This window comes from Eschrichtius robustus, chromosome 2 (assembly GCF_028021215.1).
Source record: "Eschrichtius robustus isolate mEscRob2 chromosome 2, mEscRob2.pri, whole genome shotgun sequence".
NCBI lineage: Eukaryota > Metazoa > Chordata > Mammalia > Artiodactyla > Eschrichtiidae > Eschrichtius > Eschrichtius robustus.
Genome location: NC_090825.1, coordinates 165,769,057 through 165,879,699, shown reverse-complemented (window position 1 = coordinate 165,879,699; position 110,643 = coordinate 165,769,057). Strand labels below are relative to the sequence as shown.

The following is a 110,643-nucleotide window of genomic DNA, read 5'->3' as shown; positions in this document are numbered from 1 at the left end:
CTGTAGCCAAAACTGCTTCAAGTGTGAACCTGCAGGCAGACCAGGGTTGGAATCCCAGCTCAGTCCTTCCCCTCTGCGTGACCTTGGGAGAGACTTCGTGTCCCTGGGGTCTCAGTTTCCCCATCTGTAAGATGGAGCAGACCCCACTGCGGGGGCGTCTGGGGATCCTTAACGTGGCACCTGGGGCGAAGTGAATGGGAGGAAGTCAGGAACAGTCTTCCCCGGGGTGGGGTGAGTGGTCGTAGGAATAGGGAGGGGGTTTTAGGCAGAGGGAGCACCCTCCCTCGCGCAGTTGGAGGCGTCGGGCTGACAGGGGCGCATGCGCAGAGCAGCCCCGCAGCCCCTTTATAAGCGCTGAGGCGGCGCTGGGGCGAGCAGAGCACAGGGCTCAAGGGTGGACCCGGCGCGGATTGAGCGCAGCCAGAGAGTCCTTTGTGCCGGTTGACCGCCCCGGGATGCGTCCGAGCTAGGAGCCAGGTGGGGGTCCGTCGTGGGGAGGGGGCAGCGTTGAGGGAGAGGTCCTTGAAAACAGAAACAGAGCCCGAGATTGGGGAGGGGGGATCAGAGGGAAGCCCCCAGAATGGGGAGGGGGTTTAGAAGGGGAGGGAAGCCCCGGGTTGGGGAGGGAACCCACACTGGGAGAGGGCTTGGGAATGTCAAGGGGATTCGGATTTTGGGGCAAGGTTGTCTGGGGAATTCGGAGACGACCCCGCGACGGGGAAGGGGCCAGGCTGGGGGTGGGTCTTAGAATTGGGGAAGCACTGGGAACCGAGGCTAGGGAAGGGGCACCCCGAGCTTAGAGAGAAGAGGGGGACACCCACACGTTGTGTGGGGGACTCTGGAACAGGGCACCCCGTGTCTGAGCTGAGACACCCCAAGATTTTAAGTGGGGATTCCCAATTTGCAGATGAATGCAGGATTCCAGGCTGGACTGCAGCAGGGAGGGGGCCCCCAGACCAGCCTGAGCCCAATGGACGGGGTCTGCACTGAGAGTGAACCCCGACAGGGATGGGGTGCCCTGCAGTCTCCCTGTCTTTTTGGCTCAAGTCTTGTCACCACATCTTGAGTCAGGGAGGAGGCTCTGGGGGGCTCCTTCCCAAGGTGGTCCCTGTTGTTCCCTGGGACTTGGAGTTGGGGTGCTGTCCCTTCTCCCAGGGAGCACATTGTGTCTCCGAGGTGAATGCTAGTTGAGAGCCTCTTAAAGCCCCCAGTTACGGATCCCAAGGACCCGTAAAGAGCACCCAGTCTCTAGAGGGGAGCCACCCCCAGTATTTCCACATCTGGCCACATCCTCACAGCTAGACACAGATCCTTGCCTCACCCCTTCTGTTCCATCTGGCCACATGGATGCATGTGGAAGTCCTGGCTTGGCTTGGGGGCACAGGCGCTGGGAAGGAGGGGGCTGGGACCCCAGGCCCAGCCTGGGCAGGAGCAATCCCCATCCCTGTTCCTCTTTGTTCCTCTCAGCAGCATTAATGGGAGACAGCCAGGCTGAGGAGAGGGTTGGCGCTGGGCCCCAGTGGGGGATGTGGGGCAAGGGCCGGGAGGGAGGGCTGGGCAGACCATGGGACCCCAGATCCCAGCAGCCTCACTGGCTTGTGGACATTTCCAAACGGAAGGCGTCCCCCAGGAGGTAGGGACTTTGCGTGTGTGTGTGTGTGTGTGTGTGTGTGTGTGTGTGTGTCTACCCCGTACTGGGAGAAGGCGTGTGCTTATGGGGGGACCCGGGGTCCTCTGTGACTCTAATGTGACCAAGGTTGTGTCTTCGTCAGGAAACTTGTGCTGGGGGCCACTTCACCAGGTTGCAAAATGATGTATGCCCACCAGTCACCAAAGCCACAATTTATCCAGCCTGGTCTGTGCCAGGGGGCTGGCAGCTACGTGAGTGAGTGTGTGTGTGTGAGGAACTGTGTCTGACAGAGTGGCCTCATCGAGGGGTTTATGTGGGGAGCCTGAGACTGTGGGTGTGTGTCTTTGTGCAGAAGACGTGCTGCCTGGCTTGTAAGTGCCCATATTGTCTCTCTTTGTTAATGTCACTGTGAATCTGTGAGTGTGTGTGTCTCCTAGGCCCTGAGCCTAGAGTGTGTGGCTGTGTATGTGTCCCGTGTGTGCAGCAAGGGTCCTCTCCATGTGATTGGCAGTGTGGACCCTGAGTGGGTGAGTGTGAGATGTAGTCTGTGTACAGAGTTGGGGAGCTAATGGGAGAGACATTGACAGGGGTTCAGCTCTCCAAGGGACAACCTGGGATGATTTACTGAGCCCGGTTTCCTTTCTTCTCCAAGGAGTTTCCATGCTCGAGCCCATGCACACAAATATGCTCTGACTCCAAGGCCAGGAACACATACACACGTGTGCTCATAGCCCCTGCTGAGGGGTACTTGAACCCACACATCCAGAGACCACACTGGGTTCCCTATGCCCCACCCAGTGCATATTGCTGCTGTGGACCCTCGTACATGTTCACACACCACAGGGTGCAACCTCATGGATATCCTTGCCTGGACGCACACACAGGCACAAACACACAAAAATGCCTGCTGGCAAACTCACCCTCACTCAGTGCCTTCTGAGACAGGAGGTGGATGTGAGGGAGGGGGAGACACACACACACACAGACACGCGCGCGCGCACACACACACACTCACACTCTGTCTCTCTCCCCTCCTGGGCCACCCCTCCCACAAAGCCCCATAGGCCCCTACTTGCATATGTATGAGGCTCATGCATTATTAATGAGGGGACAAGCCCCAGACAGCTGTGTAAATGCTCACCTCTCATGGCCCTGGGGAAGAGGTATTTTAAGAGAAGGGGTGTGGGTGTGTGAGGTGCAACTGGAGGGGATGGAGTGTGTGTGGGAGGGTGTGGGGGGGAGTGCAACTGAACCTTTGTATGTCACCTTGTTGGACCACCATTGCATATTTGAGTGTGTACACAAGGCTTTGTGTATAAGAAGCTGTTGTTTAAGTGAACATTTCTTGGACTTCACAAGTCTTAGCTCATTCCATTCTCACAATAACACTCTGAAGTATGTGCTGGTTGATCCCCATTTTACAGGTGGGAAAACTGAGGCACGGAGTGATGAAGCAGCTGTCTAGGATCATGCAGCATGTAGGGAGTAGAGGCAGGGTTTGAAGTCAAGTCATGTGGATATAGTCTGAGCTCTTAACCATACAGAGTATGTGTGTGTGTGCACGTGCGTGAGAATTCTCTGAACTTGCCCCCTCCTAAAACTATCTTGGGGTAGGCACAGCCCAGAGTCCTGCCCCACCCTCTAATACCCATCCAGGCCTTGGACAGCCATCAGGGGACCCCGCCCCGCTCAGGGTTCCGAGGGGGAGAAATGAGGACAGCCTGGGATGGAGGCAGAGGTTGCTGAGGTTTACAGGTCGGTAGTTAGGGGCATCGTCCCAGAAGCTGGCCTCTGCCCTGCTGTGCAGTCCCAGGCAAACCGCTCACCCTCTCTGGACCCCGAGATGCTGCCCTAAGAAGGCAAGAAGGAGACCAAGCGGGTAGTGCCACTGCGTGGCCGCCCCAGAGTTCAGCACCACGGACAGGTCCCCGGCCTGCCTCCCTATGGGGGCCTCTGGGAGCTGGGAACTGGTGGGGCCAGCTGTCCCCCACAGGACCCTATTCTGGACTCCATCCACACTGGCTATTCTTTTATCAGGAGGAGGGTGCAAGGGCTGGGTTTGTAGGTGATGTTCTAACTTCCCATCTGCCCCCACCTTCTGAGCCCCCCCGGGGTAAGGGGAAGGGGGTTCCAGAGGGGTGGGACGCACCACCACCCCAGGGTTTCTAGTCTCTGGAAGACTGTGAGGTTTGGGAGGGCACTGCTGTATCCCAGTGTTTGGAATGGGCCTTGCTTACAGGTAGTGCTCAATATTTGTCCACTTTATGCTCATGTGCCACAACCCCTATAGGAGTCTAGACCCACAACTGGAGTTTCTCTGTGGATCTAGAAGGCACCTTCGCCAGTCAGTATGAATTCAGGGGGAGGATGGGGTGGGCGAGGGCGAGGTCCCTTCCTCCAGCTGGGACTTGGCAGCTCTTCAAAAATCCCAGAAACCAGGAATAGAATCTTGGCGACAACCAAATCCTGGAATTGAAGCTGAGAATCGTGTCAGTCAGCAAACTCAGATTACAGGCTGGATTGGAGTCCAGTCTGCTGCCAGAACTAGGGACCCCAGGCAGACTAGGACTGGCTGCTGCTCTCTAGGAGCCCCCAGTTTGATTTGGGAGGCTGACTTGAAAAATGGGACTTTGATCTTGGCTATGTTAAAGTCAATAATAATAATAGGAGCTGAAATTTACTCTTTCATGCCAGGCAGTTCTAAGCATTTTATATGTATTGACTATATTGACTCATCTATCCCTTCCAACTACCTGATGTTATCCCCTGAGGCACAGAGAGAAAGAAACTGAGGCACAGAGAAGCTAAGCTACTTGCTCAAGGTCACCCAGCAAGGAACAGGCAAAAGACAACCCCAGGTTTGATTCCCTCCAGCACCCATGCTCTGACCATAGGACTTCACTGCTCGGATTCTGAAGTCAGTTAGTCCTGGGTTCGGATTCTGGCTCAGCCCTGGCTTGCTGACTGTGTGACCTTGAGTGACACACTGGCCTCTCTGAGCCCCAGTTTCCAGATCTGTAGAATGGGAGGAATTGGTCCTTTCATGCCGACTGTCTAGGAGGGTTGTACTCACCCCTTCCTTCCTCTCCATCTTGTTTCAGGTCCAGGATGGGGGCCATGTCTGTCTGGGTCTCAGGCCTCCTGATTCTCCAGATGCTGCTCTTTGTGGCTGGGGAACAGGGTGAGTTGGCTTGTTGGGTGGGAGAGGTTGGGGTCTGGAGAATTGACAAGATGGGGCAGCGTTTTAACTTGAGAGCCTTCTCCTGCTGGTTCTCTGGCTTGGTCTGGAGAATAAAATGAGAATAGATGAAAAAAGTCTTTGAACAGTCAAAAGCGAACAAGACACCTGAGAGGTTATTTTTAGTCATTGCCAGCGGAGGCTAGAGGTTCCCGCCTCTCACTGTTTTGCTGAGATGAGCTGAAGAGAGAGAGAAAAAAAAGAGGGAGAGAGAATAGTATGAAGATTGATTAGTGATGCCTGCCATGGGTGGGACAATAGAAATAAAGGTCTGTGTGCCTCTCCCTGGCATCTCCCCAGTAGCGGTCAAAAGCCCAGACTTTAGAAACGCCTCCTGATTTGCTCTGTGGCCTTATGCAATTATAATGATGTCTCTGAGCCTCAATTTCCTCAACTCCCCCAAAAGAGGATGAGACATGGCTACCTCTGCAGATGGTTATGAAAATCAAATGAGCTGATTGCTATTTATAAAGTGCCTGTTATATAGAAGGTACTCCACAAACACTGTTTCTCTTCCAATGGCTGCCTCTTGCTTAACTTTTGGGGAAACCATGGCTCAGAGCAGAATAGTGACTTCCCCATGGACACATAGTGAGTCAGTGACACTGAGAGTTAAATCCCTGGCCTCCAGGGTCTGGACTTTGAGTGGAGGCAGAACTATGAAGGGATTCGACCCCATTACCCCTCTTCTGCTCACAGATTGGGTTACAGATCACAGATCTGTGTACGGCATTGTGATGTTGTGTAGGCAACCTAACCTCTCTGGCCTCAGTCAGAGGGTCCTTGCCTCTCAGTCAGGCCCTCTCTCCACCTTCTCCACCCCAGGCGCACAGGACGCCACTGCTGCTGCCACTGCCGAGAAGGGGCTCCACATGCAGAAGGTGGGGTCTGGGTCGGTGCGGGCTGCGCTGGCAGAGCTGGTGGCCCTGCCCTGTCTCTTCACCCTGTGGCCACGGCCAGGTGCAGCCCGAGAAGCCCCTCGGATCAAGTGGACCAAGGTGCGGACTGCATCAGGCCAACGGCAGGACTTGCCCATCCTAGTGGCCAAGGACAACGTGGTTCGAGTGGCCAAGGGCTGGCAGGGACGTGTGTCACTACCTGCCTACCCCCGGCACCGGGTCAACGCCACATTGCTACTGGGGCCACTGAGGGCCAGCGACTCCGGGCTCTACCGCTGCCAAGTGGTGAGGGGCATCGAGGATGAGCAGGACCTGGTGCCACTGGAAGTGACGGGTCAGTTGGGGGAAGGGGAGGGGCCAAGGCTGGGATGGGGAAGCCCATCCACTGAATGTCACCTTGGAAATTACTCCCTGGGGAATTCCCTGGTGGTCCAGTGGTTAGGACTCTGCACTTTTACTGCCGAGGGCCCAGGTTCGATCCCTGGTCAAGGAGCTAAGATCCCACAAGCAAAAAAAAAAGAAAAGAAAAAGAAATCACTCCCTGAACAGTGATTTGCTTTCAGTTCTTCTGATAAAGTCAGGGAGAAAGTCTCCATGGGTACGCCTCTCTCTTTAACATCTCTCTCTTTCTCTTTTAGCTAAGAGAGAGCAGCCTCTGGCTCAGTCTCTTATGGACCACAGCATTTCATAGGATTTCATAACCTTGTTTTAAGTCCATTTCATGGTTACCTACTTTCACATAAGGCAAAGGATATTGGCTTTCTATTTAAAATAGGAATACAAATTTCCTTTTAAAATAAATATATGTTTTTAAAAAGTGAAGTTATTTTTAAAAAGTGGATTAAAAATATAGATTAAGTAAATAACAGTCATCAATGTAACCAGTTCCTATATTAAATTGTTTCTGTTGAAATAGTCAGTGTAGTTTCTGTTTTCCTAACCAATCAAGATGAACAAGGCAAAAAAAATATTTTTTTTTAATTATTAAAGCAAAGTCCTAGGACAGGGCATGGCACACAGAAGATGATCAATTGATGTTTGACGAATGAATCAATGAATAGATTTGTGGGGTTTTTTGGCTGCGTTTTGGGTCTTCATTGCTGCACGTGGGCTCTCTCTAGTTGCAGCGAGCGGGGGCTACTCTTAGTTGCGGTGTGCAGGCTTCTCATTGCGGTGGTCTCTCTTGTTGCAGAGCATGGGCTCCAGTAGTTGTGCCCGTGGGCTCAGTAGTTGTGGCTCACAGGCTCCAGAGAGCAGGCTCAGTAGTTGTGGTGCACGGACTTAGTTGCTCCAAGGCATGTGGGATCTTCCTGGACCAGGGCTTGAACCCGTGTCCCCTGCATTGGCAGGCGGATTCTTAACAACTGTGCCACCAGGGAAGCCCAATGAATGGATTGTTGTGTGGAGAATGGCCTGTGGACTCCTACTGGGAAGTCAATTTCCCTTAACCTGTGTTGGCCATGAGCAAAGTCCCTGCACCCTGTGTTCTGGAGCACAGTCTTTCCCCAGCCAACAGTGTCTCACTGCATATTTTATGGGGTCAACCAATCATCCCCTTTCCAAGGCCTTGTTCTCAAAACTGATAAACCTCAAAGAAAACTGATAAGTGGTGAAAGAAGAGAATTCCACCTCTGGGTTTGGTTAGTTCGTTCATTCAGCCAAACATTTATTGAGCAGCTACCACATGCCAGCCTGGTGCTGGAGACATAGCCATGACTGAGACACAGCTGCTGCCTTCTGGGAGCTCTCAGTTTGATAAAATGGAACAAAATGTTTAATACCTTTGTTTTGCTCAGCCATTTCTCTCATCCCTAAATCAGAATTTGAGTCACAGTGAGCTTATTGATGCTTCATGTCCTGGTTTACATGTCACCTCCTCCAGGAAGCCTTCGGTGATTCCATTTCTAAGCTGGGCAAGAACCACATTTGGGGGCTTCCCTGGTGGCGCAGTGGTTAAGAATCTGCCTGCCAATGCAGGGGACACGGGTTTGAGCCCTGGTCTGGGAAGATCCCACATGCCGTGGAGCAACTAAGCCTGTGTGCTACAACTACTGAGCCTGTGCTCTAGAGCCCACGTGCCACAACTACTGAAGCCTGCGCACCTAGAGCCCATGCTTCACAACAACAGAAGCCACTGCAATGAGAAGCACGCGCACCGCAACGAAGAGTCGCCCCCGCTCGCCACGACTAGAGAAAGCCCGCACACAGCAACGAAGACCCAATGCAGCCAAAAATAAATAAATAAATAAATTTATTTTTAAAAAACCCACCACATTTGATCACCCATTGCTGCCTTTGCTTCCCCTATGTATGCATGTACTTAATTCCTAAAAGGCAGAATCTCTCTCTCACTCTTCTCCATGCCTCCTGTCACCTCCAGAGCCTAACCCTAGGCAAGAAGAGTGCTATCTTTGGAGTCAGGTCTTTCTGGATATAACTTCTGGCTCTCCCTTATACAGGTTATGTGGCCCTAGACCTGTCCCTCAACCTTTCTGAGCCTTAGTTTGCTCCTCTGGAAATGGGGATAATCATAGGGTTGTTATAAGATTTCAATGAGATAGTGCTTATAAATGCTTTTTACATAGCAAATATTTAACAAATACTATGGCCCTTTATGGCCATTGCTATCAGTTTCCTCATCTGTAAAATGGGGGCATATCAGTCTCACTCCCCATCATCACCCTAGCACTATGCCTGTTGCTGAGTGAACAGACATGGTACAGGGCAGTGTAGGGCAGCAGCTCTGTTATTATCAGACTGGGTGGGGGGGGGGGCATTCTGCAAGAGCGAGGTCTGTTCTTGAAGATTACAGCATAAATCATCCTGGATGTTTCCCCATAGGTGTTGTGTTCCACTACCGAGCAGCCCAGGATCGCTACTCGCTGACGTTCGCTGAGGCCCAGGAGGCCTGCCGTCTCAACTCGGCCACCATTGCAGCCCCACGGCACCTGCAGGCTGCCTTCGAGGATGGCTTTGACAACTGTGACGCCGGGTGGCTCTCTGACCGCACTGTTCGGTGAGGGGGTACACAGGGTAGGGAGATGGAGAGCTAGCCCCTGGAGAAAGATGGTCCTTGGGGGCCCCAGGAGCACACATCTGAGAGGGACCCCCACCTTGTCTTGTCAGGTATCCTATCACCCAGTCCCGTCCTGGTTGCTATGGTGACCGTAGCAGCCTTCCAGGGGTGAGGAACTATGGGAGGCGAGACCCACGGGAACTCTACGATGTGTATTGCTTTGCCCGTGAGCTGGGGGGTAAGTCTGGGGCTCGCAGAACACCCCCTTTCCTGAGCCCCATTACCCTCCCTAACCCCAATCCTTCCCTAAGTCCTTCCTAGCTCTCCTAAGTTTCATCCCTCTCTAAACCTGCAGCCAAGATCTGAGCCCACTGGTTCCCTGAGCCTTCCTCCACTCCTTGAGCCCCTCTCCTTCTCTGTGCCCCTTCCCTCTCTCTGAGCCTCTTCCCTCTCTGGGGCTTTGTCCCCTTCTCTGAGTCTCTCCCCCTTCCTGCCCCCCCTCCCTCTTCCTACTTCCCTCCTCACTGAGCCCCCCTCACCAAGGCCCTCCCTCTTTCTGAAGCTCAACTCGTTAAGGGGCCTGAGTTACCTCACTTGAAAAAGAAAGTGAAGCCCCCTCTTAGCACTGCATGAGAGGTAACGACAGTGATGTTCTGGCGATGGGGGCACGCAGCTGCGGCTGCCGCAACCCAAATCCAGCCAGATCAGGGCTATTTGGGGTGGGACCCCCTTCCCGGGCTCCGTGGGAGGGTTCTTGGGGCCCCCCTGACCTTCTCCCGCGCCTTCCCGCAGGCGAGGTCTTCTACGTAGGCCTGGCCCGCCGCTTGACACTGGCCGGCGCGCGTGCCCAGTGCCGCCGCCAGGGCGCCGTGCTGGCCTCGGTAGGACAGCTGCACCTGGCCTGGCATGAGGGCCTGGACCAGTGCGACCCGGGCTGGCTGGCCGACGGCAGCGTGCGCTACCCGATCCAGACGCCGCGCCGGCGCTGCGGGGGCCCAGTCCCGGGCGTGCGCACCGTCTATAGCTTCGCCAACCGCACCCGCTTCCCGGCGCCGGGAGAGCGCTACGACGCCTACTGCTTCCGAGGTGCGCGTGAGGCCGCGCCCCTTGAGTGTGCGTCCCCTGGTGGCCACGCCCCAAGGGCATGCACCTTGATAATGGCCGCGCCCCGGGAGCTTGGCTTTCTAGTGGAGGTGGAGGCCAGGCAGGGGAGAGATACGAGAAAACTTCCTCTGCGGTGAGCCACGCCCCCAGGGAAAGGTCATACCCCTGAGACAAGCTTTCCGTAGGAGCCCCGCCTTAGAGGAGGACGAGACCCAGAGAAGACCAAGCACTGGGGGGCAGTCCTGTTTAGCGGGTGGGCTATGTCTCCTGAGATCTCTGAGAGACACGCCCCTGGATGGCGCAGTTCTTACCTGGAGCCTTGCTCATGAGCACCCGCTGGGGAGGAAGTGATACCTCAACTAGCCATGACCCCTGAGCAAGGCCACACCCCCGGGGATGGGACCAGGGATGACCCTCACCTTTAGGGTGGGGCCACACCCTCAGAAGCTGCAAACCTCAAGTCCAAGGAGCTGAGTCTTATGTGTAAGCGGGGGTGGGGTGGGGGGGGGAATCTCTTCGTAGGAAGACCATGCCCATTAGGCGTTTTCTCTTCCGTGGGAGGAGCCACGGCCCAGGTCTGACCTGCCCCCCTGAGAGCTGGCCACTGCCTGAGCTTCACCCACCAGCCAAGCTGTCTCTTGACCCTTTACTGTGACCAGTTGACTCTGACCTTTACAGTGGACCCCAGCCTGAACAGTGAGGATGATAACTTTCCGCCTCCGTCTCTCAGTCAGGGGGGATCCCAGAAACAACCCAGAGAGACAGAGGGGCGCAGAGAGACAGAGATACATAGAAGATCTCTGCTGTAGCATGCTGGAGTGTGGGTAGACTTCAGGCAGAACTTCCCAGCCAGCCCCTGGGCCTAACACAACCTCTTCTGCTTTCTCCCACAGCTCATCACCCTACATCACTACATGGAAACCCAGAGACGCCGTCGTCTGGGGATGAGGGGGAGATTCTGTCAGCAGAAGGGCCCCCCGCCCAAGAACTGGAGCCCAGCCTGGAGGAGGAGGAGGTAGTCACCCCAGACTTCCAGGAGCCTCTGGTGTCCAGTGGGGAAGAAGAACCTCTGATCTTGGCAGAGAAGCAGGAGTCTCGAGAGACCCCCAGTCCTGCCACTGGGGGCCTCACACTAGCCTCAAGGCCTGGTCTGGAGGCTGAGGAGGTGTGGCTGAGCACGGTGTCCCCCGCCCCCAGCAACGTGGAGGCAGGCACTGCGGTGGGCATGCACACAGAGGCAACCCCAGCCAGCACCATGCCCAGGAGGAGAGGGCGCTTTAAAGGGTTGAACGGGCGCCACTTCCAGCAACAGGAACCCCAGCGAGGGCTGAAGGGGGTGCTCCAGGCCAGCGTCCAGCCCCCCACCCCAGAGGTTGCTGGGAATTACGTGGAGCCTCCCCTGGCCACAGGAGCCACTGACGCCTTGGGGAGTGGCCGGAGCCAAAGCCCCTGGGCTGTGCTGACCAATGAGGTGGATGTGCCTGGAGCTGGTGAGTGGGGTCCAAGGGGGAGATGGGACCTGCCTGGGGATGTCAGGGGGACAGGGGAGGAGGCTCCGAATCACAGTTGGGTGCCCTGGCCTCACCAAGCCTCAGAAGACCCCTCTTCCTCCGGCCTGGAGCCAAGGAGACAATCAACAGAAGGAGCTGCTGAGAGATAATTATAATTACTGTTGATATTGTTTCAGGTTCCCCTGGTGGCAGGAGCCCCCCAGAGCCCTGGCTGTGGCCCCCAACCATGGTCCCACCCATCACCCTTGGCCTGGAACTAGAGGAATCCAAGGGCCCCAGTGTGAGGCCAGCCACCCCCGACCTGCCCTGGTCCTCCTCGGAGGCCACTGCCTTGGCTCCCAACCCCTTGAAGGGCCCCAGCACAGCCCGCTGGGAGGCTTCTCCCACAGTCATTTCTCCAGACCTCCCTGTCATGGCCATGCTTCGTGCCCCCAAACTGTGGCTCCTGTCACACCCTACGCCCCTCCCCACCGATGGCAGTGAGGTAAAGGGGTATAGTGAAGCCATGGCCGCTGCCCCACCCTCCCCTGCCTCAGAGATCAAGGCCAGCCCCCAGGATCCCATCCATCCAGAAGTGTATTCCCTGCCCTCCTCCTTGGGCCTGACGGGACAAGGTGGAGAGGCCATGTCCCCGACACTCAGCAGCCATGGCAAAGGAAGTCCTACAGCTCCTTTGCAGGCAGCCACAGACACACAAGCTGGAGCTGGTCCTAACTCCTTCAGAGCAGACTTCGGAAAAATTGGGGGGACCAGCCCTACTGGGCTCAGCAAAGCTGAGCACCCCAGATCCAACCCACAGGCTTCTGTGGATGGGAATGTGGTGGCAGCCGTCACTCCCACTGAGACTGCCACTGAGCCCATGGGAGCCAGAGGCATCTTGGGGTCTGAGTCTGGGGTCTTCAACACAGCAGAGACCCCCACTTCCAGCTTGCAGGCCAACATGGACGAGGCACAGGGCATGTGGCCGTCACTGCACAGTGAAGGGCTAGACCCCCATTCCCCATCTGTGCTCTTGGGGGTCCCTGGGGTCTCCTTGATGCCCAAGGTCACCCCACATTTGGAGCCTTCGGCTGCTACAGATGGAGGAGCCACAGTGGGTCCCATGGATTCCATGGCCACACTAGACACCAGCGATGCTGGTGGGAATTGGGAACCTGGATCCCACGTGGTTGAGGGAGATGAAAGCCCCACCTTGAGCCCTCAAGTGGCTGTGGATACAAGTGTGGTGATGTCCCTCATGTCCCTGGACCTGGGGGACAAGGTTGGGGTCCTGGCCATGTCCACAATGGCCTCCTCAAGCTCCCAACCCCATCCAGAGCCGGAGGGCCAGATGGTGACCCAGGGCACCCTGAGAGGCTTGGAGCCTCCACATGAGGGCAGCCCCTCAGGGGAGCCCGCTCTTCCTCCTTGGACACCGACAGCAGCCAGTGAGGACAAGCCCATTTCAGTTTCCTCGGGGGAGCCTATAGTGCCGTGGGACTCCCCCAGCACCCTGCTGCCTGCCTCCCTGGGCCCAGAGGAGTTTGAGCTGGAGGTCCTGGCGGGGAGCCCAGGTGTGGAGAGCTTCTGGGAGGAGGCAGCAAGTGGAGAGGAGCCAGCCCTGCCAGGAACCCCTGCAAATGGGAGTGCAGAGGAGGGTGAGTTGGAAGCTCGTGGTCTCATCCAGGTCACTGTGTTTGCGCTCAGGAACCAGGGGCTGGGGTAGGCCAGAGCTGGGAGGAAGGATTGTTCTTGGGTGCCTGGGAAGGTTTCTAGCAGGGGATGATGTTGAAGGCGGGAGCTCATTAGGCAGAGTTGAATTACAGAAAGCATATTCCTGGCAGAGGCACTAGCCTGGGCAAAGGCCAGGAGGTGAAGCTGTGTTTGATGTGTTTTATGCACAGCGAGTAATGAGGCAATGATGAGATGTTGGGCGGAGTTTGGTTTTGGAGGATGAGTACAGTCAGCAAATCATGTTCATGACCACTCTCAGCTGACAGTGTTGTGTGATGTTGGGGTCCTGCCTTCAGCGATGCCTCAGTCTGGGGAAGACAGAGCTGGTTACAGGCAACCCCCCTGGGGTGGGGCCGGAGGGAGGAGACATGGCAGGGAGGCCTTCCTGGACAAGTGTTGAATTGCAGCTGGAATTCAGTGGTGCAAAACGTGGGGGGCCTCAAGCCACAGGTAAAGTGGGTGCTGGGAAGGGGTGGGAGTGGTGGGATGCATCACCCCCATTTTGTAGACAGCAAACTGAGGCTCAGGGAGGTATGTCACTACCAGCTAGTCAGTGATCAAACCTCAGTTGGCACCCAAATCCACATGTGCCTTGGTTGCTCTATGCCCAGTGGAGTCCAGAGAAAGCCATCACCCTGTTCTCCTGGGGCCAGGTCTGCCCATAACTCAGCCTGCAAATTCCAGCCCTTTATTTTTTAGGTCCTGCCATATTGAGCTATTCTTTCGGTCAAGTAAGCGTAAAAAAAAAAAAAAAAAAGCAGCAGCAGCTAATTAAAAGACACTTTTTCTGAGTTGCAAAACACTCTTATTAACACGATTGGTTTTACACTTGCTCCTTTTTTTTGAAGACAAAGTGTCATGGTGATGGAAACAGCGGATGCAGGGTTTCATCACCCACCCTGTCATCTCTGGGTTGTGTCTGGGGCTGCATCTTCTTTTCTTAGATGCCCAGGAGGCAGGTGGACCCTGGGCAGGGGCACTTGCATCAATAAAGGCTTATGCTTATTGGTGACTGCCTTTGTGCTTGGGTTGGTCTGAGCACTTTACTGGAATCATCTTGGTTAATCTTTTTAATGTCCTTGAGGAACAAGTTCTAGTACGATCCTAACTTTACAGATGGGGATACTGAGGCACAGGGAAGTCAAGTGACTTGTGCAGTCATGCAGCTGGGGAGTGTCAAGGATAACATTTGAATCCAGGCTGACAACAGTCTCTGTCTCAATCGCTGGGCTCTAAGATGCTTATTTCATTGACATAAAACAAAACAAAACGCCCTGAGGTCTTGGGGAGGGGGTAAGCTTGCCCAAGGCCAAAGGAACTAGAGAAGGAGTGGTCAGGTGGGAGGGAAACCACAAAGAAGGGTGCTAAGGAAAGTGTGTTGAGAGGAGCCCCCAAGGCCACGGCTGGATCTGTCTTGGACTTTGTTGGTTTTTCGGCTCCAGACTCAAGCCATGGGCAGCCGGGGTGGAGGGAGGCAGCCAGTTCTGGGGGAGACCTGGGCGCCTACTCACCTACTGCTTGCAGCAGAAATGCTAATGAAGCCAAAAATAAATGCAGCACCAGCAAGCGACTGAGTCACCGCCAGTCTGTGGGCAGGTGTCAGCAGCTCAGGGCACCTGGTGGGGCTTACACGTCCCGGCGCCTGGCAGCCCCACGCATGTGCCCGCACGTGCCAGGGTGGCACCAGGCACAGACATAGCCACAGGCCTCTCTGGCCATCCGTGGTGGTACACGCCACTGCCCCAGGGACAGGCTTCAGTCACTGCGGGCAGGCCAGCAGCTACCTTTATGCAGTTAGCAAGCAACTATTGAGTGCTTGCTGTATTCCAGGCACCATGTTGAGACCAAGTCCCTTGTCCTCTGGAAGCTGACATTCTAGAGCAATGCTCTAGAACTTTCCCAGTGATGGAAATGTTCTCGAGCTACGCAGTCTAATACAATAGCAACAAGCTATTGGTGGCTACTGAGCACTTGAAATGTGGCTACTGTGACTGAGGAACTGCGTTTTAACTTTTATTCCATTTTAATTAATTTAAACTTAAATAGCTGTGCGTGGCTGCCATGTGGAACATCACCACTCTGGGGGGAGGCACGGATAAGAAACGATGGTCCTAATAAGTTATATTGGAGGTTAGAAAGTAATAAAGACAAAAGAGAAAAGTAAAGCAAGGGATGAGGGATGCCAGTGGGTGGGTTTTGGTTTTGGAAGGGGGGTTAGGATGAATTTGAGCAAGCCTAAAGGAGGTGAGAGAGGAGCCATGCAGAGATCTGGGGGGAAAGCAGTTCAGGCAGACGGAATAGCTTGTACAAAGGCCCTGAGGCAGGACCGTGCTTGGTGTGTAGGAGGAACAGCAGGGTCAGTGTGGCTGGAGTGGAGTAAGTGAAGGAGGGAGAGGAGGATCCGGCAGGGAGATATTGGGGAACATTGCACGGGGCCCTGTGGGCTGAGGTAAGGATTTTGGCTTTTCCTATGAGGGCAATGGGGAGCCATGGAGGAGTCTAGGAAGAGGAGGGACATGACCTGACTCAGGTTTACATGGGCTCCCTCTGGCAGCTGTTGGGAGAACAACCTGTTAAGGGTGAAGGTGGAGTCCAGAAGATCAGGGAGGAGGTGACGGCTTGTCATTGTCTCAGTTTCTTGTGGGCCTCCAGACCAGGACAAAACAGAAACAAATTCTAGGTTATAGGGCCTGGAGAGAGGGCCTTAAACTGGGCTTCCAGAGCCCCGTTGGCCAGTCTTGGCTCTTGTACTGTCCTGCTGAGTGGCTTTGAGCTAGGCCCTGCCCTTCTCTGGGTCTTGGTTCTAGTGTCTTGCAGTGGAAGGGTTGACACTGTCCTGACAAGGGATAGGGGTCATCTGGGGTACATGGGGGTTCTTGCTCTGCCCCTCCAAGACTCCAGGGTGGTCCAGAAACCACCCACCAAGGCCTCTGAGCCCCTGAGATGGGGAGGGGTGACCCTCCTGCCTCCAGGGAAACCACGCTGAGGAACGAGAGAGGTGGACAGGGCCTCACATTCAACTCTCCCTGGATGCCCTGTCCGTGTTAAGCAATGTTGAGACCCCTCAAGAGGCCCCAGGCTGATATACAGAGAGCCAGTCATGGCATTATGGTCAGGATTGGGAGAGCAGGATGAGCTATTTTTATTTTCATTTTGTAAATGAGGCAACTGAAATTCACAGAAGTAATTTGCCCAGGGTTCCCTAGTGAGTGGCAGAGGCAGGAATTGAACCAGCCTCTCTGACTGCACAGCCTATGGTTATTACTGCTGTAATCCACCACTTCTCCACACTGTAACCAATGAGGTTGCATCAGAAGAGGTTGAGCCACAAGGATGAAGGAAGTGATGGTTCCCACTGGTCCCAGTGCCGTTCATACCCCATCTAGAACCTATGTCCACTTCTTTGCTCCAAAGTATGAGAAGCACAATGACCAGTTGGGTATTTCTAGAAAAATGGGGATAAGTCAAGGAGGGCACTTAAACCATGTTCTGTGAGAAGACTTCCTAAGAGAAGCTGCAGGAATCCCATTCTAGTTCAGTCCAAGGAAGGACTTTGCCATAGCCAGGGCATCCCACAGGTGCTTTGGGCAGTTCCTGAAAAGAGTAAGCTCATCACAGGGGCATGTGAGAGGAAGTTGGCAATCAGTTATTGGGAAATTATAGAGGGGACTCCACAGAGAGGGGTGAAATGAGAGGGCCTTTAGGGGTCTGAGGTCTGGATTCCCTGCGAGGCAGACTTGGTGGTCTGACTCCTTCCCGTACTCCTGTCCATCCTGCAGTCCCCTCGGATCCCTGTGAGAACAACCCTTGCCTGCATGGGGGCACCTGTAAAGCCAATGGCACCATGTACGGCTGTAGCTGTGACCAGGGCTTTGCTGGAGAGAACTGTGAGATCGGTGAGTACCCCAGACTCAGGATCTGAACACAGACTTGTTTGACTCAGAGCCCTGGGGTCTATCCCAGCAGTCATCCCCATGAGGATCAGGGATCACAAAATGCTGGCTTCAGATGCTCCCTTCCCCTCCCTCACTCCTTGGCTCCAGTAAATCAGCCTCAGCAACAACCATCTGAGGTTTCATCCTCAGGGCTGAGGCTCTGGTGTGCTGCCTCCCATTATTACAAGGCAAGGGTGGGGAAGGGGAAGACAAAGGGATGGTAAGGCTCAGACTCCCACCAGCAAAGGGCCCCAGGGGATCGCCTACCCTCTCCTGGGTGGGCAGGGGTATAGGCACCACCACTAGAACTGTTGGAAGCTAGCCCCAAAGCCCAACACAAGAAATATGACAAATTATGAAATTATAACAATTATAAATGATACAATTTCTTGAGCTCTTCCATTGACTCTACTCACAACCACCGCTGTGGAGGTGCTATTATTATCACCACTTTGCAAGAAAAAAGAAACTGAGTCTCAAAGAGGGCAAGTGACTTGCCTGGCATCATACATGCCTCAGGCACTATCTACACAGGGATTGGGAGAAGAGGTGCTCAACTGATTGCTCCCTGTACCTACAAACAACTTCGTGATTCTGTGCAAATCCTTGTAAGTGCTCCACATTCTGAAGACCCTTCAGCTTCGACATTCTATGGGTCTGTTTGCCAGACCCACCTTCACTGTTCTGGAGTCAGGGGGAATGTCCTGCACACTCTGGCTTTCAGCCAGCCCAGTGGCATCTCCTCTCATTGATGCTAATTCACATCAGTTGTGTGAGGTTCCACCCCCTTGACCTCCAGAGTCATTGGGCCATCAGTGCAGACCACCGCTGTTGTACTCAGGTCTGGGATAGATGGTAGGGTCATGACCGCATCTTCTGCCTGGTTCTCCATGGGGACTGGGAGCCACGGGGAGGCTGACCTCTGACTCAGCCCCACCTTCCCCTCCAGATATAGATGACTGCATCTCCAGCCCCTGTGAGAATGGAGGCACCTGCATCGACGAGGTCAACGCCTTCGTCTGCCTTTGCCTCCCCAGCTACGGGGGCAGCCTCTGTGAGAAAGGTGAGTCTCTGCCGAGACCCCAGAAACAGTACCAGGAGCAGGGTTGGGTGCTGGACCACAAGCTTCCCACATATGGAGCTCCAGGTCTCTGCCTCTGGTTCCATGGCCGTGAGTCAGACAGGCAGGAGGCGAATAATTTTCTTGAGATAAAATTCACATAACATAGAATTAACCTTTTTAGAGTGTACAATTCAGTGGCATTCAGTACATTCACAATGTTGTGCAACCACCACCTCTAGCTAGTTCTAAGACATTTTCATCAGCCCCAAAGGAAATCCTGTCCCCATTAGCCATCACTCCCCATTCCTCCCCTCCAGCCCCTGGCAACCACTAATCTACTTTCTGTCTCTATGGATTTGCCTATTTTATATGTTTCATATAAATGTAGTCATACGCTCTGTGTCTTTTTGTATCTGGCTTCTTTCACTCAGCATGATGTTTTTCAGGGTTGATCCACATTGTAGCACGTGTCAGTGCTTCATTCCTTTTTATGGCTGAATCGTATTCCATTGGATGGGCCACATTTTGTTTATCCATTCATCACTTGATGGACCTTTGGGTTGTTTCCCCCTTGTGGCTAATGTGCATAGTGCTGCTATGAATGTTCATGTACACGTTTTTGTTTCAATACCTGTTTTCCATTCTTTTTGTTTTTTCCCCATTCTTTTTGGTGTACCCAGGAGTAGAATGGCTGGGTCATGTGGTAATTCCGTGTTTAACTTTTTGAGGAGTTGCCAGACTGTTTTCCACAGGGGCTACACCATTTTACATTCCCACCAGCAATGCACGAGGGTTCCAATTTCTCCATATCCTTGCCAGCGCTTATTATTTTCTTTTTTAAAAAAAATTATAGCCATCCTAGTGGGTATGAGGTGGTATCCCATTGTGATTCTGATTTGTGTTTCCTAATGATTCACGTTGTTGAGCATCTTTTCATGTGCTTGTTGGCCATTTGTATATCTTTTTGGGAGAAATGTCTATTTGAGTTTTTTCCCAGGAGGGAAATTTTAGGCTTTCCTGAGACCATTTCCTGAGGTCCCAGGATGTGGCCAGATCAGAGAATGAGACATTAGAGTTGGGATAAGAGGGGATGGGTGTAATGATCTTCCAGCTGAATCTCTTCCTGCAACAGAGAAAAGAAGTGAATATGGGAGGAGGGAGGTGAAAAGGTGGGGGGACAGAGTGGGGGCTGGGGGATGGGCCCAGGGAGAGGGTTGATTTAGCCCCACAGTGACCTTGGATTGGGCCCTCTCTCTGGTGGGCTGGTGTGCTCACGGCTGGCAAGGCAGGCCTCGGCTTGAGGCCAGCCCCCTTCATGCTCCCTTTCCACCTCCCAGACACAGAGGGCTGTGACCATGGCTGGCACAAGTTTCAGGGCCACTGCTACCGCTACTTCGCCCATCGGCGGGCATGGGAGGATGCCGAGAGGGACTGCCGCCATCGAGCCGGCCACCTGACCAGCATCCACTCACCCGAAGAACACGGCTTCATTAACAGTAGGGACTCTGGGATGGGCAGGGGTGGCCTTTACAGTCCCTTTGTCAGGGCATCCCCCCAGGGTCCTGAAGATGCTGCCTTTCTGAAGCTATGTTCATTAATGCAAGCCCTGACCACTTATTAATTCAAGTGTCTATTTATTCACTTGTCAGTTCATTCGTTCACTTCATTCATTCTCTGACTATTTACTGAGCACCTGCTATGTGCCAGGCACTGTTTCAGGCACAGAGACACACATTGTCCTGTCCTTAGGGAGTGACGTTCTTGAAGAGGATGTAGTCAAACAAGTAAATATCTAATTAAATAAGTCTATCCTAAAATTTAGCTGGTTCTCAGGGCACTGATGACAGTTAAAACAGGGCCAGGGAACAGAGGGTGATGGAGAAGCATCTGTGGTGCGGGGGATGAAATGAGGGAGGAGCAGAGATTTAGAGAAAGAGGGGTGTCCCATAAATTAAATCCAGCATTTATTGATTTACTCATTATTCCTTCTGCCCTTTTTCATCCATTTATTTATTCACATTTTCCCCATCCCATCCCCTGTTAATTCTTTAATTTGTTCATTCCCTGGTTCACTGGCTTTTTTCCTCTATGTAATCAAACACACATGCATCCAGCTGCTTCCTCCTTCCTCAGTGACTGATTGGCTCATTTAGATTCACCTGCCTGCCCTGTCCAGCCTTGCTCGCTGGCTCTCTTAGCCCCTACTCTCTCATTTCTGCAAAGATCTGACTTGTCTTTATTGTTTCCTCTGGCCTTTTGTTTAAGCCACAAATTGTGACAAGGCCAGGAGCCTAATTCCGGCCCTTTCCATGCCTCAACCCCACTCCCCAAGTATGAGGGCAGCCAGAGCCTCAGCCTGCTAGGAAATGGGGGGACGTGGCCTCCAGCCCATGCCCCACAGGCTGGCACAGGGGCTGGGGTCCTCCCTTCCAGCTCAAACCCAAAACTGGGGGAGGGGCTCTGGGTACCCCCCCTCCCTTCTCGTCTTCATCCACTTCCCCTTCCAGCCCACCTTCAGGCTGGGCAGGGGGCTGAGTCTCCCCTCCCACACCCCCAACCTGGCCTCCAGCCAGCAACCTAGGCTGGGGGAGGTGCAAGTACCCAGCCCTCACGACACCCCACACCCCACAGGTTTTGGGCGTGAAAACACATGGATCGGCCTAAACGACAGGATCGTGGAGAGGGATTTCCAGTGGACGGACAACACGGGGCTGGTGAGTGGTGGCAGCCTGGGGACCTGGGGACCTGCAGTCAGACTGTTGACTTGGGCCCTGCCTAGAATGGAGAGTTCTGGGTAAGCTGCAATGACCCGGCCCTCTGGCTTCACTTTAGTAAATTTTATATTATATATTTTTTACCACAATTAGAAAAGAAATCCACCTCCTCTCTTCTGCCGTGAGAACTGGCCCCGGCCCACTCTCTGACTACACTCGAACTGGATCAAGCAGCCCCAGCCCTCCTGGCCTCTGTTCTGTTCCTCAGACAGGACAAGCTCAGTCCTGCCTCAGGGCCTTTGCATTAGCTATTCCCTCTGCTTAGAACTCTGTTCCCTGCCTGCGTTGTTCTTATCCTTGAGTCTTCCTTCAGCTCTCCTGTTGCCTCCTCAGGGAAGCTCTCCTGGACTTCCAGTCTGAGGTCACCTTTTGTTCAACTATCTAACAATGAGTGACCCATGTGGAAAACAGACTGTCAGGGAGTGAGACGAGGCAGGAGGACCAGGGAGGAGGGCACCACAGCCTCGCAGCTAGAGAAGGGTTGACTTGGACTGTAGTGGCAGCCACCCTCAGGGCAGGCAGAACAGTGCCCATTGTAGAGATGGAAACACTGAGTCCCTAAGAGTTTGAGTGGTCTGGCCAGGGGAATCCCACAGTGCCAGTGCCAGAGCCTGGGACAGGCTGCATGTCCCCTGAGCACCCCCTGCTCCCCATTCTTACAGCAATATGAGAACTGGAGGGAGAACCAGCCCGACAATTTCTTCGCGGGTGGGGAGGACTGTGTGGTGATGGTGGCACATGAGAGCGGGCACTGGAATGATGTTCCCTGCAACTACAACCTCCCCTATGTCTGTAAGAAGGGCACAGGTATGCTGCTACTCTCCCTCCCACCCCTTCTCCCCCAACCTTCCCTCCTGCCTGTCACTGGTTCGTTGTTTTATTTAAGTTTGTAAATGTAGGAGTCAGTCCAGCCCAGTTTTCACGCTTCAGCACTATGTGAGGGTACCCATTTTCCCCCCACCCTTGCCAACTCTGTGTTCTCAAACTTTTTGTTCTTTGTTCATCTAAGTCCTGAAAAACAGTATCTCATTGTTACCGTAGTTTGCACGTCTTCGAGGATGAGAATAACCAGCTCTTCATATGTTGATAAGCTGTTTATATGTATTTGATTTCCTGTGACCTACCAGTTCATTTCCTTTGCCTAATTTTCTATCGGTTCATTGGTCTTATTGATTTGTAAGAGCTCTTTACATATTAAGGAAACATATATATGTATATGTATATTCTCATGTCCACCTTTCTCTTATACTTTTCTTCATTCTTGCTTCTGTTTCCTTGCCAATTTTCATATCCTTTTTTCCATTCATTTGCTCAGATTATTCTTGCCTCCCATCTCCTTCATTCCCATCATGCACAAGAATTAGGGGTTGGGATGTGTCCAGGAGGTTCCTGCCACTCAGCAGCTCCTGGTTTGGGTGGAGGAGACATCCACTTCTAGCCCTTTGAGGTCACAGCTGGGCAAAAGGTGGGACCTGTTGAGGGTTCATCTCAACAAGAGATGAAACCAGTTCAGCCGCAGTCCCACCCACTTCTTTAACTGGAGGTTCCTCTGTCCCCAGTGCTGTGTGGTCCCCCTCCAGCAGTGGAGAATGCCTTGCCCATTGGTGCCCGCAAGGCCAAGTATAATGTCCACGCCACTGTACGCTACCAGTGCGACGAAGGATTTGCCCAGCACCACGTGGCCATCATCCGATGCCGGAGCAATGGCAAATGGGATCGGCCCCAAATCGTCTGCACCAAACGTAAGTGGCTTCCCCCAGACACCCCAACAAAAGTTTCCAGCTACTTGTAGCCTCCAATTAAGCATCTCATGACTACATACATTGATCTGGTTGAATGTCTGCCTGATAATACGGCCTTGCAGATAAGTGAGAACTTACTAGCTTGCCTGGTGTTCCCTCCATTTCCCGCTCCCCCGAGGAAGCCTGTTCCATCAGGCCACCCACCTCTCATCAGCTTTTGCCACGTTCCTGTCGTCCCTCACTCCCCTGCAGCCAGACGATCCCATCGGATGCGGCGACACCATCACCACCACCAACACCACCACCAGCATCACCACCACAAATCGCACAAGGAGCGCAGAAAACACAAGAAGCACCCAGCAGAGGACTGGGAGAAGGACGAAGGGAATTTCTGCTGAAGAACCAGGCAAAAGAAAGCACAATCCCCTTCCCACACCTCCCCTGGAGGCTTCACCTGGGGAGGCAGAGCCCAGAGAGAAACAAGAGGGTCCGGAAGCCCCTGAGTCCCAAACCACATCCCCCCATACATAACCATTTGTAAAAAGCTCCTCTCTCCTTTTTCTTACATATACAAGGTCCTCTTGGCAGGTGTAGCCACGTGTCTGAAAAGTCAGTCCTAGTCAGGCTGAACTCTGGGAGCATCTCTCAGTGCAGGGAAGCACAATCGGCAAAGATCATCATTCTTTGCACTGGTTTAGTCTTTTGTTGGCAAGGCTGACTGCCAGTTGTGGAAATAAGGCTTTGATAAGGGTGCAAGAATGTGTGTTTGGATTCGCACTAAGGAATTGCTTTTACCACGAGAGATTCAGATTTAGTAAACTGTCAGATGTCCTAAATGCAGGCTGAAGCCTATAGTGAAGGTCACTGGCTTTGGGAGTAGAAAATTACATGGACACACACTGCTTGAACTTGATGACTGCTCTTCCTTCACCTTGGACTTCAGCCTAAGTCAGTCCTTAGTCTTGGTGGATGAACTGAGTGTGGAATTCCTATGTACTGAATTTTAGGAATGTTTTTGGAACAACATCCCTCCAGGCCCTCAGAGTTAGGGGTCAGAATAGTCAGAGAAATTTGTGGGCAATGAAGGGAAGCTGTATTGCTTGCCCTCCCAGGTCTAGTCCAGTGCTGAGATTTGGTGGTTCTGCATGTGTGGTGAATTTTATACACACACACACACACACACACACACACACACACACACACACACACACACACACACAGATGAGAGGATGTTTAGGGCTCAATGAACCCAGATTTCTTCCCCCTCCATCTCTCAGGGGACAAAGAACCTCCTTCCTGGTCCAAGGAGGTGCCAAGTTTTCTAGCTCGGCGCCCATATCCATCCCTCAAGCAGACATTGGTAGTGCCCCTGCCATGGGTCCCACCCCTACCCTTACTCTATTCCTGTCTCCTCCATTCATCGCCTGGTGCACTAGAAATGCTTAAAACTTGAAGTAGTGACATCTACCTGCGGTCATGTAGAGAGATATGCAGTGCTAAAACTGAAACACACACACACACACACATTTTTCTCTTAGTTTTTTAATTTTCTAAGCTGTAAAGAACTCACCTTGCCTTCCTCCCCAGAATCTCAAACCTGTAAAAACTCTCCCCAAGCCAGAAGTCGGGATTCAGCTTCCTGATCTCTGGCAGGAAAGATCCACAGCTTTTCCTCCATGTCCTTTGTCCACTCTCAACCTCTCTAGTCTGGGTAACATCTGTGGATTAGTGTTAAAAACCACAGTGGAGAATGGCCCTCTGCAGGAAAGAAAAATAAGCAAATATACAGTCCATCTAAGGGTTCAGTAGAGAAAGAAACGTGTTGGCTGAGCCTATATCCCTCCTGGGAAGTACTAATCATAGTTGACAACTATGGAGTAGGTACCATGCTAAGGACTTACACACACTGCCTCCTTGAATCTTCTCAACAGCCCAGTGACTTAGGAACCATTATTTTCCCATTTTACACAAGACAAAACTGAGGCTCAGATAAGAGAAAGACACTGGCTTGCAAGACAGGAATAACGATTCAGTCCTGCCTCTGGCTGACTCCAAACCCTGCTCTCTGTTTTGGGGGGAAGGAATTGAAACATAATCATGCTCTAACACACAGGAAGATTTAGGAAAAGATTGAGAAGTGCAAACTAGACCCGCATCCTTGACCATGGTCTTTAGTGTTCCCTGCTATATAGACATTATCCACTGTTCCATGTTATGGTCATTGTTGAGAAAACCCAGGGATATAGGTTTGCCTTCTAGGTTTGATAATTCCTCTTGGTTTAAGAAATATAAAAATAATAACACATCTTTGGTCATCCATGTCACAAAAGAATTTTCCTTTGTTTGGAGTGGGGGGCTCTGGGGATGCAACTTTTTTGGGGGTGTCTTGGTTTATGCTCCTTACCCTTGACCACCTCAGCCCCTTGCCCTGCCCCCACCCCAGCTCCATGGTGGGAGGGGGCTCTGATATTTTCTAAGGTGGGTGGTTTGTCTTTTGGTCTTTCCCTTTGAGATGTGCGTGAGTGTTTGCGTGTGCCGCGTGTGTGGCATGCGTGTGAGTGTGTGTGCGCGTGAACAGCTTTGGATTCTGTTGGTTATGCTGTCACCTGCAGTGTTCCGTGGGTCTGTGGTATCTGACACTATGGACATTAATGTACTCCTTGGACATTTTAATAAAATTTTTTAACAGTTCAACCTGCCTCCTGACACCTTCCTTCATTCATCACTCAGCAAGGACTTACTGGGCAGCTATTATATGCCGTGTACTGTGCTGGGTGCTGGGGAGATAGTGGTGGACAGAACAGATGTGACCCCTGGGAGGTGGTCAGGGGAGGCTTCCTAGAGGAGGTGAATGGAATCTAAAGGATGAATAGCATTAACTAGACGAAGAAGGGAAGAAAGGAAGAGAGTTTCAGGCAGAGGGAAGAGTAAAAGTGAAAATCTTCTTGCAGAAGGGAACATGGTTCATTTGAGAAACAGCAAAGAGTCCATAGTGGCTGGAGCGGAGTGACAGAGGTAGACAGTGGAGGGAGATGAGGTCAGAGAGGCAGAGGATGGATCACTCAGGGCAATATGGGCAGTAATGAGAAGTTTGGGCTTTATTCTAAAGCAATAGTGGCAACAAACAACATTAACAAGGTCAAAAGGCGAATGCCAAGCTTGGAAACAATTCTTCAAATCAGAGATAAAGGAATTTTGCCTTAATATATAAAGAGCTCCTACAAATCAATACGAAAAAACCCCCAATAATCCAATAGCCAAATGGGCACAGGATATGAACAAAAAGCTCAAAGAAAAGGAAATACAGATGGCTCTTAAACTACAACATATGCTCAACAAAATAATACACAATTTTCAGATCTCCAAGGTACACAAATAAGGACATATAAATAAAAGGGAATAAACAAATCTCACAAGAGAGGGGCCTTGCATATTTCAATGATGACAATGTACCTGAACTGAGAATGATTTATGATTTACTCAACTGCCTGCATCTAAAGTCAAAGTGGAGGATAGTCAGCTTCATATAACAGGTGAATTGCAAGTGACAGCCACAATGAGATATTATTTTTCACCTATCAGGTTGGCTAAGGTAACAAGTGATAACACATGATGCTACTGAGGACGTATGGAAATAGGCAAGTACATCTGTTACTGATGGGCTATAAATTGGCCTCACCTCTAAGAAGAGTTGGAGATCACTAACAAAATGGCAAGTTTTGACGCCTTGATCAAACAATTCCTGCTATCATCCTCCAGTTATACTTGTACTTACGTGATGACCATGGTACTTATCACTAACAGCAAAATATGGGAAACAATGTAAATGTCCACCATTAGGAGACTGGTTACAAAGATTATGTTGCATCCAAACAGTGACTACTTTGCCAACCTTCAAAAGAATGCTGGTGGGGGAAGGGGACGGATTTTTACATGCTGAAGGAAACCAGTCCCCAAATATATTGTTAAATAAGAGTTACTTTAAAAGTGTATATGAGGGCTTCCCTGGTGGCGCAGTGGTTAAGAATCCACCTGCCAATGCAGGAGACACGGGTTCGAGCCCTGGTCCGGGAAGATCTCGCATGCCACGGAGCAACTAAGCCTGTGCGCCACAACTACTGAGCCTGCGCTCTAGAGACCGCAAGACACAACTACTGAAGCCCGTGCACCTAGAGCCCACGCTCCGCAACAAGAGAAGCCACCGCAATGAGAAGCCCACGGACTGCAACAAGAGTAGCCCCCGCTCACCACAACTAGAGAAAAGCCCGAGTGCAGCAACGAAGACCCAATGCAGCCAAAAATAAATAAATAAATAAATAAATAAATAAATATATAAAATAAAGTATATATGGCACACAAATGTTCATAGCAGCGTTATTCACAGTAGCCAAAAGGTGGGAACAACCCAAATATCCATTAACTGATAAAAGAATAAACAAAATGTGATATATATACATATATGAACATTATTCAGCCATAAATATTATACTGAGTGAAAGAAGCTAGACACAAAAGGACACATACTGTAGGATTCCACTTGTACAAAATGTCAAGACTAGGCAAATCCACAGAGATGGGAAGTAGATTAACAGTTGTCCGGGCATGGAGTGGGGAGGGAGGAATGGAGAGTGATTGCTTAATGAGTATGGGATTTTCTTTGGGGTGATGAAAATGATAGGGGTGATGGTTGAACAACACTGGGAATGTACTAAATGCCATTAAATTGAAGACTTTTAAATGTTTACAATGGTGAATTTCATATTATGTGAAGTTTTACAACATAAAAAATATATGTTGCATATTTTCATTTGTGTAGAAGTGGGGGGAAATCAGTATATGCATGTTTGATTGAATGAATATGAAACATCTTTTGAAGGACATGTAAGAAATTTTAGATGTCTCTGAGAAGTGCCCTGGGTGCTGGAAGACAGGAGTGAGACATTTTTCTGAATAACTAGCTTCAGGAGTGGCTCTACCCTGGTTGCCATCCTTAGGTCTCCTCCAGGTGGACCCTCGAAGACCTCCACTCCAACAGTGCAGAGACCCAGCAGAAAGAGGGTTCCCTTGGTCCTATTGGTCCATCAAAATCGCAGGCAGTCTCATTGGTCTGCCTGGGTCCATGTCCACCCCTGGACCAATTAGGGTTGCCCAGGAAGATGAGCCACAGCACTCATTGCCCAGTGGTGTCAGCCCCTCTGACTCACAGAATGAGAGGAGGGAAACTTACATACCCGAGGCAAAATCAGGATGCTGGAACCCATGGAAGGGAGAATGGATGTCAGCAGGGAAAAGGTGGGATGAAAGAAATCTCATGCACTCATCTCCAGAAAAATGCCCCTACCATTCCTCTAGTCAAGGAAGCTAAGCCACAGCTGGAGCCCAAGGCAGTGTAACCAAGGGACTGGACCCTGGCTTCAGATGAGTGGTTGGAATCTCTAGGAGTTCTGTCCCATCTGTCACTGAAGCATGAGCAGTTAAATCGACCATCCCACTTCTACAACCATATCAGACGTTTACACTTTTTTTTCTCTTCTCCCTTTCTTTGTATGCCCGAAACTTTCAATACTCCTCGGCCCACACTCTCCCTACCCTGACCTCCACACCCACCCCAGGGAAAATTTGCAACTTCTCTGCCTTCCTGATGCAGGAACTCAACACCCAGTTTCACACACTTCATTCCCAGGGGACTGAGAAGAATCACTGGATTGGTTAGTGACCCAATTAGGACAGGGCTGAGAAGGGCCAGACCCATGGGAGATGGCTCAAGGGACAGAGTGAGGGAACGACGATGGGGGGGGAGGGAGGGGAGAGAGACTGGGGAGAGGGAATGGTCCTGAGGAATGAGAGGAGACGCTTCCCAACCGAATCATCACCAAGCACCCCCAGCTGAAAAACATTTTGTCCACCAAAGTGCATTTTTGAAGTAACTACCCACGAGCTGTCTCATTTTCTCATTCATCAAAAAAAAAAAAAAATTTATTGAGCCCCTGCTGTACACTTTGCACTCACTGGGACCTTAGAACAGCCTTGATACAGAGGAGGAAATAGGATCAGGGGTTTTGTCACTTGGTCATAGAGGCAGGATTTGAACCCAGGTACACCTGGTTCCAAAACCCACAGATGGGTTTCCTGAAGATGGATGTGACAATATGGAGGACTCCAGGAGGGACCCCAGTGCCACTCCAGGCAAGACCTCAAAACTGGGGTCTCCAAAAGCTGGGATGGCCTTGTTCATGGACAGTCTCTCTGAGCTGGCTATTAACACTGGGGAGTTTGGGTCCTGACTTCTTAGCACAAATTGCCCTTTAGAACCTGGAGCTCAGAGAGGATTTTGAGGTTTAAAGACAATTCAACCTCTCCTGGATCTCTAAGAAGGAAAATGTGGGTGGAGGGAAGTTAGAAAAGGAGAGAGGAACTCAGTGAGAACGGGGATGTGGTCTCAGAGAGGAAGCGGGAGCCTAGTGCTTGCATAGCACAAAGGGTAGGGGCACGCCAGAGCCTCAGTTTGTTCACCTGGGTGCTGCAAGGGTGTCTCGTGCACAGCTGTTGTCTGGGATATAGTTAGCGTGCAAACGGAGGATATCCAGCAGCTCCAGAAGTCCACCTGGGTCTGAGATGCTGCCTGGAGCTGGGCCCATCTGGTGAAGGGGCAGCCATTAAGCCCTATGGGGCACAGTTCGGGCCCATGGTAGGAAGTTCCTGAGAACTGGGAAGTCAGTTGTCCTGGGGACGACGTTGACAGTCTCTATGGTGACAGTTTGGAGGGGCGGGCCATACCGACAAGGGAAAGCCTAGGGGGACAGGTGTTCTGTTACCTCAGACACCGGAGTGTAGTCTCCATGGCAACAGCTGGGGGGGGGGGTCCAAGCCGCTTGGGGGAGGAGCTTGGAGGGTAGCGAGGAGCTGAGGCGCCCCGCAGAAGGGAGCAGCCTGTTTCCATGGTGAGAGCTGGAGAACCGAATGTTGGGTCACTCTCAGGACAGTTAGGGGAGAGGGTGGTTTCCATGGCTGTTGGTCAGGGTGAGGACAGTGGGAGTGAAGTTGTAGGTCTCTGGGGTGGAGGTGGGTGAGATAGGAAACGTGCGGTGTCCATGGTTACAGCTGGAGGAGGGAGGCACTAACTCCATGGGTGTGACTGATGAAGGAAGGGCTGTGTGACTCTAGGTGACAGGTAGAAGCTGGGCTGGTCGCCTTGGTAACAATGGGAAGTGGGGCAGCTTCTCTCCATAGTGAATGACATAGATTTTATGGGTCTCTGGGCCTGGGAGATGGTCTCTTAGGTGACAGCCAGGAAAGGGCCCATCAGGTGAAGACGGATTTGCTCCCTCAGAGAGATACCTAAGGGATGGGCCACGGCTGCCAGTAATGCGAGCCAGCTGGGGCGTGTCAATCTGTCTTAACAGTGACAGACAAGGGTGGTCTCCCCTGAAACTGGAGGGGTGGAGCTGTTCTCCACAGTTACCTGGGGACACGGCCTGTTACTATGGAAACTGGGGGACTCGTGGGAGAAGGGGGGAGAATGGGAGTAACCAAACTCCAGGTCACCCTAGAGGAAAGAACAGGAGCCCACAGTCTTCATGTGACCACGGTGGCATGGTCAACTGACGAACTCTGAGGTTTCTGGTTTCTCTACAGGTGATAGGGAGGAGAGTTCAGTGTCCGGGTGACCTTAGGGGACCAGTCTTCAGTCTCCAGGGAGATGCCTAGGACGTGTGCCCAGTCTCCAGATAATCCCGGGGGTCCAGCCTCCAGGCGACCTTGGGGGTAGTTCCAGAAGACCTCGCGAGACGTTTCCAGTGTTCAGGAGACCTCGGGTTCTGTTGGTCTCCAGTGGTTCTCAGAGTGTGTGCCCTGTCTCCTGGAGAAAGTTGGGAGAGGAGAGGAATCCACTGTCCAGAAGAGGCGGGGCTTGGTCGATTTCCAGGGGACTCCAGGGGACTTGGCTCCTGGGACTGGCCAGACTCTGGGGACCTCAGAGGGTGTGGCCAGGGTTTAAGGACCGCAGGAAGCCTGGTCAACTTGCAGGGCACCGCAGGGTGCATGGCCAGTCTCCAGGGGTGTGGTCCATCTCCAAGTGGCCGTAGGGCACTCGGCCAGCCGCCAAGCGCCCGAGCGGTCCACGGCCCGGGCCTAGACGCGCAGCGGGGTCCAGGCGGCGGGGTCTCGCGCGCCTCCAGCCCACCCGCCGCCTCCGGCCCAGCCCCAGCCCCAGCCACCAGGTGCCGGGTCCGGTGCACCAGGCGCGCGGTAGCAGTAGACGCCGAAGAGGCGGCGCGTGGCGTCAGGAAAGCCGAGGCTGCGCACACCTGGCCGGCGGCCGCCGCAGCGCGCGCGCGGGTTCACGATGGGGTAGCGTGCGCTTCCGTCCGCCAGCCAGCCTGCGGTGCAGCGGTCCAGCAGCTGCAGCTTCCACGCGGCGAACAACTGCCCCACCTTGGCCACAGCCGCTCCGCGCGCCGCGCACGCGCGCGCTGCTCCCGCGAAGGGCACGGGCCGCAGCGGCTTGAGGAAGAACACGCGCCCTGCCGGGGGGTGGGGAGAAGTGGTTAGGGCCGCTCTTGGGACCCGGCTTCCTCGGGATTCAGGACACCCTCCCGCTTGCAGCCTAGGACCTCAGCCTCAGGGCTCAGAAACACCCCCTCCCCTGCACCCCGGGACCACAGCCTCGGCTAGAGCAGTGCTGGTGCCAGGAGATGTTTGATTGCCGTGCCTAGGCAGTACTAGGGACGGGATCTCCTGGTTCGGACCCCCGAGAGCGGGTGTGGAGAGGAAGAACAGGGAGAGAAACCTGGGCGGAGTGGGAAAGAGTCTGAGAGGGAGGGGTACCTGTGTGGGGGTGGGGTCTCATACGTGGGGCGGGGCCCGGGCCAGCAGAGGGCAGGACCTTCCTCCCAGGGGTGGAGCCTACGCACCCGGGAGGTTGGATGTGAAGCAGAAGGCGTCGTAGAGTTCCTCGGCGTTCTGGCGGTAGCCGTAGTTGCGCACACCCCCCGAGGCTCCGCCGCCAGCCCCGGCGCTCCCGGCCCCGCCCAGGCCGCCGCAGGGCTCCCGGGGCTGGCTCACCGGGTACTGCACGGAGCCGTCGCGCAGCCAACCCGCGTTGCACCAGTCCAGGCCGTCGCGCCAGGCCGCGTGCAGCTGCTCAGCCGACGCCAAGATGCCGTCCTGTTCAGCGCACGCGCGTTGCGCCTCCGTGAAGGTCAGCTTGTAGCGGCCTCCACGCGGGTGGTAAGGGAAGACTACGCCTGAGAGGATACACGAGGGTCAGCTCGGACCCCCCAACTCTCACCCACCTACCTGACATCTGTGGTGCCGTGTGACTCTTCAACCTAGACCTTTCAGGCCATCCCTCACTATGGCCTCAGAGCTGACCATGCCTTTCCCCAGTTCACACCCCTCATACCTTTGCCTTAAGCTTGGGATTCACTTGACCCTCCCCCTTGACATACTTAATCATGTCCACCTCCTTTCCACCACTGGAGACCTTTGTTCATGTTCTTTCCACCTTTCCACCTGTCGAACTACTATTCATCCTTCAAAACCCAGCTCCTACAACCCTCCATTCAGTTCTACGTGCTTCTGACATTCTTCCAGCATCAGGACCTTCCTTCTTGTCAAATCCTGAGCCCACAAAACTGACTCCCTCACACTGGGAGCCCACGAAAGTTTGACCCTGGGCAAAGACCTCTTTGATCTCCAGCATTGTCCAGGACAATTCCCATTGGTTTCCCTTCTACCTTCAGTTCTTATAACTCGTCCCTCATCGGAATCACAGTCATCTCAGCTCACCAGCGTTCTGTGTGTCTGTGTTTGTGGGGTGGACCTTGGGGGTGCAGGTGCAGATGCTTCTCTCAGCAGATGCAGGAAGGATCAAACAGGAGCCAGAGAGAAGAGCTGGAGCCTGACAGACTAGATTTCCAGTCCTGGCTCTGCCACTCACCGGTACGTGCCCTGGTCAAGGTTCTAACCTCTCTGAGCCAGTTGCTCCTCTGCGAGTAATACCGTCTCCCTCAGGGTTTTTGGGAAAATTAAATGAAAGCTCAGAGAGCTCTTCAACCAAGCTCCTGGCACATAGAAAACACCCAATAAAGGAGAGCTGCTTCTATTATTGTTGTTGTTATTCGCTATTGTTGGGAAGTTCAGCGAGTGAGGGCTCTGAAATCTCTCTAGCATCTTCTGAGGTGGAGTGAAGAAGGCAAACCACATGGGAGGGAAATCTTCAGATAGAAACCCTACTTCCCAGCTCCACAGTCAGCCAATCAGAGCATCCCATCTCCCAGGCGCAGTGATTGGCCCATGGATAGGCAAATGACTCAAGCTGGGCCAATGAAGGACAACTCTGGGACTCTAGCTAGCACTCCTAGGAAATCAATTGCCAAGCTGGGAGGGTGGAAGCCTGGCACTACTTTTTGGTTCCATCAGGGGAAACTTGTCCAAGGAAAGCCCACCCAGGGAAACAGAGCTGAAGGAAGGATTTCTGACATGATGTGAATGCCTGGATCTCACTGTGCTTGGATCCTACCAAAGGGTTTCCCAATGTCTTCACTATTGACATTTTGGACTGGATTATTCTGTGCTGTGGGGAGACTGTCCTGTGTGTTGTGGGCTGTTTACAGCATCCCTGGTCTCTACCCACTATATCACCACAACCTACTTCTAGATATTGCCAATATCCCCAGGTAGCAAAATCACCCCAGATCAGAACCATTATCCTACCCCACCAAGCCGCTGAATTCCTTCAGGCCAACTTGATTTGGTTTCTGTCCTTTGCAATACCCTCCTCTCTTCTCCCTGAGAAATGAGCCTCATCCTGCCCACAGGCTAGTCACCTTCCAGGTCCAGCTTGACCATGCCAGTGTCATCCTCCAGCTCGTTGGTGACCTCGCACTCATAGCGCCCATAATCCTGCAGCGTGACATTTCGGAGAACCAGGGAGGCATCCCCGGGCCCATCGCCCTGCAGCTCAGCCCGCCCGCGGTAGCTGCCAAACGCCCGGTGCTGGGCACCCAGCGCCACGAAGACATCGGCAAAGGCCAGCGGGTCCACCACCTTGGTCCACTTGAGGCGGACGCTGTCGCGGCCGTGGGCGGCTGCCTCGTAGTGGTAGCGGCAGGGCAAGACGATGGTGCCACCCCGGTGGCTGACCACCTGTCCCGGCGCTGTCTGCACCACCACGGAGCCCGACTCCCCTTCTATGGGCAACCAAAGAGGGTTAAGAAGAGGTTCTAGGGGCGGGGCAGGGGAACCTGGGGAGGGGGACCCAGGGAAAGGGATGTGGGAAGAAAACTTGGGTGAGGATCAGGAGATCAGAAGGGTAAAGGGGCTCCGTAAGGGGACTAGGGAGGGGGCGGGGACTGTGGCCATCAGGACCGCCCAGCACCCTCCGTCCTCCCCGCTCCATGCACCCTGGTGATCCTACTTGGCCACGGCTTCTGCGGGGCAAGATCCGCTTCCACGGCCCTGACTCACCCAGCACGTGCACGACCTTCTTCCGGCCGTGCTCCGCTTCCGCGGCGCCGGTGAGCAGCAGGACTCCCCATGCAGCTGCCCAGAGTGCCCCGCGACCGAGGGCCACCGGAGCACACACCTGGTGGCACGGAGCGCTCAGTCCAGCCTCCTGGCCTTTGCCTTTCAGAAGACTCACTCCCTGGCCTTCCTTTCCCGCGGCGAGGACTTCTTACATGCCCAGGTCCCCAGCCCAGCCAGGATCCCGGAGGACCCCCCCAAGGAGAAGGCTAGCAGACCCTCCCACCCACCCCCACTCTCCCAGGATCTCACACACTTGCCCTCGGGCAAAGCCCACGCCCCTGGACTCACTCTCCCTTAGTTCTGCCCGGGCAACCCACCTGACCCCCTGACCCCAACACCAGAGCCTCGGAGCCCCGCGCCCTTCTCTCTCTCTCTCTCTTTTCTGGCCCAGGCCGAGGATTGGGGAGGAGGGGGGAGGAGCAGAGGAGCTGGAGCGGCGGCAGCGGCAAGGTTATCCGCGCGCCAGGAGACTGCAGCAAACCCGTGCAGGTGGGGGTGGCAGGGCGAGCGGGTGGTAGAGGCAGAGCGGGGGAGACGCACAGAAAGAGGGCGAGGACAGGGAAAGAGACTGAGACAGAGAGAAAGGCAGGGAGAGATGGAGACAGAAGGAAAGTGTCACAGACAGAGGAAGGAAAGATGGAGAGGGACAGAGATACAAAGGGGGAGAGAGAAGAGAGTGCCAGAGGGACACACGGAGAAGAGTAAGGAAAGATGGAGAGAGACAGAGGTAGAGAGGGAGAGACTGAAAGAGAGAAAGGAGAGAGAGCAAGAGGGAAAGAGACACAGAGAAGAGGGAGACATGGGGGTAGGGAGAGACAGAGACTCAGAGAGAGGGAGAGAAAAGGGACCCAAAAAAAAAAAAAAAAAGGGAGAGAAAAGTAGGGAGAGACATAGAATAAGAAAAGGAGAAGCAGAGAGGGAGAGAGTGGGAGGGAAAGAGATACAAGGTGAGAGACAGAGAGAGATGGGAGAGATGAGACGGAGAGAGGGACTGAAGAGAGAAACACTGCGGGATGTAGATCAGAGACACAGAGACAGAATCCCAGAGAAGGACCTACCGAACCCATAGCCCCACTCACCATCCTGCCGGTGCGGCCCCCGACCAGCGGCCCCTATGTGCCGGGACTGCGCTCCCCGCACACCCAGGAAGGACTGGGCAGGTCCCTGCAGGCGGCGCAATCCCGGCGTCTGCCTGCAAGGGGAGGAGGGAGGTGGACGAGGGGGGGCGTTAAAGGGGACGTGGTGGCGCCTGCTGGGGGAGAGGTGATGATGGGCACAGATGGAGGAAGGACTGCCCTGAACAGTGAGTTCAGAGCCAGGTCCCAGCCTCCCTGCTGGCTGACCTTGGGCCACTGGAGGAAACTTTCTGGGTCTCAGTTTAACTCTCTTTAAAATGGAGGAAGTGGGGGGCCTGATGATGCCCTGCGTGGGCAGGGGGGCTGAGTAACCTGGGAAAGGGGCTTGGCTTGCACGTCTCAGTTTTCCCATCTGTCACTGGGTGACCATCAAAGCGTCCTGGGCCCCGGCAGCCAAAGGGTGCTCACTCTGTGGGATGCGGGCCCTACAACAATCACACGCTCTGCAGAGGGACTCTGTCCCTCACTCTATGCCTCAGTTTCCACATCTGAGATATGGAGTGCTGGGTCTTTCGTGAAGATCTAATGGCTAGACATAGGTGCCTAATAAGTGTTGGTAAGGGCAGGGAGCAGGCGGATCAACCCCCTGACCCAGAGTGGTCTGGGCAGGAGTTACCCCTGAACCTGGACCTTCACTCAAGTTCAAAAATCAAACCAGGAGGCAATGAGCCCTTCTCCCAACTTCTTGGCTGCCTCCCCAGCTTCAGTTTCCCCCAAATATAAGCCAGTCAGACAGCAGAGGCAGGGTTATGGGCTCTGTGGTTGAAGGGGCTGGGGCTCGTTGCCTAACTCAGCTGCATCCAGGAGGCATGACTTCGGACCAGGACATTCATCTCCCGCAGGCTCAGTTTCCCCATCTGGAATATGCGGTGAGACCCAGCATGTAGCATGTGAGGTTAGCCATTGGCCTGGTATATGGTAGGTGCTTAATAACTGTGCCACACTGTTAGTTATTAGAATTTATTGGTGGAGCTTAGACTTTGGACCCTTCTCTCCTGATTGTGCCCTCAGGCAGGTCTCTGGTCCTCTTTGAGCCTCGGTTTTCCCTACCTGGAAGATGGGGCTGGGCACACCAACCAGAGGTAGACTTCTGCTGTCCGGCACCTCCAGCTCCTGATGGTTATGCTGGCAGTGATGAGTGGGCCCTCGTGGGTTTGGAGGAGGGGGTCCCTTGCCCCTGCCCCCTGAAACACTCAGAGCAACATTTTATGCGTCAAAAGGAATTTTACTGAAAGGATCCATGGGGGGATGATGGATAAATTCTGGGAGGGTGCCAGTGTGGAGTTTGGGTGAGGTGACAGCTGAGCATGGCCGTGGCCTTCTCTGCTGGAACACCTGGACCTTGGGCCCCCCCATCCCACCCTGAAATCACCATAGCCAGGACTGAAGGCACCCAGAGACACACCTCCTGCCTCTAAAAAACCCAACCCACCCTTCCAGGGGCAGGGCCAGCTGGGTATGTAAACAGGATCTTGGGGAGTCCCATGGCCCCCTCAGTGCTGCTTCTCATGGTGGGCTGGGGGGCCAGGAAGCGGGCGTAGGAAGAAGGCAGGGCTCCACAGGCAGCGGTAGGCCAGCAAGTGGGGCCCCAGAGCATACAGTAGGTTGCACACGAAGAAGCTGGCCCAGGCATCCTCAGGCACACGGTAGGTGAAGGGCGTGCGCAGGTGCATGGAAGCACCCATGTGTGAGAACTGTGCCTGGTGGCCAAAAAGGGAGGATGGATGTCACAGACCAGGAGAGAACAAGTCCCAGCATCACCAGCATCCCACCCTGCGGAGCTCAAAATGTCCCCATCCCTATCTCGCTGGCTCTGCTGACCTACCTGTCTCCCCTTTTCAATCCATCTGTCTCTAAATATCCCTGTCCTCACATGTCCTGTCTATCCTCATCCATCTATCTGTAAGCCTCTCCCCAGCTGCCTAACCAGAACGATCTTCACTCTGTCTGCTGGACCCTGCACCCTATTTCTCTGCCCTGAGTCCAGCTCCTCCTCCTGGTCTTCCCCACCCCAGGCAGCCTTGACACAAATCCTCTCAATTCTACCCCTAATCGATAAAATAATAATATATCTAATGGATGTTCCCCTGGTCCCACTGCCCTGGCCAGGGCCCAGCCTTTATCACTTCCCATCAGAAACCCAGAAACATGCCCCCAGCTCTGACTGGGCCCTCCACCGCTCAAACACCTTCTACAGCTCCCCATTGTTCTCAGCACAAGCCCCCAAGCCCAGAGTTCAAAGCCCTTAGCATCTAGCTGTCAATTTATCTTGTCTCTGCCTTTACCCACGTTATGGGTCTCTAAATCACTGTCCCCCTCTGTGCATTTCCTTATGCTGTTCCCATTCCTGGAATGCCCTTCCCTGCCTGAAGAACTCATACCCATACTTCAAAGCCTATGCCCCCGGGGGTGTGTGTGATGAATTGGGAGATTGGGATTGACATATATACACTAATATGTATAAAATGGATAACTAATAAGAACCTGCTGTATAAAAAAATAAATAAAATAAAATTCAAAAATTCAAAAAAAAAAGTAATATCTTTCCAGAGCTCAAAAAAAAAAAAAAAAAAAAAGAAACATTTATTTGGAAAAAAAAGAAATGGAAAATTACAAAAAGAGTAAGTGGAAAAACTACTGAAAATGGTTTGGCAAGGTGGGTTAGACAGTGTACATTTTGTGGTTTGGCAGGATCACATTTTCTTGAGCAAAGACTCAGCATGAGGGCTGGGGTCATCTTTATTGACACAAACTACAACCTAGTTCAGGTGGAAGTCAAATTGAAGTTTGGTCAACTCTCTTAGCACAGTGTTAACCAAGCCCTTTTTTCTGTATAGGGGTTTAGAGTTCAGAAACCTCATGAAGCCCAAAACATTCCTTCATGTAAATTTTCTTTGCTTCAGAAATTCTCAACAGTCCTAACTGGCTTGCTACCTAAAACTATGCAAAAAGTAAAATCTATGTTTAAAAGGAGTAAAGATATTTTCTACACAACGCCTTGAATATGCTTGAATTACTATTCTCCCTTAATAATAACCCTTTATAATTAGATAGTAATACACAAAATAAAAACAGAGAGTAGGATGATAGCTGGGGCTCAGCAAGATCAGTCCAGTCCTTCTGGTTTACAATGTTAGAAGATTTCCCTCCTCCTGAAATAAGGTTTCCAATTTCTTGAACTTGTCAAGTCAGATACTTCCAAATTCTTTAATACCTTGGATACTGAGTATCATTGAGTATCATAAGGAGAAATATATAATTTTCAGATTCTTCCTTCACATCACATAGAAAAATAAATTACAGATGGAATAAAGAGCCAAATATTGCGTGTAAGAATTTTTAAAGCCTATGCATGAGAAAGCTTTTGAAATAGCAAAAATATCTCCAAAGCTTGACTTTAAATATTGGTAGTCAGAGCCTTCGGACTCAGAACACAGCTTCCAAAGCAAAATATAGAGAAGAAAGAAACCAAGTTAAGAGTAGTTCTTCTGCCTTTAAAGAGCTGGATGGAAATGAGACATTCTTAGCAATTTTGATAGATGGCTGAGATTTTTACAGCACTCTTCTGTACAACAAAATTATTTTTGACAGTCATCGTTAATGAAACAACTAATAATAATAACAATGATAATAATATCCAGAAGAGAAATAGACAATAAGTATTTTCTTTTATTGTACTTTGAATATACAATCATGCCGCAACAAAGTAAAAAATAAATAGTAAAGTACAATAGAGAAAAAAAAAAAAGCCTACGCCCCCTTTTCTGAGAACTCTGCCCCCTCTGGAATCCCTCTCAGACTCTCTACCTCCCTCTATTCAGTTCTAACCTCATGGGTTTGGGGTGTCTGTGTCTGGCTCTTTCTCCCCCACACTAGGGAATCCTGGGGTACTGAGCTGGGGGTGGAGCCTGTCAGGGGCCGAGTATCACCCTGCTCAGGGTGAGCACAAAAGCAATTAATGAGCAGGCAGAAACTTTCTTCCCTATGCACTGGCCCACCCCACCCCGTTCCACCCCACCTCACCTGGCCAATGGCTCCAGCAAATACCAAGGTCCAGTCAGGCAGCCAGGAGCAGCCAGGAAAGATGAGGGCATAGATGGCCAGGCCATAGAAGGGCAGCACGTAGAACATATTCACCAGCATCTGGGGGGCACACAGCTGATGGATTGAGCGGCTGCCCCAGTTGGGTCTCCTGATACCCCTCAGGTGGTGGCCCCAAGGAGAATCTGGCCAGCCTCAGACCCCACCCAAGACTGGGGCTCTCTGCACATCCTACCCTGTGCAAATTGCTTCTTTATTTCCCTTGGGTTTCCCCACCCATCCCACTCCCACACACTGAGCCCACCCACCTTACTCCAGAAGTAGCATGTGACCCTGGCCTGGCCAATCAGAACACCCCAGCCCCCTGGCCATAAAAATCACCTATGAGCATGTGATTTAAACTTGGCCAATCAGAGCCTGCCTAAGACTTATACTTAAGCTGAGGAATTAAGGGCTCACACTCCTCTGTGGTGGCTAAGTAGAAAGAATGGAAGCCTAGAGCTACCCAAGGCTGTCTCTGCCATACCACAACGGCACTACCTGGGAGTGGAGCACATGCAAAGAAAACACAGTCTAGAGACAGAGCTATCCTTGAGCTCCTGGATCCAGCCATACCTGAAGAGAATATCTGTACTTTTTTGGTAGGACAATAAATTCCATTTGTGCTTCTACCAGTTTGACTTGTGTTTTTGACACCTGCTTCAAAGGGCCCAGCAGATCCCTAACCACGGCAGGACTGTGGCGCTCTCCTCCCATCTGCCCTCTCACCTGCACCTTCGGATAGGCCACGGGGTCCCGCAGGTATGGCTCATACTGATAGATGTAGACAAAGCAGGCATCCATGGGGCAGTCAAGCACCACCTGGGGCCCACAGACAAACCAACAGCCTCAAACATCCCTCCCAGAGGAAGCCTTCCCCAGCCTCCCAGGAGGGGCCCATACCCCTTGCTCTGGCCTGCCCCAGCTTTGGTTCTCTCCTCTGGCTGAGAATCCACAGATATGTGAGCTGGAGAGAAGGCTACAGGGAATAGGGCTTTGTGATGGAACACTCAGGTTAGACTCGATGAACTTCCCTGGATGATCAGATGGGAGAGCAGTGGCCTTTTTGCACTGGATAATGAAGATAAAGGAGGGAGGGATGGGCTGGGGACGGGGAGTTGGAGGCAGGTAGGCTGGCCAGTGCAGACTCACCAGGCCCCGAAAGAAGGTGAAGAACGCAGCAAAGATGAGGTAGATGATGAGGGCCAGGTCAACTGGGCGCTGCAGAAGGCCCTTTCTTTGCTCCTCCTCCACCTGCCCCATGAGAAACAGCATGAGAAGTCTGGTATCCAACAGGCACTCAGTGAAGGCTCATCCCTTCTTCCCTAATGACCAAGGAGATCTTTCCAAGGAGATAATGTCTTTGACCAGAAGCAACTCAAATGGGGGACATTCAGGCATTTGGCACAAGGCCTATCTGGGGGCAAGGGACTCACCATGTTGGGAGTGCAGCAGCTTGGTGCCTGGGTCTGGTTGAAGACCCTCAAGCCAGCCCAGCAGGGGACCAGCAAGTAGGGGATGGTGAGGAAAAAGGAAGGCCTGATCTCTGAGTTGTATTTGCCTGCCATGGTAGGAGAGACAGGGTGTCACGCAGCGAGGATCTCCCAGGCCCGGCCGGATCCTTTAGCTGGGCCATGTCAGAGCCCCTGGCTGGAAGTTGAGATTCACAAATGCCATCCTAGCTCAGCCTTAACACGTCTGACTCCCCAGTGCCCATAAGATGATGTCCATGCTCCTCAGCCTGGCCTGCCTCAATTTACCTTCTGGACACGGCTCGTACACTTCAGCTATTCTTAGCTCCGCCTAGAAACACCCTGGATATTCCTCTTGCACAGCCATCCCCACATCCCTGGCTGCCTTCTCTGCTCCGCCTCCTAAGACCTACCTACAAAGGTTTCACTCTGCCCTCTGGATCCACCTTAAAATTCCCTTCTTGTGTCAAGAGCATTCTGGGCCAAGTCCCTGGAGTCAGGAACCGCTAGCTGGGGAGGAAATGGAATGTGCTTCCGCTCCTCCAAGAGGAAAATGAGGGAGTGGTGGGGAAAGGCTGCTGGCTTAGGCTCTGAATGGAGAGGCATATGGTGGGGAGGAGGGTGCCCTCTGCAGACATTGGAGAGGGTATGGAGGATCCACTGGGAACTTCCAGACACAGGGCAGTGACCCAGCCCAGGGAGACAGGATTCCTCAGAGCCAAGTCCTTACCAAGGATGTTTCCTGGGAGGAACACCAGGATGCTCATGACGAAGGATCCCAGCCAGTAGAGTCCAAGGTTCCGGTACCTCTTCCTGGGCAGGGGATGGAGGGGTGACCAGTAGATCCCTGTCCCCCAGTCTCAGAGCCCCCGACAGGGTCCAGAGACCAATCTGGGATCCCCAGCTCTGGATCCCTTCAGTGTCACCCAGGACAGAAGGGACAACAGGAAGTTGAATGAGGGAATGAACAGTCAAATCCTCTGTCCAAGGACAGTAGTGTCTGCCCAGGCACAGGGTGGTAGAGAAGAGAGCCGACCATCACTGACACCTGTGATATTCCCTGGATCCTTCTCCTGGCCACTCCTGTCTAGAGCCCTAGAGAGGCTTCCTGATATCCCCTACAGATACTTCTGGCTTTATCCTGACCTGGGACCTCCCACCTAAGGACTCGATCTCCTTCCCAGGGTCCAGGTGCCACCCTGCCCACCCCACGCACCTTTTACGGATGGCACCAGCCATGGCCAGGTAGAGGAGGTAGTGAACAATGCCATCCCAGTAGCAGATGAAGACCCCGTGTGCCGTGCGCAGGTACGGCTCACCCTGCAGGGGCAGGTGCAGGGCTCAGACGGGCAGTAGGGCTGCGGGCATCCCAGACCGCTCCCTACATACCTCCTTGGTGTAGAACGCCATGAAGCTCCCCATGTAGCCATCTTCCTGGAGAGCGATAAGGAGGTCCACCACGGAGGTGAAGGAGAAGACTGCGAACACTACGGGGAGAGTAGGCGGGGCATGGGCAGGGTGTGGGCGGGGCACAGACAAAGTGCGGGCGGGGCCTGAGACTGCAGGTCGGTGACCGGCCACCCAGTTTCCGGGCAAAGCCTCTGCACAAACCTGCTCCCAGGCCCCACCCCGCAAGTCACATGACCCACAGCCTGCCTCAGAGGGAGGCACAGTCCCTGCCTTTAGGGGTCCCCAGGCTGATGGGAAAGGCACTGTCCCTGCACTCAGGAGTCCCAAGTCAGAAGGGGGAGTCCCCTCGAGGTTCCCCAGTCAGCAGGGGCTCTCCAGTCTCTGAGGTTCTCCAGTCTGATGAAGGCCCTTCAAGGGCTGCCAGTCTGATGGAGGAGGCCCTTGCCCAGACAGTTCTCTTCCCTAAGACCCTCCCACCAACTCACCAGCATAGAGTGGGTCATAGTAGATGTCACTTCGGGACAAGCTGTATATAGCCAAGAAGAGCAGACCCAGGATCAGGGCGCTCATCCACACCACCCCCAGGGGGCTGTGGAGAGGAAAACCAAGTCAGGGAGGCCAGGCCCATTCTGAGGTCCTGCCCCACCCTAGGGCAAGAGCAGACTCCAGGAAGCTCCAGGTGAGGAGGCTGAAGCATCTGTCCGTCCAGGAAAGCCATTCCCTGAAACTCCCCTTTCCTAGCACCAGGCTCTCGCCCCAGCTGTTTCCCTCTTCTGGAAACTCCTTCCAAAAGTCTTCTTTCCACTTGGCAAACTCCTACTCATCCTTCATGGCCCAGCTACATTGCTCCTTCTCCAGGGAAGCCCTCCCTGACTCCTCAGAAAGGATCATTGCCTGACTTGGGCCAGGCACAGAGAGAGCATCTGTCAACACTTCTGACTATATGATTTATCTAGTCACTTGCTGATGTGTGTGACAGTTTGCTTGCTCTGTCATTCAACAGCTCCAAGACCCTCTGTGGCCAGTCCCAGTGCCCACACCTGCCAGAGGGTCTCTAGTGCTCAGCTCGGTACACCTCATGGTCTGAAGCTCCTGACTCCTCAGGTAAAGTCCAAATATTTCCATCAACTCCACCCCACCTGGGCCCTGATCTGTTCCCATCAACCTGATAAGGCAGGTCAACCAGCTGCAGAGATAACAGAAGCCAGGTCTCTGGGCAGCCCCCAACTCTTGAACCAAGGCCAAGGGTGGGAGGGTGGGAGACATATCCAAGGTCACACATTCCCCCCCACACTCTCCCCAGGCCCCGACCTTCTCCTGAACCCCTCTAACCCCTAGGATCCCCATTCCCGGCCCCATCTAACCAACATGACAATTATAGTAATCACATGAGACCACACCAGCATCTTGGCACACAATTTGTAATCCCTAACTGTAACTATGGGATGAGCTCTAGAATTATGTTCATTACACAGTGAAGAAACTGAGGGTCCTGGGGCAACCTGGCTCACTCAGGGTCCAGGGGGATGGAGCCAGGAATTTGTACCCAAGGAGCCAACTCCACAGTCAAGACTCCCTCTACCCCATGTCTTGGGTTGTGCTGGGTTTGGGAGTGTGAGGGGCTTGTGGTTGCCTGGTACCCAGTAGCTGGATCCACAGGGTTGAGGCCTAGGGTTAGGAGATAGGGACAGGAGAGGTCGAGGTATGTAGGGGAAACTGAGGCTAGGGACAGGGTGGGCCAGCCCTGAAGAGAAGAAAAGTCCCAGGCCTGAGACAGGCAATGGAGGGACAGTCTGGTAGGGGTGGCGCAGCAGAGCGTGTGTGTGGCAAGAGCCAGGTCACTGGGGCATTATCTGGGGCAATACTTTGACCCTTGGGGACTCTGGAGCCTGTGCTGGGCACATCCCTTGGAAAACACCAGAAACCCTCCAAAACCCTGCCTTGTTAGGGGCCCTGCTTCTCAAAGTTCCTCCTCCCCAGGCCCCAAACGTCCCAGGAGCGCCCCCAGCTCCAGCACACAGCTCCGAGCCTGCTGGAAGGCGATTTCCGGTTGGAGGTGGGGGGGGTTCTTCTGACCCAGCCCCTGTCCTCGCGGGCCGGAGCGGCGCGGGGCCGCTGGGCTCGTGGGAGCCCGCGCATCCTCCATCCCGCCCCCTCCACACCCCAGCCCAGCCCCGCAGCCCCCGAGGAGGCCGCCCCGGCCCCTCCCCGCACGCACTACGAGAGCGCCGAGACGTGGTTGAGCGCGTAGGACAACGGGAGAGCGCCCAGCGACAGAACTGCGACCTTGCCCGCCAGCGGCGGGATGTCCATAGCGGCGATGCCGGGACCCCGGCTTGGTTTCTGCGCGGCGGTGGCTCTGGGCGCGGAGTTGCCAGGGACCCAGCCCGGCTCGGCCCCGCCTTGCGCAAAGGTCGCCCCCGCGCTGTGACTGCCCTTCGAGCTCCCGCTGTGACTGCCCTGCGAGGCCCCTCCCTCTCGCAGTGGCCCCTCCCCGCCTTGATAGCCTTGCCGGACTCTGCGCTGTCCCCAGTGGCAGTCCCCGTCGCCCAACCGGTTTCCCTCTCTACTAATGCTAGAACACGATGCCTCACGATGCTTCCGCTTCTGCGTCCTGGAGGCCACTTCAGTCTAAGGGAATTCGTTCCCCGGGCCTCGTTCTGCACTTCTTTCTTCACCCTAAGGCACAGGCATCCTAGCCTCAACCTCGACCCCAAAGGGGGACCCTTTCAACTCTCCACATTCCGCAGACCTCCCTCCAGCCCAGGATCAAGTGGGCATTGTATGTGCACACTGACAGAGGAACCTCATCCGCTTGGGTGCAGAGTTCCCTTTAAGTGCCCTTGGATTTGAGTTTTCATGCGGTGGCCACAGACAAATTTAAACATGTGTCCAGGTGTGAAGTTTTAACCTGTCCCGGGGGCCAACTCAAGGCAGACGGTCAGGGCCCAGGGTTGGGGACACCTTGAAGGACTCCGTGATTCTCTGCTGTGTTCCTTCCGTGTAGCCTGAACCCCTGCTCATGTGGGCGAGGTCCAAAGGGTGGCTGAGATGATAACGCGGGGATGGAGTCAGTTTGGTGAGGAGTTTGGTAATGGTGCTCCTGGCAGGAAGAAATAGCTCAGGCTTGGGGATGAGCAGCAGAAAGGAGGCACTGAAGGCTGGGGTCGGTGGTGGGGTCATGGAGCAAGGTGGGGTGGGCTTGCGAGCGTTCTGAACAGCCTGGAGGAGGCTGGGCTCCATTCGGGGTCATATGCAAGGGGGCAGGGCTGGACCAGGGAGGGGGTTGCAGGGTGGAGAATTAGGAGGCAGCTTTGTGTCAACCCCTCCAGCGAGCCTCGGATTCTTGCCCACGTGGTACTTTTGGGTGCAGGAAACAGGGTGAGCGGTGCCCACCTGTTTCCTGCCCTAGGGGGCCCAGTTTTTGTTTTTTTTCCTGGCTGTGCCATGTGGCTTGCGGGATCTTAGTTCCTCGACCAGGGATTGAACCAGGGCCACAGCACTGGACCACCAGGGAATCCCCTGGGGGGAAATTCTAACCCTCACATCCCCACAACTCCCACCCGGGCCCAGCCAGGGCCCCTTCTCCATGGGGCAGTTGGGTCCCATCTCTGAGCCTGGGTGACAAGATGATCTGGTCACTGACCTGAGAGCCTCCTTCCCCAGGTGCCTGTTGCTCATGCGTGAAGCTCAGGTTTCTCTGGGCTGATCTGAATCTCCAGCCTCATTTCTTGATTTTTCTCAATTCTTGTGGTGCCAATACCCTACATGCCTCTCTCCTATCTGCAAGATGGACCCTCTCATATTCCCTCACCCCTTAAAGCAGGCCCCAATGTCCCCTCCTCCAGGGAGGTCTCCCTGCCACTCCAGCCCCACTTCTCCCCCTGGAGGGCCAGCGGTATCTGGTGCAGCTCTGTCTACAGGGCTGGCCTTGCACCCTGTATCTGGCAGATACCTGCACACCCACACAGCATTTGGAAGCCTCCTCTTCCAACTGTCCCCCTGGCTGGGGCTAGAGTCCCTGGTCTGAGTCTGGCAAGCCTTCTGGTCACTGAGAATTAAATGGAGGGGTGACCTTGACTTAGGTGTTTGGGACCGAGGCCCAGGGTCCCCATCACTGGAACCTCTGGCTGCCCAGACCTATACCCTTGTGCTCAGGACTCTGGTCCCCCAGGGCAGGCTCCACCTCACCCCCTTGCCCTACCCTGGGTACAGCGTCCATGGTGGAGAAACAGGGTAGTACATGTCATGCCAGCCAGGGGTTTGCTGCTGAGCCTTCCAGACCCTGAACTCCCTCACTGAGACACTCCCCAGGCCACCTCCACCATAGGTCCCACTTCCTCTTTATGGCATTTATCAGTCTCAGATTGTTAGGGGTTAATGGCCACAGCCCCAGTAGACTGTGGGTGCCCAGGGGCAAATCCCATGCATGTGGCTCACAGTCAGTGCTGTTTGCTGAATGACTGTGTGAACTGCAGGCTGGCCCAGGAGCCTGATGCCAACTTGAGTCCTCAGACCCCATGAGCTCACAGGGGCTGAGCAGGACCTACTGGGTACGTGTATGTGGCAGGGGGATGAGAGGTAGGGGCTCCTCAGTTTGCCAGGCCCTGATACTCCAAGCACGGCTCACAGATTTCCGAGACCCTGCCCAAGCTGCTCACTCAGCAGCTGCAGTTGCACAAGATCCCCAGTGTGTGGTTTCTGCACAAGTGTGAGGCACAGGCTCTGGAGATGTGGCAAGCTCTCCTTGGTCTGGGCTACCCAATAGCCTCCCCTCCTCCAGGAGGCGTGTGATGTCTTAGTACAGTGTATCCATCCATGAAGCTGTCCCCCAAAGGCACGAGCCCTAGGGACTCGTGTGTCCACTATACCTGTAGGACCCAGGGCAGCTAGGGTAGCTTGGGCTGCAGCCATCGCTAGCGAGGTTTGTTGTGCGTGTGTGTGTGTGGGGCCCTGTCAATGCCACATGTCAAGAGAGGTTGAGGGGCACAGGTGTGCCCTGGGTCCACCTGCCTTGTGGGTCTGAGGGAGGAATGGGCCCTGCCTGGAGACCCCTCCCCAGCCTCCTTCTGCAGTGCAGGGCTAGGCTAGGAGGGGAGTCCCTGATGCCCCTGGCCCAGGTGCAGCCAGGTCTTGGCCAGCTGGCCGACCCTCCCCTCTCCAAAGCTCCTCCCCTCAACTCCAACCCAGGCCGATGGGGGACCCCATAAGCAGACAGAAGGTCCAGGTGGTCTCCAGGATTCCTTGGCGCTGCGCAGCCTTCAGAGCAGCGTCCTGCCCCCACCGGTCCAGCCTGGCCCTGCTAAGGATCAGGAGGGCTTTCTGGTGATGGCAAGACCAGGCTGCCACGGCAGGCAAGCACTGGGATTTTAATACACAGCACGACACTCGCAACAATGGGAAGGGCAGGCAGAAAAGCAGGCCGGAACATTCCACAGTCCAGGAATGGTCGGTCTTTTGGAAAGTACATTTGTGCATTTTTCCAGAATACTCAGTAATAAGGCCGTCTGGGGTTGTTCTGTGGGAAGCAAGAAAGATAAAAGGGGAGGTGGTTATGCTGTGCTAAAGGGAGCTAGCAGTTCCTCCCGTCTAGAACCTAGCGGGGGCAGCTAGCTCACATCCTCTAGAAGGGAGGGCAGGCTTTGGGGAGGCGAGGCAGGCTCGAACAAGGTGGAGAGGTGGGGTGGGTCTGCTGGAGAGCCTAGCTGGACTGCGGAAGGAGGGACACTTCTGTGACCAGCACCACCACCCGCCTACAGCGGAGGAACCGTGGCGGCCCGGCCACAAGCAATATAGGGGGATAGGGACACACGCACCAGGGGGTTGGGCCGGAAGCGGTAGGCCAGCATCATCCTCTTGCGGAAGGCCTCGTACTCGTCATCTTCCTTGGAGAGCTCGGCTGGCCGGTCAATGCCAAAGCCAGCACCATCTACCGTGGTGGTCCCCCTGCATTGGGGCAACGGGTGGTGTGAGCCGGGGAGCAGGCTGGTGCCGGCAAGAGCGGGGGTGAGGGACCTGAGCTTGGGGCAGGGAGGCCTCGCCCGCCCTGGCTGGACTCAGCAGCAGCACCCCAATGCAGCTCAATGTGGGGGCTATGCTGGGCTGGGTGACATCTGTCTGGGACACTCCTGGCACTGTGGGAAGATGGAGAGCCCAAGACGGCCCAGCCACCAGAGTCCATATCCCTGACTCCCAGCACAGTGATAGGGCTGGAGCCAGGCCCTGGGCCTATGTCTCCGTGTGGGACTTTTCCTCTCCCCCCTCCCCACTGGCATTGGAGGCCACACTCACTTATTGACTGGGTTCTTGATGCCCTGGCCTTCTGAGCCCAGGCCATCGCCCTCCTTCCAGCCCATCTTCATCAGCATCTGGTAGCCGATGTTCTCTATTGTCAGCTTGAACTCCTTGTACTCTGAGTAGTCAGGTTCACGGCCCTCCTGCAGGGGGAGGAGGTAGCCGTCATCCACCAGGGCTGCAGCCATCCCTAGTCCCAGCTCTGGCCTGAAACCCCACCCCCCACATGGCCTCATTGGCCGCTGGGACCACCTGCCCACCTGCCTCCCCACCATTAGGTCAGACTCCTCGAGAAGAGATCAAGCTGCCCCTTCTCAGAGGCCCCAGGGCCAGAAGCAGTACTGAGCTCCCTGGTGGCCAAGTCAAAGAAGGCAAGGTGACAGGTCACACAGGCCTTGTCCACCATGAGAAAGATTAATGGTTCATCAGTGAAGAAAAATTCCATGTTCCAAGAGCCATTTGTTACACAGAGTGCTAAAAAGAGTGCTGTGGTCACATGAGGTGACCATCTCATTGGTGAGATTATGTGGTACAAAGCAGTTTTACAAAAACCCTCAAAAGACTATGTGGAATGTTCTATGTCAGCCCTCTCCTCTTGAGCATGAGGGCAGCATGGGAAGAACAACTTCACTCTGGAGAGCCCAACACATGGGGGCGTCTGCCTGAGAAATGCTTTGCCTGTAAACTGCATTTAATTGGCTCCACTGGAAGCAGAATTTCCCTAAAGCCCCAGGAAATGTTTCTAAAGCGGCAGCCAAGATGCTATTTTCTAATTCCCTACGCAGATGGCACCTGTCATAAGCAGGTGCCACCCGTGGCAAGAGGGCCCTACTCCTCCTGTGAGCGAGGGGGCCCCTGAGGCCACCACAGATGTCTGCCACATGAGGAGGCTGCAGGAGGGGCTGGGACACTGCGCAGGCCGCCTGCTACACAGGCTCACAGCCGGGGCTGGTGCCTGGGGCCCCTCCCAGCCTACCTTCAGGGCCTTGAAGGTCTCCATGAACTTCTCCAGCTCATCGGGTGGCAGGAAGTCTCCGATGAAGTGTTTGCCCCGGCCCATCTTCGTCAGCTGCTCCGCCCATTCTGCCCAGAGATGGGGTAAAGGTGAGAGGAGGAAGGAGGGTGTGGCAGCCCCACAGCAGAAGTGTGAGTCTCGGGGGGAGTCTGGGGCCGTGGGGAACGAGGCAGCTGGTTGAGACCTCGAGCCCTGCTCTCCCACGCAGCCCTTGTGTACCGTGTTCAAACGCCAGTGAACACTCAGAGGACCATCCTTTTACCACTGAAGAAACAGGCACTAAGAGGCCAAGTCTCTTGCCCAAGGCCTTACAGGCTGGATAGGTGGCTTAAGACCCCAATGTGGTGTCTCCAGGCACTTCCCGGGCTGGTGAGTGGGCTTCCTGAGCCCACAGCACCCTGAAGAAAAGGGCACCCCCCCACCCCGCCCCTGTGACTCGCTCCTCGGCCCACCCCGAGTCTTGTCCATCTCCATGCGCCGCAGCTGGTGCTCCCAGGTGCCCAGCTCGCTGTCCACCTCCTCGTCGCTGTCGTAGCCATGCTGGTGCTGCTGCAGTGCCTTCTCCCACAGCAGCTGCATGTCCTGCATTGCTCGCTTGTGCTGCATGATCATGTCGTACATCTGCTGCATCTGTGGGCGGCACACGCCAGTGAGCAAGGCCGTGCACCGTACGTGCAGGAAGCTAGCCCCCTCGCCTCCCCTGTGCACGTTGGGCACCCCTTTTCCCCCCTCCCTGGAGCAGGCACAAGAGCAGGGCTCAGAGCAAGTGTTCAGGAAGGCACTGAGTCCTGCGTCAGGACATGCCCTGGGTCCCCTGAATCTCTACTTTGAGCAGGGAGGACCTCTCTCTGTTTCACCCAGAGCCCGGCCTGGAATCTGGAATATCCTGGGCACCATCACTGTGGACCAAATGAGGGCGACGTGGGCTCCTGACCACTGGGAGGGTCGAGGGTCATGTGACGGGGCCGCCAGCCTGGAGGAGGTGGCTCAGGTAAGCTGTCCCAGCTGTCCATATCCTGGCCACAGAGCTCCCTGCTGAGCCAGCCCTCACTCCCAAACTGCCCAACACCAACTGAACAGCTGTCACATTGTTCAGGGCACCCAGTGCCAGACAGGCTTATCCTGTACTGAGTGCTGCAGGGAACGGTAAGGAAAACTGAAATGGAGACTCTCCAGTCAGGACCAGCCCACGAGCGCAGTGGGAAGTAGCTGTGGAGCATCAGCTGAGAAGGCTGCCCAGGCAGCATAAGAAGGCCTGGGCTCTGGGCCCAACTGTGGGCTTGGGAGGGCCCTCAGGGGGTGGCTTGCCATTGATGGGGGACCCACCTGCCCAAGAGCCTCTCCCCTGACTGTGGGATTCACCTGGCACAGGGAGGCTCAGAAAGAATACACCGTGACCACTGCACCACAGGGCAGGGTGGGAGACGACACTCCACCAGCCCCTTGGAGCCTGCCTGCCCTGCCCCCCAGGGCCTTACCTCCTGCTGCTCCTTCAGCTGCTTCTTCTGGGCGTCCGAAAGCTCTGTGACACCCACCAGACCCACGGGCTTCCCCTTCTCGTAGCCTAGACCCTTGAGGTCCTGAACTAGAAACAAGACACAGGCTGGTCAGCAACAGACACGTGGGCTTAGCCATGCATCTGTGTCCCAGGCAGAGTCCATGCGTTGACGACACCTGAGGCCCTTGGCCCATGTGGCAGGACACTGAAGTCGGAATAGTTAGCATGACATGTCACTTGATGACCTCGGGGGGCTTTGCTCCGCTCTATCGTGTGTACTCAGTTCCATCCCCAAATGACTGCTCCAGGCAGGCTCTATGACTCCACACTGCAAATGCTGACACCAAAACTCAAGAGGTCTGGGGTCTCACTCAAGGTCACACAGCTAATGGGTGACAAGGCAGGGAATCTGCAAAGCCAGAGATGCTTGCACACAGGCTCTTGGAAGTAAGCCCTACGGTGAACAGATACCTTATGTAGACACACAGGTTTGGAGTCTGGCATAAGACTCAGCTGCGTGGTTCTGTTAGCTCCTTCTGGGGAAGCAGCCAACCATCTTTAAAGCAACTGACATTTAAGCTGGCATCACCTTTGGAGCTTGGCTGGAGCCTGCAACGCTAACTCACATCAAGATGCTGCAATGGCCCCATCTGGGTGGTGGAAACAACCACCCCTCAGGTGGTGGCTTCCTGGGGAAGAAGCCAGGCAGAAAGGGGTGCAGAGGCCCCTCTGGGAGGATGGAAAGAGCCAGGTCTTCCCAGGTCAACGGGACCGGGTCGTTGCCTGCAAGAACCACCCGCAGGTGCTCCTGGGCCCTAAGATTGCACACCAATCCCTCCTCGGTCTATGGGGGCTCTGAAAGATGTTGGAGAGCCCCATGGAGAGAGCAAGGGACCCAAGGTCTGAGCAGCCTGCTGTGTGCCTGGATCACACGCACAGTCCCTTTCCTCCTTGGGCGACTTCACCAGTGAGCAGGCAGGTGGGGGCTGCCCACGCTCCCCTGGGGACAATGTGGGCCAGTGGGGCTTGAATCTGAACCTGAGACTTCAGAGCCTGTACTTGTCCCCTAGAATATGAAGGACCTGGGAGCTGGGGCTGGACCTTGCGGACACGATCTCAGAGGTGGGGTGTGCATGCGTCAGAAGAGCCCTCACATCTGGGCACCCTCCTTTACAGTGGGCACCAGGTTTGGCACTTGAGCAGCAATCCGACCCTAGGCACCCTCAACCCTGGGTAGAGGTGCTATCTAGAGCCCCAGGGAGTACCACACTTTTCAGTCAGTAGCTTTTCTCTTTGGCCAAGGGAGGCATTCAGCCAGAGACCACTCTCAGAGCTGGGCGGGCAGCAACAGGCCAGGCCAGCCCTGTGACCTGGGTGAGACGCCTTCCCCCTCAGCCCATCCTTGTGTGGCAAATGTGGGTTTTGGCGCCAGGGCATATATGACTCTTCTTTGTGCCTGTGTGTCCAGCTCCAGTGAAGTCAGGGGTGAGGGAGGTTGAGAGGGTTCTGCCCATGGTGCAGGCTGCGTGGTGAGGGAGTCAGACAGACGGCATGAGACGGCCAATTATCAGTCACCAACATCATCTGCAAAATGTGATGACAACAGACTCCCAACCTTATGGGTTTGTGGTAGAAAATGAGAAATGAGGCCACACGTTGGCTGTCCCTGAAACTGCTGTCAAGGAGGGAGAAGCTGGAGATCACTGTGCAAAACTGACTGTATTAATTATTGTTCTTATCACTGTGCATTTCCTGAGCTTTCTATGACAAAACTGAATCCAAGTACTTTAAAGCTTAAGGGAGAAAACAGGACTATCTGTATGTTGTCTAGAAGAGACTTACTTTAGATACAAAGACACAAATAGGTTGAAAGTCAAAGGAAGGAAAAAGAAATTTCAAGCAAATAGTAACAAAGACAGAGCTGCACTAGCCATACTAGTATCAGACAAAATATACTTTAAATCAAAAAAGGTTATGAGAGACAAAGAAGGATGTTATATATTTACAAAGGTTTGATACAGAAAGAAGATATGACAATTAAATATATATACAGACTTAACAACAGAGCCCCAAGATAAATGAAGCAAAAATTGACAAAACTGAAGGGAGAAATAAACAGTTCCATAGTAATTGTTAGAGATTTCAGTACCTATTTTAAATAATGGACAGAACATCTAAACAGAAAATCAATAAGGATATAGAGGACTGAACAACACTATAAACCAACCAGACCTAATAGATATCTATAGAATATGAAATCCAACAACACCAGAATACACTGTATTCTCAAGTACACATGGAACATTCTCCAGGATAGATCATTTGTTAGGCTACAAAACAAATTTTAATAAATTTTAAAAGACAAATCATACCAGGTATCTTTTCTGATCACAATGGAATAAAGCCAGAAATCAGTAATAGAAGGAAAACTGGAAAATTCACAAACGTGGAAATTAAACACACTCCTAAACAACAAATGGGTCAAAGAAGAAATCACAAGAGATCAGAAAATGCTTAGAGATGAATGAACACAAAAGCACAACACACACCAAAACTTATGGGGTGTAGCAAAAGCAGTGCCAAGAGGGAAATGTATAGCTGTAGATGCTCATGTTAAAAAAGAAGATAGGGCTTCCCTGGTAGTGCAGTGGTTAAGAATCCGCCTGCCAATGCAGGGGACACGGGTTCAAGCCCTGGTCTGGGAAGACCCCACATGCTGCGGAGCAACTAAGTCCGTGCACCACAACTACTGAGCCTGTGCTCTAGAGCCTGCGTGCCACAACTACTGAGGCTGTGTGCCACAACTACTGAAGCCCGTGTGCCTAGAGCCCGAGGTCCAGAACAAGAGAAGCCACCACAATGAGAAGCCCGCGCACTGCAACAAAGAGTAGCCCCAGCTTGCCGCAACTAAAGAAAGCCCGCGTGCAGCAACGAAGACCCAGTGCAGCCATAAATAAATAAATAAAGATAGATAGATAAATAAAGACCTCTGATCAATACCTAACTGTACATCTTAAGGAACCAGAAAAAGAAGAGCAAACTAATTCCAGAGCTAGCAGAATGAAGGAAATAAAGATTAGAATGAAGATAAAAGAAACAGGAAATACAAAATACGAGAGAAAAATCAATGAAATCAAAAGTTGGTTTCTTGAAAAGACCAACGAAATGGACAAATCTTTAGTTAGACTGCCTAAGAAAAAAAGAGAAAAGACTCAACTACTAAAACAACAGGGGGATACAGCAGTCCACTTTACCTGCAGGGGATACATTCCAAGATCCCCCCAGTAGATGCCTGAAACCACACATAGTACTGAACCCCATGTATACTATATATACATACGTATGACAAAGTTTAATTTATAAATTAGGCATAGTAAGAAATTAATGACAATAGCTAACAATAAAATAGAACAGTTATAACAATATACTATAATAAAAATTATGTGAATGTGGTTTTTCTGTCCCTCTCAAAATATCTTATCACAAATGTAATGCCTTTTCCATTTTAACTAAGTACTTAGCACACACTGTGGCCATAACTTTCGCAGTTTGAGGTATGACAGCAAAACTAGCACAAACTTCTTTTTCCTTCTTCACAATTTCATGGATAGATGATTTGTTCTTACCGTAGATCTTGGAGACCTCAGCTTAAGTCAAGAACTTTTACCCTTTCACTTAAAGGAAATACTTGATGGCTTCTCTTTGGCATGTCTAAATTGCCAGCATCACTACTCTGTGCTGTGAGGCCATTATTAAGTAAAATAGTAATATATGGGTTATTTGAACATAAGCACTGCAATACCATGACAGTCAATCTGATAACCGAGTGACTACTGGTGACTAATGGGTGGGATATGCTGGACAAAGGGATGATTCACATCCCAGGCAGGGTGGAGCGGACAGCACAAGATTTTATCACAATACTCAGAATGGCACAAACTGGATCACATAGAACGGCACAAACTACCAAAACTAACTCAAGAAGTAACAGAAAACTTGAATAGACCTATAACAAGTAAGGGGACTGAATCAATAATCGGCTCTCCCCCCCCACCCCCCCAAAGAAAAGCCCAGAACCAGATAAATTCACTGGTAAATTCTACCCAAGATTTAAAAGAAGAGTTAACACCAATTCTTCTCAAATTCTTCCAAAAAGTTAAAGTAGGACACACTTCCTAACTCATTCTATGAGGTCAGCATTATCCTGATACCAAAAGCAGACAAAGACAATATAAGAAAACTACAGACCAATAATCCTTATGAGTATAAATGCAGACAGAAATTTGCAACAAAATAGTAGCAAACCAAATCCATCAGCATGTAAATAATTAGTAAACTAATTATTTACTACAACAGAGGGGGATTTATTCCAGGAATGAAAGGGTGGTTTCATCATACAAAAATCAATCAATGTAATACTCCACATTAATAGAATGAAGGGAAAAACCCACATGATCATTTCAATTGATGTAGAAAAAGCACTTGACAAAATCTAACACTCTTTCATGATAAAAACACTCAATAAACTAGGAACAGAAGGGAACTTCTTCAACATGACAAAGGCCATCTATTAAAAACATAAAACAACATCATACTCAATGGTGAAAGAACAAAAGCTTTCCCCCTAAGATCAGGAACAAGGCAGGGATGCCTGCTTTCACCACTTCTGTTCAGCACAGTACTGCAAATCCTAGCCAGAGCAATTAGGCAAGAAAAAGAAGTAAGAGGCATACAAATTGGAAAGGAAGAAGTAAAACTATCCTTATCTGCAGATGACATGATCTTATGTGTAGAAAACCCTAAAGACTGTTACCCTAATAAATGAATTTAGCAAAAAATAAAAAATACATAATCAACACACAAAAAATCAGTTGTATTTCTTATACTAACAACAAATAATCCAAAAAGGAAATTAAAAAAAACAAATCCATTTGCAACAGCATCATAAAGAGTAAATCACTTAGGAATAAACTTAACAGAGGTACAAGACTTGTACAACAGAAAGACAAAACACATTGAAAGAAATTAAAGAAAACCTAAGTAAATGGAAAGCTATCCCATGTTCTCAGATTGGAAGACTTAAATGTTGTTAACATGTCAATACCTCTCAAAGCAATCTACCGGTTAATACAATCCCTAACAAATCCCAACAATGTTTTCTGCAGAAATGGAATAGCCCATCTGAAAATTCATACAAAAATTCAAAGAACCTCGAATTGCCAAAGCGTGAAAAAGAGGAACAAAGTTGGAAGACTGACACTCCCGATTTCAAAATTTCCCACAGAGCTACAGTAATCAAAACAGTGTGCTACTGGCATAAGGATAGATATATAAACCAGTGTAATAGAGCAGAGAGCCCCAAAATAAACTTCTACATCTATGGGATTTCTGACAAGGGTGTCAAGAGACCATTCAATGGAGAAAAAACAAGTCTCTTCAACAAATGGTGCTGGGAAAAAAAAAAAAAAATGGTGCTGGGAAAATTGGATCTCCACATGCAAAGAAATGAAGTTGGACCCTTCATAACCTTATAACATATATAAAAATTAATTCAATTTAACGGCTAAAACTATAAAACTCTTAGAAGAAAACATAGGGGCATATCTTCAAGACTTTGGATGTGGCTATGGTTTCTTAAGACCAAAATCATAGGCAACAAAAGAAAAAATAAATTGCACTTCATTAAAATTTAAAACTTCTGTGTATCAAAGGACATTAAGAGGATGAAAATACAGCCCATAAAACTAGAGAAAATTTTTGCAAATCATGTATCTGAATGGGGGTTAATATCTAAAACATATAAAGAACTCCTACAACTCAATAACAAAAAGACAAACAACCCAATTAAAAAATGGGCAAATGACTAAAATAGACATTTCTCCAACTAAACTATACACTGACCAATAACACATGAAAAGATGCTCAACACCATTAGTCATTAGGGAAATACAAATCAAAACTACACTGTGGGGGCTTCCCTGGTGGCGCAGTGGTTGAGAATCTGCCTGCTAATGCAGGGGACATGGGTTCGAGCCCTGGTTTCAGAAGATCTCACATGCCGCGCAGCAACTAGGCTCGTGAGCCACAACTACTGAGCCTGCGTGTCTTGAGCCTGTGCTCCGCAACAAGAGAGGCCACGATAGTGAGAGGCCCGCGCACCGCGATGAAGAGTGGTCCCCACCTGCCGCAACTAGAGAAAGCCCTCGCACAGAAACAAAGACCCAATACAGCCAAAAATAAATAAATAAATAAAATTAAAAAAAAAAAACTACACTGTGATTTCACTTTACACTTATTAGAATATATAATAAGGCGAGAATGAGAAGAAACTGGAACCCTTGTGCACTGCTGATGGGAATGTAAAATGGTGCAACTGCTGCAGAACACAGTTTGGCAATTCCTCAATAAGTTAAAGAGAATTACCGTAAGACCCAGTGATTCCACTCCTAGGTATATACAAAAAAGAATCAAAATCAGGGATCCGAATAGTATTTGTAGGCCAATGTTCACAGCAGCACTACTGACAATCGCCAAAAAGTGAAAATAACCCAAGCTTCTAAACAACTGATGAATGGATAAACAAAATGTTGTCTATCCGTACACTGGAATTCTATTCAGCTGTAGAAATAAATGAAATTCTGACATGTGCTTCAACACAGATGAACCTTGAAAACATTACGCTCAGTGAAAGATGACAGACCCTCCCCAACAGGCTGAGGGAGGGGGTCGGCCCACCTGACAGAGGCGAGGGAGAAGCATCCACGTCCCTCTGCACCAGCTCGGCAGGTGGGAGCTCCACCTTGTCCTCTTCAGGACCCCACCGGCTCTTTCGCTTCCTTTTCATGTTGGCTGTGGTGGCCGGCTTCCCTGGGGCAGCTGAAGATGGGTTGACGTTGGGCAAGGGGGCAGATGAGGTAGGGCAGGCAGTGGCGGTGGGCATGGACCCCAACGGGGTCTCAGGAGGAGATCTGCGCTTCAGTCCGAGGTCAGGTGCCATGGGGGTGCCCGTGGGACCAGCCTTGGCTTTCCGGAACTCCTCCAGCTTCTGGCGGTAGTACTTGTACCCTTGGCTGTTGGGTTCATACAGAAAGCTGCAAAAGAGAGTGGGGGGCACACCGTCATTGGGCCTCAGCCCCCTACCCCTGATTTAGGGCAGAAGAAGCTTGGGCCTTGTGTAGGCACACTGGGGTCAGCTAGGTCACTTCAGGGTCATGTCAAGATGGGGGTCTCTATCGTGACCCCTGCCCTGCCAGGCCTCAGTGGCTGCTGGTGCTGGTGGCCCAAACTTGAGGAACAGTGTGACATGCCCACAGGTTGTCATGATGCTGTTCCTGTGAGCTGAGGGCCACTCCAAGCCCCTACCCCATCTTTATTGGATGCCCGTCACAATATCATTGATCCCCTGCTTCGAAAGAAAAGGTGCGGGCTCTCTCAGACCTTCCCCAGGCTCTGCCAGGCTTCTTCCCCTGCTGTCCTAGATGAGTGCACCGGTGCCTACAAACCAAGAAATCCTGAGCTGCGAGAGACACCTGGTGCCAAAAAGGGCAGGATTTGTCCCAAACCTGACAGCTGGGCATATTTGTGCTGCTTTCTGATGCATCCTTGAGAGGCATCAACAGTGAACAGAGACAAAACAAAGACACTAAACATCGGAACAGACAGGGAGCTCACTAACAGCCTTGCTGGTAGCTGTTGGTCCCCAAGCGCAGAGCAGGAGGTGCTGGGTTCAGAACCAGCAGAGGCTGCAGCTCCTTCTGCACCTGCCCAGCATCTCTCAGACTATGCATGTACTGAGCCAACAGTCCTACTTCTAGAGTCCACACCAGAGGGAAGAGTCACAGCCCAGTTCCACATACCAAAACCTGTGCACAGCAGAGATTACAAAGCCCTTGACAAGAAGGGGCTAGACTTGCACTCATGAACCTGGAAAGACAGTCACGGCACAATGCTGTACTACAAAAGCAAAATGCAGGCTCGAGGATGCTGTAAATCCCTTTTGTATAAAAGGAAGTTAGCAGAAAATAAATCCACATACTATTTCTACATGTCTACGTCAGAGATGGGAGAGGGATGGGAGGACTCCCAATCCCGCTAACATCCTATGGTGGGATGGAGGGATGGGGAGACTGTGTCATCTTCTTTGTATTCCTGGGTCATGGTACAAGCATGCACACCCTTCAGAAAACCCAGTGTGGAACATTTGCAAAAGTTAAAAAAAACAAAGATCAACAAAATCACTAAGCCTCTAGCCAAGCTAAGAAAAAAAGAGAGAGGACACAAATTACTAACAACAGAAAAGAAAGAGGGGCCATCACTACAGATCCCACGGACATTAAAATTACTACAGATTACTATGAACAACTCTATGCCCACAAATTTGATAACCCAGATGAAATGGGCCAATTCTTTGAAAGGTACAATCTGCCAAAACTCACACAAGAAGAACTAGACAATCTGAACAGGCCTATTTTTATTAAAGAAATTGAATCAGTAATTAATAACCTTCCAAAAGTTCACTGGTGAATTTCACCAAACATTTAGGGAAGAAATTAAACCAATTCTGTACAATCCCTTTCAGAGGACAGAAGCAGAGAGAATACTTCCTAACTTACTCAGTTACCCTCATACCAAAACCAGACAAAAACATTACAAGAAAAGAAAACTATAGACCAACATCTCTCATGAACACAGATGTAAAAATCCTCAACAAAATATTAGCAAACCTAATCCACTAATGTATAAAAAGAATAGACACCACAACCAAGTGGGATTCACTCTAGGCAGGCAAGACTGGTTCAACATTTGAAAATCAAGTAATGTGGGCTTCCCTGGTGGCGCAGTGGTTAAGAATCCGCCTGCCAATGCGGGGAACACGGGTTCGACCCCTGGTCCGGGAAGATCCCACATGCCGCGGAGCAATTAAGCCCGTACGCCACAACTACTGAGCCTGCACTCTAGAGCCCGTGAGCCACAACTACTGAAGCCCGTGTGCCACAACTACTGAAGCTCGCATGCCTAGAGCCCGTGCTCCACAACAAGAGCAGCCACTGCAATGAGAAGCCCGCGAACTGCAACAAAGAGTAGCCCCTGCTCGCCGCAACTAAAGAAAGCCCGCGTGCAGCAGCGAAGATCCTATGCAGCCAAAAACTAAACAGATGAATAAAATAAAATAAATTTAAAAAAAAAAGAAAATCAAGTAATGTAATCCATCAGGTCAACAGGCTAAAAAAGAAAAATCACATGATCATATCAATCGCTGTGGAAAAAGCATTTAATAAAATCTAATACCCATTCATGAGAAAAACTCTCAGTAAACCAGGAGTACAGGGGAACTTCCTCCACTTGATAAAGACTATCTACAAAGAATCTACAGCTAACATCATACTTAATGATGAGAAACCTCAAGCTTTTCCACTAACAACAGAAACAAGCCAAGAATATCCCACCTCCCCAATGCTTTTCATCATCATTCTGGAAGTTCTAGCTAATGAAATAAGATGAGAAAAGGAAGTAGAAGATATACTGAGAAGGAAGAAATATAACATGATCGTCTACATAGAAAAAACAGATGAAGGAATTCCCTGGTGGTCCAGTGGTTAGGACTCTGCACTCTTACTGCTGAGAGCCCAGGTTCAATCCCTGATTGGGGAACTAAGATCCTGCAAGCCATGCGGTGCGACAAAAGATAAAAATAAAAAACACAGATGAAAGAATAGACCAAAAAACCCTGGAACTTAATAAGCTATTATAGCAAGGTTGCAGGATACAAGGTTAAAATACAGAAGTCAATCACTCTCCTATATACCAGCAATGAACAAGTGGAACTTGAAACTAAAAACACAATACCATTTACATTAGCATTCCCCCATATGAAATACTTAGGTAAAGTGTAACAAAATATGTACAAGATCTATATGAGGAAAACTAAAAAACCTCTGATGAATGAATTCAAAGAAGAACTAAATAAATGAATCATGTTCACAGATAGGAAGACACAATGTTGTCAAGATGTCAGTTATTCCCAACTTGATTTCTAGATTCAACGCAATTCCAGTCAAAATCATTTTTTCTGTGGATATTGACAAACTCATTCTAGAGCTTATATAAAGAGACAAACAACCCACAATAGCCAACACAATACTGAAGAAGAAGAACAAAGGTGGAGGACTGACACTACCTGACTTCGGGATTTACTGTAAAGCTACAGTAATCAAGGCAGTGGGGTATTAGTGAAAGAATGGACAAAGAGGTCAACAGAACAGAATAAAGAGCCCAGAAACAGATCCACATACATATGGTCTTTCTTTGACAAAGGAGCAAAAGCAATACAATGGAGCAAAGACAGTCTTTTCAACAAATGGTGCTGAAACTGGACATTCACATGCAAAAAAAAAAAAAAAACAACAACAAAGAATCTAGAAACAGACCTCATAACCTTCACAAAAATTAACTAAAAATGTATCACTGACCTAAACATAAAACATAAAACTATAAAACATAGGAGAATACCTACGTAACCTTGGGTATGGAAATAACTTTTTAGATACAACACCAAAGGCATGATCCATGAAAGCAACTGATAAGCTGGACTTCATTAAAATGAAAAACTTCTGCTCTGCAAAGGACAATGTCAAGAGAATGAGAAGAAAAAGCCACAGACTGGGAGAAATATTTGCAAAAGACACATCTGATAAAGACTGGTATCCAAAATATACAAAGGGGACTTCCCTGGTGGTGCAGTGGTTAAGAATCCGCCTGCCAATGCAAGGGACACGGGTTTGATCCCTGGTCCGGGAAGATCCCACATGCCGCGGAGTAACTAAGCCCGTGCGCCACAACTACTGAGCCCATGCACTGCAACTACTGAAGCCCGCATGCTTAGAGCCCATGCCCCGCAGCAAGAGAAGCCACTGCAATGAGAAGCCCACATACCGCAACGAAGAGTAGCCCCCGCTCACCGCAACTAGAGAAAGCCCACGCACAGCAATGAAGACCCAACAAAGCCAGAAAAAAACAAACAAAAAAACCAAAAAACCCCAAAATATACAAAGAACTCTTAACACCCAACAATAAAAAAACAAGCCAATTAAAAAATGGGCCAATGACCTTAACACACACCTCACCAAAGATTTACAGATGGCAAATAAGCATTATGAAAATATACTTCCCATCATGTCATCAGGAAAATGCAAATCAAAACAATGAATATCACTATACATCTATAAGAACGGCCAAAATCCAAAACACTGACAACATCAAATGTTGATATGGAGCTACTGAAACTCTCATTCATTGCTGCGGGGAATGCAAATGGTACAAGCCATTCTGGAAGACAGTTAAGTTGTTTCTTACAAAACTAAATATACCATACAATCCAGCAATCACACTTCTTGGTAGAAAAGAGTTGAAAATTTACGTCCACACAAAACCCCTGCACACTGACGTTTATAACAACTTTGTTCATAATTGCCAAAACTTGGGAGCGACCAAGATGTCCTGCAGGAGGTGAATGGGTAAATAAACTGCGGTACATCCAGACAATGGAAAATTATTAAGTGCTAAAAAGAAGTGAGCTATCAAGCCAAAAAAAGACTCAGAGCAACCCTAAATACGTATTACTAAGTGAAGGAAGCCAATCCGAAAAGGCAACATACTATGATTCCAATTATATGACATTCTGGAAAAGGCAAAACTACGTGGTTGCCAGGGGTTAGGGAGGAAAAAGGGGTGAACAGGCAGAACACAGGGAATATTAGGGCAGTGAGAATACTCTGCATGATATCATAATGATGGATACATGTCATTACGCATTTGTCCAAACCCATAGAATACACAACACCAAGAGTGAACCCTAACTATAGACTTTGGGTGATCATGATGTGTCAACATAGGTTCATCAATTTTAACAAATATACTATTCTGGTGGGGGATGTTGATAATGGGGGAGGCTGTGCATGTGTCGGGGAAGGGGGCACATGGGAAGTCTCTGTACCTTCCCCTCAATTCTGCTGCGAACCTAAAACTGCTCAAAAAATAACATCTTAAAAAAAAATCAAGAGACGAAAGCAAGAAGTCGTTCAAAGAGGGAAGGGAGCAGATGGCTGAATTTAAAAAAGACTCGTAGCAACCAGGACATGGATTTAAAGTGATTTGGTTCCTCTGAGAAAAGCAGACTGGGGAATTCGCCCACTGGGGCAGGGGGGCAGCTCCTAACGGGGTGGGTCTCCTCTAAGCTCACAAGCTTGCCTCTTCCTGGCCTCAGCTGCTGATCCATGTTGATTCTCCTCCGAGATGCTGAGAGGCAGCACCCAAGAGCCCCCCATGGGTATGCCTGTCTGCGAGGAGCATAACAGCTCACTATGGGCCCCGGGCACAGGTGCAGGGGATTCTACAACGAAGACTCCCTCTGACTGGTGTAATCCCACACACAGGGTTAACCAAAGTTACCACTTTGGTGTCTTTTCCTTCCAGACTTTTTCCACTGCAGATTTATTTGAACAGAGCTGTGATTCTATTTTCCGCATCCTGATATTTTAAGAATTTCTTAACCCGACAACATAAGGCTTTCCTGTTAGAATGCAGTGTAGCACGGTGGTGAAGGCATCTCCACCAACTGGCCTCCTTGCCTTGCTCACCTGTTAAAGGCCAACACGCCAGGTTGTTGTAAAGAACAACATGGTTCGCCCGGGTGATGTGTTAAGAGTCACACGTGGCTTGAGGTGTGCTGGCTGCTACCACCTTCAACAACTTGCCTTCCGATAGCCACGATTCCACTGGGGAGATGCAGTTATAGGAGTTTAGCCCACTGGGGCTGGACTTTCATTGTGTTACTAATTTTTCAAGACTATGACAGTGCTATATATGTAACATTATTTCTGGGGATGGCATCTCAGAAGTAGAATGACTGGTCAAAGGGACAGGTATTTCCAGCTTCTTTACAGATGAGCACAGCTATTACAATTGTTTCCCAAAACTCATAGCTGCTGGGAAATCAGAAGAGAAGGACCTAGAGCGGCAGGAACACGGGGTGGCTGTTAGATTTGGGGGTGAGAGGAGCGGCCTTGTACCTGACCCCATGCAAAGATGAAACAGTCTGCTTGGTATGAACCTGCATGCCTTGCCCAGGCCCGGACGCCTGATCCTCCCTCGTTTACTATTTCCCCAATGTGTGGAGTGCCAACTGTAGTTCAGCTCTGGTGTTGAAATGAACGCCCCCAGACCACGCTGGTCACCTTCAGCTACTTCTCTGCCAGACACCCCCAGGCTCTGTCCTCATCCGTGGCAGTCACCCTCTAGCCTCCATCAAAGCCACACCCAAAAAGCTGGATGCCTGCCAGTAATGCCCCCATAAGGCGCAACCGCTGCAGGGAGGGCCTGGAGTCGCTTGTGGTGATAATGTCTCTTTGCTTTGACCCCAGGGAAAAGGCTTGGCTGGAGCTGCTGAGCCCTGGACCCCTGTGACCAGGGAGAGCCACCTGCGCTGGGGGTTTTGTACAGAATTCCATTACCTCGCCCACTTTGCCTGCGATAGATTTTTTGTCAGCTCTTTTAACGCTGAGTGACAGTACATTAAGTTTCCTGTTTAAATAAACTTACTTAGGTAAACGAAGAAAAAAAAAAAAAAGACGTAGTGACTTAGACCGTAACACTGTTAACACTGGTCCAGGTATGGTGGCCGATATCACTACATTGTGAGGAGATCCTGGGTCTCCTGAACTCTAGACCCAAACACCCCACAGCCCCCATGAAAGCTCCTAGCTGCCCAGGTACCAGACACAGGGACACCTGAAACCCTCAGCAGCCCTTCCCCACCCCCGGCCCCACCCGATGGTTCCCTTCTGCCCCCATGTGCCTCAACCTGGTGTGCCTGACCACCCTCCACAACTGTGGCCAGATGATCCTGGAAGAACAGCTGACCCTGTCACTCCCTACGCAGACCCTCCAAAGGCTCTCAGTGGACACCTGAGCCCTCTGGGACCCAGCCCGGCCCAGCTCCAAGGCCCATCTGCACTGCGTCAACGCTCACCCTGCTCCCCGCCAAGGTGGCAGGGCGCCCGCCATCTCTGTCGCTTCACTCCTGCGTGGCAGTCCCTCCAGACGCCCTTCACTTTGCTCCGTGTCTAGCTCACGCTGGCTCACATGTAGTAGATGCGACTGGCCGCCTGCCCAGCATCCACACCTTCTTCTTTCTTCCTGAGTCCCTGATGGTGTCTAGAGCTGCAGAATCAACCAGCCCAGATGGCTGCAGCTCCAGCACTTTCGTTAAAAGCGCCATCGCGTCTCCTCACTGACTGAGTGGGAACTTGTGTTACTCGTGGCCAAAAGTGTCCTCATGGGTGCATCGCCTCCACAACAGGTTCAACGTCCACCTCACAAACCTCTGCCGGTCCCCGCCCTGCAGCAGTGACCACCCCACCCACACCCCAACATCCGGCCCCCCCCATCAGCCTTCCCCCACAAAGAGCTGGGGCTGAACCCACCCAACGAATGACAGAGCCGGGCGAGCACAGACCCAGCCTGAGGGAGTGGTGTGTGACTTCGTGGCTGGGGACAGCAGGGAGGCCAGGATGCTTGTCCCACCCACTCTGTGGAATCTGCACACAGGCTGTGGGTTCCCCCTCCCCAGAGCCTGAGGTATCACATTCCCTGCTTTCCTGCCATTTCCCTTGTCGTAAAGATGAGACCCTCAGGATGCAAACAGTGAACAACGATTCTGTGAGTTTCTGCTCGAGAGCCTGGCCTATTCTGTTACAAGGGAGCAAGGCAAGTGCTAGAGACTTTCTCCATGAGGCACCTGGAAAACACAAGGCCCCAAAGGTCCCCACACACCTGCCTCAGAGATGATTCAGGGCACCAATGTGCACTTGGGGAATGCCTATGGGGTGGCAGGGCTAAACTCTGTGGTCAGAAACTCCTGGCCCTGAGTCCTGGCCCTGCCAACTTCTTGCCATGGGACCCTAGCACGTCTCAATACCACACCAAGCCCGTTTTCTCAGCGGGGGAGCTGTGACTAGGGTGAGAGGTTACCTCTCCAGTGGGTTCCCCCCCCCGCTTACCTGAATGCCTGGTTCTCGCGGTTGTTCTGGAGGGCAATGGTTTCCACCTCGGGACCCCCATCCGCTATGAACCTGGCCAACTTTTCTGCGAGGTTCTTGACCTCTTCGTCCTCTGGGGGTGAAACTTTAAGCAGGCTGTCAGTACTGAGCTCAACTCACCACACCCAACAGCCTAATTTCTGCTAAGAACCCCGGGCAACAAGAGGGGTTTATTTTAGGAACAATACAAAGAAAAACAGGCAAATGGGAATCAGATTACTGCACTGGAACCAAACACCTGAATTAATATAATAATATATCTTGAGCCTCTGCCCCCCACACCCGACCCCTTCCCACCCCATATGTCTGGGGGTTTTGGACACACACTGGGACATGGGAACAGAATGTGAGGGACAGTCTGGGTCCAGGCTGGAGGAGAGATGGGAATCCCCACCTCAGCCTTTCTGCTGGCAGCTGTCCCCCCAGGTCACATGGGGGGGATGGGCCTGGCCCACCTCTCCTGGGAAGAAGGTCAGGGCAAGGGATTGCAAGTGACAGACATGATGAACCGACGTCTGTGGCCCACATTTGGCTTAAACATCAATCCCCCTGCTGCCCACCAGCACCTGGCTGGGGTTTCACTTCATTACAGCTGGAGACCAGGCAGCATCTCACCCTCCCCTGACACTCATCCCACCAGCTGACCGTTTTTGTCTCCTGGACCCCCTTGACAAGTGTCAGTCACTGCATTTGTCTCTAGCTGTCCTCAGTGCCCAGCATGCAGCAGGTGCTCATTAGCACTTGTGAAAATGACCATGAACCAAGGGGCAAGTGTTCCTCTCCTGTGCCCCCTTTACATGCACAGGGCTGAGCTCCTGGACATGACCTTGACCTTTACCTTGACCCTTAGATTTCCCCACTCCTCAGAGCACCGGCAGGGAGGGCAGTGCTGGTCCCAGCATGACCGCAGCTCCCTGGGAGGGCACAGACCTGCACTGTCAACGCCATCCCACGCCACGACGGGTTCCAGGAAAAGGAACCCCGATTCCACCTGGGGCGTGGTTTGTCCACACGCCTCCCTAGAACCTCCCACCCCCTTCAGCCACCTACCTTTCTGAGAGGCTGCCTGCAACTTCTGTGCTTCCTTTCTTATCTCAGCCACCTTCTTTCTGTAGTAGAGGAATTCCCTGCTATTCTTATCATGCAAAAACCTGGAGAGGAGTTTTGTAAAACAAAGAGTGGAAAATGAGCAACGGGGATGGGTGGACCCACGCAGCTTCTGAAGACATACTGTGCAAAAGCAAGCTGGTGAGCAGAGACACCTTGATGGGGCCCAAAAATAAGTCTCCACACCACACTGGGGCCCCTTGCTACCTCTGGTGTGAATTAGAAAGCTCTCAGAACAGTATCTGGCCCACGCAAGGAAGCACCCAGCCCCGGCCAGCTTCAGTCACCACCAGGGTTTTACAAGAACATTTGCATGTACTAACATGTGGCAAGAACATTAAGTAGCAGTGGCCTTCCCCTCCCAGAAATACTTACGAAAATGCTGGGTTATCCTTGTAGTTCTCCATAGCTACTTTTTCTAACTCGGGGCCTCCTTCTGCCACAAAGCGGGCCAATTTCTCTATCACTTTCCGAGTCTCGGCTCCCTCTGGGGGTGAAACTTTAAGGAGGCTGTCAGTACTGGGGTTCAACTCACACACCCCACAGTCAACAGGCACACTCTCTCTACGGACCACAAGGACAGAGGGGTCGGGGGAGAAGAGGGTGAAATGCGGGAGGTTGTCGGGCGTCCCGGGTCCATGCACAAAGCACCATGATGAGGGGTGAGTCGGTCTAGACAGCCTTTGCGAGACATGCTGGAGGGAGAAAAGTGTGTGAGCCTCCCAAAGGCCAAGCCAGTCCCCAGGCTGGCAGGGAGATGTTGGAAAACATAGCCAGCCTCCCCCTCCTTTTGTGGAATGCTCAATTCCTTTCTTTACCAGTGTTCAGTACAATAAATCAATTCCCTTTCATCCTTCAAAGACAAATTCTTTTTTTAAAATATCATTACAAACTCTGATTTAAAGACATCAGTGGGTTTCAATCCAACACAATTAATATCATCACAGAAGCTCAATCACCCCCTCTGTGGCCAGTGGAGCCTCTTCAAGCTGGCTCCTGAGGCCTTTGGACATGACCCCAGTCTCTGATGGCCTCCTCGACATCTGCTGGGACAGGGCACTTCAGGATCATCTCAGACGCTTCCTGCCCAGACCTAGAGCCAGCCATTTCTCCAAGAAGTCCTGGTTTCCGTGAGTGAGAACATGTGTTTCCAGACCAACATGTTTGGGAGCTAGGGACACTCATTGCAACGGGCTTAATTGTTACCTCAGAGCACTTCCAGTGAACACCACTAAAAAATATATTTTTGTATTAGTCTCCACTTTGAGCCACATGGAACTTGCTTTTGTATTTACTGCTGGCCTGTTTCTGAGACTGTCAGCCACCATACAGCTCACATCCCTCATATGAAAACTCCCAGAAGAAATTTCTTGATGTCAGTCAGTGCTTAGGAATGTTTGCTCCTCCTGGCAATGGGGCCAGACACTGAGCCTGTGGCCACTCTTATTCCCCTTGTTGCTTGTACTGCCAGGAAGCTCGCGGTGGGGGGGGGGTACAACATGTGGCCTAAGGAGGACCTATAAGAGGTCTCAGAGACATTCTGTGTCTACCTTTTCCCTAAGCCTCACCCCCCTCCCACATGCCTGGCAATGACCCTGACCTGGTCACTTTACAAGCACAGGTGCTTTTCTGAGGTTCTATCAACAGCAGGCCATAAAAGCCTCAAGGGCCTTGAGACACCCACTGACCCTCATAAAGTGGCAGTTCCCAGCAGGGTACCATTGAACTGCCAGGGCCCCTCTCTGAGGAAACACCACACTCACTGATTCCATTCTGACTAATGCTCCAAGGTTCGAGGTTGGCCACTGATCTGTTTAGATGCACGGCCTGAAGCCGGCACCCTCATCCAGAACAAGAGGCCTAGAGGCTGTCATGGCATGATTATATGGTCACTTCAGTCTGTCCTGTCAGGGAGACATGACCGTGCTAGCCATCCTGGAGCAGAGGTGGCCCAGGGCCAGGACTTCACATAGCTCGTTCTCCACACAGCACCGAAGTCTCGTGCTGAATATGGACACGGCTGGACGCACTAGGAGTGCCACCATCACCACCCTCCTCCACCCTCCTCCACCATGGGGCTGGAACTGGCTCACCCAAGGCCAATGACTGTCCTTCCCTGGGCAGGAGAGCACACCCTCCAACCTGCACGCTCATACCTCTGGCCCAAACTCGTGGAGACAAGTACCCGCACTGAGCTCCTCTTCTAGTATTGGATGAGGAGGGCACAAGTGAACGCTCCCCTGAGAACGCCCCCGCCCCCCGGGAGGCCAGCCCCCACACAAGTGGACAATGGGTCCCACAGCTCCCAGGATGAAGCCCACACTCTGCAGCCCCTCTGCAGCTCCCCATGCTCTGCTCCCCACCCTTTCCTTCCCCTCCCTCATCCTGAAGGGCCCCACCCAGACCCTTGGCTCAGCCTGGAGCACCCCTCACCCCCGGCTGTGCATCCCCGGTGGCCACGGGCCCTGCCTGCAGGGCTGAGCAGCAGCCGTGGGAGGAGGGCAGCAGCCCCGCACCTCACCTTTGATCTCCAGCCACTGCTCATAGTCCTCCTCCTCGTCCTCGTCAGGAGACTGGAAGACACTCGGGCGGCTGGCCACGGGCAGCTGCTTGGCGTGCACGTAGTTCTTCATCTGGCCCGGCGGGCTACTGATGAGGGGGGGCCTCTTCCCGGTGCGAGGGAGCACGCGCGGCGGGGCAGCGGGCGCACTCGGGGGGGCATCTTGGGATACAAGGAAGGATACCCACACTCGAGGTCTGTGGTGCAGGCTTCCTCATCTTCCTGCCTAACCTGCATGCCCCGAGCCCCAGGTGGCTGGGTTCTTAACTTCTAGCACAGCACTGGCAGGCAGTGGGTGATGAGAAGCACTCAGGGAGGACGCCACCCCCATTTTACAGATGAGGACCCCTGAGGCTCAGAGAAGAACCTATTGTGGTCACCCAGCCCGGGACTCTGCAGGTGGCAACTCTGGCAGTAGGTGCCTCTGATGCCTATATCCACAGACTAGGGATGCTGCAGCTCTTCCGGATAAGACCTGAATCCCCACGTCCAGCTTACACCCACTCCCTCTGGTTGTCAGTAGTGGGCTGGAGCCAGTCTATTTGGGACTTTTCAAACACAACTCATGGCATGAGACCCTGCAGTGAAGAGCTCATATAGCCCTTCCTCCCTCTCTGTGGGCAAACTTGGCCTTGGGTTAACTGTCTTCACTGTTACCTGGGAAACCTGACAAAGGTTGAAGGTCAGCTGTTTCACCAGTAACTTTCTTACAGTAAAAATGAGACTGATAAACTGCACAACCACAGATACAGGTGGGCTTCCCACAGGTGGTGATTCTCACACCTGGCATGTCCCATGGGGCTCCTGTGGGCCAAGCGCCCCCACCCGAAGAGGGTCCTGTTCCTTGCACCTGGGCTGCCGCTCTAACTCAAGCCTCAGTCCCACAACCCTGGGGCATGCTTACTCCTGGCCCCTACCCCCTGGATCGAAACCTGGCTTCTTTGTCTCCACTTCTTGGGGGTAAGCATCTAGAGGGCAAGGTCTGCACTCTCCCCTTGGGCGTTTAGTGTGAGGATGAGTAGAATGAGAACGCTCAATGAACGAGGGGTGAGAAGAACAAGTCTAAGGTGGGACCTGCCATTTCTGAGGTGCTGAGGGACCCTTGGGAGAGAAAGCCAGCAGGGGGAGCTCTAGGAGGACGTGAGATGGGACAGGGGGCACTGCACTCACCTGTGCTGGTCTGTGCCTTCTGCAACTTCAGAAACTGCTGCAAGAAGCTGCCGTCATTGGCAAACTTGTTGGAAACATTAGAGTTGTGTGCGTTTGCAATTCTAGACCCAAGACAGAGGACAGACAGGGTAAGCCTTGAGAAGAGGGGAGGGAGCACGCCTTGTCGGCCTCAGTCCCACCCCCACCCCTGTGTTCTCACCTAAGGGGACCCAAAACAGGCCCCCAAAGATGCCAGGGAACAACTGAGTGCACAGAGCAGTCTTCAGAGTAGTAAGATGGAACAATCTTGTTCTAGTGAAAGCAATCCCATCTGTGCTGGTGTTCTCTCTACCCGCATGTTGACCTTCCAGGTCCAAAGGGCCTCCCCAAGAAGATGGCTCAGAAGCACCTGCCATACTTTTTGTTAACAAATCATCTGGGCTATCACTGATTCTTACGTCTGTTTTCCCAGCTAGACTGTAGAGTTCTCAAAGGCGGGGCCTGTGTCTGTACCTGCGTGTGACCGCAGTTCCATGCCTGGGTCAGCCAGCGCTTCTGTGGGTTTCACATGTGCAGAGGAAAATACCCAAAGCAATTTCTTGGTGGGAGAATCATAGGGGAATTTTATATTTTTATTACTTTCTCTTTTTGAAAAGAGTATGTTTTATTTTGAAAAAAGAAAAATTTATTTTTAACGAACACAAAAGCAAACCCAGGGGCCTAAGTGTTTAATTCAAATTCATTTTTCCTTATCATAAAAGTGATAGAGGCTCATTATGAGCAAATGGGAACATGGAAAAAAACAGAAATACAGAAAGCAAGGAGAAAACGCTAAAAAAGTCTCCTCACCTCACAAGTGCCACAATTAATACTTTGATATACTTCTTTGATTTGCCCCTTAGATTAGAAATAGAGGAAATAAGGCTGTGATCATAGCATATATTCTACTTCTTTCATCTTTTCCTACAGCATACTATCTTGCTCTAACCTCAGAAACTCCTCGTATGTGCTGCTTTTAGGGGCACATCCATCATACAGACACACCCAATAACTGCTCAGGGAGCCCACAGGTCTGAACTTTTTCCTTTAAAGTAAAGTTTAATCCTCCTAGAAATCCGTTCTAATGAAGTAAAAGTGGAAAAAAACCTAAGTAGTCAACAAGGGGCACTGGTTAAATAAATTACGAGACATCCATAAGGCAGATGGAGTGGCCCTGAAAAGTTAAAGTGTTATAAATAAAGCAACCAAGCACAACGTTAAATGAAAAACAAAAAGGCACGATGTAAAACAGTATCTACAGGGTGCTCCTACTTATGTAAAAATATATTTGACTGAAAAATTGTTACAAAAATCCATCAAAATGCAACCAGCACTTGCCTCTGGGTTGCAGGGTTACAACTGATTTTATTTCTTCCTCATTTTCTTCTCCTCTACTTCCCAGGTTTTCTACCACATATATGAATTATCTTTAAAGTTAAAAAACAAAAGAGAGAGAGAAGGCAGTAAAAGTTATTTTATATGAAAGAGAAAGTTCTGCTGATAACCAGCCTTGGCATTAAACAAGCAGGGCCTTCTAGTGACCCTGGCCCTGTCCTCATGCTGTGTGCACCTCCCTCAGGAGGGACAGAAAGAAGGCAGGGACAATGAAGGACAAGAAAATACTTCGGGGGGTAATTCCCTGGTGGTCCAGTGGTTAGGACTCTGCACTTTCACTGCCAAGGGCCCGGGTTCAATCCCTGGTCAGGGAATTAAGACCCCGCAAGCCACACGGTGTGGCCAAAAAAACCCCCCCAGAAAACACTTTGGGTCAACAGCATGTCAGCACACGAATCCCACTTGAAAACCACCCATAACAAACGGCAGGGGCTTTCCTGGTGGCACAGTGGTTAAGAATCCGCTTGCCAATGCAGGGGTCATGGGTTCGAGCCCTGGTCCGGGAAGATCCCACATGCCATGGAGCAACGAAGCCCATGCGCCACAACTACTGAGCCTGCGCTCTGGAGTCCGCGAGCCACAACTACTGAAGCCCGTGTGCCACAACTACTGAAGCCTGCACGCCTGGAGCCTATGCTCCGCAACAAGAGAAGCCACCACAATAAGAAGCCCTCGGCAACTAGAGAGAGCCCACGCACAGCCACGGAAGACCCAACGCAGCCAATAAATAAATAAATAAATAAATAAATAAATAAATAAATAAATAAAATCTATTAAAAAAATGGCAAGGGTTATCACACAGCTGTTAAATGATGGCTTTTGATGAACAGATAAACAAAACATGGTCCATCCACACAATGGAATATTATTCAGCCAACAAAAAAAGGAATGAAGTACTGACACATGCTACAAAGTGATGAACCTTGAAAACATCATGTCCAGTGAAAAGAGCCAGACACAAAAGGCCGCGTATTACATGAAATATCTAGAATAGGTAAATCCACACAGACAGAAAGTAGATTAGTTGTTGTCAGGGGCTGAGGGAAGAGGGAATGGGGAGTGATTGCTAATGGGCATGGGGTTTCTTTCTGGAGTGACAAAATGTTCTGGAATTAGTGATAATAGTTGCACAATGCTATGAATATACTGAAAATCACTAGATTGTACAGTTTTAAAAGTCAATTTTATGGCATGTAAGTCATATCTTAATATGAATAAATAAAACTTTAAAACTGTGACGGTTCTAAAGAGTTGTAACGCACGGGTTGGGGGGAAGCTTTTCCTTTAAAAAGTGGGGGGTGGGGTGGGAAAGCAACATATGAAATTGACCACAATTTAGTGAAACAAAGCAATGACATGGGAAGGGAATATATCAAAATGGTTCTCTTGAGGCAACCTGAATGTTTCTTATTTCTGCAGCACGAAATTCTAAGGTGTTCTAAGCTTTTACAATGGGGAAAACAACCTTATTTTCAAAGCTACCTGTACTCTGCACCCACCCACCTGATGTTCCTTTTTGGCTGCCTGATCCTGGCGCTGAGATCCAGCAGCCTCCAGGGGGTCCTCTTGGAAGCAGTCCTACAGGCCTTTCCCATCTTTGTGCAAGTCCTTCCATAACCCCAGGGGTGACAGCCCACAAGCCCACCCACAGATCACTCAACATCTAGTCCCCATGTTCCTGAACACCTTGGAGGTTCCAACAAGAATAAAGTCTAAGTCCCGCCCTCAAGGAGAAGCCACGGACTCTTAGAAAAGGTGGGAGCTGGAACAGAGCCCTAGTGGAGGGCTAACATGCTCCACACTTCAGACCGCAGAGGAAGGGGCTTGTCTCTCTCAATCTCCAGCCTGAAATTCTTGGATCTTGTCACCCTGATCACACCACCCCTGCTCAAAACTCTTGGGTGCCCTCAGAGTTTCTCAGGACAGTCAGGAGGAAACCCTCTCTCCTGGCTCAGAAACAGCCCCTTTGGTGCAGCAGCTTGAGCTGCCTGACACACAGGGGCTCGCCTCCCTTCTGCCCTTTGCAGTCCTTTCCTGCTTCCTCAAAGGGCTGGCTCTGCCTGGGGCCTTCAGAATGCAGAGCCTCTTCTGCATCCCTATGGCAGCTGCTGCATCTGGGAGCACACTGCCTCATGTTACCTACCAGAGCTCTAGGGGTATAACTGGGACTCCCCCTCACAAGTAGACTGTCAGCCCCATAAAGGCAGAGATGGAATCTGGGTTTTTGCTCCGTGCAGTATTCTTGGCCCCTGGCCCACAACTGGTCAGCAGTAAATAACCACTGAGTGAAAGAGTTGGCAGCCATCCTCTGGGCTCCCATACACCCCTTGTTTCTGTCCTGCCACACAGCCTCCTGAAAGTGCACCTGCGTTCCTCCTTGCACCATCAGGCTGTGGCTAGATGCAGAAACATCTCGACTACTCTCGCAAGCAAAACCCTCTGTTGGTGACCCTCGAAGACCCTAATCCAGCCTCAGGGTAGACTTACTCGCCAGGATGCCGGGGCTGAGGGCTGGCCACCTGATTCTGCTTGGCTTTCTGCTCCATCTTGGCTTCAATTTCCCGTTTCTTCTGAGCAATGAGCTCCTCCTGGTGAAGGATGTTCATGTTCATTTTTCCAGACTTGGGAGGAGCAACCCCAAACCACCGGTTAGCCTTTCCTGAGGAGTGAAAAGAAGTACATCAGAAATCACCTTTGCTCCAAAAACACGCCCAGTGGCTGCTATGGGAGCAGCCCAGATGCTGCCGCCTGCAGCAACTGACATTCAGATTGACATTCACACGTCTGTTCCTTCATTTATTTAGCAAACATTTACTGAGTTATGCACCAGATGCTGTACTTGGTGCTAATCAAGACAGAAGGGCCCTCTGCCCACATGGGATTCACCTCTGGCTGAGGAGACAAAAGACTTGTAACAAAAAAGTAGTTGCAAAATCATGATAAGAGCTCTCTGCTGGAAACAAAAAAAAAGATGAGAAGGCATAACAGAGGACCACCTGTACAGCTAGGGCAGCCAGAAAATAACCATTAAAAAAGGGGACATTTAAGCTAAAACCAGAAAGATAAAGAGGTGGCTTCCTGAAAAGCCACATGGGGAGTGATCTGGGCAGAGTAAGAAGCAGGGGTCCCATGTGGTCAGAGCAGGTGGTTCCAGGGGTGGGGCTAGCGGGGGTAGGGCAAGATAGGGAGTCTGAGTTTTACTTAAAGGATTTTAGGAAGTGACAGGGGAGTATTAAGCTGATAAGATCCAACTGGTATTTTTATTTTTAAGATCATTCTGTCTACTGATTGGACAGAGTGCATAGGCAGCAAGGAGACCAACGAGGAGGCTTACTGGCTCCAAGCAAAAGATGATGGTGTCTTCAGACAAGGATGGTAGCTGTGGAGATGGAGAAGACACCTCGAACGTTCCCCATGGGACTCAAAATAAAATCCAAATTCTGAAAGCCGATTTTCAAGACCCTGCCAGAGATGGCTCCCCTCCCCACTTCCACTTCATCCCTGACATTCTTCAAAATGATAAGCTCTCAAGGCCTTTGCACTTGCTGTCCCCCTCTGCATAGAAGGCTCTGCCTTCCAGGCCTTCCAATAGTTGGCATCTTCTCATCTCAAATATCTTCTAGTCAAAAAGGCTTTCCTTGACCACCCAATATCAGCAACCTGCACCTCCACTCTCTCGTATCATTATAACTCACTCTCTGTAAATATTTCCTTTTTTGTGCATTGTGATGCCCCAGTAGAAAGTAGCCTTCAGGAAGGCATGGCCCCGTTTTGGTTACCACTACATCCTCAGCAACTAGCACTGTGCCTAGCACACAATGAATATTTCCTCAATGCATCCCAGTCTGGGGGGGTGCTGGCGCTGGGAGGGGGAAGAATAAGGCTTGTGGTAAAGTAGGGGCTCTAAAGACCCAGGAAAATGTGTACAGGGAGGCCGAGTGCAGTTCGGAAAAACAGCTTTTCCAGAAAGCGGGATACAGGCCAGTCAGGAGCTGCCACGAAGAGAGAGGCACAGGACAGCCCAAGGTTGCCACTGGCTCGGGGAGCGGAGCTCAGAGCAGCCCTGAAGGCGGTTATTTCGGAAAGCAGGCGCAGGGCAGATCCCGGTGGCCGCCTTTAATTAAAGCCTGCCGGTCCTCAGCAAACCAACGGAGGGGGGGGGGCGGGGGCGGGGTAACTGGGTCTGGGGTCTCGGGAGACGGGGGTGGTGCAGAAGCCGCCTCTTCCAGCCACCGGGAGGCTGAGGCTAAGGGCCGGCGGGTTGAGGCAGGCCCGACGGTAGGGCGAAGCAAGGACGCGTAGCCCGAAGACCCAGGCAGACGCTTACGGAGAGGCGGGGGCTGTTACCTGCAACATCCCGATTGTCCATCTTGAGACTCATCCAATCCCACAATGCTCCGGAGCCACCGGGGGCGGAGGGGGGGGGGGGGGCGAGGGGCGCTTGTTATAGTACGCATGGCCTGATGGGAGATGTAGTCCGCGTCGGCAAGCCACGCCCTGCCACTGCTTGGACATCTGGGGTCTTCACCCCAGGAATGCAAACCTCAGCCCATCGGAAATCTCCGGTCACAGTCCCGCGGACCAGAGGGTGTCGCCTTTTCTCAGACCTTCCCGGAGCCGCGGCCACTCCAAATACAAACTACATATTCCAGGATGCTTTGTACTGCAGCTCTCGCGAGAAACGCGAGGCGCTCCCGGCCCCGCCCCGCGCGCCTGCTTCCGCCTCCTTGTGGCGGCAGCTTGTTGTTGTGGAGGCCAAAATGGCGGCTCAGGCTGCGGCGGCGGCTCAGGCGGCGGCGGCCCAGGCAGCGCAGGCCGAGGCGGCTGAGTCGTGGTACCTGGCGCTCCTGGGCTTTGCCGAACACTTCCGCACTTCCAGCCCGCCCAAAATCCGCCTGTGTGTGCACTGCTTGCAGGCCGTGTTCCCCTTCAAGCCGCCGCAGCGCATTGAGGCCCGAACACACCTGCAGCTCGGCTCCGTGCTCTACCACCACACCAAGAACAGCGAGCAGGCGCGCAGCCACCTGGAGAAGGCGGTGAGCGCGGGCCGGGCCGCGAGGGTGGAGGCGCGGGCTCTTTTCCGAGCTTGGGCTGACGGGTCGCGACCCTGGCGGGCGGGGGCCGCCGGCGCCGGTCCTCCGGGACCTGGGGCGTGACTTCCGCACCAGCAGCAAGACCCCGAAGACGTGAGCCTCTCGGGACCCGAGGGAACTCGCCCCGTACCGTACTTAATGTTTCTGGTGACAGGCAGAGGCCTAGGACTCCGCTCCGGGTACTCCGAGAGTTGCCTCTTTCAGGAGCAACAGGGTCTCCAAATTCTTCAGGTTTGCAGCAAGATGTCACCTTTTGGCATCTCTGGGGATGCCCCCAGATCGGCCAGTGAGTCCTGCAGCTTCTAGCTCCTCAGGGCTTAGCCCCGGGAGCATCAGCCTGAACGCTCCCTTCTTAAATGACTCGGGCATAGGGGAGTGTCCAGGCATCCCTTAAGAATCTGAAGTTCGGTTTCTGAGGAAATCTCGGAAGGCATCCTCTCCCAGAACACGGAAGTCTGAGAAGGGTCTGGAGGGTACTGTGCCCCCATCAGTGATGAGGGGAGTCATAGGTGAGAGGCAGAGGCCCAGAGCCTGGAGGCAGTCGTTTGAGGTCCTGTAAAAGGCAGAACTGGGGCGGGGGGTGGGGGGTGTCTGGATTCCAGGGCTCAGGGCTCCTGCTTTCTCCGTATCTACCTGTGACTTCTCTTCCTCCCACCATCCACTCATCCATCCCCTTCAGAGGGCAGGCCCTATCTTCCCATGTTGACCTGTGGGATCTTGGTGCCTCAAAGAATGTGGGAAAGTGGCCATCATTCTGCCCCTTCTGGCTGTGCAGTTGTTTCTACGCACAGCAACACTGCGCTCCTGTCATACGGTGTCTCCATTTGCCATTTACCCAGCTTTATTCTGCTTAGAGGAGAGACTTCTTGAATACAATCAATTTCGATTTTAAAAATGTGTTGATCTGAGGTAAATCTGAACCCACCGGTGGCTAGTAACAAATTGCCTTTGGTAGGATAATCAGATCTTTGTTTTGCAGACTGTAAAGAGTTGGAAGGGGGCTTTAGTTCTTTCTTGATCCACTTCCTTGTTTTAGGAGTGAGGCAGTATGGGCCCAGAGAGGTAAAGTGATTTGCCCAAAGCCACACAGCAACATATTAACAAAACTGAGCTCAAACCTAGGCTCAAGGGCTTCCCTGGTGGCGCCGTGGTTAAGAATCCGCCTGCCAATGCAGGGAACACGGGTTCGAGCCCTGGTCCAGGAAGATCCCACATGCTGTGGAGCAACGAAGCCCGTGCGCCACAACTACTGAGCCTGCGCTCTAGAGCTCCCGCACCACAACTACTGAAGCCTGCGCACCTAGAGCCCGTGCTCCGCAACAAGAGAAGCCACTGCAATGAGAAGCCCACGCACCACAATGAAGAGTAGCCCCCTCTCGCCGCAACCAGAGAAAGCCCGCGCGCAGCAACGAAGACCCAACGCAACCAAAAATTTTTAAAAAATAATAATAATAATAAATAAATTTACAACAACAACAAAAAATCTAGGGTCAAGATCGCCAGGGTCCATGCCAAGACCATAAGTCGTGGGGTTTTGTTTTGATTAATTAATTAATTTATTTATTTATGGCTGCGTTGGGCCTTCGTTGGTGTCGCGGTCTTTCTCTAGGTGCAGTGTGCGGGGGCTACTCTTTGTTACGGTGCACGGGCTTCTCATTGCGGTGTCTTCTCTTGTTGCAGAGCACGGGCTCTAGGCGCATGGGCTTCAGTAGTTGTGGCACACGGGCTCAATAGTTGTGGCTCGCAGGCTCTAGAGCGCAGGCTCAGTAGTTGTGGCGCATGGGCTTAGTTGCTCCACAGCATGTGGGATCTTTCCGGACCAGGGCTTGAACCCGCGTCCCCTACATTGGCAGGCAGATTCTTAACCACTGCGCCACCAGGGAAGTCCAAGTCGTTGTTTTTGTGAAGTTCTTTTCTTTTATTCATTCAGCAGATATTTAATCAGCTGACACTGGGTGCCAAGCCCTATTCTAGGTGCTGGGGATCAACAGTGACTAAAGCAGTCCCTGCCCACAGAAGCTTATGTTTTTGTGAGGGAGACAAACAATGAATATATAGTAAAAGGTTACCAGCTATAGAAGAACCATGAAAACCAGGGTGAAGGTTGGAGTTGACAGCTATTTTTAGCAAAGGTAATGAGGGAGTCTCTATTTGTGGGAGTGACATTTGAACAGAGGCCTGAATGAGGTGGGGGAGCAAGCCTTGAGAACCGCTCAAGGTTTCAGGTCAATCCCTAGGAGTGCCTGAGCTGTCGGTGACTGGTTGATATCAGGGTCTCTGCTGAGCAGTGACGAGGCTGAGATCAAATGAAGTGTCAAGCTTCCTTGGGTGTAGGAAGGGTGGAGGCTGTGATTGCCCGGGCCTCACGGCCCAGTGCCTTTAGTGGATGTGCTGGTTCTGAAGCTCTCCTTTCTCTCAGTTAACAAATCCTGCCACCTCCTTTCCCTTGTCTTCAGGCCATTCAGCCTGTTTCTTTTTTCTTTTCTTTTTTTTATTTGAAAAATCGTGGGGTTTTTTAAAAAACTTATTTAATATATTTTTGGCTGCATTGGGTCTTTCTCTAGTTGTGGCACGTGGGCTCAGTAGTTGTGACGTGCGGGCTCTGTTGTTGTGGTGCGTGGGCTCTGTAGTTGTGGCGCACAGGCTCCAGAGCGCATGGGCTCTCTAGCTGTGGTGCACGGGCTCAGTTGCCCCGCAACATGTGGGATCTTAGTTCCCCGACCAGGGATCGAACCCATGTACCCTGCATTGGAAGGCTGATTCTTAACTACTAGACCACCAGGGAAGTCCCCCAACACCATTTATTGAAGAGGCTGTCTTTTCCCCATTATGTATTCTTGCCTCTTTTGTTGTAGATTAATCGGCTGTATATAAGTATGGGTTTATTTCTGGGCTGTCTATTCTCCTCCATTGATCTATGTGTCTGTTTTTGTGCCATTACCATACTGTTTTTATTGCTGTAGGTTTGTAGCATAGTTTGAAATCAGGGAGCATGATACCTCCAGCTTTGTTATTTTTTCTTAAGATTGCTTTGGCTACTCAGGGTCCTTTGTGTTTTCATAAAATTTTTAGAATTATTTGTTCTAGTTCTGTGAAAAATACCATTGGTATTTTGAGAGGGATTGCATTGGATCTGCAGATTGCCTTGTGTAGGTTGGTCATTTTAACAATATTAATTCTCCCAATCCATGAGCACAGTATAGCTTCCATTCATTTCTGTAGTCTTCATTTTCTTTCGTTGATGTCTTAGAGTTTTCAGAGTATAAGACTTTTACTTCCTTGGTTAGATTTATTCTTAGCTACTTTATTTTTTTTGATACAGTTGTAAATGGGATTGTTTTCTTAATTTCTTTTTCTGATACTTCGTTATTAGTGTATGGAAACACAACAGATTTCTGTATATTAATTTTATATCCTGCAACTTTACTGAATTCATTTATAAGTTATATTTTTTGGTGACATTTCTAGGATTTTCTGTATATGGTATCATGTCATGTGCAAACAGTGACAGTTTTACTTTTTCCTTTCCATTTAGCCTGTTTCTAGCAGTGTTTCATAGTCACTGTATATATATATTTTTTATAAACTTATTTAATTATCTTTGGCTGCGTTGGGTCTTCATTGCTGTACGCAGGCTTTCTCTAGTTGTGGTGAGCGGGCGCTCCTCTTCATTGCAGTGCACGGGCTTCTTATTACAGTGGCTTCTCTTGTTGCAGAGCATGGGCTCTCGGTACATGGGCTTCAATAGCTGTGGCCCATGGACTTAGTTGCTCTGCAGCATGTGGGATCTTCCCAGACCAGGGCTCGAACCTGTGTCCCCTGCATTGGCAGGTGGATTCTTAACCACTGCGCCACCAGGGAAGTCCAGTCACTGTGTATATTGTCCTTATCATATTTTGCCCACTCAGTGCTGTCAAGGAGAAGCAGCCATGCCTCAGATTGCTTCCTTGTAGCTGCTTGGCTTTTGGACCCATAATTTAAATCCTTATCATTGTGGAGAGTTTTCCCTCGATTTTACAGAACCCTAAATCTTGTGGGGTCTTCCATAGAGCCACAGGGTACCCTCCGTAGGTCGCACTGTCGTTACACCTGGAAATACCTTTCTTTCTGTCAGGTGCATCCCCACATGAAAATTTGTTCAGATTTCAGTTGAAGTGCCATTCTCTGTAATGTTTTCCTTCTTTTGTTGTTTCTCATCTCCTTTTGTGTTGCAATGCAAGCATGCTTTTTTTAAACTTCATTCTTTATTAGTTGTGCATTTTTTCCAAATCAGGGAGCTGTCAACTTTTATTCTTTCCTTTCCTTTCCTTTCATTCTTTACTAGGTAAAGAATCATATAAGTGCTATAGGTAAAACTTTTAATTGACCTCTGAATTTAGTATTACATTCATCTTCCTTAACTATTATTTTCATCATCTTTTGCTTTTCCTATGAGAGACCGTAACCTCGTTTGTAATCCCTTTTTTTATATATAAGGGTAGATTATTATTTCTGTTTCCTCAACTGTATTTGTAAGCTTTCCAGAAGGAATGTGTAATATACTCACCCATCTGCTTCATCAGTTCGTTTGTTAAGGGTTCCCATCAGAGGGATGGAGGGTATTTCTCCCTTTCCTCAGCAGCTTTATCCAAGTTGCAGCCATTGGTCTCTCAGTCGTACCTGCCTCTGCAGGCCTTCGGAGTACCTGCTGGCTGCCTCATTCCCTGGATCTATTCAGCAGGTCCTGTAACTATTACGGTACATGACAAGACACTTCACCAGAGAGCCTTCTCTTTTTGCTTATGGTTTTGGCAGGGATGTGGATGTATCTACAGAATTCTTTTTTTTTTTTTAATTTATTTATTTTTCATTGTGTCAGGTCTTCATTGCTACACACGGGCTTTCTCTAGTTGCGGCGAGCGGGGGCTACTCTTGTTGCGGTGCAAGGGCTTCTCACTGCAGTGGCTTGTCTTGTGGAGCACAGGCTCTAGGCACGCGGGCTTCAGTAGTTGTGGCTCGCAGGCTCAGTAGTTGTGGCGCATGGGCTTAGTTGCTCCACAGCATGTGGGATCTTCCCGGACCAGGACTCGAGCCCGTGTCCCCTGCATTGGCAGGCAGATTCTTAATCACTGCACCACCAGGGAAGTCCCCTCAACAGAATTCTTGACTCCTTTGTGACTCTGACTAAATCATTCATGATTATAAGGAATGTCGCTTTACATAGAAATCTCTTGGCTAGATACTTTGTGAAGCTATTTCTACAGGTTTTGTCAGATTGTGTTCTTTTTCATTTCATTTTTGCATTGTTGTCTTTCCTCTTGCTACATACTATTCCTGTGTAAATTTTCAGTCTTCTTTTATATTTTACTGTTTTTCAAACAGTTCCATATCAGTCATTTGTGCTTCCACTGTGGAACTGAGAATCTTTATATCTGTACTTAGATGTGTATTTATTTCCCCCTTAACTTTCTTAATTTATCTGGAAAGTGCATCATCATCCTTAGATTTTGCTGATTTGAAAGCCACAGAGGAATAAATGCTACTTCTCTGGAATGGATTGTTCGTTATTTGGTATAATCCAGGCAGTCATTCTTTGGACAGTGGTCTTTTGTGACTGCAGCATCTGTGTTGATGCCATGTTTGCTTTCTCTGTGTGTTTGCAATGGGGCTACTTTTTAGTGGTTGTTCGTCTGACTTAGAAAGCAGCTCCAAACTGCCAGTCAGACACTCCTTAATGGTGCTTGCAGGTTTAGCCCGAGAGTCTATGGCTACCTTCCCAGCAAGTGATTAAAAGCTTCCCTTTCTTATTTTAAGGTCTGAAAGGGCTCAATTCTGGGCCTTTCATCATCAGGCACAGATGGAGCACATCTTTCATCCTTTAGGATCAAGGCTGTGTCCTGGTAAATTCCATGCTACATCAGCTGGGAGCAGAACCTGGTACAGAAGCTGCATTTGCAGAACTTGGTGTTAAGCATTTTCATGGAAGAGTATCTGTGCTTCCTCCTGTTTGCAGTTCCATTTTCTTCACTCATTCTCTGAGTCTCATCTGACTTCAGGAAGTAAAATGTGTTTAGGAACCTTTACTTCATGATTCTTCCAACTTGCCCCCTGTCTCCCCTGCAACCCCTACTTCTTCCGGTTCCTGCCTGAGAATTATTACAGTATTCTTGGTGCCTTCCACATGCCAGGCCCTGCGTTCATGGTTCTTGGAGCACTGTCTCTTTGGATCCTCACCAGACCCACTAGGTAGAGAGCACTTCCGACTTGCCGATGACAGTACTGACCGGGCTGCTTGTAGCCATGGTCACATGGCAGAGAGAGGCAAGGCTGGCTCCTGAATGTTGTGCTTCCACCCCAGAGGAGTTGCAGTTGATAACTATTTCTACACATTTTGGTGACTTAAAAAAACCTGATTTTTAAGAAAAAGTTACCTTGGTTATGAGGTACAAGAAGGCTTGAAACACTCAGCCCTGAACTGAATGCCCTAGGAATGAGAAGTGTGCTGATCCCAGCCCTTCCACCCCTCAGGGTGCGTGCTAGCCCTGTGGTGACCCTTGCTTTTCCTGAGAACCCCAAGGTGACCCCAGAGGCTTCTGGTAGGGTCATCCACACCTCTGCCTCACACCTGCAGGCTTCCTGGCAGTGACGGGACTCTCACTTTGGCTGCTTTCCCATGACAGGAAGAAGACATAAAAGCTGTATTTTAATGTTACAAAGTGAAACATAGGTTGAGGTAGCAACCTTGGGTAATTTGTGAGATGGACGTATTTTCTAATATCTAGATTTCTGATTATGAATTTATGTTGCAAGTGTTAAAAAAGGTACAAAAGCCAAGTGATTTGATTGGCTTCTGACTGACAATCCTGGGGAAGTGACTGGCTCACCTTGACATGGAGCTAGTCCTACAGCTTCAGAAATGGGTCATCTCGGGGACGGCTCAGGGGTCACTGACACTGATGCCTGAGCAAGAAACAGTGACGTTTAAAGACAAAGAGATGTCTGATGCCACTTAGGAATTAGAATTTTGTGTTTAAAAGGCATAAGCCTGGGCTTCCCTGGTGGCGCAGTGGTTGAGAATCCGCCTGCCAATGTAGGGGACACAGGTTCTATCCCTGGTCCGGGAAGATTGCACATGCCACAGAGCAACTAAGCCCGTGCACCACAACTACTGAGCCTGCGCTGTAGAGCCCGTGAGCCACAACTACTGAGCCCACGTGCTGCAACTGTTGAAGCCCGAGCGCCTAGAGTCCGTGCTCTGCAACAAGAGAAACCCCCACAATAAGAAGCCCACACACCACAACGAAGAGTAGCCCCCACTTGCTGCAACTAGAGAAAGCCCGCGTGCAGCAACGAAGACCCAGTGCAGCCAAAAAAAAAAAAAAAAAAAAAGGCATAAGCCTCAGTTCTGTGGCCATTTGTGCATGAGGAAGCCCTCATTTCCTTGTGATGATAGATAAAGTCATCATTCGTGCAACAAATGTTTCCTTAGAGCCTCCCGTGTGTCAACCCATTCTAGGCACTGGGGACACAGAATCATGATGAGGCACATTATGGGGCTTTATCCAACATCCCCAATTTGTGTGTGTGTTGGGGGGTGGTGGCCCACAGTGCATGCATGAGAGAATGGTGGCAGGTCATGGCTCTGGGAAATGGATGCTAAGGACCACTAGGATCCAGCTCCTCCAGGAGCTGGAGTGTTGCTAACTCCCATGTGGGTCCACACCTCAAACTTTGTCCTCTGGCCCCTAGAGCAGCACTCCTGACAGCCTTTCACACTGACAGACAAGGCCTTCCAGAAGGTTTGAGTCTTAAAACTTTGGACATGTTACTTTCCAGCTCTCCCCGTAGTCACTAAAGGCCCCAGGGGGATGTGATGCTCTTTCTCCAGCCCTCAGGTCAGAAAACAGAGAGAACTGTCAGAGACAGAAACTGATCATTAACAGACACATCTGACTTACAGAAAAGAGATGTCAGTGGGGTCCAGCCCAAATGTCTACTGAATAGATGTTAACCACACAAAAGCCCCAAATGAAGAGACATTTGATGGGCCCATGTGGGCCTGGGCCCAGCAGCACAGGCCAAGGCGCTGGAGAAGTCGGCATAGTGGGGCCCTCCCCTGGCAGTAGGCAACTGGCTGTGTCCCCTCACAGTCTGCCCACCATGGACATACTTCTGTGGACTGTCCTCACGTGAATTTGGAGTATGCCTTGTGCAGTGGGGAGAGCATCCCTGGGCCACAGACTCATAAGGAAGGCTTCTTCGCCCCACTGGAGGAGTTTCGCCTCTTGTTACCCTCTTCACCTCTGTTGGGGGGCAGTGACACACAGATGTACTGTGGCATCATTTACGCCAGGTCCTGAGGCATGGCCAAGCTTGACTTGGAAACTCAGCTGTAGGTGATGGGTTTACTGAGCCCACTCCGCCTTGGCTACCAGGCTGGGTTGTTGAGAGCAAGCCACACGGCGCTCCGAGTGGAAGACAAATGCTTCTCATGTGTGTCTTTATCCACCCTGTACTCTCTCTAAAGGGCTCCCCTTGAGTATGGAGGCCTTGCCTGAGATATGTCTTGTATGTGGAGATTAAGTCATGGAACTACAGAATCTCGAGGTTGGAGCAGGTCTTAGCATGTCCCTAACCCAGCTTTTTAGTCACAGAGTTTCCTACACGGTGTCTTGTCCCTCCTCCCAGTTGGTGGCCTTCAGGAGTGTCTCTTGCTCGACTGCCCTTCCCAGTGAGGAGGAGTAGAAAGCAGGCCCCTACTTCTGTGTTTACCAGCTTCGTGACATCACACGAGGCTGGAGCTAGGCCTGTCCCCACTGTCCATGTAGATGGTCTTCAGCCAAGGAGCCTCACTTGGGGCCACACTCCTGGCAGCAGGCACTGGCCCTGTCCCTTTTGGGACCCTCAGCTCCTCCTGACCCTGTTGCAGGGGGGCCTTGGGAGGGGACACCCGGGCTGACTGCAGAGTGCCTTTTGCCTGGGCTCTATGTGCACGTGCACTTGTATGTGTGTGTGACAGACACAGGAGCCTGGTGGCTCTCCATGTTCCCTCTTTCTCTCTGTTCTATCCCTCTCCTCTACTCCCATAGCTCCCCCTCCTGGCCCACCTGTGTCTCTCAGGCAGCTGGTCTCCAGACCAGCTCCAAGTCTTCCCCAGCCTCTTTGGTGACTTCCTTGGCCACCACTCAGCCCCAGAGACATCTCGAGCTCCAAGGCTGTCCCGCTGGCGTCACTGGCCTTTCTCCCTGGCGGCCAACAGACCCATGGGCCTTCAGCCTCTGGCTCCTCTTTCTCCTCCCCCTCCCTCTGCATCCTTTGCTGCATCTAAGATGCTCTTAAAACTTGGATCTGATTAGGTGCTTTTGTTTTATGCCTCTGACTGGGTCAGGCTCCAGGGGTGACATCAGGGCATTCTTACCCACAGTCACATGAGTGGCACAGAGACCAAATGCACCTTCCAGCCTCACCTCCCTGGCCCTCTGCTCTTCTTTGCCTGGAGCACCTCCTCTTCCTTCTTTGCCTGTCCCTGTAGGTATGGCCACCCATACCTACATCCTCATCCTTCAAGGCCCAGCCCCAGACACCCCAACCCCCACCACCTCCACATGCGCGTGCATACACACATACCACACACACACACACACACACACACACACACACACACACACACACACACACACACACACACACACACACACCACACCCTGTTCTCCCACAGAGCATGGCAAGTAAGAGTCTTCTGTTGGGCTCTGGATCTGCCTTCCAGCAACCACTGAGGCTCTGAGAATGTTTGCAGGACGAGTGGGTCAGCAGGAACAGCGTCAGGTATATGCTTGAGTCCTTGATGGTCTGACAGACTTGTGGTCAGTGTGGTGGACTGTCCTGGGACCTCACCGCCTCCTGTTGGAATGTGAAACTCCAGGGCACAGTTAAGGCCAAGTGGGAGCATGTCGTTGTCTGAACCACGTCCCAGCCTGTGTACTAGCAGAGAGGGATGGTGAGCTCAGAACTCAGAATCATCCCTGCTTCCCCTGGCCAGGTGCTGCCCACACCAGTCCTTCCTGGAGTACTCTTCCCTCCCCTCTGAGGCTAACTTTGCTCATTTCCAAACATCTTTTAAATGTCACTTCTCCAGGAAGGACTGACACCCACAGACCTACTCTCTAATTGTAATTAATTCCTCATGTCATGATTTGCTATTGGCTTACTACAGTGAATGGCATGTGGTGGCCCCTCTGTGCTCCTTCCCCTTGTGAAGCATTGCTGCTGTAGTGGGAGAGGGCTCCAGTTCTGACTCAGGAGCCTGGCAGGACGGGAAGCCCGTGAGTGGGGGAGCAAGTTCATGTTCCCTTTCCCCCAGACACGCCCTGGTTGCTGGATTAGAGGAAAAGCAAGCCCACCCTCTTAGGCTGAGCAGGCCATCTTCCCACTTAACTGAACACCTGCAGCCTTTGGTGATAAGACAACCTGTGTAAACCCCAAAGTGGAGCCAGTTAAGCATGTGCAAAGTGTATGGCTGAGAATTAATCCTTTTTTCTTTCTCTTTCAGTGGTTGATATCACAGCAAGTATCCTTTTCTTGGTACTGTTCCCTTTAAGGAAAACTCTTTCTAAATAAAAAAAATGTGTTATAAACTTGAATCCTACCTATAATGCACACCTTGGGTTTGGGCTTTGCCCCACAGATTACCTGAAGCATCCCTTCAGACCAGTAGCTTCTCCCTGGGTGCTGTGCTCCTCTTCATGCCCCAGCCTCTAGCTCCACACCCAGCCAGCAGCAAGCTCAGGGATTACTGGGGGAATATGTAAACTTGGGGTTTTAGAGCGGGTGGGGATACGCCCGTCCGGCCAGCCTCTGCAGTGTAAGAACGCTGAGCTGTGGCCCTTTTAAACTGACCATTTTGCAGTGTCTCTACTTCCTTAACTGGACGTCATTAGATCCCGCAGTTTGAAGATGTTAAATTTGAAGCAGCAAGTCTTTTGTCTGAATTATACTGTCAAGAGGTAAGAACATATGAAGGTTTCTGAAAGCAAGCTCCCTCTCCCTGTAGCAAAGCACAGTGGCAAACTGGGACTCTCAGGAGTGGATTCCCTTCTGGCTTTTAAGATTTCTCTTAATTTTCTTATCTCCCACGCCTGGCATGGGGCAGCCATGGGTGATCACTTGCTAACAAAAGCTAGCAGAATCTTTTTCTACCGAGGACTGTTGGAAAACAGCCTTGTTCCTAGGCTAAAGATGATTAGTTCCTGAACAAGTTTATATAGTTTAAACTTAGGCTAAAGATGATTCCTAGGCTAAAGATGATTAGTTCCTGAACAAGTTTATATAGTTTACCTTAAGCTGGTTCCTGACGTCAGGTGTAGCTGAAAATTGCCTTTCCCAGCTTTGAGCAGTGACCCCTCTTCACGCCCCTGGCCCCTCTCTCTAGTTGCAGAACAGGAAAGACAGCAATTGTTATCAATTTGACTGTTCAGGATTTTGAACTAAAGCTAGTTTCAGTTTAGTTGAGTGGGGAGTTATTTTAAGGTCGATGCAAAAACTTCCCAGCCAGTGAGTCTAATAAAATATCTTTACTTCTTTAATCAAGCACATTGGCAACCCACAAATCCTTTGGTAAGTGTGAACAGGAATGGCCTTCTGGCTCCGCAGCTGCTGCATAAGGAATCCACCTTGTTTTTTCCTCCCCAAACTTCACTGTTTCCTTTCAGAATTCCGTTGATGCAGCAAAGCCACTGCTGCGGAAAGCAATCCAGATCTCACAGCAGACCCCATACTGGCACTGCCGCCTGCTCTTCCAGCTTGCTGTGAGTACTGCGGGCCTGGCCGAGATGCGTGGGTACCTGTTGGGGGCCGTGACCTTGGGGCACAGCTGCCCCAAGTACAAATAAGCAGACTCTGGGACACACAGGTCTTCCTCAGGCTGCTGTACTGAGCGGATGGGGACACAGGAACGTTTCTTTGACCTGCTCACAAGTCCCCTCCAGACTGTCGCCAGGAGGCGGTACTCCCAGGGTGGGCCTCTCACTCAGCAGCACCTGGGGTGATTGGTGGGAGTGTCCTTCCCCTGGAGCTGACTTGGGGCCTAGTCTTCATGTTCCCCTCCCTCCTGTTGCTCCCTTTGGCCTGCATTCATCAAAATTTAGGGAGCATTTCTTGCCAGAGGTCCACTCTGTTTTCTGAGAGCTGTGCAGAGATTCCAAGGGACTGCCTATTGGGCAGCAAATGCTGGAGTCAAGCCTTTTCTCCTAGAGCCCACTTTTGGGGCCTGCTGGGGTATAGCCTCACCCTGGGCTCCACACAGCCCCTCTGCCCTCAACCTCCCTTAAGCTCCTCAGATGTAGGTGGTGCCTGGTCCCTGCACTCTGCGATGCTCGGGTGGTGAGGGGCTCTCTCAGCTGGGCTTTCCTGGCTACAATGGAGGAGTCTGCAGGCTGGGGGCTGGGTAGACTCCTTCATGAGGAGTGCCTCTTCATCCTGGGCTCTGCCCACACCTCCCCAGCACTGGCCATCCTCTATCCTCTCCTGCCCCTGACACAGCCTACCCACCAGGCCACCTCTCGCCCACCCTCCATGATAAAGCCCTATCACCTGCCTGAACACACAGTGGGTGCTGGGCTGCAAGTGTCCCCTGCTCCCTGGGGGAGCCTTAATGCCAGGAGGATTTGGCTCAGAGGGTCCCCTGCTGAGAAGAGCTCACCTAGCCTGGGCCCCTGCCTTCCCTCCAGGCTTTTTCCTGCCCTGCACGTGCACTGTCCTCCTTTTATCCTCCATGTGCTTTTGTGCCTGCTGGCAGAGGAGGAAGCAGGCCAGGCGGTGAGTCACCTGCCTCAGGTCACAGAGTTGGTTTGTGCTGTGAGCACGGAGCCCAAGATCTCAACCAAGGCCCCACAGGTGTCCCTGCCTTTCAGCCTGTCAAGGCTTCTGGGTTTGAAACTCCCATAGGTACTTACCCCTGAAAGAGTCCCTCCTTGTTTGAGGCTCCTCTGGCTGCTCCCCTAGTGACCACCCTCTGAAAGTGACCTGGGAAGCATTCAGACATACTCGCATAGCCCTGGAGGGGTCTGCACCTGTGAGTGTTAACTGCTGGCTGTATGCACCATTAAGCTTAGATGATGTACACTATAAACGAAGTGGAGTTCTGTACCCCAACACTGTTGATGAGATAATATGCTTAATTTAGCTGAAAACTGACATGAGGCAATATTGTTGACGTAGGGAGGTTCAGTTTAACTCCCCAGCAATAAGGTCAGGTACTGTAAAGCGAGTGGTTTGGAAATGAGGGTCATTGTTCGTTCTTCTTTTCAGCAACTGCACACACTTGAGAAGGACCTGGTGTCAGCCTGTGACCTCCTGGGTGTGGGGGCCGAGTACGCCCGGGTGGTGGGATCTGAGTACACACGGTAGGCACCCTCTCCCTGGGCCCCTCCTCCTCTTACTTGGAAAGAGTTTGGCCATCTTGATCCTGGACAACAAATAGAAATGACATTTCAGCATGAAACGATGGCCACCCTTATACATAGTAAGAGACATGCAAATTAAGGCAGCACCGAGACGCTTTTGCCCCATCGATTCATGAAGTGAGAAGTTGTTGAGTTGACTGTGAGGGTGAGGGGCAGCTGGCATTCTCAGCACCATCAGCACTTGCACGTTTCTAGTATCTCTTGAAATAAAAAGGGCTCGTATGATTTTCTGGGTTGATCCCCTTCCTGGTGCAGTGCAAGAGTGGTGCTTGTAGAGAGTGTGGGCAGCATGCTTGGCAACCAGTGTCCCCACTCAGGGGACCCCCAGGAGTTTTTAGATACATAACAGGAGACAGAGTAAGTGGACATTTGTGTAAAAGAAGGGGCATAGGTTCATGTTATGCGTGAAACTGCTTAGACTACCTGGAGGCTAATGCCCTGGGGTTGGGGTCAGAGGTCTGAGGCCACCAGTGCTTCACTGTGTGCCCTCTAAGAGAGCCTCCAGTCTGTCTCTTTTTCTCCTAAAGAGAAGAATCCTCTGTAGTAGGATTCCAGACTCCAGGTAGCAGTGCTCTTATTCTGTTGTGTGCATTGGGATTCTGTAAACACAAAATCTAAGCTTGTCCCGTGGGGTTATGGCACAGAAAAGTCCCTGACTCCATTCTCCGAGCTCTGGACTTGCAAGTGCTCACAGGGGTCCACACAGTTCCCCACAGGCTGTCATCCCTCGACCAACCTGCCCTGGGATGGACACTGTCGCACAGTCTGGTCTGTGTTCCTGGCCCGTCTTATCCTCCTCGTGCTGTGGCCGTCACTGGATTCAGGGTGACACTCATGCCTTGCAGGGCATGGGGATGGCCACACACTGCACATGTTCACTCACAGGTGTCCTCAAACAGGCCTCTGTACCACTGTGGGCGGGTGACCTGGGTGGGCCTCACTAGGGCATGGCGACTACAGGTCGCCTGACACAGAACTTCTGATCTCAGGGATATGGCCTAGTGATGTGACAATATGGGAACCTTGACATGAAGTTCTAGGCCTTAGATTTCAACAGTCAGACAGTAGACCCTAGAGTGTCCACGCCGTGAGGTAACAAGGAATGGCGAGGTGGCTGGGAGTATAGACATCTCTCACTGTGTGATGGGGACCCCCCTCCACCTCAGTCTACTCACCTGGAACGATGCCCATTTGACGGGGTGTCAGCTGCAGCACATGGGGACTCTGCACAGACTGGCGGGACAAAGACTTAGATGTTGAACAAACTGTGATGACAGCCCAACAGCCGATCCTAAAAGCCTGTCCCAACGCCAGTGCCGTGAGGAGCCCCTAGGCACTGGGGTGAGGCTGGGCTGCCCTCCTTTGTCTTTTGGCAGTCTCGTAAACCTTTTACTGGGTTCATTTTATTATTTTTCTTGCTGATGACAGCAGTACGTGCTTGTTTAGAAAGTGCAGAAAGATTTAAGACAGTAGAAATCTCCTGGCCGCGCCACCCTTGAGGGTGGGGACAGTGGGCAGCGAGGCTGCTGACATGCCTAGGCTTCCTGAGTTTCATCCCCTTAACCCTCAGGAGAGCCCGAGGGGGCTTGGCTGGTTATAGGCAAGGAAGTGTGGGCACAGAGGGGCCACGGTGAGGTGCAGATTTCGGTGTGGGCACCTGAGCCTAATTACCCCCCTTCTCTCCTTGCCCCACCCTGTGCTGTCCACAGATGTGGAACGTGTGATCTGCTGTGTCAGCGAGAGTAAGGTTATGGTGGATGTGCTGTCCTGTACCCTGCCCCGCCATGCTTTCTGAGCACGTGTTTCTGCTTTCTGAGCTTTTGAACCACATGAGTGTCTAAACAGGAAAAAGCTAAAAACAAATAGAATAGAACAAAATAGAGCCCTCTTACAAGTAAAACAAACCTAATTGGCCAGGGTCCATTGTCATCCATTTAACTGTCCCAGAGGTGGCTCGTTAGGTTCCTGTGAATGTTGAGATGGCACAGTCATCCCAGGGGGTGCCTGAGTCTCCCAGACCTGACTACCCCTCTCTTTTCCAGGGCACTGTTTCTGCTCAGCAAAGGGATGGTAAGTGGAGGCTGGATGGGTTGGGGCTGGTATGGTGGATGTGAGGCCGGGTCCCCACGAGGTCTGCCAAAGCCTCGCCTGCTTGCCATGTCGTGGCCCCTCAGGCGCCCAGACCCTCACACATGGCAGGCAGCCACGAGGGGCAGGCCCGTGTCCCCCAGCTGGATTCAGAGGTAAAACTCAGGTTCCAGGTTGTGGGATTTGTGCTGATGGAAGAGCAGCCTGGGTTGGAGCTGCCTAGACCTGGGTTCCAGCCCGGCTATGCACCCTCTCTTCGTGGTGCCAGCAGTCCCACAGCGCGTGGGCAGGTGGGCGGCAGTCCTTTGTACCAGGAGGGTCTCCCAGCACGTGCACCTCTCCCTCCCCAGCTATTGCTGATGGAGCGCAAGTTGCAGGAAGTCCACCCACTGCTGACCCTCTGTGGACAGATAGTTGAGAATTGGCAAGGGAACCCCATCCAGAAAGAGTCTCTGCGTGTCTTCTTCCTGGTGCTCCAGGTGACCCACTACTTGGATGCTGGGCAGGTATGTAGTGCCTCTCACCTGAGGGCTGCTGGGGAGCAGGCAGGTGGTGGGTGGGCCTGTAAGCTAAGACATCAGCTCTGCGATTTCCTCCTGTCCCTCACCACTGGGCACGTCTGTCGTTCGGGGCTCGATTCCCCCACAGCCCTATTGTGCTCTGGCATGAGTACTGTACCTCTGTGGACAGAGGGCACTCCAGGAATGGGTCTGTCCCATTTCTGCCCTTATAGCGGGAATAGCTGTGGCCTCACACACATCTACTCAGTGTGTGAATGGTCAGATGACCTTGAGGGCAGTTTGGGGAATCCAAGAAAATACACTGGGGATTCTGGCATGGTGCCTGGCATACAGCAGGTGCTCAAGCAGTGTCTGTCCACTACCCCCCAGTTAATGACAGCTTTGTGGGAGTTGAGTAGGGACTAACAAAATCAGCTGTGTTTGAGGCACACACACAAAAAGCCCATAACCCTCATATGGTTGAGGAGCAGCTGTACCTGTACATGGGGGAACGTCTCAGCCTTTTGGATGGGTGCTGCCCCACGCACCCTCCCCGCCCTGTCATGCTTCCTGGTTGCCCCACATGCACCAACCTTTGCCTGTTGGGCCGAGCACTTCAGTCAACACATAGGAGCACAGTGCAAACTCTCACAGGGTGCTGACGGCTGTGGAGATGGCCTGTAGGGCCTCGGGATGGGGCTTCCTGGTGCAGAAAGGCCAGTCTGTATAAACCACGGCACCTGCAGGACTCCGAGTGGCCACTTCACACCTCCCAGGATAACCAGCCGTGTCCTCCTCTCTTGAGGTCACTGCAGGAAGGAGAAAATGTGGCTGGAGCAGGGTCTTTGAACAGGCCTTTCCCGGGCCTTGGTGTTGTGCCCAGCGCTGGGTGGTGGTGGAGCCTCAGTCCCACAGATGACCTTCCTGGCCCTGCCCTGTGCCTTGAAAGCTGGCTGACCCATCTTGGGGGGTGGGTTTCCTGCAAGTGGTGGGTGTGGTAGGAGTTCCCGGAAAGGAAGGGCTGAGGGGCCGATGGGCAGGCAGGACCTGGCAAGCTGCCACTGTGGGCACCTGCCTCCTAAGGGTGGTTGGCACCTGATAGGAGCAGACGGGTGCTCAGGTGTGCATTGCTGTCTGCCTGCTGCAGGTAAAGAGCGTGAAGCCATGCCTGAAGCAGCTGCAGCAGTGCATCCAGACCATCTCCACACTGCACGATGATGAGATCCTGCCCAGCAACCCCGCTGACCTCTTCCACTGGCTGCCCAAGGAGCACATGTGCGTGCTTGTCTACCTGGTGAGTCCCTGGAGGGGCCGGGGCCTGGTGGCCCAGGTGAGAGAGGAGAGGGCCCCAGTGACCACCACCATCTGATCTTGTCACCAGGTGACTGTGATGCACTCCATGCAAGCCGGCTACCTAGAGAAGGCACAGAAGTACACAGACAAGGCCCTCATGCAGCTGGAGAAGCTCAAGAGTAAGTCAGGCTCTGTGGGGCTCAGTGGGTCAAGTAGCCCCCTGGTGGGTGGCCCGATCACCACCTCCTATGCTGGGCCTGAAGGACCTTTAAAGACTGCAGCACGAGTCCCTGCCCCATGGATCTTGTTACCCCAGTTGGCAGATGGGGACAATCCAGGTTCGGGCAGAGCAGGCCAGGCCTGGACTGGATCCTTGATCCCCAGGGGGTTGTGTTGTGGGGTGGTTGTGCCGTCTCTGTCCTGTCCCCCTCACTGCGCAAGATAGCCATGCGGGTTAGCGGGACTCCACTGGGGGCTGCTGGGGCGGCAGTGCTCAGTTGAAACAGGCGGTGGCTGCTTTTGATGTCTGTTCTCAGTATCGTGATGTGGATTGTGTTCAGGGTGAGGTTGGGATTGGAACTGACTGACAGCAGGTCCTCTGGAGGCCCTGGGTTCTTCCTGGATGCTTGACTAATCCATCCCGTGCGATCATGGACCTTTGACTAGTAGGAACCCGGAGCCTCACATATTCCTGGCTGGCTTGTGCGCCTGTTAACCTCATTCACTCCCTGTGCCCTTGTCAGTGCTGCTGGGGAAGAGCCTTAGAGCCAGAGAACCAATGCCCGCGGGGGCTGCGGTTCTTTCCCTTCAGATGAGTTGGGAAAGTGCTGTCTGGTTCCAATGTGAGGACAGCCGCTTGGGGCAGCCAGAAGCTAGGGTCCCCCCGCTGTTGCCTGAGGCCTATCGCCGTGGCCTCAGTCTCCCAGACAACTTCAGCATTTCTAGAATGTGTTGTGTCCAGAGTGCCCTTGAGCACTCAGCTGGGTCGGGGTGTGGTGAGGATGGAAGACAGATCCCTCCAGGATTTCTTGTTCTTACAATACTCTGGTCACCAAAGCCTGCTATGAGCCTGTTTCCTCACCTAGACAGGGAGATGCACCCCCTCGCTTGAGGGTGCTGTGGGCACCGAGCAAGGTGACAGACTGGGTGCTGGGCCAGTGTCCAGCGGAGCAAGCGGGCTCAGACCCAGGTAGCTGAGGGGCCGGTGTGGCCGGAGGGCTCGAAGCCCCTAGGAGGCAGGGGTCAGTGTCTCCTCAGTTGTCTTCTCCGCCCACGCTTCGAATGCTCATCCCTGCCTCTTACCCCCAGTGCTCGACTGCAGCCCCATTCTGTCCTCCTTCCAAGTAATCCTGCTCGAGCACATCATCATGTGCAGGCTCGTCACAGGACACAAGGCCACAGCTCTGCAGGAGGTGAGGCCACTGGGGGCTGCACACACACAGGGTGGGAAGGCTGAGGGGTAGAGTGGTTTGAGTTTGCCGGGTCTCGGAGGGTGTCATGTGGGAGAATGTAAATGTGTCGCCAGTGCGTGTCAGCAGGACGTCATCTGTTATATGACTATAACTTGGCAGTCCACGACCCTGCATGGACACAATTGATCAGAGGCTTTTACCTAAAAGTTGGCATGCCCAAGGAACATGGGGTCTGGGGTTTTAGGGTCCCCTGACGGCAGTTCTAGCACTCCTCCTGCCCTGTGATCCGTAATCCCTTATGCCCACCTTCCTGAAAGGGCACGGGGGCCTTGATAAGGGTGAAGGTACTGTACAGCTGAGACACAAGTTGGAAAGGGAGAAGGTGGGTAATGGACAAGGGTCACCATCCTCAAAGAGGTCAAGGCCGTGCCTAATCCTCACAATGGGCACATCCGCTGGGACTTTGTGCCCAAGTTAGACTGGGCAGGACATGGGCACACCCACCGGCTTTGGGGTCTCTCCTCAATGCTGCCAGGGCACTGGGTCCCACATTACAGGCCAAGTGATGTCAGACATGCTCTCTCCCGGCAGATCTCCCAGGTCTGTCAGCTGTGCCAGCAATCCCCCCGGCTCTTCTCCAACCACGCAGCACAGCTACATACACTGCTGGTGAGTGCATGAGGGCTGCCCGCCCCCAGCCCCATCCCTGCGAGTAACCCTGTGACCACCACCCCAGGCAGAATTCAGAACCTTCCCAGTGGACTTCACTCTGACAAGCATGTCATCAAGTCCAAGTTGACTTAGGTCCCGGGAGGCAGGAATAATTAAGCATGCTATCTTTCTCCCTGTTTGTCAGGGTAAAGCTCAGATATAGCTAGCTCAGTAGAGTCACTTGTCAGGCTTGCCTGGGTGCAGCTGTGCAGGCCCGGGCAAGCTGCATGTGGCTCTGAGCCCTCAGCATCTTCTTCTTCCAGGGCCTGTACTGTGTCTCTGTCAACTGCATGGACAACGCTGAAGCCCAGTTCACCACAGCTTTGCGGGTAAGGTGCCGGCCCTCGCTTTATGGGGCAGGCAGTGCTTCTCAGTAAGGAGTCGGGCGTGGTCTGTGATGAGGACAACAGCCATACAAAACCATGGTCAGCGGGTGACTCCACAGCACTCAGCCTGATGCCAGCGGTGACAGTGATACACCATTTATCCAGGGCTTTCTGTGTCACGTCTTGTGCTGCTCAGCTGCAGACAAGGCCAGCACTGGCAGCACAGCTTAATGAGGGATAGCTGTGAGCAAGGGGGCTCCTGGCTAGCCTGCAGTGGGGCTTCCCCAGCTAACTCAGGGCTGGTGCCATGGCCTGTTCAGCCACTTTCGCTCTCGATTCCCAGTCTTCCTGAAAGCCCACCAGGTGGCGTTGACTTGTGTCACAGCTACTTTGGGCCCTGGTCGGCTGGTGCTGCTCACTGCAGTGGTGCCAGGACCACCCCACATTGCCCGTGGCCCTATGGAGGTCTCTTGGACCCTCCTTCCCCATCTCATTTCCTACACAAGTGGCTGCTGCTTCTTTGGTTCAACATCAAAATTCCCGACGGATGGTGTGTGTCCCAGGAAGTCCTCCCCACTGGCGGGGGGAGGGGGGGTGGCGCAGCCAGGAATTGGGCCCAAACCCCGCATGACCCCCAACCACACGCTGTTCCTGCGGTCCCATGACAAACATATTGGAGCATCTTTGCTCAGATCAGATGATCCTCTGGACCTCCTTGGCACCTGCCAGGGGCCTCCAGGTGGAGTTTGTGCTTCCCAGGCACCCTCGGCCTCCTACACAGCTGCGCTCCCTCAGCCCCATTGGGAATGCTCAGCCCGCTCAGCTTGGTTCCTCTCGTGGCCGTTCCTGTCCCCCCAGAAGAACTGGGGATCAGGGTCTGTCCACCACCAGCCGTCAGAAGCATTTCTGGCCTCTAACAGCTTCGGCTTCTTCCAGGCAGGGTCCCTGCCTCCCCGAGGATCAGCGTACTCCTCTGCTGTGTCAGCACACGGGTCCTGGGGTTACCGCCTGTGGCGTAGAGGGAAGGTCCAGCCAGGTCTCAGACCGAGAGACAGCAGAGAATAGACCAAACTGTGGTGTGTTCTGAGGGCAAGATCAGGGTGGCTGGCTTTTCTTTTCTGTTTCCGGAATTTCCCATAATGTGGGTGATTGTTTTATAATGAAAAGAACTAACAGTTTTGTTGTCCTTGGGTTTAGGAGGCAAGGGGTGTGTGTTTGGAATGAAAAGAATAAGGAGATTCCAAGGTAGCCACTGTGGAGCGTTTCGGTGGCTCTGATGCCGCCAAGCGGCCCCTATGTGACATGACTGTGCCCAGCCCAGCCCCCTAATGCCCTGTGTCTCCCATTCCAGCTCACCAATCACCAGGAGCTGTGGGCCTTCATCGTGACCAATCTGGCGAGTGTGTATATACGGGAAGGAAATAGACACCAAGAGGTAGTAGGTGACATGCTTCATGTTTGGTATCCTTTGTTTCAACTCTTACTTGGAGGGGAGCGTGGGGGGAGTGTTGTCCTGGGAACCAGCAAATCTCAGTAGCCCTGGGGTATTTGCCCCCCAACAAGGTGTCCCATGCAACGATTCGTAGGCATGGCTGGGGGAAGGCCAAGTCTAGGACAGAAACGTTCCCACAGCCAGTTAACACTTTTCCCTACTGAAAACGAGCCAAGCTTTACTGCATCCCTCAGAAAAAAAAACCCAATTTCTTCTACCCTGAGATGTCTGTTCTAGAACATTGGTGAGGCCTCATGGCTCAGTTATGAGGAGCAACAGCTTGGGCAGCTGTCTGCACTAGGTCTCTAGGTTGTTCTGGTGCCCCAGCCTGCTGAGGTGGGAAGGTGGGCCAGAGCTTGACCTCGCAGGATAAGTCCCTCCCACCAGGTTCCCCTTGCAACACCTCCTTATCCCTGCAATTCCCTCCCAGCCCTGACCCCTCTAGAGTATCTCAGATTCGGCCACTCGTCTCCACCCCTGCGGCCTTCATTTCTTAGTTCAGGCCACTATCACCTCTTGGCTACAAAAAGCCTAGCTGACTTCCCAGGTGATTGGTTGGCTTGAATGCTTTGGGTAGAAAGCCCAGTGCAGGACTTTCCTGGTGGCACAGTGGTTGAGAATCCGCCTGCCAATGCAGAGGACGTGGGTTCAATCCCTGGTCCGGGAAGATCCCACACGCCACGGAGCAACTGAGACCGTGTGCCACAGCTACTGAGCCCACGCGCCTAGAGCCTGTGCTCCACAACAAGAGAAGCCACAGCAATGAGAAGCCAACGCACTGCAACGAAGAGTAGCCCCCGCTCGATGCAACTAGAGAAAGCCCACGTGCAGCACCAAAGACGCAACACAGCCAAAAAATTAATTAATTAGTTATTTTTTTTAAAACACCTCATTTATTAAAAAAGAAAGAAAGCCCAGTGCAGCTGCTCCAGTAGTCAGGAAGCACAGTGGGCAGGGTCATGAGGGCCTGGTGTGGCCTTGGTGGTCTCAGAGGAGTTTGGTTCCCTTGTGTCTCCTCTGCACCCCCACCCCAGTGTCTGCCTCCTGATGGGACTGTGTGGGTACTGGGTGAAGCCTCAGCCCACTTCAACCCTCATCCACCAGCACACCCTCCATATGATAGCCAAAGGGCGCCTAAGATGTCAGTGATGTTGCAGGTCCTGCCCCTTCTCCCGGCAGGTTGCTTACAGGCGTGGGATTTGGGGTATGGGCACATTCCTCAGGAAGTTGCAGGCAGCCCTAGTCAATTTACTAGCATATCTGGGGCCGAACTCTCTCATATTTAGAAATGTGGAATTATCCTAACTTGCAGACATTTCTTTCACAGCTGTACAGTTTGTTGGAGAGGATCAATCCAGACCACAGCTTCCCCGTCAGGTAGGCTGCCCCAGGCCCTGAGTTCTACTTTACTAGTTATCTTATGCTTTCTTTGCTTTTTGGGGTGGTGTGAGCACCTGTGGGACCCTAGACTGCCCCATGTACCCCAACACCTCATACCCCCCCAACCAATCCCCTTTTGTAAATCTGCTGGTTTCACAAAAACCCCACCAAGGTGTGACGCTCCGCTCTCCCCTCAGCTCGCACTGCCTCCGAGCAGCAGCTTTCTACGTGCGTGGGCTCTTCTCCTTCTTCCAGGGACGCTATAACGAGGCCAAGTGAGTACTGGGCGAGGGCAGGTGGCCCTGTGCCCGGCACCTCCCGGTGTTTCTCTTCCCCCAACAGCATGTGCGAGGTCCCCTGTCCCTGCCCTTCCCACCCACTGCCAGATGGGGTGGGTGGCCCTCTGCTCAGGGCCTCAAGGCCATTGCTGCCTTTTCTTCCCCAAAGGCCTCCCGATGGGGCCTCATCATCTGTTCTTCTCATGAAGGCGATTTCTGCGGGAAACCCTGAAGATGTCCAATGCAGAGGACCTGAACCGGCTTACAGCCTGCTCCCTTGTGCTCCTGGGCCACATCTTCTATGTGTTGGGAAACCATAGGGTGAGTGTCAGGGGTCAGGCTGAGGGGCATGGGGCCAGGGTGGTGCTTAGTAGGGGGAACCTAGCAAGGAAGTGGCTCCCATTCTGTGCCCCACAATGATCGCATCTCACTGACCCCTCACCCACCATTGCTCCGTGAGGCTCAGCCAGGGCAGAGGCACTCTGGCTCAGACAGCCTGGGCAGGCAGGGCTGGGGGAGCTTTGGATCCCTGGAGGATGCATCTGTGGGGCAGACAGGGCCAGTGTTGGCCATGGGCAGTCATCAGGCAAAGCCCCAGGGCTCAGTGGAGCTAGAGCTGGTCAGGCTGCCCAAAGCTGGCAAGGCTGAGGGCAGGTTCCCTTTCCTGTGTTAATACTTGGGGAGAAGGAGTGTGTCTGCTGAGTCACAATCCCAAGGGTTCCTTCTCTGCCCATCACACGTGGTGTCTTCAGTGCACTCTGTGTTTTTACCCTCACCAACAGTGCCCCCCTGGGCCTGGTCCCCACCCATGCCAACTGGTCTCTGGTGGGATCAGTTGACTCCGAGTCTCCCCATCTGGGGGTGTATGTACATCTCACCTGCTCTAACCCATCGACCATACAGGGTCTTTAATTTTTTAAGGAAAATATTTGTCAACATAAAATACGGCATGTGTTTTATTTCTCATAGAAAGTCTGAGAAGCAAAGGAGAAAGTCATCGCATGTCTTCTGTCTTCCAGCTCTTTCCATTGCCTGCCTCTGCCCATGCATAGGTTTTGTTTATCAGGCTGATTTATAATTTTATGTCTGGTCTTTCTCTGCACCACTGTGTTGGAGCTTTTTTCTAATGGCAGTGAGAATTTTTAAGCTGGCATCAACTCTGTAGTTTAGCCAAACTCACTTCAGCTGTTTTTTTGGGACAGATAGTGCAGGGTACTTGTCTTGGCCCATAAAGTTCTATCTGATCAAGCCCCAGGGCTTCTGAAGAGTGAGTGCTTTTAATGAGCCTGGTGCATCCCCTTCCCCACAGTCATGTGGTAAGCATTTGCCAGGCCAACATGCCCTGTAGCTGTGGCCTGAACCCTGGGGGGTATCATCACCCTGGAAGGAGGAGGACCAGTACTAAGTTCTCCCTTCTGAGTGTAGCGCCACTCCTTCTACAACACCTGTCACACTACCCACTGAGCACAGTGAGGACAGTGGCCTCCGTGTGCATCTGGGGGTTAGGCAGGGACAAGGTGCTCAACGTGAGGCTCCACTGAGTGTAGGCCACCTGCCTTGTGTCTTGGTGCAGTGGCTGTGATTACCTCGTTGCCAGATGGGGAGATTGAAGGCACACAGCCCCAAATTTTAAAAAAATGAACATTTTTAAAAAGGGACTTCCCTGGCAGTCCAGTGGTTAAGACTCCACTCTTCCACTGCAGGGGGCACAGTTTCAGTCCCTAGTTGGGGAACTAAGATCCGGAATGCCACACGGCGTGGCCAAAAAATAAAGTTAAAAAAAGTAAGTCACACAGCACCAAACTGCAAACCCAGGCTTAGAACCCAGACCTTGTTGGCTCTTGTTTGTCCAGAAGCCACCTTCAGGATGGGCAGAGCAGCTTTTCAGCTGCAGCTTCTGGTTCATGTTTGGGGCGCTCCCGGAGGAAATTATAGAGCTTATTTGGGAACCTCTGCTGCTCCCTTTGTGCCTGGGCCCACGTAGGGTAACATGGGGCCACCAAGAGTCCTCAAACCCAGGTCCTGCCTCAAGCAGCTGCAGGTCTGGGGGAGACACTGCCTGCCCCGGGCCTGCCAGGCCAGAGTGTCCTTGGGCATTACAAGTTTGCGGGTGGCCTCATACAGGACTGCTCTCAGGATCACTCCGTGCTTCAAACCCAGGTTCTGTGGGGCAGCCCCAAGCTGTCATGGGGGAACCTGAGCCAAGGGGGACTCTCCCTCCTGGCAGCTCCCTCCCAGCCCCAGGCCTAGAGGAGGAGAGTAGTTTTTCCTGTTCTGCTGTGCATTCTGAGGTCTTGGAAGGGCTTGGTTCAATTTTGAAAAGTTTTGAGACCCACCTGGAGCTTATCTTCGAGGTGCTGGCCACAGGGCAGCATAAAGTCACTGGGCTTTTGTGTCTGTGTGGTGGCATGTCCTGCGCAACCGTGGCCATGTTGAACCTGGGCCTCAGGAGTTGGTTTTGAGGATTTGTGTGTCTCTGGGCTACATGCCAAGTCTCCCCCCAGGCTGCAAGGTGTTGCCGCATTGGGAGTTTTCCCAGTGTCACCCTGAACCCAACATTTAGGCCAGCAGGCTGTGGTCTCCAGACTGGGTGTAGTCACAGTAGTGCTGCCGGTCACTGCGGGGTCAAGGATGGGTGTTTACAGCCCCCAACGGCTCTCACTCAGCTCATCCTGGGGATTGGGGGCCGGGGGCGCTGTTGCAATCACGTGGTGGAGTCAGGGTTGGAGGGTTCAAACATCCTGCTGCCCCACAGCCCTGTGTGTCCCAGGTGGCATCGCACAAGAGTAGGCTTATACGTAGAAGAGAAACTTCTCTTCCTCTCTCTTTTGTCCGTTCAGCCCTCGTTGCTCCTGCCAGGACAGACTGCTGCCTTTTCCCAGCCCTGGGACCCCTGAATCTGTATTTCTAATCAGCTCCTGATATGGGTCCAGGGCTGACTGCCACCAGTGCCTTTTACTCTGGCTAGAAAGACAAAGGCACATAGAATTGCCCATGGCCGTACCCCAGGGAGGAGGCACATGCAGAGCCGAGACGTGGAGGCAGTTTATTTTTCCCCAAGGTGGTCGAGGAGTACTTCGGAGAGGGTCATTTGAGATAGGCTCTGAAGTAGGAGTGGGTATATGCCAAGCAGCAGGAGGTCACAGGTGGGGCCCACGCTGTCCCTGCCACCAGCCCTTTCTACCACCACCCCCCGCGCTTGACTCCTCTGCTGCTCTCGATCGACAGGAGAGTAACAACATGGTGGTGCCGGCCATGCAGCTAGCCAGCAAGATCCCAGACATGTCAGTGCAGCTGTGGTCATCGGCCCTGCTAAGAGGTGAGTAAGAGATTGGGGCATCTGGGTAGAGCCAAAGGCTAGAGGACCCTAGGTAAGCCCTGCTAAGCCTCTGCTTCAGACTGGACCTCTGCAGGCCATAGCCCCAGTTCTAGCACATTCTCAGGCTTCTCAGGAGGCCCTGTTTGAGGGCAGTGGGCTCGTTCACGTAGTGAGATCTACGCAGAATCTGATTCTGTCTTTCTGGGACCCACAAGGCTAGTTCTTGGCATCTGAGTGAAGAATTGAGCTGTGAGCCCTGGCACTTGGCCTCAGTTTCTTTCCCATGAATGGAGATGGCAGTCATTTCTGTCAGGCAGGACGAGCCAGGGTGCTCAGCAGGTGTCAGTGTTGTTACTGCTGCTCTCCCATTTACAGGTTGTGAAACTGAGGTCCATAGACTCACCCAGGGCCCTGGGGAGGAGGTAGAGGGCAAACTGTTCCTATCTGCAGTGGACTTCATGCACCCATTCAGTTCTCCTGCCTCAGAAGTGAGCATTGGGTGCCTTGCTCCCGGTGGGCTCCTGGGTGCCCAAGAGCTGGCCAGGAAGTGCTGGAAGTGCTGCAGGGAGTGCTGCATCCACAGGGAGCCCCAAGGACTTTCACTGCCCTACCAGCCCTTATATCTGCCCCTATGGGCCTTGTTGCTCATCCACCTCCAAGGACAAAGGACTCAGGAACATAGGAGGGCACATGTGAGGGCTGCTGGCAAGTGGGCTTTGCTGACCTTGACACAGGGCTCAGGGCAGGTGATGTGCCAGGCACACAGCAACCTACTGGCAGAGCTGGGGTTTGACTTTAGGGCTCCACCCACACCCAAGGGGAGGGTGTGGGGGCAGTGGCAGGCCAAAGCAGGCCCATCCTTTGTGCGTATCCCACCCTCAGACCTGAACAAAGCCTGTGGGAATGCCATGGATGCCCATGAAGCCGCCCAGATGCACCAGAACTTCTCGCAGCAGCTGCTCCAGGACCACATCGAGGCATGCAGCCTCCCTGAGCACAACCTCATCACGGTACGGGCACAGGGTGGGAGAGACAAAATGAGGGTGCTGGTTGGCTCCTTGGGGCCAGCTCACCTGGTCTGTAGCCCCTGGGGGACACGCTTCCTGAGGAGGGAAGTACACACTTGGCTACCATTTCCTTCCATCTCTCCAACAATCCCTAATTCAGCCTGGCCTCAGGAGCCCCCTTGGATGGGCAAGATAGCACCAACCCAAGTGGGTGATGCAGGCTGCTTCCTGGGGGCCCATCTGACTCAAGTGTGGAAGACGCAGGGTCCTGGCTGGTGACCAGCCCGAGGAGGGCAGCGTTCCAGGCGCAGACATGTGGCCCAGCACACCCCTGCTCCTCTCTAAGAAGGATCTCACTTGTGTGTCCTCTTCCCCAACAGTGGACAGACGGCCCGCCTCCTGTGCAGTTCCAAGCTCAGAATGGACCCAACACCAGCCTGGCCAGCCTCCTGTGAGACTCCTGGACAGGGCCACTCAGCTTCTTCAGGCCTCTGTGGGGCCTGGTGTGGCCCCGACTTCCACCCAGATGGCACTTGAGCTTTCCTTAGAGACGTGCTGGCGTGGCTGTCCCCAGGCTTCTTTCCCGACTGTCTCCAGAGCTTCCAAGTCCTTGGGGAGTGTGGAGGGCCAATTCCCGTCCTCCCAGGAAGGGCCGGCTGGCCATTCTTGCTGAGTACCAGGAGTCCGGGTGCTGAGGCTCGGAGGTGGGATTTTGGAGGCAACTTTCCAGAGCCATCCTTCAAAGTGGACTTGAGCTGCCAGGCCTGCTTCCACGTCTGAGTCATGTCTTCAAGAGAGTGTGTTTGGGCGGGGGGTGGAGTGCCAGCCACTGGCCAGCTCCCGATCCTGCATGCAGGGGTGGTCATTACCACCGAGGTGCCACGTGACTTCCATCGCCTGGGCCTCTATGCTGGGCTGGAGTCTTTCCTCTGCTCATGGCAGCTTCCAGTGCCCAGAGGCAAGACACCAGTTCCTGGCCCAAAATTAGAGGGAAGAAGTCATTGCTCATGTCAGGGATAAAAATGCACGTCCTGCCACGATGCTTTTCCCAGTTTGCCTTTCTGTCCAGCATCCATCCTTTTGGCAGCTGGGGCCTCTAGCTAGGGGCCCTGGGGGACCCAGGAACTTGGCTTCCAAACATCTGCACCTTGAGTGGATTCACTGTCCAGCCATGGGGGTGCACGTGTGTGCGCGTGTGTGTGTGTGTGGCTTCACAGAGCTGGTGCCCAGAGCAGAAACTCCTGTGCACCAGCTGCCCTCCCCCTGTCAGCGTCCATAGTGCGGTGCAGGAAGCCGGGGAGAGGGACTTTCCTCAGCCCAACTCAGGGCACCGGATCAAAGGGGCTTGCTTTCTGGCAGCTCTGCAGCCTCCTTTGCAGAGAATGTTTGCAGACACCTGAAGCTCCACCAGCCTGCAGGCAGCCACTCCCTTGGCCCCCTGCCCTGTTTTCAGAGGGAAGGAGGAGGAAACCTACCTGCCTTGGGTCTCAGAACAGCATTGAAAACTTTTCCTGAGCTGGATCCCAGGAGGCTCTGCCAGGCCCAGACAGCCATTCTTGGTTCTGTGTTCCTCTTGGGTAGTTGAGGAGGTGCCCCAGGTGATGGTACTTTAGGGGCAGTCAAAGCAGCTGCCGCCTTTAGCTTCCAGCACCTGGGATCATCTCCCTGATGAGGGGTGGTGAGTGGTTTTGCTAGTCACAACTGCTTGTTGGTTCAAGTCTAGTCACCCAGCACCGTGAAGGCTGTTTCTTGAAGCCTCAGTGTCCTTGAAGGAAGGAATGTTGGGATCGCTCAGGTCAGCTGCCTGGGCCCTGAGGCCTGGGTGTGCCTTAGCCATAAGCAGGCCTGTCAGCAGACCTCCCTGCTCTGGGCCACTGCCCATATCAGGGCCCTACTGCCCTCTTGGGGGCCCGCAACAGGCATGCAAGTGAGCTACTGGTTGAAGGGACAGGCTGGTTGAAGGGACGGGCTGGCAGAGTTTTGTCCTAAGAGGACCTGCCCTCTCTGTGTCATCCTGGGTCACTCGTAAGAGTCTGGCCCTCTCCCATGTTCCCTGGGGCTACCCCCTTGATGTCACCACTGGGCCTGTGAGGCCTGCAGATGTGGGTCTGATGTCTGGTCATGAGCTGTCCACATCCTGTCTTCCTCCCCTCTCAAGGGTGCCCCCCAGGTCCTCCCCTCCACCCAAGGGACAGAGCGCCTGTCTTGCTACAAGCTGCGCCTGCAGGCCTGGACCCCACACTGTCGAACCTCTCCAGACCCACATTTCTTCAATCACACTTTACATCATGCTTGTCTCTGTGTATTTATTTAAACCTTTCTTTCCTTCTAGGACATTTTGTATGTAGAGCAGTTGAAATAAGAACCTCAACACTTAACGTCTGTCCTGATGTTAAAGTGCTTTTAGTGACCACTTTGTTATCTATGTATATGTAAAGTTAAGGTTAAGTTCTTAAGTTTACAGTTAAGAATTCAGTACTCAATATTTAATATTCCACTCTAGCTTTATGGAAGCCAACCCGCGTGTACTGCATGCGTGCGTGTGTGTGAGCTTTGAATGTCCCCTTCACTGCAGCACCTTTCAATTACATAAAGCTGTTGTAAATACCTTCCTGTGAGTCCAAATTCAGTGCCTCACAGTTTCTCAATCATAAGAATTTAAGAGCAAGCAAGCCCCCAGGGAGACATTATAGCTAGTGTCATATAGCTAAGTGTTCAGGAAAAAACAGATAAAAACTCCAAACCCTTAAGCATACAGAGGTGTGCGGGAGTAGCGGAAAGATTCCTGTTGGCAGGTAAATTAAAGCTGGTCAGACCCCTTGTGTGCGCCTCCCACTTCCTCCTATGAGCAGTGGTGGCCCTCAGGGCCTACGGTTCTGGGGATGTTGGTCCAGGAGGTGCCAGGTTCCCTTGGAGACACAGCTGCCTTCCCCTGTTGGATCCCCCCAGTCGCCCATGGGTGAGGCCAGCGTCCTCCCCCTTGGGTAAGCACTCCCAGTCCCATTTATTGGGAGCACAGGCAGGGGAATCGGAAAGGGCTGCCTGGTGGCACAGCTGGTAAATTTGTTGGTTGCATTGTCTTTGTTTCCTTAAACGGTTTTCAATAAGTATGTTTGGCGTACGGTCTTTTAATGGGTTTGCAGTGTCTTATGTTTTTAGCAGCCTGTATCTTCAGCTGGTGCTTTTAATCAGGAAAAAAAAAATCTGTAAATACAAGAACTGTTTAAAAGACATAACCGTAGAACATAGCTTCTCGTTTGTAGATTTGTTTTCCTGTATATTCAAAGTAAAACAACTTGCGGGAGCCATCACTCACTGTGTCTTTGTTGTGCCGTCTGCCCCTCACATGTGCCATCCCAAAGACTAACCTTCCCCGCCCAGCCAGCGGGGCCACAGAGACTTCTGCTATAACCTACAGAGTGTGAGGATGCAGAACCCGATGCCCCGGACTGGAGGACCTGGTGGCAACCTGAATCTTTTCCCCGCTAATGATGATGTTACCCAGTCCAGCCCTGCCTAGAGGGGAGGAAACCCCGGAGACATGGCATGCAAGGCCCACAGCACTGTCTGTCCTGGCCCTCGCCACAGACAGACCTTCTTGCGTGCCTGGTGTTCTATTCCCTGTGTTCTTAGAAAACTCGTGGGTCAGCCTTCATGTGCCTAGGTTTTTTTTTTCCTCAGGTTTTTTTTTTCCTTTTTGAGGTGAAAGTCACATAACATAAAATTAACATTTGAACATCTACAATTCAGTGGCGCTAAATACATTTACTATGTACAACCAGCACCTCTGTCTAGTTCCAGAACATTTTCATCACCCCAAAAGGAGACCTCATCTCCATTAGCAGTCACTCCCCATTCCCATTCCTCCAGCCCCAGAAAACCACTAATCTACTTTCTGTCACTATTGGATTTACCTCTTCTGGGTATTTCATATAAATGGAATCATGCATCATGTGTCCTTTTGTGTCTGGCTTCTTTCACTCAGCCTGATGTCTTCAAGGTTTTTGCACGTTGTAGCGTGTATCAGTGCTTCATTTTTATGGCTAAATAATGTTCTGTTGGATAATGGACCACATTTTGTCTAGTCATCCATTGATGGGCTTTGGGTTGCTTTTCCCTTGTGACTATTGTGAGTAGTGCTGTTATGGATGTGCATTTTGTTTGAACACGTGTTTTCAATTCTCTTGGGTTGTGCCGTGCTTTTAATGTGCATGTATTGTGCCAGGCTGCCACTCATGCTGCATCAAGGCCCTTGTGTTGCTCTTGTCCCTGTGCCCCGAGATGATGCCCATGTGGCCTTGACTGCTCCCTTCCAGGGGCACTTCTGAACGCTCCTTTGGGCCGTCGTCCCAGGGCAGAACTGCTGGCCACTGGATGTGTGAGCGATTCCACACAGACAGTGACACAGTGCAGAGAACATACTTGGGAAGTAGATGACAGGAACTCAGCCAGGAGGCAGCCACAGGACTGAGGGGAAGACAGGAATGGGCCTCACAGAGGCTAGCAGGTGGCCAGGGCAGCTGGCCTGAGCATCACATGCCTGGGGAAGGGGTCGTTACTAGCCTTTGACACATACATCCCCAATCCTCAGAAATCCTGCCGGTCACTCTGCCTATTCCTGGCCATCTTCTCCGTCTGTCTGAGGCCCAGTCATGTCTCCCACCTGGCTGCTGCCCAGCCTCGTCCCTGAATGGTCTCAGAACATTCTGTGCTCACTCCCACCTGTCCCCTTGCCAGGGGCACTCTCCTTGTGGCTGCTGGGTTTCACTGAGGAAACATCCTGGCCCAAGCCTGACACAGGGTGTGTAGGTCCGTGGGGCATCCCAGAGGGAAGAGCGCATGGGCCAACCCCAGACAGGTCCAGCAGATGCCACTGTGGACACCTGCCCACAATGTGCGTGTGTCACAACACCCAGTCACTGTGGCCAGTCCCACCCCGCCGCCACCAAAATGCCAACAGCAGGTCCCTGCCGTCCTGCAGGGGAACCTGGACCTTACACCCCCAGGTTGATGGGCTCCTGGGGGCCCGAGAATTTAAAGTATTCCCCATGTGTATTGGCTTCCCCCTTGGCTTCCTTGAGCTCTTTGGGTTTACATTTCCCCGCAAAGAAAGCTATTCAGGGAGATTGCTGCCATGTTTCCATCTGTGCAGCACCTTGCATCGCTTCTTCCATTTGAACCACGGTGGCTTCTTCCCCTAATAAAATCCAAGTCAGCTCAGAGGTGCCCAGTGGAGGCTGACCCCAGGTCAGAGGAGGCCCCTCCCTCCCATCCCTCTCCACTCCCCACCGCCTCAGAGGGTCTGAGAGGGGAAGAGGGGATTGCTGACAATTTTTAAAGTATTTCCCCACAAATTCATGCTCACTTGGTGAGATTATAATGCAGTTGGTTGGGGAAAAAAAGGAAAAGATTCGTTTCTATGTGAATTTGATTTTCTTAGCACTTTGATATTTTTTGATACTTTTTTCAAGGACTCGAAAATAAAGGGACTATTACAGTCCCTTTGTGAAAAATATGATACTCTCAATGCATTATGGCTGCTACAACAAATGTCTTTTTGTTTTTAATTGGGGGCTTGATGTTTTTAAATTAATTAATTTATATATTTATTTTTGGCTGCGTTGGGTCTTCGTTGCTGCACACAGGCTTTCTCTAGTTGAAGCGAGTGGGGGGCTACTCTTCGTGTGGTGCGCAGGCTCTAGAGTGCAGGCTCAGTAGTTGCAGCTCATGGGCTTAGTTGCTCCGTGGCATGTGGGATCTTCCCGGACCAGGGCCCGAACCCGTGTCCCCTGCATTGACAGGAGGATTCTTAACCACTGCGCCACCAGGGAAGTCCAACAAATGTCATTTTAAAAATCACAACATTCTTACACTAAATTATGAGTTTATGGGAGAGAGATC

At 52.1% G+C, this 110,643-nt stretch overlaps 5 protein-coding genes and 2 non-coding genes across 10 annotated transcripts; 4 read left to right on the top strand and 3 right to left on the bottom strand.

Annotated features, from left to right (window-relative positions):
* Positions 1-451: 451 nt before the first annotated feature.
* On the top strand, positions 452-23,023 carry NCAN (neurocan). The gene is made up of 16 exons (XM_068534719.1): positions 452-477; positions 4,732-4,811; positions 5,694-6,101; positions 8,609-8,783; positions 8,894-9,021; positions 9,576-9,869; positions 10,781-11,377; positions 11,575-12,025; positions 12,059-13,035; positions 16,891-17,007; positions 17,996-18,109; positions 19,447-19,605; positions 20,741-20,823; positions 21,546-21,690; positions 22,443-22,625; positions 22,878-23,023. The coding sequence occupies exons 2-16, from the start codon at positions 4,739-4,741 to the stop codon at positions 23,021-23,023; spliced, it is 4,050 nt and encodes a 1,349-aa protein (XP_068390820.1). The 5' UTR covers positions 452-477; positions 4,732-4,738.
* Positions 6,188-6,260, top strand: TRNAK-UUU (transfer RNA lysine (anticodon UUU)). The gene has a single exon. It is a non-coding gene; the product is annotated as a tRNA-Lys (tRNA).
* A 7,732-nt stretch (positions 23,024-30,755) lies between the features above and the next one.
* Positions 30,756-35,244, bottom strand: HAPLN4 (hyaluronan and proteoglycan link protein 4). The gene is made up of 5 exons (XM_068536660.1): positions 35,234-35,244; positions 34,095-34,212; positions 33,455-33,817; positions 31,538-31,870; positions 30,756-31,147 (listed from the first exon to the last, which is right to left on the bottom strand). Exons 1-5 carry the CDS (start codon positions 35,234-35,236, stop codon positions 30,756-30,758), a joined length of 1,209 nt encoding a protein of 402 aa, XP_068392761.1. The 5' UTR covers positions 35,237-35,244.
* Positions 35,245-36,494: 1,250 nt separating this feature from the next.
* On the bottom strand, positions 36,495-44,688 carry TM6SF2 (transmembrane 6 superfamily member 2). The gene is made up of 10 exons (XM_068536659.1): positions 44,471-44,688; positions 42,738-42,841; positions 42,232-42,329; positions 42,059-42,162; positions 41,573-41,655; positions 40,807-40,931; positions 40,523-40,624; positions 40,100-40,192; positions 39,314-39,433; positions 36,495-36,990 (listed from the first exon to the last, which is right to left on the bottom strand). Exons 1-10 carry the CDS (start codon positions 44,563-44,565, stop codon positions 36,784-36,786), a joined length of 1,131 nt encoding a protein of 376 aa, XP_068392760.1. The 5' UTR covers positions 44,566-44,688; the 3' UTR covers positions 36,495-36,783.
* A 2,797-nt stretch (positions 44,689-47,485) lies between these two features.
* Positions 47,486-76,830, bottom strand: SUGP1 (SURP and G-patch domain containing 1). 3 transcript variants are annotated; one of them, XM_068536656.1, is made up of 14 exons: positions 76,752-76,830; positions 74,892-75,063; positions 70,992-71,092; positions 69,783-69,983; positions 67,637-67,760; positions 67,205-67,305; positions 66,116-66,239; positions 57,795-58,150; positions 51,040-51,146; positions 50,014-50,191; positions 49,523-49,629; positions 48,544-48,689; positions 48,069-48,198; positions 47,486-47,770 (listed from the first exon to the last, which is right to left on the bottom strand). In XM_068536656.1, the coding sequence occupies exons 1-14, from the start codon at positions 76,783-76,785 to the stop codon at positions 47,744-47,746; spliced, it is 1,908 nt and encodes a 635-aa protein (XP_068392757.1). In that variant the 5' UTR covers positions 76,786-76,830; the 3' UTR covers positions 47,486-47,743. The 3 variants fall into 3 exon arrangements, with proteins under 3 accessions (XP_068392757.1, XP_068392758.1, XP_068392759.1); XM_068536657.1 differs by having other exon boundaries at positions 67,637-67,748; positions 76,752-76,806; XM_068536658.1 differs by lacking the exons at positions 70,992-71,092; positions 74,892-75,063; positions 76,752-76,830 and having other exon boundaries at positions 67,637-67,956; positions 69,783-69,918.
* On the top strand, positions 60,638-60,710 carry TRNAK-CUU (transfer RNA lysine (anticodon CUU)). The gene has a single exon. It is a non-coding gene; the product is annotated as a tRNA-Lys (tRNA).
* Positions 76,831-77,148: 318 nt separating the features above from the next.
* On the top strand, positions 77,149-108,053 carry MAU2 (MAU2 sister chromatid cohesion factor). 2 transcript variants are annotated; one of them, XM_068536655.1, is made up of 19 exons: positions 77,149-77,440; positions 88,026-88,043; positions 88,414-88,479; positions 89,185-89,280; positions 90,782-90,876; positions 92,979-93,006; positions 93,375-93,530; positions 94,672-94,818; positions 94,906-94,996; positions 96,126-96,229; positions 96,821-96,898; positions 97,204-97,269; positions 98,618-98,701; positions 100,086-100,135; positions 100,336-100,413; positions 100,626-100,737; positions 103,645-103,735; positions 104,618-104,745; positions 105,123-108,053. In XM_068536655.1, exons 1-19 carry the CDS (start codon positions 77,165-77,167, stop codon positions 105,195-105,197), a joined length of 1,839 nt encoding a protein of 612 aa, XP_068392756.1. In that variant the 5' UTR covers positions 77,149-77,164; the 3' UTR covers positions 105,198-108,053. The 2 variants fall into 2 exon arrangements, with proteins under 2 accessions (XP_068392756.1, XP_068392755.1); XM_068536654.1 differs by having other exon boundaries at positions 98,618-98,704.
* Positions 108,054-110,643: the final 2,590 nt, after the last annotated feature.

Bases quoted from the DNA above. Each gene is read 5' to 3' on its own strand.
- NCAN (XM_068534719.1), top strand. From the start codon at position 4,739: ATGGGGGCCATGTCTGTCTGGGTCTCAGGCCTCCTGATTCTCCAGATG. The intron at 13,036-16,890 runs GTGAGTTGGAAG...TCCATCCTGCAG, and splicing joins AAATGGGAGTGCAGAGGAGG to TCCCCTCGGATCCCTGTGAG. The intron at 19,606-20,740 runs GTAGGGACTCTG...CACACCCCACAG, and splicing joins AGAACACGGCTTCATTAACA to GTTTTGGGCGTGAAAACACA.
- HAPLN4 (XM_068536660.1), bottom strand. The intron at 31,871-33,454 runs GTGACTAGCCTG...GTATCCTCTCAG, and splicing joins GGTCAAGCTGGACCTGGAAG to GCGTAGTCTTCCCTTACCAC. The intron at 31,148-31,537 runs GTGCGTAGGCTC...ACCCCCCGGCAG, and splicing joins CTTCACATCCAACCTCCCGG to GGCGCGTGTTCTTCCTCAAG.
- TM6SF2 (XM_068536659.1), bottom strand. From the start codon at position 44,565: ATGGACATCCCGCCGCTGGCGGGCAAGGTCGCAGTTCTGTCGCTGGGC. The intron at 42,842-44,470 runs GTGCGTGCGGGG...TCCTCTCCACAG, and splicing joins CACGTCTCGGCGCTCTCGTA to CCCCCTGGGGGTGGTGTGGA. The intron at 41,656-42,058 runs GTGCGTGGGGTG...TCCCCTGCCCAG, and splicing joins GCTGGTGCCATCCGTAAAAG to GAAGAGGTACCGGAACCTTG.
- SUGP1 (XM_068536656.1), bottom strand. From the start codon at position 76,785: ATGAGTCTCAAGATGGACAATCGGGATGTTGCAG. The intron at 67,306-67,636 runs GTAAGTATTTCT...ACTCCTCTCCAG, and splicing joins AAGGATAACCCAGCATTTTC to GTTTTTGCATGATAAGAATA. The intron at 49,630-50,013 runs GTGGGCCGAGGA...ATCTCTGGGCAG, and splicing joins GGAGATGGACAAGACTCGGG to AATGGGCGGAGCAGCTGACG.
- MAU2 (XM_068536654.1), top strand. From the start codon at position 77,165: ATGGCGGCTCAGGCTGCGGCGGCGGCTCAGGCGGCGGCGGCCCAGGCA. The intron at 94,819-94,905 runs GTGAGTCCCTGG...TCTTGTCACCAG, and splicing joins TGTGCGTGCTTGTCTACCTG to GTGACTGTGATGCACTCCAT. The intron at 104,746-105,122 runs GTACGGGCACAG...CTTCCCCAACAG, and splicing joins CTGAGCACAACCTCATCACG to TGGACAGACGGCCCGCCTCC.